The sequence below is a fragment of the Anopheles funestus genome, chromosome 3RL (genome assembly GCF_943734845.2).
Source record: "Anopheles funestus chromosome 3RL, idAnoFuneDA-416_04, whole genome shotgun sequence".
Lineage (NCBI taxonomy): Eukaryota > Metazoa > Arthropoda > Insecta > Diptera > Culicidae > Anopheles > Anopheles funestus.
In genome coordinates, this window is record NC_064599.1 from 35,582,463 (window position 1) to 35,687,192 (window position 104,730).

General features: G+C 42.3%; 14 protein-coding genes, 1 long non-coding RNA gene and 1 other non-coding gene across 20 annotated transcripts; 12 read left to right on the top strand and 4 right to left on the bottom strand.

The window, feature by feature from the left end:
- Nucleotides 1–2,534: 2,534 nt before the first annotated feature.
- LOC125769394 (LIM/homeobox protein Awh-like) lies at nt 2,535–29,512 on the top strand. The gene is made up of 6 exons (XM_049438116.1): nt 2,535–3,367; nt 21,263–21,444; nt 28,130–28,344; nt 28,424–28,645; nt 28,742–28,981; nt 29,066–29,512. The coding sequence occupies exons 1-6, from the start codon at nt 3,362–3,364 to the stop codon at nt 29,125–29,127; spliced, it is 927 nt and encodes a 308-aa protein (XP_049294073.1). The 5' UTR covers nt 2,535–3,361; the 3' UTR covers nt 29,128–29,512.
- Nucleotides 11,638–11,709, top strand: Trnac-gca (transfer RNA cysteine (anticodon GCA)). The gene has a single exon. It is a non-coding gene; the product is annotated as a tRNA-Cys (tRNA).
- Nucleotides 17,691–18,984, top strand: LOC125769397 (chymotrypsin-1-like). Its single transcript, XM_049438120.1, has 3 exons — nt 17,691–17,784; nt 17,856–18,454; nt 18,537–18,984. The coding sequence occupies exons 1-3, from the start codon at nt 17,733–17,735 to the stop codon at nt 18,690–18,692; spliced, it is 807 nt and encodes a 268-aa protein (XP_049294077.1). The 5' UTR covers nt 17,691–17,732; the 3' UTR covers nt 18,693–18,984.
- On the top strand, nt 29,304–45,202 carry LOC125769387 (2-aminoadipate transaminase). 3 transcript variants are annotated; one of them, XR_007419056.1, is made up of 7 exons: nt 29,304–29,913; nt 40,585–40,703; nt 40,788–40,942; nt 41,073–41,222; nt 41,324–41,588; nt 41,672–42,449; nt 43,616–45,202. XR_007419056.1 is itself a non-coding variant. In XM_049438107.1 (6 exons), the coding sequence occupies exons 1-6, from the start codon at nt 29,680–29,682 to the stop codon at nt 42,096–42,098; spliced, it is 1,350 nt and encodes a 449-aa protein (XP_049294064.1). In that variant the 5' UTR covers nt 29,304–29,679; the 3' UTR covers nt 42,099–42,713. The 3 variants fall into 3 exon arrangements, 2 of the variants coding, with proteins under 2 accessions (XP_049294064.1, XP_049294066.1); XM_049438107.1 differs by lacking the exon at nt 43,616–45,202 and having other exon boundaries at nt 41,672–42,713; XM_049438109.1 differs by lacking the exons at nt 29,304–29,913; nt 43,616–45,202 and adding an exon at nt 30,005–30,435 and having other exon boundaries at nt 41,672–42,710.
- On the bottom strand, nt 30,587–32,492 carry LOC125769382 (cactin). Its single transcript, XM_049438100.1, has 2 exons — nt 32,379–32,492; nt 30,587–32,307 (listed from the first exon to the last, which is right to left on the bottom strand). The coding sequence occupies exon 2, from the start codon at nt 32,301–32,303 to the stop codon at nt 30,657–30,659; it is 1,647 nt and encodes a 548-aa protein (XP_049294057.1). The 5' UTR covers nt 32,304–32,307; nt 32,379–32,492; the 3' UTR covers nt 30,587–30,656.
- LOC125769399 (uncharacterized) lies at nt 32,598–38,692 on the top strand. The gene is made up of 3 exons (XM_049438122.1): nt 32,598–33,124; nt 33,188–33,731; nt 38,504–38,692. The coding sequence occupies exons 1-2, from the start codon at nt 32,987–32,989 to the stop codon at nt 33,695–33,697; spliced, it is 648 nt and encodes a 215-aa protein (XP_049294079.1). The 5' UTR covers nt 32,598–32,986; the 3' UTR covers nt 33,698–33,731; nt 38,504–38,692.
- On the top strand, nt 33,932–36,876 carry LOC125769390 (uncharacterized). The gene is made up of 3 exons (XM_049438112.1): nt 33,932–34,303; nt 34,369–34,446; nt 35,594–36,876. The coding sequence occupies exons 1-3, from the start codon at nt 33,932–33,934 to the stop codon at nt 36,338–36,340; spliced, it is 1,197 nt and encodes a 398-aa protein (XP_049294069.1). The 3' UTR covers nt 36,341–36,876.
- Nucleotides 34,443–37,269, bottom strand: LOC125769398 (uncharacterized). Its single transcript, XM_049438121.1, has 3 exons — nt 37,038–37,269; nt 36,873–36,964; nt 34,443–35,510 (listed from the first exon to the last, which is right to left on the bottom strand). The coding sequence occupies exons 1-3, from the start codon at nt 37,267–37,269 to the stop codon at nt 35,064–35,066; spliced, it is 771 nt and encodes a 256-aa protein (XP_049294078.1). The 3' UTR covers nt 34,443–35,063.
- LOC125769392 (putative nuclease HARBI1) lies at nt 38,807–40,551 on the bottom strand. Its single transcript, XM_049438115.1, has 4 exons — nt 40,134–40,551; nt 39,636–40,074; nt 39,408–39,552; nt 38,807–39,338 (listed from the first exon to the last, which is right to left on the bottom strand). The coding sequence occupies exons 1-4, from the start codon at nt 40,253–40,255 to the stop codon at nt 39,040–39,042; spliced, it is 1,005 nt and encodes a 334-aa protein (XP_049294072.1). The 5' UTR covers nt 40,256–40,551; the 3' UTR covers nt 38,807–39,039.
- A 1,044-nt stretch (nt 45,203–46,246) lies between the features above and the next one.
- Nucleotides 46,247–50,140, top strand: LOC125769400 (uncharacterized). Its single transcript, XM_049438123.1, has 3 exons — nt 46,247–46,384; nt 48,978–49,266; nt 49,569–50,140. The coding sequence occupies exons 2-3, from the start codon at nt 48,991–48,993 to the stop codon at nt 49,878–49,880; spliced, it is 588 nt and encodes a 195-aa protein (XP_049294080.1). The 5' UTR covers nt 46,247–46,384; nt 48,978–48,990; the 3' UTR covers nt 49,881–50,140.
- Nucleotides 50,141–50,371: 231 nt separating this feature from the next.
- Nucleotides 50,372–67,811, bottom strand: LOC125769376 (zinc finger protein 33B-like). Of its 3 annotated transcripts, none has more exons than XM_049438072.1 (5): nt 67,696–67,811; nt 51,929–52,940; nt 51,739–51,851; nt 50,714–51,657; nt 50,372–50,626 (listed from the first exon to the last, which is right to left on the bottom strand). In XM_049438072.1, exons 1-5 carry the CDS (start codon nt 67,704–67,706, stop codon nt 50,583–50,585), a joined length of 2,124 nt encoding a protein of 707 aa, XP_049294029.1. In that variant the 5' UTR covers nt 67,707–67,811; the 3' UTR covers nt 50,372–50,582. The 3 variants fall into 3 exon arrangements, with proteins under 3 accessions (XP_049294029.1, XP_049294028.1, XP_049294030.1); XM_049438071.1 differs by lacking the exon at nt 67,696–67,811 and adding an exon at nt 53,025–54,440; XM_049438073.1 differs by lacking the exon at nt 67,696–67,811 and adding an exon at nt 53,594–54,438.
- LOC125769386 (uncharacterized) lies at nt 55,030–61,432 on the top strand. Its single transcript, XM_049438106.1, has 6 exons — nt 55,030–56,503; nt 58,842–58,956; nt 59,094–59,255; nt 59,327–59,463; nt 59,539–60,403; nt 60,473–61,432. Exons 1-6 carry the CDS (start codon nt 56,432–56,434, stop codon nt 60,499–60,501), a joined length of 1,380 nt encoding a protein of 459 aa, XP_049294063.1. The 5' UTR covers nt 55,030–56,431; the 3' UTR covers nt 60,502–61,432.
- LOC125769389 (uncharacterized) lies at nt 63,052–67,169 on the top strand. The gene is made up of 7 exons (XM_049438111.1): nt 63,052–64,488; nt 64,579–64,711; nt 65,549–65,698; nt 65,765–65,892; nt 65,962–66,162; nt 66,342–66,424; nt 66,506–67,169. The coding sequence occupies exons 1-7, from the start codon at nt 64,426–64,428 to the stop codon at nt 67,026–67,028; spliced, it is 1,281 nt and encodes a 426-aa protein (XP_049294068.1). The 5' UTR covers nt 63,052–64,425; the 3' UTR covers nt 67,029–67,169.
- Nucleotides 67,812–68,203: 392 nt separating the features above from the next.
- On the top strand, nt 68,204–69,822 carry LOC125769402 (glycine cleavage system H protein, mitochondrial). Its single transcript, XM_049438125.1, has 4 exons — nt 68,204–68,340; nt 69,103–69,182; nt 69,280–69,475; nt 69,569–69,822. Exons 1-4 carry the CDS (start codon nt 68,220–68,222, stop codon nt 69,664–69,666), a joined length of 495 nt encoding a protein of 164 aa, XP_049294082.1. The 5' UTR covers nt 68,204–68,219; the 3' UTR covers nt 69,667–69,822.
- Nucleotides 69,823–76,946: 7,124 nt separating this feature from the next.
- On the top strand, nt 76,947–77,718 carry LOC125769411 (uncharacterized). Its single transcript, XR_007419059.1, has 3 exons — nt 76,947–77,386; nt 77,454–77,551; nt 77,622–77,718. It is a non-coding gene; the product is annotated as an uncharacterized LOC125769411 (long non-coding RNA).
- A 10,810-nt stretch (nt 77,719–88,528) lies between these two features.
- On the top strand, nt 88,529–94,921 carry LOC125769401 (uncharacterized). Its single transcript, XM_049438124.1, has 2 exons — nt 88,529–88,679; nt 94,334–94,921. Exons 1-2 carry the CDS (start codon nt 88,559–88,561, stop codon nt 94,708–94,710), a joined length of 498 nt encoding a protein of 165 aa, XP_049294081.1. The 5' UTR covers nt 88,529–88,558; the 3' UTR covers nt 94,711–94,921.
- Nucleotides 94,922–104,730: the final 9,809 nt, after the last annotated feature.

The following is a 104,730-nucleotide window of genomic DNA, read 5'->3' on the forward strand; positions in this document are numbered from 1 at the left end:
TCGATTTTTACAACTTACATTCCTCACGGTTTGGCGCAACCCTGGACGACCGAATGAGTGACAGGACTCGTAAAATGTAATCAGCAACGAAACCGCGTGCGCTGCTCAACACACGTTCGCATGAAAAATTAAACGGACAAACCGATGGGAAAATGTGATGGCTAAATATGCACGGATGTTGAAAAAAAAAAGACTTCAACCAAACTATGCCACACGTGGAAAAAAAATGTTTGCTGTAACGATGAAAGAAAAGAAAACTACAGTCCAGCATACAGTCTGTCCGTTCGATAATAATTTCTTAATTGAGAAATAGTTTTTTCCCCTCCAACTTGACGATTCGTTTTCGTCTCGTTCGAGCCCTTTTGTCTTACTTACATTCTTGGCATAAAGCGCCGTGAATAAATGGATTTGTTGAAGAAATGAAACCTACGTTAAGGCTTCACTTTGGTCGGTTTATTAGAACAATAAAATTTCATCAACCACCAGCACGAGAGCTTCGAGGGAGATAGTTTATGAGCGGATAGAAGCAACAGTACCACTTGCAACCACTTCACAACGGATCTACGAACGGCCACAAATTGAAACGTTCGGAAAGCACGATTGTATGGCGTTTTTTTTATCCACTACGAACCGAACCTCGATTGCCATCTGTCTCTTGTCACCGTGTTTGCGGAAAACGAGCGTGGCAGGATGGAAGAAGGTACGGTTGATTTACGCGACAGTTCATCGATAAACACACGTGGAAATGATTGTAAACCATGCTTGGAAGGAAAGCCGTTTTTTTAGTTGGGGAATGTGCTAACCGAAATCGTCAACACATTAATGGTATTTTAAGCTCTAAGGTCATTTATTGCATGTTGCGATATTTTTAAATTAACTTTTTTATTAAAACTTTTTTTTCAAAGATATAAATAAATCTTACTGAACTTATACTTACTGAAAAGCTTTAGAACTCTCATAAACATAGTTTTTAAATTTTGATGTATGAATTTTTAAAGTTCCAAGAATCTTGGAAGGAAAATATTGAAACAATTTCTAAAGATGAGTCGATAGGATTCTTGGATCTATGAATATTTGTTAATCTGTAATGAATCATGGTTTTATTTTTTTATTACTTTTGTACGTTTCTTCTATAAAAATGTTTTTAATACGTTGGGAAATCCTTTTGTTTCGTCTTTGCGAGGGATAAATAATCGAAGTCAATTGGCATATTAGAAGATGTAGCATCGTCCAAGAACTAAAGTGATGGTTTGATTTTACATTAGCAAAGCCTTGTACAAATGGAATAAAATCGACCCAATCTTGGAATGAAATGGGTGCACAAGAACTTAAATACAACAAAATTATGAGAACACGCTCGTCGTCAGAGTGAGGCAAAGCAGCTACGGTAAACGGTAAACAGAACGGTTTCTACCCCCGATATACGCGATTTCGCTATACACGATTTTTTCGAAACTGGCTTTTAACTTCGTTAACAAAGAAGCAAATTCAAAAATAAAATTCTTCAAAGTCTCTCGTAACGAGTTTCAATCTAGCAGTAACAACAACTTAACAGTTATATGGAAAGAACATTATCGGAAATAGAACCAATGGACGAAGATAAAGAAATGTTCAGCAATGTAATTTAGAATATCCTCAAAGAGATGGTGATATACAAAGAAATCTATCATCAAACCAAGAACTCGATATACGCTAATATTCGAGATAAGTGTAAAACAAGTTTCAACCGAACTGTAATAAAAAAGTAACGTAATAAAAAATCTATAAGCTACGTAACAAAAACACCTTCTTGCATCTTTAAATGAAACATTACTTTAACAATTATAACATCCCAATTTAATACTTATATTAATGACCAATTTGCATCCTTCATTTGCACCTGTACTAAGCAAATGTTTAAACAACATGGTTCACCAAAACCAACAATATCCGTCCGTAAAAGGGATACAATTGGTTGCAATAAATACAAACATTCTGTTAAACATAAATCGTCCATCTCTTTAAGACCGGCAGCCTTTACCCAGTTCGTACCATTAAATCAGTTAAAGCTGCAATCACATTCGCGGTCCCCTTTAATTTCCTCATGTCGTTCGCTGCGTTGTGTTTGCTAATTGCTTGTACCGAGCAATACTGATCCTGCGAAACAGACCGAATCACGAAAAAAAGGAAGACAGGAACCGGAATGAGTAAAAGATAGACATTGTCTTTGATGTAACGAGGCTGTACTATTTCCCTTGCCAGCTTCATCCTGCGCATACGAGCCGTTGAATAATGTTTAGCAAAAAAAATGACCTAATAAAAATCGATGTAAAAATTGTAAATGTGTGTGTAAAAAAATGTACATTTTTTACGTAAAAGGACGACAAAAATTCAGCAAACCGAATAAGGGTGAAAAATCCCTTACATGAGCAAACGGACATGACGCACCGTAGGGGATGATGCAACCCCTAAAGAAAACAAGGCGGAGCCAAGCGAAACGCAAGAGAAAATTTTGAGCGACGTGCATTTGCGTTTATCCTACTTTATCCCTCGTGCAGCTTCCAGCTGGGTGGTTGTTTGGGTCTCTTTTACCCACCCTGTGCTGCAGCAGCAGCAGCATTTGCTGCCGCTTATTTACCAGCGCTGCCACTATGTGAAAACAACTGTCAAAGAGCGCGAGAATCGCGAGATTCCAGTCCCTAGCAAATAACGGTTACGATTAGACGTGCGTATAAACATTTCTCAAGCGCAGGCCGTGCTGCGAGAGGCGGTTTTGTTTTCGGTTTCGCGTGGCCATCTATAATCGGCATCGCGATCGGGATTGTTGGGCGCGAAACGTAAAGCTGCTGACCACACGGCAGGAATTTTTGTGCTTAGGTTTGGAATTTCTTGTGCCGGAAACGAACCCAACCGATACCGTGCAAGATAATTGAAGAATGCAAATTTTAAGAAGGTGAATAAAAGTGCAGAAGAGGTCGGAAAATGATTATACAAGCTAGATAAAAACATAATCCTTCATGGAATAAAATGGATCTACAACAAAATGTGTCATAAAGTGTGATAAGAAAAGTGTGAAAAGTGATGTTTTGTTAAAATGATAAAGATAAGAAAAGTATACACGAATCGTTTCGCCGGGTTATTCAATTATTAAAACAAAACATGAAATCAGATAAGGAAGTATATTAAAAAAATATATTTCAATAGTATTCAGAATTCGGAAGAATAGTATACAAGAGTAAGAAAACAAAACTGTGCTGTGTTGAGTTGAAATGAGTGCGATTAAATAAGAAACGATGATACTTTCGTAAAACTCATCGAAAATGTAACAAAATACTACGTACTGGAGTATAAAGCAAAGCACAACAACAGCCAGCTTTACATAATGAAGGTAAGTTTTCTTTTGCACAGTAACATGGATTGTACACACAATTAGATGTACATTTTTGCTAAAAATATATCCCCAAGAGAAATCACCGTCGGCAAATCGGAGTGCTGGATATTCCTTGATTTATTCATTTTGTTGACGAATTCTATCCGAATTTGCTCATTGGGGCTCACAACATTTAAAAACAAAAACAAACATTAATACCTTAACAAACATTTAAAGCTACGAACTTGTTACATTTCAACAATCATAAACAGAAATATTTAATAATGAAAAATAATTAAAATTGATCTTGGAAGATGAAAATCATCACGCTCTGTTTCAATCGTTTGTTGGCAACATAATTCGTGTTTCGGCGTAATGTGTTCCTCCATTAAACACGAGGTTCACTTGTTTTCAAATCCGAGGAACCGGTTTATCTGTTGGTAAACAAAAATAACACCATCGAGTTGATGCATTTTCATTAAAAAAAAAGAAATTAATCGATGTGAAACCCATATAATGCGAATGTAAAGATATTAATCGTTATTTTTCACCTCTTTTTATTTTATTATGGTTGATCAAAGAACAAAAAAATGGAAGATTGGATCGATTCTGAATCTTTGCTATCATCAAAGCTAGCGATCGGTTTTGATTTGAAAGAGATAAATCGATTTGAAGAAGCAAAAGAAAAAAAAATTGCATAAACACACACACACAAGGCTCAAACAGGACTTGCGGTTAAGGATGTGGTTGCGCAAGCGCGAACGGGCGCTCGCGGACCTTTCGCATCGGCGAACTCCTGCGGCGAGCATCAAATACCCACCTGGGTCGCATCTGTTGTCATCGAGTTGAAAACTACCAGATTTTGCTCTTAGTAACACATACGCACACACACGTTTTAGGTAAAGTTAGCCTACGGGAGTGTGAAAGAATTTGTATTCTTAAGGGTACCAAGCGGGATCAAGCATGTATTAGACCCAATAAAAAATAAAAGTGTCATAATGTTAATTTATTGAACCGGCGGGTGCGGTTGAATCGGCTACATTGTCAGTTGTATCGTTCGATTTATTCCATCCGCTATGAAGGGTTTTTTTAGGAAACGGGACTTAAATCTTAAATCGTCATTTTCATGTTGTGAACGCTGTCGAGTGGGCTTCAAGAGTCCGTTGACTAATAAATAATAATAATAATAATAATAAAATATGTTTGCCGAATTCGATGGAATTCTAAGTTTGCGACCCATTCGTTCACGCGCTAGGTGAGCAGCAAAACACCCTCGAATGTAGGTCCTGTTAGATGTTCGTTTACTGCGTGCAAAATTTAACCCCAAACCTCCTCATTAGTCATGTGATCGGTTTATCGTTCCTGTGAGGATCGAAGTTGAACAAAAGCAACGGGTAACATTTCAGGATTGTTACTTATAAATTCCAAAGCTTCCATGCAAAGAACCAGGAGTTTTTTTAAATGGGACAGAAAAATGAGCAGTTCATCTTAAAAATGCGCTTCACAGTAGTTGTTTATTGACCGACAAACAAGCACGATCATCAAGTACAAAATGTAAAATTTTGCAATTCAAGATTTAGATTTATCATTAAACCACGGCTACACAAACAAATATTTAATCATTAAAACTCAATCACAGTAGAATTAAAATTTCCCAAAAGCTAAATTTCCGTAAAAATGTCAAACGATTTTTGAAAAAAATCTTTTCGCATAAAAGGATTACAATTAATTGCGAAACTTTTACGCCACATTGATTGAAAAGAAACTGCTGCGTAATGTTGCTTATGAAAATAATCCTTTTGCCTCCCATTAAGAAAAACATCCTTTCATTGAAATCACCGATCAGTCGATCAGCCGACAAAACGGCGAACGGCAAAGCTTTCCTTCCTTCTAAGGGAACCCTTTTCTAGTGCAAGTGGGTGGCCAAGCGCATGAATTATGACCCGTAACCAGCATAGTTCGCTTGTGAACGGAACTCGTATCGTCCCATGGTAGTAACACAACTTGCTCTTGACCGTGACAACAAAATATAAATGCAACTACCCTTATTTGCACCCTATCGTAGGGGGAACATTTAATTCAATAAAGAAAGAGTCATGATTTTTTTTTATTTCCACAACAGTAAACTATGTGTGGAGGTGTGAATTCTCTCTTTTCTCCATTCCTCATTCGTTGCCATTCGAACTCCCTTCCCTCCTCTATGTTTCGTGTGCGTATGGTAACTTCCGTCGAGAAAATCTTCACCCAAAGTTTTCTCTTTGGATGTGCACGCGTGGACAACGGCACGTTTATCATCACGGCGGCTCAATTCTTGCGGTGGCTTAGCCGGGAAGATAAATGTGTGATTTGTGTCATTGCGTATGATAAATATTGTCCACCGTAAAGGGGCGTTTGGGGCAGACAATCCTCAAACCATCGCAGCGGATGGTTATGATTTACGAGCATGTTGGCGAAAATAATACTTAACAGCACAGATAATCGAAACATCGAACACACGTAGCAAGGAATGACCTTTTTCACCTGGTACCACCGAGAGGTGAGATCGTTGTAAGTCGCCGAAAAGAATTAATCACAAAAAAGAGGAATGGCGGCACACATATACAGGGCACTACGGTGCCGAAACTGGACGGGTTTGGATAAGGCTATGGGGAGAAAATCCGACCGTAAATCAGGCACGAATTCGTTTAAACCAAATTTATGACCTCGTCGATCTGGATCACTTCAGGAAAGGGGTTTTTTTTTGGTATCCTTCAACTGTTATATGTGTGTATAACAGTGAAAGCATTCCGGTTGCATACTGCTAAAATGAATTGTTGGGTTATTGAAAGCACCAGAAGCAACTGCAACGTTTATGTCAAACGATATGTTTTGCCAAAAATCCACGAGCCAAAGCCCAATCGCTTGCCAGAGGGCGAGCCATCCGCTTCAGGGAGATCAAATCATAAATTTACATAAACGACAAATAAACGCCAGTAATTAAGTCCATTCGGACAGATTATGGACAGCACAAGGTACACGGGCAACAGGCGGGAACAAGCAACCAGCAAAGGGATTTAGCTGTGAGTTGTCGATCCCGGCAAAGCTTTTTTCTGTGCAGAATGTTGGCTGGAAACCGTTCTAACTGCAGAGACGAACTCCAGATTGACTTCGGACCTACCGAATCGGCCCGAAAACAAAACCGTTCGATGTGTAATCAAAATCCATCGAAATGCAATCCCTACGCAACCGTGCGTGGCTCGGTTGAGGACACCATCGTTGGGAACATAAAAATATTAAAATATTACACATTGAAAGGTAATTAATGCTTAAAGCTTTGGAGAAGCTTTGGTAGGATCGGCGTTTTGTTGTTTTCATTTCCTAAAGTGATGCGAAGTATGGGGTGAAGATCGCCAGGCTAGGAAACGATAGGGGTCGATTTTTCAATCTTCAAGCTCCCACGGCGACAAAGACCCCGAAAGGATCTCCCGTTGTTTTAGAGCACATTGGAACGATCGGTACAAAGCTGCCCAAGGGGAAAGGTTTTATGCTGGATCGCACAAGTGTCGACGAGCCGGCGTCTAGGGACTGGTTTTGATTTTCTTTTTTCTGTTGCGTTTCTTTTTTCGTTTCTTATTTTCTTAATCACACACACACGCACACAACGTAGGAACGGATCAATAAAATCATTTAACACGCTTAAACTGCTGCGCGTTGACTTTCCGGCTGAATGGCGGCACTTTCATTTGGACGATTTATTCCATCCAACAAACACATTGAGGGAGATGATGATTTTACGCATTTCTATTTTAACTTCGAAAACTATGACAATACAATAAGAATGAAGATGTTATCGATTTTTGGATTGTTATATGATTAGAATGGTGAATATTTTACCATATTTAGAGGGGTTATTTGAAACATTCCAGGGGGTAGAAGAAATGGCTTTATCAACGAATGTGATGTAGCAATAGGGAAAATGACAAGTTGTGGTGTCAACTAAGGATATACCGTTCATTTGTTCCAATAGTGTACAAAAGGATTCAAAGGCATTTTTATTATAGTAATCTTGCAGAGCTGAAGAGTCCCCTATCAACAAATCTGCTACTCGCACCAAATCACACGTTCGATCGGGTTATGTAGATGGAAAACATATTGCTTCCAACCTCACTTACTACCTCACAATCGCACCATTCGCAATCGGATCCCCAATCAGAAGTCATGAATTTTCACTCCCCCATTACCCCCCTGGCACACACACATCTGGTAGGCGACCGCGACGAGCGAAGTTGGTGGAGTGTTACACCAATCGGAAAACAGAAAACGACTATCTGTTGCGTATGTCCGCTATCGGGCACCGAGAGCGTATCTTTCATTCTTCATCTGATTCCCGTGTTTTTTAGCATGTTTTTTTTGTTTGTGTAGCTGCATATATGATTTCCTCTTATCATCGGAGCATGTTTCCGTCGTTCACGATCTTACTCGCAAGTTTTTGCCCGTCTTCTTCATCGGAATCTCACAAATCGCTCGAATGCATTCCCAAGCAGGTTCGTTCAACATATTGCTGATTGATGATGGTGCCGCATTGGAGGCGAACGGTGAACGGCAGATGCTGTTATGCGGGTTTATTTTTCCACCTTCTGGGTCCACCACCTTTCCCACCATCATCGGGGTGATGTTTTTCATTTCTCGCGTGTTTCGATACGTGCGATACGGATCCGGATAAAGATCCCAAAAGTGTAGAAACTGTTGATGCTGGGGAAGTTGTTTTTTTCCCCTGCTTCTTTCCCTTTGGATATTGGGTAAGATGTTTTGTAAAACATTATCCACGACGCGGTATAACACGTTCTTTCGAGCGCCATTCAGCCACCCACCTACATCATCCCACCACCGGAAAGTGGGATGGAATGTCAAACCCGCTAAAAGTAGTCCCCAGAACGCAACGGTATATGTAAACCTTGTCCAAATGTGTTGACTCACGAAGGCTGCTGAAGGGTTTTAGTAGTAGTTGCTAAAATTCACGCAAATTTTTTCACCCCGTCATGGTTAGCTAGCGACGTGTTTGACCTTCCTGTGCGCAGGGTTGATCCAGACGATCCCATTATACGATGCGATGTGTTTCGTTCGCATCCATTACACGAAACAAAAACCAACTTTAAGACGCCATAAAAAGAGGCATTACTTAAAGATGGGTGAAGTGATCGGCCGGCATAGAACGCCCTAAAAATATGGAGGTTTTAGTATTTGGAAGCTTCCGGTATTCTTACAAACCCATGCACCTTCAAGATGGCCGAAGGTGACCCTACCCGATAGTGCACGGAAGTCGAACCCGGCGATGCGTGCCGAACGATCGTAAAAAGTGTGTCCCACAGTCACACAACCACACACCCATAATCGTCACCATCGCCGAAACAGAAGGTGTTGTACAACATGCCGGAAATCGCCATAAAGTAGTCAGCTTTATGTCAGCAGGCTGACCGACTACTTTGGGGTGGTCAGGAATGGCCGGAAATGGATCGTTCATCATTAGTATGGTCACCCGAGGAAATAGCCAAACTTATTCCACTTCGTACGTTTGGTGCTTGAGCTTTATTATTGTAGGGTTCGTCTGTTTGAAGATTTTATGGCCGTTTTGTATTGTAATGGCACAGTTCTAGAAGTTATGTTTTGCTTTTCAGTGCTGTAGAAAGAATTCCAAAAAATTTGTCTGGAAAAGGCAGGATGGCGCATATTTTTCGCTTCAAACTCTCAACAAACTGGTCAAATCCCTTTATTTTGTAAGACATCATTATCAAGAGCACGCTCTCTCTCTCTTTCACAAACTTATTCAAGTCGTGATTTGAGGCTAGTGAGACGAATGTGGCATCCCGCATCGGATTCCAGCACGTTTTCCCATCGGAAAAATGTGGTCCACGTGGATGGTGTACACTGTTTCACACGCTCCCCCCGGACACAGGATATCCATCGACCAAATACCCGGATGATGGGAAATTGGAACTAGCATTTCGTAAGTTTTGTGACGCGAGCGCACATTAAAAATTTGTTATTAATGAATGTTGGGAAAATTAAAACACGACCTAAAGCAACCATTCGACCCGATGTGACGATCGTCGGTTATGAGTCATTGGCATTACTACTAGAGGTAGGGAAATTTACAATCCGTGAAAATATAATTTGATCGAGCATGGAAGAATTGATGTTATGGAACATGTAATATCTTGCCCGTTTAGAGATAAAGTTGTCGAGAAATAAAATTAATAACTTAAAAAATCTTTCCACCCTACAAAACACAAACCAACGAAAAGCGATCACGGACGATTAGTCCGCTTGATCCTTACAAAGAACTTCGATTATCATTTTCGACCTGCTGAGCTATTGCCGAGGTTTTTTTTTTACTGTGAAGAATAATCTCACCATCACCGCAACCGGAAAGGGGAACATGAGTCCGGTGTAGCGATTTTTTCATTATATGAACTCTATGGGTCAGTTGGAAATGTTTCTGCTCCCTTCTGCGATCACAACGTAGCTTACATTTTTGGTGGACCTTAAAAATCTCCCCAAAAAGAAAACCCACCGTCAACCCGGAGAAACGGCAAGAAAAACAAATTAAATTAGCATAAAAAATCGTTCGATATTATGTTTATTGTCATCGAACCGAACGGGGCTAAGAAAAGGCTACGTTTAGGGGCTACTATTTCTTTTCTTCACCCTGAAAGAACAAAAAGTAAACGATGGAAGACACCTTCGCTCTCGGCCGGTTTGACAGTTTAGCATCTCGTGCAGCATTCTGTCAGGCGGCTACACCAACGGCAGTAGTTACAATAAAGCCTACCAACGGTTCAACTTCCACCGACTATTCAGTGGCGGAGGAGAGAATAGCAGCAACAACAAAAAACTGCCGTCTTGAGAGTGAAAAATGGTCATACTTTAGCCGTGCCGTACTTCTGGTGTTTACCGTGCTTGGTGCAGATTGTCACAAGCCTCTTTTTTTCTCAGGCTTTTAGCTTCAAGTCAATGGCTTCGATGACAGAGTGCTCAGAGGGGCTCAGCTGAGGAAGAGACCAACCGGTAGTGAAGAGAAGATAAAAAAAAACAAGTTGAACAAAAAGGAACCACGCACCCGTGGCACGTAAGACAGGTCCGGGCGGGCAAAGATGAAAGCCGACCAGCTGTAATAATCGACCGAAAAGTCAATCTTAACTCATAAAATAAAACATATTTATGCAGATAAGATTATCGGTTACCCCCGCGTGTGCGGACGGCTGAAGTGGGAGATGTGAGCTGTAAGGAAGTGGGAACAGAAAGACCTTAAAGAAGGCAACCTGAAACCTGATGGCACAATGCGCACTGGTTGGAGACACAGAAACTTTGATCTAACGGAATGGCAACGGCACGAACCTCTTTTGAGGACGCACTTTGACTTCTTTTTTGTTGTTGTTGGTGGTGTATTCAAATCCCCAAAGATCATTTGTATGGTTTATCCGCACGTTGGTCAAGCAGAGGATCGCTTCTCCCGTTTTGTTTTATCTCAGAAAGTGATATCTAAATTGGTTGCTCACGAGCTTGAGACTGACGTTGAATTGTTGCCTCCGCTTGGGGTATCGTGTTGTATGCGTATATCGTGCTGTCATGTTGTTTCTGTTTGTGTCAAACCGATAAGATCACATCACTTTTACTGTTGTGGCTGCGAGGGTGTTGACAGAACCTGGGAATTGGGTACATTTTTTTAGGGAAGCATACGTTTAATGCATAACTGTATGGAAGTGATGTAATTGATGTACGAACGGAATGAATTCTCCAGCAACTTCTTAATGATGAACGATCATGTCGGGAAAGAAAGTTTGATCATCAATACAAGCTATATATTCTCTTATCTATCGCAAGTTGGCTACGTTACGTTACGTTACTTATTGTAGCACTAAAAAACTCTCATCCACTAAGTCGAATAAATTATAGCAATTATAGCAGTTCGATAGACTGTTGTAAAGCGCCATGTTGCGTTGATAAGCAAACACAATCTTGTTCATTTTTTTAACAGTAAGTTCAAACCCAGTTTCTAGAATGCTGACTCAACCGTCGAAATGTTATGAGGGTCTCCGATCGACAGTGGGACCTGCAAAGGGGTACCGTTTATTTTTAGCTACACGCTTCGCTATGCGTGTGGGTCGGTTCGGACAAGTGGCGTCTACCAGAAGGCTTCTTCTGTACACACAACCCGCCCTGTATGCTGAGATTGTGTCATCGTAGAATGCTATTTGGACTTACATTGGTGGGTGTTTTTATGGCGTGTCCATGGTACACTACTCACGCAAGGGGGTATAGCTCAGTGGTAGAGCATTCGACTGCAGATCGAGAGGTCCCCGGTTCAAACCCGGGTGCCCCCTTTCAGAAGTGTAAATGAGGGTAATGCAGGGGTGGATGAAAAGCCCTCTTTTCCATCGCGATATCGCGATGTTAGAGATGATGATTCCCCTCAATTCTCCCCTACTCTTTTTTTTCGATCATTTTACATGTTTTTATTATTGCATTTGGTAATAATTTTCCCCATTAAACGGTTAAATATCTGCCTTTAAAATGCACAAGTATTCAATAAATCAAAACTAATTGCGTTTTAAGCCTAACGTAGCCCTAGAATTTCCAACTTGACATTCAAAAAATAAAGTAACTAAAGATATTGCTCTAAGCCATGGAATTTGGGTGTCAGACCAAGCCTAATGAGTTTGACTACGAAACGATGCCAAACCTGCTACCTAGAGTCTTCCATATCGCCCACAACCATCTTGACCGATTCTACGAATCCGTTACCAAATAGATCTCCCATGCAGGATACCAGTAGTATCGTACCCATTTTGGGACTGATTTCTTCGAATGGATAAATGTTGGCTACCGCGTTCCATAGCTGTAGTTTAAGGCGCGATGTATTTTTTCTCGTTTACCTTACACCAGACTTTATAGCGCAACCCCGAAAGCGCTTCTGTTTGCGATCATTTGCTTCTAATGGGTTTCCCTATCACCGAGAGCGTGGCATCTTCGCAAACTTAGCGCACATGTGTTGTGTATAAACATCTTTTGGTCCACTATACATCCGAGACGTCAGGCGTCAAGAACCGTCGTCTGCTCTGGCTTTGGTGCCTTCGATTTCTGTGTGGTTCACCCTTCGCTATCGCTCATCTCCAATCGCTGGGCTCAGGTAACTCCAACGTGGTCTGTTCGAGAAAGACGACACATTAATTAAGTGATTTGTTTCAATCGCCTTTTGTACTATGTCGCTCATCGGGGGGAAACATCGGTCGATGGGCTTCAAGTGGTGATGATCGTGATTTCACGGCTCCATCCGTATGCCCCGCTGCAGCCTCCAGAGCAACACCTGCCGTTCCCGTAAAGATTTCTACTGGCCCGTCCTCGGCACAACTCCAAACCGCATCGCGATTGAACATTAGTGATTTGGCACCCGGGTACTGTGTGAAAACTGTTCACCCCGGCTGCCACGCTAATGATGATCGTTTTTCAATCGATCTCGAAACCTTACATTGTACCGGCAAACACCCGCTTTTCCCGGAGGTTTTGCTTTCCTAGACCAACACTTCCTCAGCGTGTTGGCTTTTTTTCTGGTGCGATTAGTTCCGGAAGCTTTTCATCGCCGATCAAGACGTTCCATGGTTTTTCGTTCACTTTCTTCAGCCATTCCGCCGATGCCCGTTTGTGGTGGGTTTTCTCCGATTTCATGTGTTCCACGGAACGGCCGAGATGGCCGGCATGTGTGCAAGATAAACGACACCACCGGTTGGATTATTGTGCTGTGGCCATTTGCTCATTTGCCCTCGCAAACCTTTCGAGCTGATGGCGGGAAGCAAAACCGAGCGTGGCGCAATTTTGTTTGATTATTATTATTATTTTATTAAACAACGAAGTCACGGGCGAGTGGAACGAGCCACAGCACTGTTGTCCGGAACGGATTCCGGACCATTCACAGGATAGAGACATCAGCACGAGTGGGCTCTTGTACGTCACGGCAAGCTTCTAGTGATCGGTTCGTATCTGCTCGCAGTACAATTACAAATTGTTGACGGTTAATGCTTGTAAGCTTGTGGGAAATAATTTCATCCTTGCACACTTGAGAAGAGAAATAACGCTTGGTACTTCCCGACATTACTCGCCCGGAAGTACCGGGCGAAGAAGCTGGATGGTCGAGAAGTTATCTTTGCCGGGATGAACTACTGTACCGGATGATTGATCGTCCGTCAGACGTCTCGTTCGAGGAGTGTCCTTCGCTGGTACGAACGACAAAATCAGATCGATTGACTTCGAATGTCAATGACGCGTAACAGACGGCTGCACTAGATAATCAAAACTATACACAAACGCTTGTGTTACCTGCTTTTGCCTGACATGCACGGTAGCGAAAGATTATGTCAATTCTTCAAACCTTACCAAATGCTTCCATGTTTAAGATCGACCGATACGTTCGGATTTGCAAACATTCGCAAATACAAAGGGATTTTACGATTTTGGAAGTTTCCTTCCCTGATCTTGATCATACCAAATTTGAAAGAAGGCACACAAAGCTGGAAACCGAACATGAGGCGATAAAGAGCAGGTTTTCCAAATGTTTAAAATACAAAAGTAATCCACTGTCTACCAACATGCGCCCGATCGGGACACGATAATCGATCTACGGTCAAAACGATCGGTTCCAGTTCAATTTCTTTCTCGAAAAAACTTCCAAATTCAGGTTCCGTGGGTCTCCCTTTGATCGCCGCTAATCGGTTATGGATGGGTCTGTGGTTGGTACTTCGAAGTTTTTTTTGTTGTTGCTGTTGTATTCTTCTCCAAGTGTCTAAGATTTTCGGGTGCTCCTTTTTTTTTCTCTCGACTCCCTCAAGGGAAAACGATCACCATCAACCACCGCCACTTAACCTTCCCCCCGTTATGCTGGTGCGTAGCGAAGTAAGCTGTACTACATCCCTAACATTTTTTGTACGTGTGCGACTAAGATCTGTTGTTTCCATTGCATCTTCGCTGGCGTAAATTTGGCGCAAGATAAGACACGGTTTTGTATCGGTTGCTGGCGCTGTAGCTAACTGTGCCGCAGCAGTACGGCGGTTTGGAATTGTAGTAACGCACAAAAGTAATTTAATAATCATCAATCAATCATTTGTAATGCCTGACACGTTCAGATCTCTTTTTTTTTCGAAGAAATCGCGCCAGCTTCTGCCATCGCGGGTAAGTCGGACGTTTTTTCGTTGTTGTTTTGGGCTATTCTGATTTTTTTCTGGGACATCTTGTATGTGTTTTTTTTTTCTGTACGTCCTTCTTTCTCTTTGGGAGCTTCAAACGTTTCGAAGAGTTTGTCCTTAGATGGAGATCTTAGGTGAATGGAAGTTAGCTGCCGGGTCGGATCGATTGATGAGAGGTGTGAAGATGAGGTGCTTCAACAAGTTTTACGGAGAAGTTTATGCGTTCAAAAAAGATTTAGACCTAATTTTATAACCTTCACTAGGCTTGTGTGTAGGCTCTTGAAATAGAGAGGAATACACTTATCTCATGTAACAGACAAAAGCTTCGAAAACTGATCTTGGTATAATGTCACCTATGTCATAGTTATTCGCTACTTTCATTACCACAAAAAAGTCACTGAGTGTTCTTACAGATTGTTACCTCAGCTTATCAATATTTTAGCTTCTTAATACGGAAAATTTAAAAACATTTGAATAACTTTAGGAAGGTACTATATTTTTATGTACAGAGGAAGGAGAAAAAATTGCAGTTAAACTAATTACTATAATATCATAAGCTTTTGGAAACTGAGGAATTATTAAAACTAATCTTCACTGCATAACTATTCACCGTCCTATCGCTATGTTCTTTCTAAACAATAAAGTACATGATCAGGAACCTAAGTACAATACATAGATTTTCAGAATATTTTTTCAGAATTTTGCTCAATAATTCTGTTGGGTCCGAGGACTAAATGACTCTTATAATTAAACAATATTTGTCAATTTTTCCCTATGGTAAAACTCAAAAATCTATAGTCAACGTCTCAAAAATGTCAACGATTAAACAGATTAGTAATTATTGTGTTAAGGTTAGAAAACTAAAAACCGCTATCAATATAAATTCAAAAAATATAATCTAGCATTAGTATTGAAATAAATATCCATCCATTCATCCAAATAATATTTGTCTTCAAATTATGTCCAAAATTGAGAAGATCAAAGAGCAACCTATGAATGTGTTGTATGTGAATTTTAACTATTATTTATGCAGAATGTTAGCCTGATGCCTGTGATGCTTGTCTTTTACTACCGAAATCGCGGCTCGAGTGGGACCGAAATGTATGCAACCAAAGCATTATGTATATCACATAACATAACACTTACTAGCCACTATCATTCAAACTGTAGAAGCCACACACAGTAGCCATTGTCCGGAGACCGCAGCTACATGGACCATGTTTCGTTGCGGTAAACCTCACTCCTGCTTCCATCCCCAAAACCATCGTTTAGGGATATTCCGAAGTGAATTTTAAATTTATTTCAAACGAAACGAAAACCGAACGATCTTGCTCATTCGACACTAAGGGTAACGAACAGAAACAAAACCAAAAATAAAAGGAAGAGAGTAATTAAACGGGAATGTCCACGCTGTTGATCTTCGGCGTCTGGGATGCGAAACCTGTTCCCTACCGGGGCGACGAACGTGGAATGGCATTTTGGCTCCACTTGCAGCCTGCTATGTGTGTGTGTGTGTGGGGTTGTGAAGGTGGGCCTGTGAGCGAAGGCGCGCGTCTTTGCTCGCGTTGGCGGTCGCCACAGTTTGACAAGTTTCCGAGTCCTCCCAAGTTGCGGGCCGGGTTTATGCATATTATGCAAAAATTCTTTATTCGTCGTTGTCAAAAGTCGATAATTCTTTCGATTAATTAGTGAACTCGGTTTGGTGGCTTTCGACCATGCGCTCCATCTCGGGAGTTTGCTTTTCTTTTACCCGGGAAGCTTTATGCGATCGTTGACCGTTTGGATCATCGTTCACAGGGGGCATGCATTCCGAGCGCCACATTTCCCTCCGGACGCCGGATGCAGCGGTTGTAAAGGTCTGACAGCTGCTGCATTAAGCTTCGTGTGGGCGTTGATGCAACGGAGAGTAGTACAACCAACACCATTACCACCAAACCGGTGCCAATCATTGGGGTTTTTGGGGGTTTTGCGCAACCAGTTGACAACCGGCAGCAACCTGACACATCCTTCGGGGATACAATTTTACGGTCCGAATTGGTGTGACGTTTGGTGCAATTTTTTTTTGGGTAGCACGTATTTTATGCACTTTTAAACGAGGTGCTACTGTCGATTCCGTTGGGACATGGGAGGATAGTGGATGAGCAAAAAAAAAAGACACATAATTAGACACCGGTGCGATCGGTACGGGAGACCTGTATCATTAAGTAGGCACTCCACACTCCACCAGTGCGTGTTGTAGCAGTGCTGACCAATGGGAACTGCTTCTCGATTACGCAAATGAGCGAACGGTTGGTGACTTGCTGGAACCGTAAAACAGTGTCTTTTTTACGATCCAACTTTTTATACCATTTTAATATGTTCCACACTAATGGTGGCATTTAGCAATGGTTTAGTAACGGTCGCACGTACACACCTTGCTGGTTGAGAATTTAACCGTAAGGTGTAGTGACAGTTTATTTTACTACACAATTAAAACGGAGTAAAATTTGACGCTCATAACGATGAAAAGCTTAAAGTACTTTAATAATGATGCGCTATGCAACATGACTCCAAGCATACATAAAGTCTTTCTTTTCAATCATCTCTGAATGCAGGTCAATCGACGTACGCGTCATTTTCTACACCACAGACGCGCGTCACTGCACATCCCATCACTAACCTGCCACTCAAGCTGTCCCGACAATCGATAACGCGTGCAGTAGAAATCATAGCAAAAAAAGACAAAAGATAAAAAACCGCTCAAACCCGGTAGTGAACCGAATTGCAAGCTCCATGCTTATCAATAGCACCATTGAGGTATTGCAATCGATGCACACGATTCTTATCGATTTTGGTGGCAAACCCTCGACAGATTGACTAATCGTTACGTTTAAAGATCAGATTTCCATGCATTTTTTTATTAGCTCAATACGTCTTGTTTCATTTTTGCTTTGTTTTTTGGGGCTTTTAAAAATATCTGACCTACTGAACTAGAAATACAAGAGTTGCCAGATTCGAGACGGATTGGCGCCGTCTGCTCTGTCGAAGGAATTCCCTGCGGTGATAAGATTAGGCTCGACGATGGTCTGGCTGCTGAATATAAATACCTTTTCGTGGTGATCCAGAAGTCACAACAATACAAGCGTTTAACAAGTGTTCTTACCAAGTAACAACAACCAAGTAGTTGCAAGATGCAAGCAAAATATTTCACGATCTTCACCTTCGTTTTTGGTGTTGCGCTAGGTAAGGTTCAATCTGCGGTGAATCAGGCATTCCTGTCAGCAAAGTACTCAAAAATGGTGCATTTTCTGTAGCAATTCCAGCACCGTCGACTATGCTGGATGATGTTCCCGATCGTCGAATTGTCAATGGAACAGATGCGTCCATTCTTGATTATCCATTCATGATTTCGCTCCGTGGCAGTACCGGTGGACATTCGTGCGGTGGTAGCATCCTGTCAGAGCTTTGGGTATTGACGGCTGCTCACTGCGTGAGTTCTACCACACCGTATCTACAGACAATTCAGGTCGGACGTACCAACATCTATCGTGAGGCAGATGACTCGGTGTACGGCATTGCGCAGGTGATCTCCCATCCAGAATACGATTCGCGCACCAGTCATGTCAACGATATTGCACTGCTGAAGCTGCAACAACCGCTCACGTTCAGTGAGAGTGTCTATCCGGTGCGTTTACCGAGTCCGTTGTTTGAGGTGGAGGACGATCTGGACGACCTGGGCGTGACACTGATTGGATGGGGTCTCACGGCAACGGGCGGATCGGCACCAAGCACACTGCAGCGTGTGGATTACTACGTCGTACCGAACGAGGAGTGTAATGCAATCCACACGAGCACGATCTATCCGTCGCACATCTGCGCCGCCATCCCCGGTGGTGGCAAGGGACAGTGCAGCGTAAGTTGGTTTGAGGTCAGCAGGGTAGTTTAACTACTGATGATTACTGACGAAGTTGTTTTTGGCTTCATGTTTCTCGCAGGGTGATTCGGGTGGTCCGCTGCTGCATCATGGCGTACAGGTGGGCATCGTTTCGTGGAGCATTAAACCGTGCGCCGTTGCACCGTACCCTGGAGTGTTGACCAAAGTTTCGCACCACATTGAATTTATTGAAAAGCACACCGGTATCTCGCACTGACCTTGACAATGGAATGACTATTTGTACAACCAAAAAAATATGCGCTTTAGACGATATGTAATAAAAACAGAAACAAAACAAATTGCGAGTAATTAATGGATTAATGGAGCTGTGATAAGATGCATCACAGAATGCTATAGTATATTCAAGGACTTTGATTCACATTTAAGAATTAGTGATATCTTGCCGTTTAATCAGTCCGACAACTTCCAAGAATCATTACAAAAGACTAGCACTGAAGTTCATCAGTGACTTCTGCCACAATTCTTAGAATTCTAACAATTTCTTTGATCAGTATCAGGAAAACACATCTTATTTGTTAATTTGAATTTGTTGGTCATGCGCTGGTCCCCATTGAAGATCAATGGAATTATTAAATTTTCAAATTTAAAATCAAGCCAGAAGTTCTATATCTTCATCGCGTGACTTATTTATCGAAATCTTGGTTTTCACTATCTAGGTATTTGTCAGAAGATACTTAATATTTGGAGAATCTCTCATCCACTACCTCTCAACTTTCTATCAGCCTCAAAGCTCTCAGTTTTGCTTTAGGCCGTCACTACATGCTAAGCAATTGTCGCGTTTGCGAATGCGCCAAAATTGCCAAAATAATGTTGCAATTCTGGCGCGACTTCAAGGTTGTTTAACTTTTCTCGTGAAAGATTTGTTTTTTTATTATTATTTTTTATTCTTTTTTAGTTTAAAGCATTATTTGAATAAAAAGAACTATTTGAGTAACGATTTGAGTAAAAGAACTGAACTTATTTCAACAAATTCACATTAAAATTCATCATTGTATAAATTTTGCTAAATTTCCAAAAAAAGCTAAGGCTATAGCCTTAGAAGATATTTATAATTTTTGTCTATTATTTTATAAATTTTATAAATATTATTTATATAATAAAATTTATAATCTTTTTCTAGCAAAATCTTGCTATCCTGGTCGCCATTACAGAAAACTGTCATGGCGTCAAGTCGCGCTTCGAAGAGCGATTTTTGGCTGAAAATACACGACTTTTCGCAATTTATTTCTATATGGAGATTCGCAAAAAATTTCTGAACCGCGTTCGCAAACGCAACAATTGCTAAGCGTTTAGTGACGGGGTTAGATATCTTCTTTTGATCGCAGGAAATTGCGGTTCGCTCGCTCGAGGATCGCTCTCCTGGGTTTTATTCAATAACACTCATGAATATCAGTCATGTACAACTTAATTGCTCTATCGTCCATTTCCACTTTGGAAAGATCGCACAAAGCGCACTGCTTTGAGTTTACTAACGCCTCCTTTACTAACCTTCGCTTACGCATACAAAACATCAACCATTGTAAGCGTTAAAAGGTTCCGTGTAAAATTATGTTTACTCTACGCAATCTACCCCAGAAGCCACAAATCATACCTCCTATAAATCGACCCATCGATTTGATAGAGTCAGCAACCCTGTATCAAACCCAAACACGGTAATAAACCCACAAAACTGTGGGTCGATCAAATGGTTTCGGCAAATAAAATGACTATCACCCGGTATAGGGTCGGTTGCAGTTGTTGCATCCAACAAAGACCATCCTTCGGCACGGTGCAATGCGCCCTCCCTCTTTCAGGACCGTCGTTTGGCACACGCCCGCACTTTGACCAGCTGTGTGGATCATAAATCTTGCCGTACTACGATTTGAGCACTATCATCTGCTCAGTCGGTCCAATCTGACTTCACAAAAGTGCCATTTATTGTTGGGCCTGTGTATGTGTGTGTGTATTTTTTGCGGTTCGTACGATGTAGCCAAAGGATATACGATGGTCGGTTCAACGGAGGAACTCGCCAGAAAGTCATGTCGTGATTATGTAACGCCCGTCGTTCTTCTGGCTCTATGACGGCTGACCTATTGTTACAAAGGCGCTCGTTGCCACCTTTTGTGGCTTGTACATTCCATAGAGCATGCAGGAGGGGAAAAATCGCGACGGCAGGGCAAGGGCACATCCTTTTCTGTTGCCTTCTAGCGAGTGTTAATAGGATTTGTATGTGCAGAACGCTGCGTTCTATGACCCGAAACAACCATGCACCCATGGTCCATTGTCACACTTCCCGTTCGCTTCAGACACGGGTTTCTGGCTAAAAAGGGACCAGAGGAGCGGACCGATGATACTCATCATTCATCATGGGTGTGCAGAAACTGAAGTACCCACTTCAGCACAGCAGGGACTCCCATTGTCCCATGCACAGAGCGAAACTACACTCCACGGATAAACGGTGTGCCTGTAGGATTTTATCCTTCGGCCAGAGTTTCTGGCACCAGTTCACCATCCAGCCATTTGTTGCCGGAAAACAACATACAGGCGTAAATAATGTAATTGAGTGTGTCGGTTCGAGTGAGGTCTTTTTGGGCGGCATTCAGTCCCCTTTTTCTTCCCGCAAGGTCCTTGGAGTTATTTATTCCTCATCCGCTGGAGATGATAATTTCTTCGTATACAAATTGAATTGGAATTTAATAATCGCAATCATACTAGAGGACAATCCAATTGCAATGTTATTTTTTACTGATTCACTTTCTTTTTGCTGTTTTGTACGATTTTTTTCAGAAAGAGCTGCGATCGTGCACGGCCTGCGGTGAACCTATATCGGACAAGTTCCTGCTAGATGTCGGTGGCTGTTCGTGGCATTCGGCCTGTTTACGTTGCTGCATCTGTCACACACCGCTCGATCATCAGCCGTCCTGTTTTTTGCGGGAGCGACAAATCTACTGCAAAACGGATTACACCAAGTAAGCTCGGGTTGAAGGACCTCCAGTCCAATGCAAACCAAAGAACTACCCCAAAGACGTATTCATGCTGATGCGAATTGGAAGTGCCCGCTCGTGCACTCATTAATTTGACGACAATTAGTAGCGATGTTGGTACAAGTGGACGAGCTACAACACAAGAAACAAAAATGCTGATTAATATCCCATGTTTGTGATGATTGGTTGGTTGGAAAAGCAAGGGAGTTAAATATGAATTTTATCCAACCGTTGCGTCTGGTCGAAATTATACCATCCTTGTATCGCATGTACCTCGACAGGTTTCGGTGTGTAAAGCACACAAAAGAAGCACATTTTAATAAATAAACATTTCCCGACGGAACTGACCGAAACACATACACACGCACAGACCGGGAGTTGGCAAAGCGAACATTGGTGCGAAAATAATGTATGCGTCACCACCCATCATGGGGCCATCATCGGGGTACCGGCCACACCATCCACCAGGGACCGGCTGGTTCATGCTTTTTCATGCTCAGTTAACTCCCATCAGCTATTCTAATGTAGGCACGAATAAATTGTCGACCCTGTTTGACAAATCTACATCTCCTACACAAGACGGTCAGGCATGTTTGTTTCTTTAACTGGAAGGTTTACCGCCCAAAAAAAAAGACACAGTTTCCCAGAATTTTCCCAGTTAGTTAGATAAATCTGACTGAAGGAATGGGACTTTGTGCATAATCTTAGCACAAGCCGCGTTCTCGTCTCTGCTCTAATTGAGCGTGTTGTTGGTCATTTAAATTTCACCCCCAAAATAATGCATTTCGTGTTACAAAATAACAGCGACAGAACTATAATAATTCGGTGTTTTGAGAATGAGGATATTGACTTGCCAAATGTACGCTTCAATTAGAGACAGGGCCGCGGACAAAATTTCAATGACCTCGCGGTATTGCGAATGTAGCGCACGTTCACATTTCATTGACGAATTGGATGGTATTTCTGGAGTGCTTTTATCAATGATACTTCGAATACTTCAGCAGCAATAAAACGCACATCGCCATTCTACCCGGTCCATCCAAGTGCCTTACCGGGATGGGTGAAAAACTCGTTCCAAATCCTGGTTTTCCGGCTTCACATTTGCTGGTGACATCTGGTACGGTGAAGCAGGAACATGATTCCCCGACCAGACCGTCTACAATTCATGTTTCTTTCACCGATAGCCCCACCAAAGGTGTACCTTATAGTAGTGGCACTTTAATTGCTGCATTTGTTTCGAATCCTTCGCGCATGTTTGTGACCGAGAACTTGCCCACTTGGTGTACAAACGGGAGAGTGCAATCAATGCAACAAAACCAACCACCGCTTTCGCGATGTCGATTTCTTCTTCTACCCTTGCGTCCGTCCGGCCATGGCAAGTAGCGCGCGTAGCAAATGGAGAGAAAATAATAAATATCGACATATTTTTTCACGCGCTTCAAGAACGTTTAACATGCAGTACGCATGTAGTACGCGGGCCCATTGCTGCTGCCGTTTGCAATCGTATTCCAACGAGGAATGCTGGTGGGTGCTGCTGCTTACCTTTTTCTTTCCGCTTAGCCTTCCTGCATCGAGCTGCACACCGAGATGTACAACAACATTCTGAGCACCCTTTGACCACACCACTAACCCCACCACCAGGGGGGAAGTGGGGATTTTACTTTCTTGCTCGGAAGATTTCACTCGATGCAACCGTCATCCCCTTTTCTAAACAATAACGAATCTCTAACCAAACCAAAAAAAAAAACACCCAATAAGACACCACCAAGGTGGAAGCTAATTTCCGAGGCAATAAAATTCATTATTGCACCTCCTTCTATGGGTGTATCGTTTTTGGACGGTCGGTGGCTTACCGAGACAAGTTCCCAGAATGCGAGGATGCGCAGTGATTTTCGCGAAATGTGTTGTGGATCCGGTGTAAAGCAGGGGTGGAAAACTTCTCGCGTTGTTGAGAGGGGACATACGACAAATCTATATAAAAACTCAGTTTTACCTCAAATTTATTAGTTTCTGAGTGTTTTATGACCTGCAAGTTAAGCACATATTGTTATGAAGGTTAGTTTATCCAATGATTTCAAAGGTTTAAATTTTTCTCTTCTTCGATCTCTAAAGATAGGATAATGATAGGAGTGATCCTCGGGAACTTTTAGACTTATCTTCTATGAGATAGTTCAGAACTTGAACTTGACTTGGCATGAATTCTTTCTTTGGAGGTTTACAGTCTTCATACTTCACCGTGTCATACTCCTTCGTTAGTGTATGTGATAAATAGCACGGGTTCCACACTAGTCAACCGGGTATTAAATCCCATCCGGACCCGTCCTCCCGTAAAAAGAACTGACTATCTGGCTACTTGGTAAATGATGATAAATTCCACCTCTTACCCCAACACAGGTTTTAGAAGGACGGAATTATCTTTACGATATATGTACTCTAATAATAATAATCAAACTACTAGTAAGTAGTGATGGCATCAATATGCATTTTGAAGAGAGTCCGTCGTATCATTTACGATTCCAAGACGGTTCCGACTTAATTCCACCTTACAGGTCGTTAAGCCAAGAGGGGAATACTCCTCACAACAGGGATTCTGCCTGGAGCTGACGAAGATTGCCTTACCACGTTCGAGTGGAAAATGCTCAGAAGGATCTTTGGCCCACTTTGTGACAAAGCGGGGATCTTATCAGTAGAATGACATCTTACAGACCAACTTGTTCAATCTTTTCCAGTCCAGAAGATATTGTAGGCATTTGATCAAAATCAATATGTAGAAAAGTTAATGTTCAAATGTTTTGTTTTTCTCAAAACATCGTTTTGCAAATTACTGTCAAGACTTCCTTGGAGATCGGTGAACCGATTGACTAGCAATATTCATCAGATATTCTTCACACAATTTATCAATATTTGTCACATGTTTTTCTTTTTAAATTATATTTTCTTGATTTAACAGGCAAAAAAGCGACTTTTTACTTTAATCGCTCATTCGATTTTTACAGTTTTCTGTTTTGCTACAGTTTGAAAATGTCAAACCCCACTAAGTTCTAGATGAAATGCACTGAAAAGAGTCCTTAAAATTAAACTTTGGCGATTTTACATTTTTTTAATAGAGTTACTTTCACTTGGAAATAGTTGCAGTCTAATATGTATATAAGGTCGTATTTCTTAAAAAAAAGTTACAGAAATGACCATTCTTCTATCATCTTTTTTCCCCGCTTTTATCAGTCAATGACTCACCTTGAGTATTCGTCACAAAATTTTGTTAATTCCATTTCTGCATATTACAATTTTTTATTTACTATGATATCTGATACTATGATAAGTTTTCTTTTTAGTCCTTTTAACAATTCGAAACTTAACATTTCTTCCACACTAAGCAAAAAGGTTGCTCAGCCCTGGGTATTAAGGATCTGGGGACACACAAAAAAACCAGACCCACCGTTCCATTTCAAAGCGCAGCCCCACTTGGGCTGTGAATTGTAATGAAGAAGAGTGCAGCAAAAGGCCCGGTTTTGTAAAGCAATTAAAGCCAGCACGTCTCCCGCGGCCCTTTGTTGAAGTTGTCCTTCTACCAAGGTTTCGCCACCGGACCCAACACAGCTCCACGGCTCGGTAGAACGAACAAAACCTGAATGCTGTGGCTACACGAACTCCTGTTCCCGAAACAGCAGGAGCCTACCGTCCCGGGTACATCCCGGGAGCAAATTATGCACATAATCTGGAAAATATCTCGAAATTTATCATTCCCATTCGTTGGGGTGCACATCCTTGGGTGCTTCTGTTCAGTTTCCACCCGTGTGTGTGTGTGTGTTGCACGCTGATCGAACTGCCAAAGACGATCGCGAAAATATCTGCAAGATCGTTTCGAATACCGATGCCCGGAATCGATGGACAGCTGAAGCTAGTGGGTGGGCAGAGGATGACGGTGTTACCGGTCGGGTGTAAGACATCACCAAACGGTAGCCCTACGAAAAGATCCCACCCGATTGTAACGTGTGCGTACTGCAACGCAATGCGTAATCGCGCACAATCAATAAAGATGTGAACCACATCTCCGGAGTGCCAGTCGTTTCGATAAAGCAATCTCCACAATCACCCGGAACGCAATGGCCGGATACGTGCGAGTAAGTTTGTCCATTTTTTGCTTTCTGTGCATTGCGCGCAGTAGTAATCTTGCGCACGCACGCATAAAAGCACGATTTACGCGGGACCATCGTGAGCATCTTGCAATTGGTATGAAAACACATTTCCCTGTCCCAATGCAAGCAATGTTAATACCGTTTTATGAGCGTTTAAAGAGCGCTCACGGACAACACGGTAACGATAGATTATTTCTTGAGTGTGCAATAAGTTTCCCGTTGGCCAGAAGCCGGTGATTTTTACTGCCGGGACGAGATGGCTGCAGCCACTGAATGTACATAAAATAAGTATAAAATTTTTAATTAAATTACTACCAAGCATTTGTGGTCAATTCTGAAATAAAACATAATTTGGAATGTAAAAACTCCAGATTAATCCAACGAAGTATTACGAAATAATTAAACAGCACATGTTGAATTACTAACATCTCTGAAGAAGAATGTTTTAATTGTGTTTAAAGGTTTAAATCCTACAGAAAAAACATTATTTAAATTTGATTTGACTGTTCTAAAAACTGTATTCACGTTGCATTAATTTTTTTCGTATTTAGAAAAAACTGTATTGTTTTAGACACGAGAGAGAAAAAAAACAAACCAAAATAAAAATAATAGTATCTAAATTAATAAAAATTGATAAACCCAACCAAGATATTAAATATTGAAAATTGAAAAAAGGATAATTAAGTAAAGAAGAAAATTTTTGTAGTAAACTATTAGATGTACCATTGTTTTCATTAAATTATTTTTTCGCTTAGATTTGAAATTCAACATTAAACTATAAAATGAAATATTCTATTTCTTCTTTTTTTCGAATCCTTTTCCCACAGTTTTGAATGCGTCCATTTGCTCATCTTGTTGATAAACCTTATAGAATATCAAGTTTTTTTTTAATAATTGTATTAAATTATTTATTTCTCTTAAATAAGCGTCACACAGGTTAATTCCGTATACTTTTATCGTTCACTTTTTCAGTTGACAATTGTCCTTATTGGTAAACATTTTGCGTTTTCCATGTTTTCACTACTTTTATTTTAAAATTCATCAAACACCAAACAGTCATTCGTTAAGCCTGTTTTTCTCTTTGTTTATTTACTTCTTTATTTACTGTTTGAACTTTTTCCCAATTTTTCATGTACATCTCTTCGTGCAACAGCTATTCGCTTTTCGATTATCCATCAGTGATCCCAGTAAAAGGGAAGAGATTGCCACGATAAACCAAGTGTACAATCCGCTTCCTTGTACAGGCACACACGCACCGTCATGAAACAACGAATTGAGAATGCAAACAGAAGCCAGCTTAAATTCGCAAACATCGAAAGTGCATAAAAATAATCATTAATTTTAATGTCCACCTCCTGTCGTCAACCGTCCGTGGTACAGAACAAACCATTCAGAACATACAGCGCCCGATGTGCATCGCTCAACCTCGGAGGTTGTTGATGTTGGCCCATGCGCCTTTTGTTTCCATTCCCTCGTTTGCAGTAGTGCTATTTTCCCTTCCCTACAAACAGACACACTTCACTTTAAATAAATGGTTGATATAACTTTTCACGAAAGCGAATTGGCAGTGGCGAGTGGTTTTTAGTTTTTGTTTTCGGTTTTCATCTGCCCCCAAAATGAGAAGCATTAACTGGTGCTGCTTTGTGGGATGGATTAACTTTTCTGATGCCGAGCTGCCGAGATGCCTCGTGTTGGCAACAAGATGAAGCACAAGACACAAAGCTCAAATTTGTCCCGTGCTCAGGCAGGCGTCTTGTTAGCAGGAATGTTACTTTTTGTGTGCAAACAGTAGTTGTTTTTTTAAATTTATTTTGTTGTTGTCTTGCGTATTTCTTTCTACCATTTGCGTTGTTCTTCCTGCTGGAGATACATAGGTTTGCATAGGGGAAACGCGCTTGCCAAAGAACGATGAGGACGTTCATGCAAATGAGGTGAAAATTTACCATCAACAAAGTGATATTCCGCACGCGACCGTGTCCGGTGGCCGGACGGTTGCTAACTCGTTGCATGGTTGCAGCACCAGGGATGCATCACGGCTTTCCGCGATGGTATCGGGTGCATAATTAATGGCTGTCATAATATGGAACAACACAATGGGCAAATTGAGGCACCGCGTGAGGCACCGGACACTTCCGTTCGACACGGACATCGACACGATCGCACAGTGAGGTGCAGCAGTCGACAGGTAGACACAGTTGGATGATTGTAGATTAGAGGTTTTTAAAACTTTAAAAATGATTTCTTAAATCATAAAACAAAGTGTTAAAAATGTTTGCGACACTTTGGGCTTATGTAGCAAAATAATTCATGATCATGTCATGATCAAGACATTCATGACCTGGACCAGATATAAATCTCAATTCTTCATTCAAATTTTAACGATGCGTGTTAAAAATTGAACACGACTGTAACCTCACAGTATGAGACATGGTTCAACTCCCATCCGTTACAACGCTTTCCCCCAGCAGAGATTGTTTTTCGTTGATGAATCTCACCGATCGTTTCCAACTCCATTTGTCTTCCATCCTGTGCAGGACTTTCGGTACCAAGTGTGCCCGATGCAGCCGTACGATCAGTGCCACCGACTGGGTGCGACGGGCTCGCGATCTTATCTTTCATCTTGCCTGCTTTGCCTGTGATAGCTGTGGGCGCCAGTTGTCTACCGGAGAACAGTTCGCCCTCGTAGACGATAAGGTACTGTGCAAGACGCACTACTCGGAGATGTTTGACTGCGGCACCTCGAGCGATGGTAGGTGTAGCTAGTTTGGGGAGACTATTTGCTAGCGTAAATCTCTCAACATCACTGTCCGTGGTTCTCTTCCCTGCAGACGGTTGCGAGGCGGATGGATACCAGAAGAATAACAAAACCAAACGCGTCCGGACGACGTTCACGGAGGAGCAGCTGCAGATATTGCAGGCAAACTTTAACATCGATAGCAACCCGGACGGTCAGGATCTGGAGCGGATAGCATCGGTGACGGGTCTTAGCAAGCGTGTTACGCAGGTTTGGTTCCAGAATTCGCGAGCACGACAGAAGAAGCACGTTCAAGGTATGGTTTGTCAATCAAACAGCTCGAAACGAGCGTATGATCTTCAGTACGATCACCATAAGCCTTATCCCATTTTTCTTCCCCTTTCTTCCACAGTTCCTAGGGAAGGTGAAATGAATCCCTTTGCGAGGCATATCAACCTGCAGCTTTCGTACACCTTCCAGCAGGCCGGTGTCGTCCACAATCCATTACACATTGGCGCTGGTGGGGGTATTTTAAATGGGTCCCCCTTCGGCACTAATGGTAACTTTGGCAGCCATCATCACAACAACAATAATAATAGTAGTAGCATCAACAATAATCATTCATCGAAATCATCCGCTTATAGTACGCATGGTAAGTATATTTTGCTAGTACAGTAGTACCGCCAAACAACAACATCCAACGCCACTATTAATGTAAATTTGGTTTCACTTTTAGATTCTTCGCTTGATGAACTATCGGAAGACTCTGCAATACACTGCATGCAGAGTGAGGCTTAGCATATGGAATTGTCACGTGTTTTGTACATTAACATGCCACGCGTTTATTGTTGATCAGTATTAATTTATTTCTACCACACTATTACGAGGCGGCCTAAGTTGTAGCAAAATTTTAGTCAAGCTCCTCCCAGTCTCCGGTCTATAGTAGTTTGGAGACGATTTGTTTTTAACAAAAAAATTGTTTTTTTAACTTTATCCTTTTCTGCGTAACATTGTGGAAATGTGTACGGTTTCAAATGCGTGCGTGCGTGTGTGCGCGCACGTGCGATGTATTAAATTATTGTCTACTGCTAGGATAGTTGTGGTGGCCTTAAGTCTAATGAAGTTCGTTTGAAACGCAACGTAAAATAAAGTGAAGAAATTATTTATTTAATGCACCACTGTACGAAGGAGGTAATAGGGTAATTGTGTGTGTGTGTTTAAGCGATGAAGAAAGAAACACCTTTTCGATAGGATTCCAGGTTTTGTTTTAAAGTAAATGGTTGATTGTTCGTGCTGCTCATTCATGCGTTGCAATGAAGTTGAAAATACTATATAAATGGGTCGAACGGCATGCAGACAAATCATTCAATAAAACAGCACCAGTTCAAACGGTCGATCTACAGAACGATCAACATAACAATGGAGTCCGTTCGTCAGGAAATAAGTCAGCGTTACCAAACGGATGTTCCTACCATGGACGTCTACAACAAGGAAGCGATGGCCATCATGGGCATGGGATTACCACCGGAGGAGATGCTGAAGGAATGCTGTTCAATTTTCCAGCTCGCAACTGCAAATCGAATGGTGAGTCGCAGAGAAGTGCGTTTAAAATTTTGAAAAAAACAATCCTACACTTTTACCCTACAACGATGGACCCCTCGGTTCGCTTCCTTATCGCTTCACGCACACCAAACGGCGCACACCATCCGTCAAAGTTGCGTATCACATTGTAAACAAAGCGAACCGCAACAACAGTTGTGCGTGTGTTTTGCTGTAGATCGCAGAACCGAACTGTCCATTCTCGATATCCGGAAGTGTATTAGCGGTGCAGCTATTAGCAACGCGTAACTAAACACAGGAAGTGATCCACCGATTGACCTACATAGTTAGTTGCGTGTGTTTTGTTCTGTGTTGCTTTTTTGAACCCTTGCCAAGCAGCAGCTACGCAACATGCAGCGACGGGAAGTTCCGATGAAGCACCTTTTCGATGGTGGTGAACTGAATGTGTATGATCAGAAAATTGCCAACCTGTCGGCTGGTGCGCCAGGGCCGGATCTGTTGGGAAAGAGTGCAGAAAAGTTCCAACAGGCAACCGAAGAGCGGATCGTAAGTAGCGACAGCTAAATGCGTTGGCAATACCGGCGTATCACATGGCATGAGAAGATTGTGCAGGAATTGCTGATAAGAAGATCTGTGGTTGTGTGGGACACAACTCCCAAAATGATTAAATTAAAAAAAAAAAATACTGCGTTTCAGCTTATTCTACAAATTTGCTTTATTGTGGTTAATCGCATAGTTTTCTGCTTAGGTAATACAAAATTAAATGCTTAACGACGGTACCGGTAGCGTTTGAAGTGGAACCAGAGCTGAAAAATGTTGTTCTGAAACTGGCACCGGAAGCCACGTTTGTAGCTAAACTCCCACTCACGATTCACGATCTTAAACGCTATATCCTCGTACGGTGGTCCGGCATGAAACCGTAACGTCGCAAAATCTCCATTATCCGAGCAAGGCGTTAAGAAGTACTGTGGCGTAGTGTTCTTGTTGATCAGATCCGGATAGAAAATGTTGAACTTATATCCCTGCACAATCTTCGGTGGCGGATTGTCCATATCGTAATGGGTCTGGTTGTACTTGTTCCACTCGAAGCCTGTGTGCACGCGGTTAAAGTAGCGTGGTTTGCGGGGTCGGTATTTATCCGACCACAGGTAGACTTGCGAATCGACACGCGTTTCCACGGAAAATTCAGCCTCATCGTTGTCCATACCACGGCGAGCTTCCTTGCGCAGTAGCATCTCTTCGCGGGAGTACAGCTCTTCATCTTGGTTAATACCCAGCACCTTTTGGCGTAAAAGATCCAGTATCTCTTCGTCTTTATCCTCGGTGATGATATCAATGCCGGGTTCGAGATCGTTCGGTTGTAGATACTTCGGTTCGTAGCCACCCTTTTTGTACATCTCGAAACACTCGTTCAGTAGATCCGATTCGTGGCTGTCTGCTGGTTTGCTGGGCCCTGGTTCAGTTTCTGATTGAGCGGCACCGCTGTCCATGGACGATTCATCCGCCTGTTCGACTCTAGCAGCTAGCCCAGATGGACCCGGCGCATCGTCGTCCGATTGTTCCTCTTTCTTTATTTGTATTTCTTGCTCCTTTTTCAGTAGCTCGAGCTTGCTGCGAAGATTATCCTGATGCCGGTCACGAAGCCTCGCCCGGGCCATGTGTGCTTTGAGCTGAGAAAGCAAACTCTCCCAATACCCGATATCCAACCCATCCTGCTGGCTGCTGATTTTGTCTTCGATTTTCTTCTTCAGCTCGTCGAGCTGTTGGGCAGTTTTTCCCCGGAAAATTTGCGTCACATCCTTTGCTACACTCTGATGAATGCCTTCGCGACGACCCGTAGCAATCCGTTGTTTTTCCGCTTCCACTTTGCGCAGTTTATGAATTTCATCGTCAACGATGATGGTTAAATCTGTCCAGAAGTCCAAATTTTTCCCTTTCTCGAGCTCGTTATACACTTTAATGTCGACCAGCAAATCTTCCAGATCGTCCAAGCTCAACCCATTCAGGTAGGTGTACGGTTCGTGCATTTGCATCTCGATCGATTCCTCCAGGTTCTGCTCGGAGATGTACTGCGCTAACAGATCGATCGGTTTAGCCCGACCATCCTGTATGCGGATCTTGCTGCGTAGCTTTGCCTGCTCCAAATGGAACGTTTCTTCCTGCCGTTGCCACTCATCAAACTGAGCTGCTTCCTTCGAACGCTGCATAAGATACATATCATCCTCACGTTGCTGCTGTTGATGTTCCCGTTCCAAACGGCGCTTTTTAATCTTTTCCAATTCGATAACATTTTCTAGCTGTGTTTTGCGATTCAACGCCTCTAGCTCGCGCCGTGAAATGTCCTTCAAGCCCTGCTTTTCTAGCTTCTTCTTCCACACAAACGGGGCGGATTTTTCACTTTGCTCGCCCCACATGGTCCTGCGATGCGAATGCGAAGAAAATTATGATTAAACAGGCTGGAATGATACTTTTTTGAAGAATATTTTTACCTACACTTTCACTACACACTTCTGGATGTTGTTGGGTTGAGAAACTGTAAACAAAGAGTTCGTCGCTTGAGAGCTGTCATACTGATCAGGCTGTCAAAATGCTGGCAGTTGAAACATTTCTCAACCTCACGGATAGATGGCGCTATTGACATAATTTTTTGAATATATCGTTATCGGCTCGGAATTTTATACAAATCGCTCGAAATCATTTTCATATAAGTGCTCATTCTCAGTATCAAACGTCTTCTCAAACGTCACGAAATTGTCATGTTGGTATTATGACTTTCCGTTTGGCTCTCCGTTTGGCACATTCAGACGTTTCAAAAATCAATGATAACTTGATGTTAAACGGAAAGTAAAAAATTTGCATTACCTGTGCCAAACGGAAAACCCGTTAGACAGAAAATTTTCCGTCAGCCGAAAGCAACGGAAAGTACAGCTTGTGGTGTGAAAAAAGAGTTAATTTTCGAAATAAAAACCAAAAAAATATGTAAGTATCATAAAGGTTGTTTAGGAAATCAGTTGTAATATATTTTAAATTTATTTCTTGTTTGGTGGCTTTCAGGGACCAGTCGGAAACAAGAACGACTAGAATACAGTATGAAAAGATGGTTGACATCATGGAAACCGCTCCTGATATAGCTCGAGCCTTATTTAAGGGGGATCAATCGGCTTTTTGGAAAGAACTTGCAGACAACCTTAACCCCTTAGGTCCTCCCATCAAGAATGTGGCAACGTGGAAAAGGGTAATGACACATTTTACAACAAAATAACAATTTATTTACCAAATAATTTCCTTACTTTTAAAGGTATGGTTCGATTACAAATGTGCGGTTAAGAAGAAGCTACGCGACAACAAAGCTTCTCTTACTGCCACGGGGGGTGGACCAAACCGCACTAAATTGTTAAATGAATTGGAGGAACGAGTCGCAAATCTAACCAATTTGAGAGCAACAGTGGAGGGCAATAGCGCCGCGCGATTCGGAATAAGCCGACCGGGCAATAACAGTATCGAAAACAATCCCAATACCGACATCGTCCCAACACAAAACCAAATCAGCAGCCAGCAACAACAGGAACCAGAGGTACTACAAAAACAGCAAAACGGGATAATTACAGGACCAATAGGCAATAGATCAAATCGAAAACGGAAGAACACAGATGCAGTATTACAACAAAACAAGGCTATGCTGGAGATGATGGCAAAACTAATCAAATTGCAAGAAGAAACTAATTTAGCCATGGTTGAATGTACAAAACAAATTAGAATTTTAAGCAACGTACTAACGAAACAAAACAATAATCTTAATTCAAATTAAATATTACTTATTCAAATCAAAATTTACATGTAAGGTTGGACATAGACGAAGCGAGATTTACGCAGATCGAGTAATACGCAGCTGTCAAATTTGGTATAACGACTGTCAAACAGGCGAGTAAACCGCGCCTCGTGTATGGACCAAACCGCGTGCGTAGTTTGAATAGCGAAATAAAATCATTGTCACTTGTTATTGGTTTTTCTGGTGTTACATTATTGTTATCTGCTACAAACAATGAGTCGTGACTTAAATCAAGCTGCTTTACGCTTTACCAGTGCGTGGGCGAATTTTATTCGCATACACACAGCATCTCTTCAGCAATTTCCTTCTTCTCGTGTTTGGATGCGCCCTATGTTGCTAGAGAGAGAAAATCAAGCTAGTCGCCTGGTTGAGACGATATTGAAAGAAGATCTAGACACCACCATAATAAATTTTATGAGATTATCTCGATCTGATTTCAATTATCTGCTTGAAAGAATTGGGCCAAAGATAACGAAAATGGATACTAACATGCGAAAGAGTTTATCACCCAAAGATAAGCTCATAGTTACATTGCGTTATTTGGCAACAGGAGATTCATACAAAACTCTCGAGTATGCATTTCGGGTAAGTATCATTTTTTAAATAAATTGCAAAACAGAATGATTTACTTATTTCATGTTTGTTATCAGATTTCGGCACAAGCGATCGGTGCATTCATACCGGAAGTGTGTGATTGTTTGGTTGAAGTGTTGCAAGACTATGTAAAGGTAAGCAACTAAAGAAAAATTACTAACTAGATGGACCGAGACCGAGACCAAAGAATATTTCGAATATTGATAAATTGATGACCAAGGCGATAGCGATGCCAGTCTTCACATAGTAGGAACGGTACCGAATCCCTATGGGTTAAGTTAGCATGCGAAAGGCGTCTTGAAAGTTGCTTGTTCGAATTGTATTTCCAAGTTTAGATTTCAAACTACGATTTTTGGTGGAGGCCAACCATGTCAGTCCCTCGTTATGAGCCTGGCCACACGCATAGAATCTCAAGAGATGATCGCACCTTTGATGCGGTTCGAAACTATTTTTTTAGTCACAAATTAACCTGTTAAAAATATTGTGCAGCTAACTATATTCGTCGAAATCCGGTCGACAGCTTTTGTCATGAAAATGGCAAAGGCCAACCCAGTTGAAAAATTTTTTTTGTACCAGGCCTGAAGGATATGGTCGGGTAAATGCCAAATGTGAATTTTTTTTGTGGATATATTTCTTTATACATCATATTCATGAAATTAACAAAAAAATAGATAATGAAGTTTAACAATAAACTAAACTAAACGTAGGACATTTCGGCCTGGCCGTTTTACCTTAAAACAAAAAAAAATTGCTATGCCTGGTATCCGAAATTTTGACGAAACCGAATGTCTTCTTCTTCGGTTACCATACGCCGAACCCGCACCAAAAATCGCTTTCGGCGCTCGGGTGTCCACTCTTTTATCGTTTCTCGTACTCCGTCTAATTCATCCGACGGTGTATTTAACTTATTTATAAGTTCAATGGTGGCTGTTCCTACTGTTTTTAAAGCTTCGAGCGCCTCCTCTGTATAGGCAATACTGCCTTCTTGGTAGCGTCTACGACGGTTGTGTGGTGGAGATGATGCACGTGGTACTGTGGTATGTCGCGTAGGTGAGGCGTGAGAAGGACGCGGTTCCGGTGCAGTGGTACCATCTAATTCCGGAAGTAGCGAATGTTCGGGAACATTTTCCGAGGATGGTCCATCGAGATATTGGAGTTCATTGGCCTCGTCCAACATCTCGATCTCTAAATCTGGCAACTGTAGCAATAAACATAAATAATAAGTTATTTTTTGTGTAGTTTCTAAAACACTTAATGTTATTATCTCTTTCTTTATTACAGCTTCCATCAAGCCCCGAAGAATGGATGAAAGTGGTTCAAGGGTTTGAACATAAATGGAATTTTCCTCACACTCTTGGGGCGATGGATGGCAAACATGTAGCGACAAAAGCTCCACCACACAGTGGAACCGATTATTACAATTACAAACATTTTTTTAGCCTTGCATTATTAGGAGTTGTTGATGCCGACTGTAATTTTATGTATGCAGACGTAGGCGCTAAAGGCAGGATTTCTGATGGAGGAGTCTTTCGAAACACTTCTCTATATAGAAAACTGGAGAGAAACGATTGTAATATACCGAGTCCGGCACCGTTGCATGAAACATCGCGAGTAGAAGTCCCGTACATGTTTTTAGGAGACAAGGCATTTCCTTTGACTTCCTATTGTCTTAGGCCATTCGGTGGTTTTACACAAGTTGGATCTGTTGAGCGCAATTTTAATCAACGCCACTCTATTGCCAGGCGTACTGTAGAAATGGCTTTCGGTATCCTTAGCGCAAGGTTTAGGGTTTTAAAAAAACCAATGGAACTCCAAGTAGAAAATGCCAAAAAAGTTATAATGGCTACAATATATCTGCACAACTTTATTAGAAGGACGGAGGAAGTCAGAATGCACGATAGCAACTTTCTTTCAGGAAACGACGAAGGAAATGCTAACATGCGAAACATGATTTCGAACGCGTCACGTGCCAGTACTAATATGCTACAAATTCGGATGCATGTAGCAAACTTTCTGATGAACAATTGACTGTTTAAACTTTTTCTGCGACCATTATTTTTAAAATAAAAAAAAATTGTTCTATCTAACGATATATTCAATCCTTTTTTCATACTTTACTTTTACTATTATAATTTCGAATAAATGATAGCATCATTGAATGCATGCAACAAATATTGCACTATGTAATCGAATGTAGATGACCATACATTTTGCCATATTGTCGTATTGGATGTAAATAATTAAATGTATATGCTATTTTTAGACATTGATTACTTAACTTAAATCCCTAATAAAACTGTTTTCATGTACTCTACTTTAAAATTTTACTTTTCTTTTTTCGGATAGTTTCTAACGTAAAAATAAAGTTAAAAAAAGCGCATTTATAATGAAATTTTAAATATTTAGCTTTGGCAGCATAAGATTTTTTTTTATTATTCATTTGTTTTTCTTATAGTGATGTATGTTAAATACTAATAATTAATTCTCAATAGAGAAGATTATAATATTATTATAATCTGAGTGAAAATAAAAGACAAATAAATAAAATATATTTACTTACGGTGTTCAGTGTCATCCCACACTCCGTTGTTGAGTCCAAAAACCTCATAGCGCTGTACCCACACCAGGTTGGAAGTGCGATTTCATCAGCGCCTTAAAATAAAAAGTAATGGTTTTATTATAACATCATCATCATCATCTGCTTTTCACTATTCGTAATACAAACCAGAACCGGTTACAAAACTGCGATTATAATTTGAGCGATACTTCCGATACGTGGCCTGAAGGGAAGTCCACTTATCTTTAAGAGTTTGAACAGGATGTTGCATGACCCCCGCGATTTCATTCCACATATCGGCCTTGACTATTATGTTTTTATATCCCTTGTCTTTCCTGTCCCATAGACTTTTACGGCGGAAAATCTGGTCAATAAAAAACAACGTTTCGTCATCGCTCATGTGAACCGTCTGTAAAAGAAGCAATAAAAGAAAATAATTAGCAAATCGTTTAAAGGCAGTTGGTAACTACCTAGTCGGATTCAGTAGTGGAAGCTCAACTAAGGACCAGATAGTTACAATCTGACAAAATCACTCTAATCCGTTCGTGCCTCATGAAGTTTTGCGGCAAGATCACAGATTGTCCTATCTTCAACTGAACATAGCATCTGAATGGATACTATGATGCAAGGGCATCACTACGCAAAGCACGGTTATCCTAGGCAGGCCATATGTACATCACAGAGAGAAGCAGGAAGCTATGGTAGTCGTGCATCGGTATATCCGTCCTGTACATACGTGTGTCATAGGATTTACTCATCGCCAGCAGCTGATAGCAGGCAGACAACCCGACACACTGGACGCACCTCAATGGATCGGAAAAAGTCTCTATCGGTCGTGTCGCCGGATCGTGTGTCAGAGACTGTATTCTCTTTCATTTACGCTGGCGCACGCGAACGATAACATCCGTGTGGTAGAAAGTCGAATTCGGATGTTCGGAGCTTGGACGACGAGAGCATGAAGCGAAATGCCGTCGAAATAGCTTGTAAATGGTTTCCAAGCGTTTGTTTGCGGCTGTGCTATATTGGGACGAAACATGGACACAACACTACCTGCCAGCAGTCTTGGGTAGCCAAGTATAATCTGGATCTGGGCAGATCTGGTGGTTACGGCATATTATGCGGATGGTGAAAAACCCTGCGAAATTGCTGCTCTGCACCAACCCGGAAGGACGCCGGCCCACAGGAGCGCAAGGTATAAGTTGGCGTGATTAGGTGCTGCGATATGTGCGGAGTGCTAGTTCCTGCTATCGGCAAATTGACTTACCTTTTTTTTTGTTTTTAACGCAGGTTTGGAACCTAAAACACAAACAAATATGAATATGCATTGCAATTATCTTTACTGCAGTTATAAACTTACTCATTTTGTTGTATTTTTATGGCCTTTAAGCGAAAACTTTATGATTAAGCTATGCTGCTAACCGGAAAATCATGAACACAATTGTAAACAACTCTGAAACGTCACCGATCGCGCTACCGAGAAAACGCAGAGTTGCTGCACTTCAACAACTCTGCGGAAACGCGGGCGCGATAGCAGGCGCGGCAAATTTGACAACTGAACTGGGCTAAATCTGGTATAAACTAGCCGCGTATTACTCGAACTGCGTAAATCTCGCTTCGTCTATGTCCAACCTAAGGCTTAGTTTAATCATAGGTTAAGTCATAGGTCAAGGCTGTGAAACATCTGTATGGAACTAAATGTGAACTTATTTTTATTTCATTTTTATTATTTTATTTACATGAAATAAGAAATAGTACAAATCGATATGAATACAATGCATTATAACAAAAACTGACATCATTGAATTTGATTGATTTTCTAATTACGACAGTATCATTGCTTGTTAATTGGTACTGCATCACAATACAAGAATATCTGAGGATCGGGTTTGAACACAGTTTTGTGCTGGTAACCTTCTGAACGAAGGCTCTATTTCAACAAACTATCCTTGGTTAAGAATCCATCATTTAGCGTATCTAATTTTTTAAACCAAAAACCGTATCAAAGCACTTTGTTGGTTTATGCTTGACAGAATGTCGGGTGCAAAAGCAGTTGTGGAATCACATGTCGTGAGCTACAGTGCTACATTCACATATATCCAATCGAGCTTTCTCAGTTATTAATGAATGATGCATAAGTTGTTGTTAAATTTAATTTAAATTTTTTAATTATTTATTGCTCTATTTCTGCATTTGAACCATCGTTTTCAGGTAAAATGTCCATATTCCTTGCCAAACATATATTGTGAAGTGCACAACAAACATTTGTAATTTGCGCAGCCTTTTCTGGTTTGTAGTGCAGCTGTCTTGCACCTAACAAGCATCGGAATCGATTCTTTAGCATGCCAATGGTTCGTTCGATTATTTCTCTTCCCTTCGCGTGCCTGGTATTATAGGAGGCATCCGGTGTATTTGGAGCTGCATTTCGTTTCGGTGTTATTAACCATGGCTTTGACGGGTATGCGGAATCGCCTGCGAGTAGGAAAAAAAATTAAATCAGATTTGCAAACTTCTACTAGTCCTGATGAAAACACAACTCACCTAATATTTTATAGCTTGTTTCACCCCTTTGATGCTTTAACGAGAAATAATCATCAATGCCACTAACACTCCAAATATGAGCGTCATGATTGGCTCCGCTGAACCTGGCATCCACGTAACGTATTGCCATTTTGTGATCGCAAACCTTTTGAGTAAATGTCAATTAATAGTATATGCAATTCTGGGTTGCACATGAAACATGTATTGCAAACATAATGATTATCTTACCAAGAGAACGTTTATACTATAAAACCCCTTCCTGTTGTAATGTTGATCTCTATCCTGGACCGGAGCAATGATTTTTATGTGCGTCCCATCTACACTCATTACAACCCCGGGTATACCCGACTTTGAAAAGAAATGCCGCCGTGCCTCTTGCTGCTCTTCCGGTGTCATTTCCAAACTGATCCATTTTTCACACAAAGTTTCCTCTAGGATCACTAGGGTTTTAGCAAACATTTTGGAAAATGTCGGCTGTGCTATGGCAATACTAAAGTCTGTTCCCACACCATGTTGATAGCTTCCTTCTGCCAGAAACCTCAACGTAGCGGCCAACATTTCCTTCGCAGTCAATCCATTGCGGCCTTTTATAGGAGGAAACTTTGGTGTTATTTGTTCTAAAATTTCCACAAAAATTTCTTTTGACACGCGGAAATTGTGGGAAAACCTGTAACGAATGTAATAAGTTAAAGCATTCGTTTTGATATTTTAGTACCATGTACTTACGCTTGGTTAGATAGTTCTAAGGGGTCGAACATACAACGCAGCATACGGCGATCTGCAGCCAGATTTTCTTTCTGCTCGCTATCAGTACTATCGCTATCACTAACGTAAAATGCGGAAATCATTTTTAGTTACAGTCCGCGGTGTCCTTTCCGGAAAAATCGATTTCCCCGATACGGCCGAATAATGTTTAACACTCAACACTTTTCACGAAAAGAACAAGAACTGTTGTTGTAACTTGTTGCTCTTGGACTGCTGTGATTATAATTTTGTTCTGATAGATTGATTGATCGAAAAAAAAAGTCGATGAAGCTTTCATCGACTCTAACGGGTGTGCGGAATGCAAATTTGCTTCCCGTTTGGTTAGAGTGTTTGTGACGGAAAGTTTCCCGTTTGTTACTGAGAATGAGCATGATAGTATTAAATATTTCCATTGCATTTTTCTACTTGACAGAAATATGAACTTAACAACTCGTCTTTCCTCTTCCAATACGGGCCAACTATTGGAACGACGGAATTTCGTAAAACACTAGCTTCGTTTCTAACCGAGGGATATCGTAGCGAAGTGCACATGTAAGTACGATTTAATCATCCATCAGCCCCTTTACTGCTATCAGACCAAACACCCCAAGTTGATTCATCGCTCCATTCAATCAGGTCCGATCTGGTTCAAACTAGCGGTGCTACGAATGGGCTACATCTGATACTCTCCACCCTAGTGGATTTGGCTGGTGTAATATTCGTTGACGAATACACGTACATGATAGCGCTGGAAACCATAGCCCAGTTTAACACAATGAAAATAGTTACAGGTAAGTGGACAATCTTATCGCTAGCTGTTTGACGCTATGCAAGGCCGCCACCCTATTAGGGAAGGGAAAACGGAAGTTCAGTGGAACATTTGTCAAATTCGAGATTTCTATTTGTCCTTCTGGCGATTAGTGCCCCTTGACGAGGACGGTCCCAACGTGGCCTCACTGCAAGCGCTGATCGATCAGCACCGGTTTGAGGCGCAGAAAGGGAAACTATTCTGGGGCGTTTATTACACGATACCGACGTTTCACAACCCCACTGGAATCGTATTTCCTGCCGGTAAGGGGATCCTAGCGCCATTTGCTGATAACCGTCCAAAACTGAGTTCCTCTTTTTTTTTGCCTATTTTGGTACCGCTCGTTTCGCTGTTTGATGCGCAGAAAAATGTCAACAGCTGATAAAGCTCGCCCGCGAAACCGACATCTTGATTGCGTGTGACGACGTGTACAATTTATTGCACTACGATGATCCCACGGCACCTCCACCCAAGCGTCTGTTTGCCTACGATATTGCCGATATGGGACGGATGGATGGATGGCGCGGCAACGTTATATCGAATGGATCGTTTTCAAAGATCCTTTCGCCTGGCATTCGGTTAGGCTGGATGGAATGTCCTCCTCGGTGTGTGGAAGCATTTCGCAACAGGTAAGCGACACAAAGGAAAGCTTCTACTGCGTCGTGAATGCTATAATTGATCAAATAAAATGCAAATTCCTTTCCATCTGCAGCGGTGTGTTGAAAAGTGGAGGTGCAGCCAACAACTACACCGGTGGCATAGTTTGCACTCTCATTCAAATGGGCTTGGCCCAGAGACAGCTGGAACACTACAGCACCAACTACTCGATGCGATTGAATGCTATGGCGCAGACGCTAGAGGAACATCTTCCCAAGGAGTGCAGCTTCCGCAAGCCGAAGGGTGGCTACTTTGTCTGGATACGCTTTCCGGCCCACATCGATTGCGCCGAATTCAACCGATACTGTTTGGAAAAGTACAGCGTATCCGCTATTCCCGGCATAAGGTTTTCCATCACTGGGGAGGCCCGTCACTTCATACGCCTCACATTTGCGTTCCACGAGCCCGACTATCTGCGCCGCAGTGTGAGAACATTCTGTCAGGCGGCAAAGGATTATCTTGCGATAGTGTCGTCATCGTAAAACCGTACAAACTACCGACACCCGTATCAAATTCTAACCCTTATCTTTATGGTATCTCGTACAAAATCTTACGATAGCAGACGCGCCAATAAAAGCTACATTTGGACGAGAGAAAAGCCCGCGTTAAGCCTCGTATCACATCTTTTACCACGCATCGGTCAGGCAGCGCCATCGTATAGATTGTACGGCAGTTAAATTTTATCGCCGTCTGTTTGAATTTGTTGATTGAGTACAATAGCGAAATGGCGGCATACACAACTTCTTGATGGGAGGTTTGCTCGCACCCAGCCAAGCTCACGTGTTTTGCGCACGCATTGAGCTAGAAGCAAAACAAGCGGCCCGAAGTGTCTGGTAAATATACGGCAAACATTGTTCGTTGGGGGGGAACGTGTCATACTGTCCATATGTTCGCACATGATGCAGATTGGGATGCATCAAATGCAATTAGCTCTTGATAATGCACGCGGTACTGAGAAGATGCGACACTGTTTCGGTTGTAAGCAACAGAAGAACATTTTGCACTAGATCGGTGCTGAAAATAGCTTTAATTTAAAGGGGACCTAGGGTTGAAATGATTGCAAATTGACTTACTGTTAAATTTAGATGAATGGGACAGGATGAAAAGTCTGTAGTTAATTGTTTGCAACCAATCATTTTCGTAGGAATTGGTGAACTCATTTGTTTTAACCTTCCTAACGATCAGTGATCTCTTAGTCCTGTGTATCGTTATTCGGTGTAACACAAAAAAAGTTGAGGATCAAATCTGATCTCTGGATCTGATCGGTGTGGTTAAATATTAAAACAATTCTCTTCATATGTTAACGTATGTGTGTTAAAAACAAATCTAGTAAGCCCCGCAGTATTATTACTATGATCTTCAGAGTAGATCATTGATTTAGACAAGCAATAGGAAAACATCTTATCTAACGACGAGATTTTCTTTTATTTAATGATTTCAAAAAAGCTTTGAGGCAAGACAGATCAAGAATTGATTATATGTTTTTGATCAGCAATAGATCATCCAAAAACGGAATTTTGAACGACGGGATTGAGCAGAATGCTCAATTCGTGATAGATCAATCTTTCAGTAACAAATTTAGGAGAATCAAATTGATCACAAGGATACCCAAAATGAGTGTCCTACCCCTAGAAACAGCATTCCATTACCTAGAGTGTGAAGCATTCATTTCTATTGATAAATCAGCCGAAATGTACCGTTCGTAAACCATTAGTTTGCTTTTAATTAATACCGATCGTTGCACCAGTATGATTACAAATGATCTTCATTTTATGGTCGTTTAATTTCAACAGCAAAGCAAAAAGAGAGATACATTCGTTGCCGCTATTCTCAATTGGAAAGCCATGGGACTAAGCCCCAAACGCTGCCAAAAATGTGTCAATTTTCATTGTGCTTGTTAGGATGTTAATAACCTTGTCTAGGGGAGGGCATTGATGAGGGGTGTGTGTACATAAGGGTGTGAATGTTTTATCGTATTTTTTTCCTGGTTATTCCGCAGATCTATCTGCAAAGTGACGCATCGGGTTAATTGTGGTCGCACTTCGGACGAGCAAATTGAAACCAATCAGGTTTTTTTTCTGTACAGAACGCATGCGTTATAGATCTGATCTGGAGCTGCCGTGTGTGTGTGTGTGTGTGCGTGTTCAACAATTGCCAGATACTACGTCAGCCCAAAAGATCATTTGATTTTTGACAAATAAAGAGAAAAAGAAAAGATTTACCAAAACCCTCCGTCTCAATATCGATTGGTCAAATAGTCACGCGCATTACACATCCCCCGAAGTCAATCTTAAAGCGCGGAAGCGCATAAAACCGATGCGGCCGTTTTGTTTGCATACCTCCACCCCTAGCACCACCCTTCGGCCACACAAACACACCCCATTCCTTTCCCGGTCCCAAGCAATTCATTTGCGGCAAATTCCATTCGATTGGTTTTGGAAGAATTTCGCAATCTTACCTCCCGAGATCCATCAAAAGCTTAAGGACATAAAAGGGAAAACGGTATCGTCGTGGCCCTTCTTATCTTATCGCGCCTTCGTTTCAGATTTGGTATTCGTCCACAGTTTGCCACACATCACAAAATGTACCTGTGTGTATGTGTGTCTGCCTTTGATAAGCAAATAGCACTTCAATTTCTCGATCACCCATGGAATTCCACCTCCACGGGTTGGGTCACCTGTTTTTTTGCTAACCGAGGGAAGAATAGAAATCGCTAGAAACTGTGCCCTTCTGCAGTGCAGTAGCTGTTCCAGGTTTCCCTTTTCCGGTTGAATCTTTGTTACGGCCGGCAAGGCAAATACAAACGCACACACAAATGGTTTCCTACGAATCCGTATCGTCGTTCCGGTGGCCACATCTTCACGGTTACGGGAGAAGAAGATTTCGCGTTCGCGCTAGCAAACAAAGCGATCTCGCCGGATACTCACGCACACTGTTGCCGCACGCTCGAAAACATCCCCCACCCTTCCTTTCCGGCACTATGGGGTTAGGAGGAACAAAGAACGGCCGAAAAGGCCGTTCTGTTTGGTGTTGTGGGAATTTTATTTCATGTCCCCACGCAGCTCGCTCATAAATGGCGTACTATTTTTGAGATGTAATTTATTTTTATCATCTGTTTGTGCATTACCTTTCCATTGACTTACCAGTCGAAGGATAGGAACAAACATCGCAGTAAGCCGCAGATCGTTGATCAATAACGTATTCAAGCGCTACTAAGATTAAAGCGTATTTACTATTATTATCACTACTACCAAATAAAGTATAATGGCCTTAAAGTAAACAAAAAAAAATGCAGCACTTTTAATAACAAAAAAACAATAAAAAAAACTGCCTAAAATTCGCATCCGTTCATCCATTGTTCTCGCGCTTCGTTGCCAACACCACTACATACATACGCGTACCACAAACGTAGGGTTTTCGCGTGATTCAACACCACCCGATGCGTGCGTTTTATTCATTCGCTTGAAATACTCGCGGCGTAGCGGATCGTACTCGCGCTGTCAGTCTGCCGTCCACGCACTATCAGTGTGTGAACGTAAAAAGGTGAAAAAAAAAACACTCCCAGAGACTTACCAACGTTTGCAAGTGAAGCAAGACACATAATATTGAAGGTGTGCAGCACGTACGCAAATAAGTGTACGGTATCGGTGTAAAAGGCAAGTCAAAGGTTAGCACAAGGAAGGAAAAACAAAAATCGGAAGAAGCACTACGCAGGATCGACGGAAGGAAGGTGCATGTGGTCAAGTGAGAAGGTGTTCGGAAAACGTAATCACGTTAGGAAATGGTCGTCGGTCGGCCGTCGTCGAGTGCTCGACGGAAAGGTGAACAACGCGGTGAACGACTGGATTGAATTGGTCGCTTCTGTAGCCGGTCTGAAACAAAAATAAAGCGTGTTTTGTGGTGTTGGGTCCGCGCAAACGTATGGTGAAAATGTGAAGTGCACATCCGGATTGCCGATTAGCAGACCCATCGGAGTAGAAGGTGGTAAACGTGTCCACTTGATCATCGACCCGAACATTTTTGGTTGAGCAGCAGCAACAGCAGAAGCAGCAGCAAAGTAACAAACCTACCTCATCCAAGGAACCTGCGGATTGCATCAGGTGAAAAAAAAGGAGGCAAGGATTGGTTCGCCACCGTATTTGGATTGAAAAGTGTGCCATTTTGTTCGTAACGCTCTCCGTAACGTAAGTGTGTGTTTGTGTGTTTCAACAATATCGACCGTTGCCACCCCGTCTACCACCCCGTCAGGGGGGTTGTTAAAGCAAGCCGGCGATTACCACCCTCCGCGGACACACCCCAGCGCACACACCCAACCCAAGATCACTGTTTTGTGTTGCGCAGTTTTTAGCACACTTGATCGCGAGACTACGGACAACCACAGCATTAGCAGCAAGATCGGTCGCGATCATTAACCAGAAGGCGCGAACGCCCTTTTAGATACGGAGAAGATTTTCGGACGAACATTTTGTGGTATCTCCGTGTGTCCCGCGACGCGTGTAAAGGACTGACGTCACGACCAACGTACCACACAAACGAGACAGCACAGAAGAAGCAGCACTTTGGTGTTGGGCTGAGTTTGAAGAGCACGATTTTTGGGCGCTTGAGTTGCGTGTTGCGGTTATTGGTGTACAGCACAATTGAAGTCGATTTTGGAGAGGACAGCGCAAAGCAACAACAAGAAAAAAATCCCCCCGTTGCAAAACGATCAACGGATAGTCCTCTTGGGAAGGAAGAGAGAGAGAAAAAAAAACACAAATCAGACAAACAGGTAAGACATGTTGGTAATGATGGGACAACACCGCCACAAGCAGTGGCTTCGCTGGGGTGTGGAATCTAATGGCCGTGTAATAAGCGAATCTTGTGGCTTTTGACAATACCAGAAGTATTATTATGTCTATAATTTGGGGGTAAAGCGTCATGTCTTCCTTTATAGTAAGTAAAAACATTTACAGCAAAAAGTAAACACAGCTTTGCAAATCTATCATTTCTGATATTTTTTTGTTGCAGGTTTGCATGTCCCTTGAACTTGCTGGTAAGGTCACGATGGACAACTCACACAATTATACAAAATAGTTAATTATGGATCAAATGCCAAAATCTGAGCAATAGCAAAAAAGAGCTAGCAAAGACATAATATGATTAAACTCCCCTTGGTTCGAGCCGTTGTTTCTAGGGCCCCTAACGACTATGGGTATTCACTTCGTATCTCGCGTAGATAAGCATGTTCCTCATGTATGTTGCGCCCGGGGTACCCGTACAAAAAAAAGGCCCGATTGTTGGGTGTATCGCACCCGCAGCAGGGATACATGAAGATTGAACAAATCTTATCGTCTCGTTGCGGGCGGCTTGTTCCTCTTTTCATTAAATTTGGTTTGCCATAGCGTATACTGCAATCGTGCTGCGTAGAGCGATCGGTTTTGATCGATCGAAACCGATAAAGCCGGCTTTAGTTTCGTTTATTTTGTTGCTGCTGTTCTGTTTGGATACTATTTTCGTGTGCGATTAATTTGTATCAATCAATCCCGTTCAAGGCGCGGAAAGATTAGGTGCGTGATACTTCCCCACGGAAATCCCACCAGGTGTGGGACAAATAGTTTAATTTAACAATAACTTTAACGTGACGGAAGGAACACAGAAGTGTGAAGGAAACAAAATTGTTTCTTCTCGTTTTGATAAGCTTAACGAATGTAAATACATGTTCCTTCCTGAAACACACACGTACATGTTTTAAATTGCTTTTTTTAAATGCATTTTTGCAGCTATCTTTTTTACAACTTTATCTAAAAAAGTTTATATATTTCCTGTGCCCCGGGGGAGGGCTTCATCAGCACGTGTCACATAAACATCTTTTCATCTCACACTAGTTGATCATAAAGCGGCAAAAACGGCAGCAAACCGATTAGCATTGAATTTGTGCTACTATTTGTTGTTTTTTTTTTTTCATATTTTACAAATGCGGCACAATATGTATCTGTTGGCTTGTAGATATAGAATGATCATTTTTAGCCTCTGTGCACCCTCCTCTTTGACAAATGATGATGAGGTTTGGCCGCGTGGTTAAAAACTGCAGATTATAATAGCAGCGTACTTTAACTCATGCGATACATGCGGAGCCCGAGATTCCTCATCTCGAGATTTTTTTTTGCTGTCCCATCTGCTATAGTACCCGATTTATATGAACAATTCGCTTCAACGTGACATACCAAATGAGCGTTAATCGATGTTTACCAACAGCAATTCCATTCGTAGAGAATGAACTACTCTTCCTGCAGTGTGTTCTCTGTTGTTGGATCCCAGGGTAGAAGGCGTTTGTTAATTGCAACAGCCATTAGGAGGGCATATAAGGTGACGTTCGTATCATGCCACCATTTTCAGTCAACTGGTGCAGTAAGAAATTTTTCCTACTTCCTAAAATGTAAAAATATTTTAATTGTAGTACAAAATCGTAAGGAACTCAACCAACAAAAGATTCTGCTTTTTTTCAAATATTTTCAAAAGCAATCACGAACATTCTTGGACGTTTGTGTGGAAACCATAGGAGAGATACTATGGGGCACCAAAATATCTCATACCACAATGTATAAGAATAATTGCCCATTTTCATTGCGTATCATTACCGTAACCAATTGTCCATTGGCAAGGCCACGGCGTCGAATACACGTAGCCAGCCAGTACGGTACGCTTTAGGTTCAAGGGTTCAAAAAAGACCTGGACTTCTTCCTGCTTCCTCTCGTCGCTTGCTGATTAGTGTCGAATTGATGAATACAAGCGTAACGTTTGCACCACCGTAACGTAGATCCCTCCACCAGGAGAACAGATCCATCCAAGTTACCAACTACAAAAAAAATACGTCATACCAAGTTTGCACATAAATTTATACTTTACGGGTCAATCACGACCCGTGTCGAAGAGTGGTAGCTTTACTCAGGCACAAAAGTTTCATTTCTTCCAAGCGAAGGTCCAAACTGTTTGCCCCCACCAGGATTCGGGGTTGTTAGAATTGATGGAAATTTATTGGATTGTTTTTGCTTGCACACCGGGTCTCGTGTCTGGGGGTTTCTGGACGACCGAGACCAAAATCGTCACTACTCCCTACCCGATCGTGTCGCGGTGGTAATTGAAGACATTTGCATAATTTACGCCTGGCTTAGAATTTCGGCGCATCGGTAATGAATGGGTTGGTTGAAGGGAAAACTGAAGAAGGAAGAGACACGCCAGCCAGCGCAAACAAATTGCATTTCGCGCAATCAATCATTTGAGCGTTCGCGTTGATGATGGCTTTAATGCTTTCAATCAGAAGATCACACACAAGATCATTATTTTTTTACGTTTCGTTTCGTACGTTCTTTGTATCATTTTAGTGCAACCACCGTCATGCTGAACCTCGAAACGGGTGAAATGGAGTACGGTACGGTCGGCGGGTACGACCGGGAACGTATCTACCTCGACAAGGAGACGGGCGAAGTGAGCAGCGATCCAACAGAGCCGGCCGGTTCGCGGCGGCGGCGTTCCAAGTTTCACGTACCGAAGCAGTACCTTCGCAACCAGTGTGGTATCATTGCGCGGCGGCCCCCACCGGTAGCGGCCGTGCCGAGCGTCGGCTGTGCCATGATGGCGTGCAAGCAAAAGATGATACCGATGATGAAGGAGGTACCTGTCAAATGACATCCATACACTCTGTACTCTAGGCTAAATAGGCTACTCCAGGCGATGGATGAAAATGTGAGGCCCATACGAGCCTACACGCTGATGCGGAAGAGGTACAGAAGACGAACGACGTGTGTTTCTTTTGTTTCTTGTGTTAGAACGTAGCAATAGAGAGGGAAAGAGGGATTCAGCATGGTTAGGGTTTAGCTAGATCGTAGACTAATGCGCACTCGATCGGTTGCACCTTAACATCCCATATACTGACCTTCATTTCTCTTATTCTATTTCCACCACACCTTTCGCAGGAGATCACGGTCGGCTATAATGGTACCGCCGCACATTTGCTCTTCCTTCTGCCACTGCTGTTTATGACGCCGAAGCTGTTCGCGCTGGTTATCACGTTTGTCGAGGCAATTCTGCACATGTGGGCTCACCGGAAGAACAGCACAAATGGCAATCCGGACGTTTACTACCGCAGCCCGATGCACGTGGTGACGCGCAACTTTTGCGAAATTTGTCGCCACGAACGTTTGATGGGTCGGGTCGGTAAGCTGCAGGACGTGCGGATGAAACAGATGCAAAACTACTTCCGGAAGGTTACGCGCAACATTGCCTAAATGTATACGATCCGTTATAGCTGTGTTACTTTCGCAGTGCCTCGATCGATCGACGATCGGTGGGATTTCCCTTCTTTTGAAGGAAAGCGAAAACCAAGGTGGCTACTGGACAGTGAATGTGTTTTGTTTTCCATTGATTAATTTGTTTTGTTTTTTTTTTCTATACCATCTGTGCTACTTTTTACCACTACATTGCTGTAAAGTGATAGCGTTATATGGATTTACATATTAATAAAAGCAAACAAAAGTATACGCTTTGACGTATGCCTTATTTCCTTCTTCCTTGAATATCACAATCATAAGAACTTATAGAAAGTTAAATAATTGACATTGGATTGGATCTAAGAAAAGTATGGAACTCAAACCTAGCTATTTTACGCAAAACAATACTTTGATACATTGGTGAAACGTTTCGGAGGCAGATGTTGATTAATTTGAATAAAGGATAACCGCTGATAAAACCGTTCCTTATGAAAAAAACAACTGTTAAATACTGATTCATACCGTATGATATTATTCATTAACATATCTAGATAAAAAAAATGATCTTATTTACACCCCACCTGCTTTCCAATCACTACATTATTTTGGAAAAAAACACCAACACGCACTCGCAGAAGTGACTCCCTTACCTGCGGGAGTTCTGTCTGGGTAAGATTTAATCCCACGGCACTTGTGTGCATCAGCTTAGTTGCTTTTGGCCTAGTATTCGCTTTCATAATCTTCCACAATAGTGTCCGTTTCATCTGTTTGGAGGCAAAGAAAAAAAAAGAAAATGTTGTATTAATCACTTAATCAAAACTCCACAGCTACGTAGAGGCGCTTAATCTTACCTTCGATCTCCACGTACTGATTGTCATTAGCCGGTACAATCGTTACATTTCGCAGTTTCAAATTGCCAAGCACGTTCTGCTTACTTCTCCGCTCACCGTGCACACGGCACTGATGCCGAAGCAGTGAAACGCGCGCGCACATCGAGATGCCACACGCATCGCAATCGAACGTCACCGGCTTCGTATCCTTTCCGTGTGCCGCAAGGTGCAGCAGCAGTGACGGTTTCCGTGGAAACCTTTTCCCACACTTCTCGCAATCGTACGTCTGTGGCTGTGGCTGGCTCTGTGGCGGTCGCACCGCTTTCTCCCGCTTAACTTGTTTGCCAGTGCTTTCAAAATTATCCAACAAGTTCTCGTTACTACAATGTATTTCCGCATGTTTACGCTCAATGTGTATCCTTAGATTGACACGCTGCGTGTAGGAAAGCGTACAATGCGGACACTTGAATGGTTTCTCCAGTGTGTGTAACGGCAGATGCTTTTCCAGCAGACTTTTGTACGGGAACTTGCGCGTACAGTGGGGACAGGAGAAAATTTTCATATGCATCTTTCGTTTGTGCCGCTCCAAGCTAACCTCCAGCCGGTAGGATTTGCCACACACGGTACACTCGAATGATCCATTGTCGTTTTTAATGTTCGCCGGTTCCTGGCCCGAAATCACCAAGCTATTTTCGTTCTGTGAAAGCAGCTCAAACAGTTCACTCAGTGTCATTTCACCTCGATGTTCCGTTGTGAAGTGTTCGTAGAAACCGGTCGAAACCGAGTAGCGCTCCGTACAGAGTGGGCACACGTGTGGAAATCGTCTAAAGTGAGATGCCCGGTGCGCTTCCAGTTCACTCAATCGGGCGCACTTTTTGTGACAAATTTGACAGGTGAACTTCTTCGGAGTAGATTCACCGGTATGAATCCGCATGTGAATGGTGAGATTTACTTTTTGTCCAAATCTGTACAAAAAAAAGAAGGAAAAAACAAGAAGCACAAGTTAAGTTGCGGACAATAACGATTTGTTTCTCTACAATGCATACCCTTTCCCACACACTTCACAATTGAACTTTTTCTCCTTTGTGTGTGTTAGAATGTGCCGCTCTTTCAAACTTTTAAACTGAAATCCTCTGCCACAATCGTCACAGAAAAAATTCTGTAATTGATTATAAAATGATAAATAAAGTTAGACATACACTCAGAACCGGGTTGGCAATCCAATGACGGACTTACATCTTTCTTTTTGTGCTTCTTCTGCTTCCAGTTGCCATCGCTACACAGCGACACATCTTCCAGTGCTTCAATCGAACCATATTCAACCTCGCTTAATGTTTCGTACTGCTTCTGCACATCTCCGTCTGTCTGCTCAGCGTCCGACTCATCACATGAGTTAAATTCATCTACAGCTAGTGGTATTAGTTCATACATCTCAGTACTATCCGGATTAGTGTCTTTGAAATCAATTTCTTCGTCCAAAGATGTTCTGCTAGATTTTTTCAACCGCACTTCGTTTTTATAAGTGCTTATACATTCACTCTTGCTACTGTCGTTCGCCTTTATATCTTTGGACGCTTCATCAGTACCATCGGTTTCATTGATTGTACCACCATCTGCTTTTACTTCCTCATCCTCATCAATTTCGGTTACCGTATCAACATTCTCCTCCTTCGATGGCTTCGCTGGATCATGTTCGTCATGTTCATTCGTTTCCACCTCTGATAAACGTGCCTCGTTGTCGGATGCAGGAGGATCGTCGTCTAACTTGAGAAAATAATATTTTCCATTCGCGTACTCTATACCGATCTCCTCAATCGCTTCTTCGTCATCGTTATCTTCCAGTGCTTTTTCGGTATCTTCTTCCAATTTAATATGTTTCGAAGCAGCAAACCCCGTACTATCTACAGAGTTAAGATCGTCAATCGCAGTAAGCTCGTTTGCCTCCACCGCTTGATCTAATGGCATCTGTTCGATACTGGATGGTTCATCGACATACACGAAGAAATAATCTAACGTATTATCCTTATCCGGAATCGCTTCACTCTCTCGTCTTGAAGGCAGTATGGTAGGCATTGCCGTGGATGGTAAATAACGATACCCGTGCACAGGATGGTGGACGAAGCTGTCTTCAGCAAAGTGGCAGCTGCACACTTTGACCTCCCCGTGCGATAGTGCTTCCATAAGATCGGCATCCGTTACCTCTAGCAAAGTAAACCATTGCTGCTGTACGATCGGATCGTCGGGTAAGCTGAAAAGCGAAAGCATGAATGAAGTTTTGTTTAGAAGAGCAAACACCCATCATCTACAACACAAAACACAATCGGTAGCGTACTTTACGTAAAACACGGATGTGTAACTCACGACTTTATCGTTTGTATCACAACCCGGTACGACGCACTTCATTTTGTTAGTACTTTAAAGGTTTTACTTTTGTGAAAACTGCTTAACATTAGTGTGTGGAGTGTTTTGACTGATAATTTGTAGAATGTAAACTTATTTTTGTACAGTATTTGTGTTCGCTGTTGATTGTTTACGTTTTTCCTTTCGCTGCTCAAGTTTACACCTCTACAGAGTTGAGTTCGAACTGTCAATGGTGCGCACAGTGGGTATCTTACACAACGATCGGACTTTTTTCTAAGCATTTATTACGAATTTTCTAAGCATTTTTTTAAAATAATGAAGAGCTTCTGAATTTGAAAGATCTTTTTTAACAAAATAAAATTAACAAAATAAATATAACTACAGTAAAATATAAAGTTGTTCGATATTGATATGCATTGATCGTAAGTGGAATTTTTCAAACATGTTTTTATTTCGTGATCACTACTGAGTTATGCGCTACAACCGTATGTTGACCCGTATTTTATTACTTGTATGCTTATAAAAAATCATTACACGTACAAGACGAAGAACACTCTTTTGCTATGTACATTTGCCCTTCCCTTGCCAAGCCTAAAGCAGATACTAGATGCTCGTATCTGCTTAGATGCTACCGAACCGGACGCTTGATGACGCTCGATCGGAACAGGAAACCAAATCCGGTCTTAATCGTCTAGTGCTGTTACTTTCACGATGCGTTTCGCACAAAGTGTCCCACTCCTTCCTGGGTCAGTTCCTTCCGTTTGGAATAGTTCCGTCAACAGGTTAATTGGTGGCCGGTTTGTGGAGTGGTTGCGAATAAGTGGAATACGAATAAGAGAAAGATAAAACTTGTCCGGATTGCGGTAGCAGCAACATCTTCGCGGTTATCATATCAGCTCTTATCGCATCCTATGGTACGTCAGTAATAGTACCGTTGTTGAGCAACCGATAAGCTACAATGTGCCGGTCCTATTTCACAAGGAACTATTTGCTCAACGTTGTTAATGTTGAAAAAACAAATCAACCTTACTGAGGCAGTTACAGTTGTAAGATGGCGTGTGAGAAAATTAAAAATGATTATTTTTTGCTTTAATTAAATCTGGATGTAGTGCGAAAATGTCAACCCCTTTTACAATTGGCCATTGACGAGAATCAATATATCACAAAAGATACCTCACGGACAGTACAACTCACCTTATCGCACAATCGAATAGGGGATTGGACACTAGCGATAAGAAACGTGCCTGTAGCGCAAAAACGAAAAAAACAAAACGCAAACTGTTTCGCGCCAACCTAATAAATTGACATGGAAAAGATACGTACAACATGTCCACCGTGTACGGAAGCCCAAAGGGGGTGGTGGGAACCAGTCTGTTATGCAAGTATTGGAAGTTATTTCCGACACGATCGCGGCATACGATAGTATGATCAGCTTGCACCAAATCATACGATTGCAGCACTGTCATATAAACCGTTTAATGACCCGTTTTTTTCCAAGTTGTTGTTATTGCATTTAGTTTTTGTACCACCCTCATCGATTCGCGTAGGTGTGTGGACGTTGTTCACCGATCGGCTAAATCTAATGTTTCCCGGCCTCCCTTATCCGAGCACATTCCACTACCACATTTGGGTGGGTTAATGTTAGGTGATTGGGGTGGAAAGGTGGAAAGAATTGAAAAGAAATAAAAGAATCATCACCCGGAATGGTTGGAACACGTACGCGTATGTTACACACGCAATCCCTCCAATCGAATGTTCGTCGCGCAGTCTCTTCTTCATCAATCATAGTTTCAAGCATGGCCAAAACTGACCTCCGCGGGCGCGTGTTTGTCAGAAAGATCGTAATTGATGCATATCGGGCCGGGACGTTCCGGACCTTAAAACCCATTATGGCTAGTTTGTAGTACGTGCACATACACAGCCAAACCCCTGAAAGCTTATCTCGCAGGTTGAATGTGTGCGCATCGGCTTTACCTTTGCCGGTAAACTACTAACGCACATGTGTGTCCACCTCTTGAAACATCTCTAGTGAAGCACCAACCGACCCCTGCTGCAAAACGGTACAGTGACAGGGGGTTGAAGATAGTGTTGCGAGGGCAACTATGCAAACAGTTCTCCCATTTCCCCCCCTAGAGGCGCACACGCACACCTCGTATCTAGGCTATCTTTAGCCTACCTGTTGGTGGACAAAATCGAGTACACACGCGGGAACGCTGATGACAAATCGTCGTACTCGCTCGGGCGCGCGCTCACACACAGTAACACGGGGACACTTGATAAGTAAAGTCGCACCGAGCCGGTAGTGTCGTCGATCGTAGTGGAGATTTTTGTAATTAGCGACAGTTGTTAGCCACATCGAGTTCCGGATACATCGCACCGTAACCGTTCCGTCAGTGATCAGTGCGCAATTGAACGATCAACCCTTATCAACCCGCTTATCCGCTACGGAATAAACCAACTGGTGTTTGGTGCGATCACGATTGCACGATGCTCCATCATCATCAACATCTGGCCGTGTTCGTGACCTGAACACACATCCACACCTGCCGTCTGTTGCCACTGGACAATCGCACCTACACAGTATCAGTTACCACCCTCTCGAAGACAGACCGGCCGAGAAAGAAAAACGCACAAGAAAAGCAAAGCTCAACGCCACCCTCAACGAGAGTGCGTGTGGTGATAGCTGTGAGTGTGCTTTTTGGGGGGACTACTACGGGGCGGGATAAAAACAAACACGATTCACCGCACATACGAACAAAAAACCTACTCTCCCTCCCCCAGGCTTGTTCGAATCTAATCAGCCAAAAAGCCACCAGAAGCTGATACAGCCCACAAAAGCACTAGGCCTTTTAGGGGAGACTAGGGGAGACTTGCGAGGGCGCGCTACGGAACGTTTTATTGTTTTAACACAGTCTGGCGCAGGGTGCGCGCATTTTCGGGTCGGCTTCTGCGGACCATTTCGCGCGGTGGTACGGTCAGAAAATGTGGTAACGCGTCCCGGGACGGTTCGTGGTTTTGCGTTCTGGTTACGGTTTGTGGACGAACGAAAAGTTCTCTCTTTACTGTGTGCGGTAAAAGATTAAACAACTTTTCGTAGTGAAACGGTCGTGATTTATGGGGAAGTTTTGGTGAAGTTTTCTACTTTAAAGTGTGATACATCGCAAACAAGTTAAGTGTCCAAAGCTTAAGGGTGGGTCATACTGTTTCCTTACCGAACGCGAGAAAAGGGAGAAAAATAGAAAACAAAATAATTTCAATCATACTAACGAGTGAAGCAAAAAACTTCCGATCGAACCCGACCGTACGTTCCTCTGCATTCGATTGAAGTTGCAGCGGCAGAATCATCCGTTACGAGATAATCAGGGTGGCCGGCATAAGATGGGATTCTCCTGCACACTGTGTGGACTTGGTCCACGGATGACCGTGTTCGTAATAGGCACGATCACGCTGGTAAGTTGTCACGCATGAAAGATCATCGATCGCTCGGATAGGGTAGTTTAGTTCGTTCGTTCGCTTCTGTATCTGGAACGGATGTGGGTGAGAAAATGCATCATACAAGTCATTTCCTGAGTGTGCCATCCCGGATGTGGATACAGGGTTGATTTTTGTTTCTTATCGTATAAGAATCAATTGTTTGTTTATTTGACTTTTTTTTAAGATAATGACGCATTGCTGAAAGCTATCGTTGAGTAGGAAACGAACAAAAAAACTGTAATATAAAGGATGGCCAATGATTAGCCAGAGGAAAGATAACGATTATGGCAGTGATTATTGGTGTATATTCTTTATGAATTGAGGGTTTGATGGATTACGCGTTTCGAAATCATAAAATAGACAGAATGAAGCCAACACAAAAAAAAAGAAATTAAAATGTAACATAATCTGTCCAGTACCAGATCGCCGATTAAACAGATCCATCAGCATAGGCTGTCAACAAAAGTCGTTATCTCTTTTATAATTACCCTTACTTCTGAGAACAAGTTGAGCGAAAATTCCACTTTCAATTCACATGCTTTTTAAAGAGCACCACCAGCAGTTCGAACATGGGTCAGCTTATGGATTAAAGAGCCACATTGTTTTGCAAAATGCCAATTCATCTCTTCTTGGCTTTTAACGACCTTACAGGTCACGCCGGCCATTTCTGGCTTACTAGACTTATTTTTTACCACGTAGCCGGATAGTCAGTCCTTGCTACGGGGGGACGGTCCGGATAGGATAGGCTAATTCATAACTGTTTTATATTTACATTATTTTGCTTAATGTTTTTAAATATTCAAGCATTCAAAATAATTCTCAAAGAATTATTTATATCGTTTCAATTCATTCCTCCACACCCACGGAACAGTATTGGTGGCACTGAATTATTGCATTATCTTGCCAAAAGTATCGATAAGAGCAACAGGTCTAAAACAGAAACCTTGACGCATAACCAAGGGCTAGATGTGTACAAGTTCATCGCGGACATGAATCATCATTCATTAACACCTCTCACTCTTTCTCTCGCTAGTTCCGTTCCCCAGACCATCTGCTAATCCTTATCAACCCGGTCCTACCAATCAGTCATTCATTGTTTTAAGCTGATACTATTGTCTACACCTTCCTTTTTCTTCGGTATGTGAATAATTTGTCCAGCGCACTTAATCCTGTGTTCGTAATCGTATCACCACTACCAGGCGTGATAAAATCCTACCAAGAAGGGGTTTTTCCCTGCCAGAAGACTGTCTTCAAACTCTTCTTTCTGTATAATGACCTTCACATATGGAGGTCATAATACAGAAACACACCACGGGGGGCTCTATCTAATTACATTACATCATCAGCACTTTCTTTTATTGCAACGCACCCACGATCCTGCCATTAACAAACACCAAACGTGGGTGGATTGAGGAGAAATGAGTGAAGTTTGTTGAAAAGTGAAGATAGTACACAAACGAAGTATAAAACCAAAACCACCCCAAGCTTCGCCCGCGTTGCCATAAGATATGCCATAAATATCATCCGCCTCCCGTGCTGTTGGCTGTAGCCTTTGAACGTCACGTGGAGTTTCGGAGCGTTTCGGTGGGCAAAACATTAACGCCTCGTTGGCTACCCGATAGAGGATTTGTTTACAACCGTTACCGCCCCGAAGGGAGTCACCTTACCGTACTGATCACGCAAAGGTGGCCTTTCCCTAGCATCTTTGCACGTTTACGATTGTGCCGAGTGGCGCAACGTGGTGGAATAGCAGGATAAATTTTAATAAAACTAACTACACGGCGCTTTTTTTTCTTCTCTTCATTCCTTTGTGGTTGCAAATTTGTCACCCAAGCAGTAAAGGTTTCAAGTTGGTTAGTTAGTTAAAGGTGACAATCTTTCGTTCAACCTGTTTGTCTATGTTATGCCGCTTTGGGATGAAGTTTTGGGTAGGTTATTGTTATTACTTTTTTGGTGGACGCTGTTATCCAAACAGACAGCACAAAACACAATGCATTGCAGGCAACAGTCGCTGATACTGATACAGCATGAGTCACGTACGAGCGATTCCTGATAGAGCGCAACAACCGAAATGAAAACGTTACATTGTGTAGCATGTATTCTGTTACAGAAATATGCCATTCAATATGCTATTGTGTGTTAAAAATGTGTTCCATCGAGATAATGAATGCAATAAACCTGGACCATCTTATTTCCCTCGAGCTACAAAAAATGCTTGGGGATATGTTTCCTTGACGTTATCTCCGTACACCTTACACATTATCAAACGATCTGATCATGTTCTAACTGTTCAAACGTTTCCTTTCCTTTATAGGTATTCTCCTTGCTAATGGCTGGGTTAGCTACGACAGCAATACTGGCATACAACTGTGAGATCGACATGACTGATTCGAAGGAAACGTACGGTCTCTATTTGTTTTACTTCCGCTGTAAGTATTATCTTCCATTTTTATGATCGTACTGTTACACCGATAGCATCACCTCTATTGCGCGCAAAGAGACAAACAGTTTTGCACCCAATTAGCATTACAATCTGTTCCATTTCTTTCTCCCCCCCTCGCGGCAGCCGACGAGTGTGGCCCGGTTGATCTTCGGTATCTTGGCATTAACGTCAACGTTACTATTCCATTCCCGGAAACGACCGATGCCGTTGAGCGTACGTTTGTGTTTGCCATCGTAGCTGCAGCACTGCATGGCGCATTGGCCGTTACGACGGTACTATTGTTCGGTAGGTAACTTTCGATTTTATTAACGAACAAACGATTTCATACGACGTGTTTTACTATCGTTCTCCATCAGGTACGATGTGCGTTTCATGCTTGGGCCGCAGTTGCGTGGTAGTTGGATTCTATCCCTGGATTCTTGCCATGTTCCTTGTGCTAGCGCTGGATGTTACCGGATTCGTAACATATTTGATCGATTTCATCAATGTCATGGTACGGTAATGGTTTTGTTTTCTTTTTTCTCGCAATTTTCTCTTTTAACGATTTTTGCCGTTCTCCACTTGGCAGGATCTTGATGGTGTAATAGACCTACTGGAACTGGACGACAACAGTATCGTACGGCAGGTATTGGGGCAGGTGGATGATATCTACTATATCGCACCGTCCCTCTTCATGTGGCTTGCGTTCAGCAAAGCCGTACTGTTTTGGTTTATGTTTCTCGTTTTCCTGGCCGTCATCATCAGTCTCTCGATGACGCTGTGGAAAGAAAACAAACCGGCCCCATCGTACAATGAATCGATGCAACCACGGCAGGTGATGCATCCTACTAGCCCACCGGTGGATATGGAAGAACCGCACAACGCTACGGCACGTTACTTCGATCAAGCTCCCCAGCAGCAGCAACCCACTGTTCATCAACAGCAAGCGCATGAACATTTGCCTCGTATTTATCCACCGATGCCACCGCCAAATCAGCTGCAGTTGCCTCACTCCGATCCGAACGTACGGCGCACGGTGGAACCGTTGAATGATGCGTACGATAATGGTAGCTTCCGGGAGGATAGCTTGCCGTACCTGCCAGCACCGGCACAAGAACCAACCGTACCTATGCCGCTGCACGTGAAGCAAACAGTCGATCCGTACACGGACAAACGTTTCTCGTATTTGCCGGGACAGCCGGCACCATTCTCGTACCTTGCCGGGCCACCATCGGGCAACAGTCCGCGAAGTTCGGTAACGGCACCACCGGAAGTGCGCAATCAACTACCATGGTCGTACTTCCCCGCAACGGACGAGAAGAAAGCGGCCAGCAAACGATTCACATCCACACTGACGGAGGAGAAAGAATTCCCCGGTGAGGAGAAACAACTGCCAACGCTTAAGCCCGGTGCATTTCCGGACGATCGGTCCAGCGTGACAACGGATGAAGGAAGTAAGTGTCTTGTGGAATGTAACATGCCAGGTGGAAATTAATTAATGCCATCTCACTTTCTTTCTACAGAGTGGAGTGGACCTGAGTACAAATACTAGTCACAATTCGCTTCCATCGCTTTACATGGATTAAGTATTTACCGCCATGGGGCTCACAGAGGCTAGAATGGGGCCGCTCGCCCTCGGTCAGCTGCTAGCTGGCTGTTATTTTTGTAAATATCTCTATTATCTTGTTTAAAGCCCGAAAGACACTGTACTTTAGCGCGAGATGGTCACGGAACATGTGACCATTTATTTTACACGCCTTTAGTCATAGTAGCAATAATGTGCAGCAAATCAACACAATCACGACCCAGGGAGGCTTAGCCTCCCGGTGGACTGGTGAAATCTTAAGGAAAACGAGTATACGAACACACCGAAAGAAACAGCGTTAACAATAGTATTGAAAATGGTGATAAAATTATAGCGAGAGTGTGAAAAAAAGAGTGGAGATACGTATGCGCTGCGTAAGCCGTCATGTCGATGTGTAAAACGAGCATTTTAAAGTAAAATATACGGGTTATAATAAACTGTTATTAAATGTGTTTTTCGATCAGGGTTTCCGGACGGCTCGGTAACCACTCATCTCTTCGCCTTCATTGCCAAGGTAATGCTACGATACGACACAGAAATCCAGCTTCTACAGGAATTACCGTGTTACTTTGTGGTTGCGGATAGTATAAACTACCACCTACAGGTTCAAGGACTGGCTGCTATTCTTACCACACTTCTAAACACAATAATGTGGCTAAATTGGGGACATCGAGTTCGATATCTAGCGAATACTGTGAGGGCGAGCGAATACTGTGAGACTAGTCCAGGGTTTTTGGAAGAGCTAATTCATACCTAGATTTACATACCAGGATACAGAGAGACATCAGCAAACATTATGGAAAGAACAAACAAGGCTAGTTTTAACCATAACCATAAAAGCTTCATTTGCTGGAAGTCATACTTCTATTCTTTGATATTAAAATAGATAAATTAAAAAAGTGACTGAGGCCTATTCTCAATTCAAGATAACTTTTCTCTCCCTTTCTTCTTGACCTAACGACCTATTAGGTCATGCCGGCCATTTCGGGTTTACTAAACTTGTTTTTACCACGTACCCAGATAGTCAGTTCTTGCTACAGGGGTACGGTCCATATGGTATTTGATCCCGGGTCCTGTTGTGTAAAACTGGCGTGTTTATCTCATACACCACCGAGCAGCTCCAGATAACTTATGGGACTTGAATGATGGCGTTTTTCTTTGAAACACCAGAAGCGCTCCGGCATAATATTGGACTTTTTTGCAAACCAGGAACTGAAGATTTTCCTGGACGGGCTTACTGCATCTTTGGATGTGACCCCGTGCCTACATGCTTAGCAATTGTCGCGTTTGCGAACGCGACAATCGTAGCACAGTTTTCCCAAAAAATTTTGCGACTGTCGGCGCGACTTCAAGGTTGTTTAAGTTTTCTCGTGCAAGGTTTGTTTATGTTTTCAATCTGGCCGGTAGCGGGAAATTAATTTCGAATTAAATTAAATTAATTTAAACAAAAAAAATTATAATAGTAAATTTATTGTTTGGATGAAGTTGATGAGAAAGGCAAGTTTTTTAAGCCCAGTGACGATGTTTCAAAACAATGTACCATCAAGAAAGCTCGTGGCAGAATGCTGCTGACTCCTGTGATACAAATAACGGCTGTTGCTAACAGTACCGCAGATTTGTCCGTTTTGTTTTCTTGTGTGTTTGACGCTGAAAAATCTTGTTATAATTTTTTCCAGTAGCCAGAAGGAATTGTAACAAGATAAATAGGTGAACGAAGATGTGTTTGCCCACCGCGTCATACACCGGGCAAAACAGAATTGGGATCGACAGCTTCGAGTAGCATAAAGGTAAAAATCTTCGAATACGGGTAATCAAACGTGTATGGCATCTTTCTAATTTCATGACCGTCACCGTACCCTCAATATACAGGTATTCATAACCACAAGTCCAACACAGCTTCCAAACTACCATCAATATATGTACAGGTATTCATAACCACGATTCATAACACAGCTTCCAAAAGGGATCGAACACTGTGCTGTGGACTATGTAATATTTTTTAACTCTATTTTTTTAAAACTTTAATAGTTTTTCTAATTAATTAATTTAATTAATTATTAATTAATTTATCTTGTACAAAAAGTTCAACATACAAGTAATAAATTCATAACCAATGCAGCCATGCATTTGTCCACGATATGGGATTTTTGTTTTGAATTAACAGCGATTCTTCTGTTTTAAAAATAATATTGACATTCACAATTATTATATACAAATCCTGCGTACTTTTAAAAAATAAATAGCACTCGATTTGTTAATTTAATTTACAATATTTAAAAACACTCAAAATATTTAATTTTTTAATTTGTATTTGTTTACCTTGTTATTGCCATGTTTACCTTGTTATTACAGAAAACTGTCATGGCGTCAAGTCGCGCTTCGAATCGCGATTTTTCGCTGAAAATACACGTATAGCGACTTTTCACAATTTTTTTTATATGGAGTTTCACAAAATTTTTCTGATTCGCGTTCGCAAACGCGACAATTGCTAAGCGTTTAGAGCCGGGGTGAGAAAACGTGATGATAGGAAATCATGCAAACATTTTGAATTTGTTCAACTCTCCTCCAGGCATTTGAACGGCGATACAGCATGTCCGAGTTCCAAGACGCTCTGTAATCGTCGGATCTGAAGAGTGTCATATATTACGAACGAAATTGCACCGCGATTCGAATTACGCGGATTTTTAAGGATATCTGCCTTCGCGCTATAATAGTGCGTAGGTCGCAGACTACCTGTATTTGCATACTTCCAGGCGTTAGCACGCCTAAACATAAAACAACATAAAAAACGAACACCGACTAGTATATTACTACGATCATAACTAGTTTTGCCTTATGCCAATAATTTAAATAGCTCAAAATATTACAAAACAAAAATGTTTGTCCAACATTTCAATAGAGACACAACAGATAATCCGATGCCTTTTGCTTACGTATTTTGTCCTTTACTTCAAACCAGATTGAACCAGTGTGCAACAAATTGACACGCGAATTGCATACATTAGGCGCTTAACAAATTTCAAACATGCAAGACGGTTATCTCAGAAGGTTTTACTCATTATGGTGTACATTTCAAATTAATTTAAATCACTTTACTACCTATGTGAAATTTAAATTAACCTTTAATTACCTTTAATTAACGCTGTCAAAAGCGTTTTTGAACAAGTCTTTAGATTAATCATATTAGTGATAAATGTGATAGTCGTTCCGAGATATACATAGGCAAATTTATCAAAATTCCATTTCATTTCAATAAGCTTATCAGTGTGTCATTAAGAAACCGATTAAAAACATCGTTTTTTACCTTAGGAAGACCTCTTGAAAGGATTTTTTTCGCAACCACTTTCTTTCTGTACATTAAACTGAAGAAATGTTCAGAGATTAAATCATGTTCCGAATGGTAAGTAACTCATCCACAGGTTAATAGTGCGATAGAGTATCATCACAATAGAGCTTTAGAGCTAAAAATGCGTAACCCGATTCAGCTGTCCGTTCGGTTTACTCTCTCACCCCCCAGCATCGATAGCGGTTCGAACCATTCTCACGGTGTTCGCTGTTTGCACGACGTTGAGTTCCCTTATCGTAGTATCGATACCGGCACAACAGATAAGAAGTTTGGTGGATGTCTCGATCAACAAATATTAACTTACCAGTCAGTCTGACCAGTCGATGGGCAGGTGTGAACGTCACGCCACTATTGCCGTTTTACGAGGTGTCACAACGTTTTCGGAACCCTTCTTACTGTGGGCGCTTTAAAATGTGAAATGTCTCGTTGAGTCACACGCGATAGAATTTGGTGCAGCAAGTTGAAAGAAAAATAATAAGTCGATTCTAATACCAATTTTACAACTCCCAGTTTCGGTTAAGTGAATGTAAGCGTGATCCGTAAACATGACGCTGCCAACGTATAATGTGTTCCGGCCCTTCGCCATCTTTGCTGGTGTGTTTAGCATTGTAGGTGATTTTGGCACTTTTACGGTGCGGTGAATGTGATAATGAAAATAAGCTAAATCGTGATACACTCGTTTTCTCTCCTATTTTAAGTTTCAATCTCTAATATGGATCGGATTTGCGATTACCGGCATCATCGCTTATTATTGCGATATCGACTTTTCCGGCCAAACGGAAACGATGGGATCGCTGCTAACGTTAACATTCTTTAACGTCTATTTCCGAGGTAAGTTGCACCACATGTACGACACGCGCAACACTGAAGAAGAAGCCTTCTATATTCGGAGACCCATTCGTTCGGCGGTGTATGATGAATCGCTTTCCGCAAGCAGCCACACCATTCTGTGACCGAGCGTTATCTAAATTATAAGACAAGGGTTTATGCGGTGCTGCAGGACGGTGAAATAGCTGTTAAGCATTTTCTTACGGCTCGTCCGTTCGTAACATAACTACTAATATACTTTTGCTGAGTATGACACAAATTCGATTCTGAGTAATCGTTAATGGAATGCTGTAAACTGTATTTTTTTTTGGTGTGCAAGAGTTGGCTCCCCTTGATTCACTTCGATGCGAACACGATAAATACGCAAGCTTGCGATAAGATTTAATCTTTCAATTAATCCTTCTCCGGGAACGATAAAAGAAACCCGGTGACGAAGTCGGAGTTTATCGCTTCCCACACAAAGTGAAACCTGGTGGACGGATGAAGGAATGCTCTTTATGTCTGTTTGCATGTTGCAATACGCTAACCAAACCAAAAAAAACCCGATAAGTGTTGTGCTACATAAAAGATATGGAACCTTCACAATGACTAAAAATGTAAAATCTTAGAAAAAAAATCTTCAAGCAAACATGCCCCGATACGGCATTCTTACAGAATTATAAGATATCCTTCATAGCAATTGGCTTTTTATGGCATTTCTGTTTGATAACTACTTTGCACGTTAACAATGATCAAGTATCAAACCGCGGTAGCCTGTAAAGCTCTTAATAGAATCCACTTATATTTGATTCACCCCCCTTGCTTCCCTCCTTGCTTCCGATTGTTGACAAATCTTGCCAGGTACTTGCGACCAGCCCGATATTCCACTGATTGATATGTCACTGGTACAGCCGTTAAACCTAATGCCACCAGGAGATGTGCATGCGTTCGTGTGGGTCTATCTGATCATTCATCTGTTTTGGGGCATCAGCGCACTGACACTACTCACAAGTAAGAGCGAGCGAATCCTTACACAGGAAATGTGGCAATAGGTAAAAATTTACTTTCTTGTTACAGATGCACGACAAAAGTATGTGCGATACATAAACGTGTTCCTGTACATATGGATCATCATAACCATGATCATCAGTGTGCTGGATCTGGCATTAGGTATACTGTTTGCCATTGATTACGATACGATAGTGGTGAGTACCTTGTAAAACTATTCATTGATAGTTTATGTAGAGGGAATTCTGTTTTTCGTTCACAAACAGCACGCACTGTTCGAGTATCCGTTCGGAGTTGGACAGGTGCTACCCTCGGTACAGGTGCTTGCGACCGCAGCGCATGTTTCCGGCATTATGATGGTGATGGCGTTCCGTGGTTGGATCTTCTGGATTGCCAATGTTTCGCTGGCGATCTTCATGTTTACGCAAACGTTTAAGATATACGATTACAACCAGATGCGTCGCAAGGTAAGTAACGCAACTGCCACACGTCCGCGTGTGATAGCATCGCCGTAACAGCCGATAAAGCATCAAAGCCGTCCGACTTAACACATCTTTTGCTGTTATCGGCGATCAATCATTATGGCAGACGTCGGGTACACAGCGACGTTACATTTACCATCGTTCTTTTCTTCATTCATTCGCAGCAAAGCAGCGGCACTGCAAATGGAGGTTACGTACCGGAGGGTGATACGATGCGACGTCCACCAATCGATGCTTACGATATGAAGTAAGTGGTGCTAGCAATGTACTTTCTCCAGGAAGCCTGTGTTCATAAGTCATAAGTTCTGTTCGATTCCTTCAAAAACAGTCAACCTAGAACGCAAACGTTTGCACAACCAGCCCCGTCTGCTGAGTACCGGAGACCACTCGAACGGATCAGTGAAGGGCCCATTGCGGTAGAATCGCCCGTACCACCCCAACCGGACTGGAGTCAGCAACGTACGTTCGAACCGAAACCAACCGTAGTGATTAGCCGTACGCTGGAACCACTGGCAAGACCGCAGTCCAACGAACCCGAAGAACGTATGGACAATCGGCCAATCCCGCCACCGCCACCACCAAAGAACTTCATGAACACGGTCGTCCGGCGGGATGTTGCCGCGGCTAAAGTAGCGCGGGAGCTCAACTATCGTAACAGCTTTAACGTGAATAACAACGGAATTGCCGCCGTTAATTTACGCCCCACCGGGTTGAACCTTACCAACCCGGGACCGCTGAACAGTGACGGGGACTTACCGACGCCCAACTATAGTCCACCGATGCCCCGAACGAATCCGTTCGAAAACCGGCCACCGTTACGGTCCGTGCTGCGAAATTCTAGATTCCAGTAGCTATTGTAAAGGACAGACAGGTTCTGCCCCACGTGCCAAGTATTTGAATGTAAGCTTCCATAAACAACCCACTAGTCGATAGTTAAAAATAATGAATAAAGCTGCTTCCTACCCATCGTATGTTCCACATACCAATACCAACTGGCCTAGTTAAAAGTGAAAATATTTGCATAATCTACATAATCGTTTCGATCTGCTCTGCTTCACTACTAACAAACACTACTAACGTCTAGCAAAGTTTCAACGGTCCTGCGGGATTTACTCGTGTAACCTTAGCATGGAATGAAGAATGGAGCGCAAGGCCTGGGGCGCTATCGAGTGTATATAGAGGTTCACGCAGGTCAATGTCAGCGATCGCGCATCCCACTGATAACGTTCGTCGCAGTAGTTTAACCCCTTCAGCGATCGTGAGAAATGTGTTAATGTAACAGTTTTGGAATTGCCGATGATTTATAGCTAATAAAATATTGATTATTTCGCAAAATTAATCAAAAGGCCTAGGAGTCATTTATGGGATGATGTACAATTAATCACGTGTCTTTAACAAAATACGACACAATGTTTTTTTGTACCAAATCGAATAAGGGGACAGTTAGATTATTCGATATAATTATTTTTACCGGTATCTAAATAATTAACTGCCTTGTAATAATTGTTCTGTACATACCGGATTCGCATCCAAAATCTCCCAACAATATCGCCGTTTTGCGCCGTTCGGTCGGCAGTGCCGGTTGCTAGAGTCACCCTGTGCGCACTGCTTTGACAACAACACGACTGTGCAGCGAAGTTGACGTTCCCCCAAAGCTTTCGTCACTTATCGCAACCGTCGTTCGCCCGTTTGCAGTGTGTAAATAAGCTGGCCGCAGTAAACCAGCAAAAGCGATAGAGCCACACCGTGGTCTCCGTGCGAGCTATTTGCTGTGTGAAAATCATCACCACCATCAGCAGCAGCGACAGCATCTTCGGTAGAGTACACGGTTACTCTTTGCGGGGCCATCGACGTATCGACTGATAACCGACCTCACCGGGGTCAATCGGTACGGCAGCTCTAATCGCGGTCGTTCATCGCACACCATCCCTGGGTCGAACGTAGTCATCCGCCGGAAGAGTCCGCCAGTGAGCGTGCCGGTTTCATTCCGTTCGGTCTCTGTTGCGTTCGCGTATTGTTCGTGTGCTACGGTCTGCATCAAGATGGTGTTATGTCATATTCGTGCAACGGTGCGGTTAGGCAAACTGGTGGCTAAAGCCGGTACGCAAAGTTCCGCCCTTCGGTGGTCTCGTTCGTTTGGCGTGAGCAGTGTGGCCCTGAAAGGTAAAGATGGGAATATGCTTTGTATGACCAAACACGTGATATGAACAGTGTGAAAGGTTAATCTTCCTACCGGTGTTTCATACATATGAAAAGCCGGCTTGCGAATGTTACGAAGAGAGGAATCACAACAATAGTGCATAAACTTATCGTTTGGCGTATCGTGTGTATCGACGAGTTGTCAAAAAAACAACATAGGGTGACACGTCAAACGTCAGCACAATGCTATAAAATTCAAATATTTCCCGCGTGTGTTTAACGGTTAAAACAAACGAAGGTTAAATGTAGAATGAAAGAAACCCCGTAATACAACGTTTTGTATAACTAACCTTTTAATTAAAACAACAGCTAGTCATCCTAAAACAAAAACAGGTGCCAAACAAACAATGGCATTATTCCTAAGTTTGGAACATGATGTGCGTCGTACTGTTTACGATTACATGAAGCACCAGCAAGATTTCATCAGCCAAAATTGTACACGAATTGTTGACAAAGAAATGCGTGATTGGTTTTGTAATCGGCAATGCTGGATGTTGGGCAATGAACATTAACACAAACACACACACACGCAAATAAAAAAGCCCCCAAAAATTAAATGCCGGACCCATCGTCGAGGGCAGGTCATAACCAACCGATAAGCTGAACAGTATAAACTACGCAAGCCAATCGTCGTATGTTTTGGCAAAATTTATTAATTAATGATGCTCACGATCGAAGATCACGCACTTGCTAACTGAAGCATATCTGTACCGTTTCATTCTTCAGAGCGACTCTTCACGGACAAACATGAATGGGTATCGGTAGACGGTGAAGTGGGCACGGTTGGCATTTCGAACTTTGCACAGGTAATTACCATAGGCGTGTGGTTGACCCTCGTGAAACCACCGCTCGGTGTAATCTTTATTGATGTGTCTTCGTTGTTATTTTCTTACCGGCTTGCAGGAGGCACTCGGTGATGTGGTATTCGCACAGCTACCCGATCCCGGAACCAAATTATCGCAGAAGGATGAGTGCGGTGCACTGGAAAGCGTGAAAGCGGCTAGCGAAATTTACTCACCCGTGTCCGGTGAGGTGACAGAGAAAAATGCCGCAGTAGAGGAGACGCCCGGTCTGGTGAACTCGTCCTGTTACGAGAATGGTGCGTACCGTTGTGATCGCACAATCATCCTGACAATGCAACAAGCGGTACTAAAACATACGGAACTAATGTTTACACCTTCTTCTTTGGCAGGTTGGCTATTTAAGCTGAAGCTCACCAAACCGGACGAACTGTCGAAGCTGATGAGCGAAGGGCAGTATGCGGAATTTTTGAAAACTGCTGCCCACTAGTGGAGGAACACGCATGTCGTATGATGCCGCATGCAGCGAACGAAAGTGTGCCCTTTTATTGTTACCTACCGTTAAGTTCTACTGTAATGCCAATGAAATAGTGAGTGTTTGATTATTTTGCATAATAAACAAAACATTCTGTTCTGAGTAATGGAACCATGGTTTTACGGTTGAGGTTAAAAAACAATGCTCCGAGGAGAGTTTATTTGCAGGGCACGGTGTTTAAGTATTGCTTTAATGGCCCTAAGAACAATATTCCGAGTCGGAATGCTCATTGATGCTGGCAAGGACATTCGGGTTTGACGACGGCCACTTCCTCCGTCTTGTAGGAGCGGCAGCTGCTGCACTCACTGTACGGATAACCGAAGTATGGACGGCCATCGTGCGGGCATGGTTTCACGTAATTGTACAAGTAGTAGTTAACAGGGTTCTGTCGCTGCATAGGATACTCATAGTGCGTACAACGGTAGCAGTGATCTCTTGTGTAGGGATACCTGTGTGGCAAACAACCTAAAGGGCGAGAGGAAGATTTGTCAGCAGCGTACTTTACGTTTCCGGGTTTAGTTACGACGTGTTATGCTTCACTTACCACCATGCACCAGGGCAACGCAAGCGATTAGTACAATCAAAGCAATTAGGGAACGCATTTTGCTGTTTGGTTAGGGTTTAAGCTTCGTTTGTTATTGTCCTCAAACTGGTTGGGATGTTGACTGTGTGTTGTCTGCTTTTACGAAGGTGCTTTTATACATCGTTTAAGACACTTTTCGCGATGGAATGTTTTGGAAACAGCTTCACGAACCTAGCGCGAACCTCCTTCCACGCACGTTTCGAAGATATATCACACTACACGTGGTTTGTCTGCCGTTACCGTATGCAGATTCAACAATGCAGCGTTGAATTATTCGTTTCCTGGTTTAGGGGTTTTGAACTACTTGAGATTTTGCTTAGTGAATTGGGGTCGAAATGCTCGATAACATATCAGGGCGGGGTTTAAAATGTAAAATAACAGGGACAGAGATGTAAAAAAATCCATTGGAATTAAAGTCTCTATAAGCCATATAAATCGCTACACAGTGGTGTATGTGATAAACGGCGCCGGTTCCACACGACAGGACCGGGGATCAAATCCCATCCGAACCGTCCGCCCGTATTAAGGATTGACTATCCGGCTACGTAGGTAAAAATAAGTCTAGTAAGCCAGAAATGGCCGACGTGAGATTTTAGATGTCATTAAGCCAACAAGGGAAGAGGTAAGCTAATAAAAAACAAAATAAAACAATAGAACATTCGTGAAACGGAAAGGTAAATGTATTTACAGTTTGTTTGAGTAATTTGCGTAAATATAACTCCGTACTTTTTACCTAACTTTATTCCATTGTGCAAATGGGAAACAACACAAATGTTTTCGGTTGCGCAAGTTGTCCAAAAGCGAGAAAAAAAACAAAATTGAGGTTTTTAACCCCATTGCATGTAGCATGTTTTGAAAGGTAAATAAATAATGTTTAAGTTTCATCAACAAACATTCGGTGCTTTAACACATAGTGCATACGGAAGCCTTGCATTGTTTTGTCTACACGTGACTGCACGTGGGCAACAATGTTTGGCCTGCTTTCATGGAACAATTTTGGTACGGGGTATAACAAACGAGCAATGTTTTGTACGATTTGTAGTAAATTGTTTTATGTTTTTTTACTTATGTTATATAAATTAAATGGGTAATAATAATACGCAATATTAAACAAAAAAAACGACTATTAATTTAAATAATAGGCCCAGTGGTGCATGTGCTAAACGACACGAGTTCCACACGACCCACCCTTCGCTCAATCGAGAAATGACCGGCATGACCTTAGAGGTCGTTAAGCCAAGAAGAAAAAGAACAAGAAGTCATACATGTTGCTCATCCCGAACCAGGTATCATTTTATTAGCTTCAAGAAGTGGATACACATTCTGCGATTAGAGTTCGGATTTTGGTTTACAGCAAATATGTTTTATAATCGTTCACATGGTAGGTAGCCCCATACGAAGGTACAGTATTGCTGCAACGGGAACATCCACACGTTCCTGGGTTGTATCCGGTTCTGTAGTGCGAATAGTATGGAGAATAGGCATAGTTGCCTTGACTGTAGAAGGGATGCTCATAGTTGGGATCCACATTGTAGGTATGGGAGGAAAGCGGCACACGCCCTGTATAAGGCAAAACAAAACTTATATACTTTTGTGCAAAGCAATGATGCAGAAATGTTCTTCCTACCTGACTGGATTTGAGCAACACAGGCTATCAGCAGGACAAATGCAAGGATCGACTTCATCGTATTGTAAGTAACGCGTTACAACGACGCACTCTTCGTCTTTGCGAAGGTAAATCGTTTACTGATTGTTCTATGGGCAAGTAGTGTGTTTATATACAAATCCACCATAATGAACAAAAACATAAGCTCCACATTTGTTGGTTGGTGCTTCTCCCACACAAGCACGTTTTGGATTATTATTGTTTTGCGTACACAAGAATACATAATATTTAAAGAGTGCTAATTTTGAAGCCCCTTTGCTATAAATATTGTGACCGAAAACTATTTATGTTGTACAGACGGCAATGCTACAAGACAAATTTAAAAGAAATGTATGAAAAATAATCACTAATAATTCAAAAATAGATATCACAATTAGGATTGTAGGATATGTTTAACAACAATCAAAAATAAATTAAATCATGTATTTCTACAAAAAAGGAAAAATAAATAATAACGAATCATTTAGTGCAAATTGTTGGTCGTATAAGCAGGAGTTAAGGGCGCTTGTGATAACATTTAATGATCAGGCAGAAATCTTCTTAAGGTCTCTGCCATTCTACACCCCTTTTTTGCAGGCATAGTTAGAGTTGTGCGTCGTACATAAATAAATAACAAAACAAGTCTTATTTTCACTCATTGTTGCATCGTTTATTTCAGTGTCGTAAGCGTTGGTCTAACATGGAACGATCGATAGTACGGTTTAGAAAACCCGGCCGGAATAGTGTGGCGCGTAATAGTATGGATGATATGGATAGAATGAGTTTCTGCAGGAAAAACAATTGCCATAGCTGCAGGTCCTGCGGGGATAGTTCAAAACTTCGGTTGGGTGAAACTGCTTAGAAAGACAATTGGAGCCAAGATCGTAGTGCAGTCCACAGGTATCGTACAGGTTAACGGTATGACGATCCACGTTGGAAGCATGCTTGACACATTCTAGATGAAGAAAAAGTACAATATAATTAAAAACGAAAACAAAAATATTTGTGTTAAAATTAAAATTGAACATTATTACCAGTGGGCAGGGCACAGGTTTGGGTGGCAAGGGCTGCAACGCACAGTACAAAAGCGAAGATCGTCTTCATGGTGGTAACGATATTGAAAGATGTACTTCTGGTTAGACCTAGGATAGCTGCAGTAACCGTTTGATGTGTATTGTGGTCAGTTTCTCTGTTTATATAGTAATTCGCTGTAAGTATGTTGTAGTATGTTTTTTTCTCTTCTTTGTTTTGTTAAGCATAAACATTAAGCATCTGTTTATGCACGTTCCATGCGGAAAGGTGATAAGCGCAAAAACTGGGTTTAAATGGATCGTTACAAAACATTCCACAAGGTTGTATTTTTTTTATTATTGCTTAACAAAAATTTAAGCTAAAATGATATGAAGCCTTAGTTTTTCAATAGAAATTTCTCATTGTATGCACAACACTATTTCAACTGTGTATGTTTCATGTTCATGTTCATGTTTCATAAAAGATGTGTTCAATTTTTACCGTTTTTGTTATGTTAAATTTCTTAAGCAAAAATGGTATATATCTCTTCTCGGTAATTTGTGCAAATTTTTCTTATTTCAAATATTACGTTGATAAACCACGCATATCTCGGCTTTTTATATTTTATGTTTTTTTGTTGTTATCTGAATACAATCCTTTTTTAAACATAGAAGAGAAAACCCATGTTTTAACGTTTTTATGAAACTTAAACTTTTAAAAGAAGGGTAGGCACACTTCAACTTCAACTTAAATGCAATATGGGGAAAGACGAAAGAGGATACAATCGCGCTTCAAGTTTATTTTTTTTAAGATGATCTGAAGTTGTGTACGGTAACTTTGTTGACCTATTCCCCATAGAAGAGATCCCCAAACTGCCCAATGTATTTGGGAGCACAATTTTTATACTGACTGTTCTCTGTTTGATTTCTGGTGATGGATAACTATTCTAATAATATACACATTCAAAAAATCAAATCAAAGAAAAACGAATAAGTTCTCTTTTCGCTGTAATTTTGTCATGCTGATTGCATACGGGGATTTGTTACAAAGTATGCAAACCGCAGGACAAATGGCGTACAATCCTTCCATCCTTTGCTAATTTTATTCATAACCATTGGGTATGTATGCCAGAATCATTATGTTTGCTTTATTAGTTTCACAGATTAAACATCACTTCTCCTGTCCCATACTGCCAGTGCTCGATCAGTAATGACTCGCAATCGTTTTAAGACAAACGCTCTTTCTGACGCATTGGCATCCATCGTAGTTGTAGCCCATTGGACAACACTTTTCGCATGAACAACGTTCGATGGGAGCAGTGTAATGTTCTCGATATTCTAGCACCGGCTTCAAACAGGTCCTACAGATTGTGGTCGACGGACAACAAGCTCCTGCGAACGAAACGTACACATGGAAGTTTTAACGTACACAGTAACTGCATTGGACGGCTTCCGTCTACTTACCTGACGAAAGCTGAGCCACGGCCACAGCGAACAGAAGTGCTACTAAGAAGTGCTTCATGTTGAGCAGACGTGGGTTGTGAATATAAAATGATAGTTGGATAGCAAGATGACTGAATGATTGCCGATGGAAAAGATACAGCCTTTTATACGGTTCATTTCTTTGCTAAACCATTAGACACAGAGTAAACAAAAATGTTTTCGTTCTACACATTAGTTGAATGGTGCGTCTACGACTTTGTGAAACTCATGAATTGTGGCTCGTTTTGTAAACGATTAGTTCTAGTACCAGCTCTTAGGAGTTTTCGCTAATTGCCACGTACATGAATCTATGTATTTTTCAACAGTCTTGCGATGGTATGTTAACAGTGGCAGCATTTGTTCATAATAGTTGGTTCCCTTTGTTTGTTCATTGTTCGAAACATATGATATTTTTTAACATGGCTTTTGATCCGTTGATTGGCTGCTATGAAATAAGAGAATAGTAATCTATATGATCTTACATGATCTTTGAAAAATGTTATTTGATGGATTGGAAAGGCTTTTACCAACCAATCACGTATAAAACCATTTCAACTACAAACTAACTACAAACTGTATCAAGATAGACAAAGTGAATAAATTAAGAATAGAAGGGAAAACTTATCGAACTAAAATTGACGACAGACATTTCAATCATAATCGCAGAACAAGTACACCGAAAAAAAAAACAAAACCACATGCAATTTCATTGTTCCAGTCAAAATTCGGGCCATTTATTTATATTCATCGATTGTGTGACAATTCCTTACGGCAGAAAGAAAGACGAATAGTAGGGATGGACGGCGCTTCTGCAGGAAGAACATCTGCCACAGCTACAGCTTCCAGCAGAGTAGGGTGCTCCGACCGTGACGACAGCTCTAGGATAATAATCAAGGGTATCGTAGTACCGATTGTTGTACAGGCCACAACGTGATGGGTGAACGTAGTCCCTCTGCAAGTAATTCGTGTTGACACAGGCTGAAAAAGGCATAATCCCCTTAGTATATTATTTTTCCCCGTATACTAATCAATATGTTTTACTTACCTGAGTGGACCTGGGCAGCACAGGCAATGAACAGTACCAGGGCAATGATCGACTTCATGGTGTTGGCAGGGTATGGAGATGTTTCTTCTCGTTTAGTGTTTAGAAGCTGTAGCTGCGATGTGATGGTTAGACAAACCCGTAGCAGTGTTTATATAGGACTGCAAGCAATACGCAAATCAAACTTTGCAAAGCACAAGCTAAGCCGCGTTTTAGAAAAAAAAGCACGTGCGAATCAGCTATGTAATTAGATAAGGACTTACTCTTTGCAGTTGGTTTATAGTTAACAAAACAACATACAATTGTCACTGTTGGAACGCTGTGTTTTAACAATAAATTGTAAGGATTTTTTTAAAAAAATATTTTCATGTTTAACAAAACAACCCCGTCAGATTTTCAATTTTACATTGCATGTTACATATATGCAAAGCGCACATGGTATGTTTATCAAGCGTTGGTTATACTTGTGTTTTTAAACCAAAAACACTGTTGTAAAATTACTTTTTGTGCTTTCGATGAAACTATTTAACTGTGTGGTAAAAATATTAAATCGTGTATTTGTGCTCGATTTGCTTTTATCGGAAAAGTTATTAATTGAACAGGAACATTATGAAATACCCTAAAAACGGGTGCAGCAAACTTTTGAGGCAACGGGCTAAATTCGGTAAATGACCAAAAGCTGCAGGCCAGAAGATTGCATTTTGTTATTTGTTCACTCAATTCATTACTTTATAAAATTATAGATATAAAATTAATCAACAATATCAATGAATGCGATTGATGACATTTGTACATCCTATAATTAAACATGATTGAAAATACTCATTAGTTAATAATGATCAGTGATGAGATATTGTAAATTTTTATTTTTAAAAATGTTTTTTTGGCATTGATATGTGCTGCCAAATATAAAAAGCTTTTGGCAAACGATTTTCAATTACCATATTGTTCTTAGAGTAGCACTTGATAAAAAATTTTGAGATTCAAATAGCTAAATTTTGTTTTAAGACCGAAATTGTTTCGTAAATCATTAACATCCAACTGAAGTTCAGAAGCTGGGGCGGCCCGGCGGCGCCCGTCCACACGGCAGGGACCGGGTTCAAATCCCATCCGGACCGTCCCCCCGTAGCATGGATTGACTATCCTGCTACGTGGTAAAATATGTCTTGATACGGCCAGGCCGTTCTAACCGAGCAAAAAAAAAAAACAAAGAAAAACTGAAGTTCAGATGGAACGTCATTAATATTTGTATGGAGAGGATTTTAAAAGAGGAAGAAAAATGTTTGAACTGTATCTAGATCAGAAAAACGTTGCTGCAACTGTCCGTGTATGTTATAACCACTTTGATATGAAATTTTGTATGTGATTTTCACAATCGCAATACCTAGTTGCGTTGTTGTGCAGAGACAATGTTGGTGTTACATCCCAGCGGTCAAGCTTTCATGCGTTTCTCATGGTTTCATCACCTTCCAACCCTCGTTGGCCTATACTTTTGCGTGTCAACACAAGCTATCTCTGTTTTTTCGTTCGTCAAGCATGTTCTTGTCTCGCTCTTTTCACACTTTGTCGAAGTTCGACGTGCTCCGCGTTGTGTAGTTACACACCGAGCTCATGAAATATCTTTGTGTGTGTAGAAAACCATTTAGACAGCACCGTCATTCTTTGGCCGTCATATTTTGTTTTGCTTTCGAAGAGCAAGGTTTGGTTAGTTTATTGCATAGAATAGGGAGATAAAATGGCTATAAAAGGATAAAAATGGCTTCGAATCGAAAAAGCACGCGATTTCCAAGTGACTAGATAGTTTAGTTAGGGATGTGGAGTTGAAAAAATACTTGGAAATATGGAAGATGCTTGACCAGGGTGCCTCCGGAACAAAGTGGTGCTGAACCTGCTTCAAGGCTGCTGAGAGTCTGGTAAGGCGTTTAATGCAACGAATTATATCAATTACATGTTATTTACATTACGTTTTTACAATTGCAGGTACATCCGAAACAATTTATTGCAACGGACTGCAGAAAATCACGCGAACACAGTGTACAAAGTACTACGCAGAGAGGACAAAAGTTTACACCAGATAAGTAAGTACTTTGAAATATTACAGAAAACTTATTGAAATAACTGCTAATTTCAACTATTTTCTGTTTACAGACCAACACATTTGCCCGCATTTTCCAGCAAGTGAAGTGTAAGCGAGAAATTTGTGAATAAAATTATAATAATAAAAAAAAACATTTCATTTTATGTCCTTTTTAATTGATGACAACTTTCCACTATGCATAGCCAATAACGCACCCATACCTACGCGGCACTACACACTAACACATGCGCAAAAATGTTCTTCGTTAAGCGGCTTCTTAGTGGCTTCTTAATGTCCTTAAGAAGCCCCTAAGAAGCCCGCTTAACGAAGAATTTGACCGCTGGGATACGATCAATTTGTCCTCGAGGTCGACCAACGTGATTGGTCTGTACGTGAAAGGCGACGCATAACCAAACATAAAAGGAGAGTCCAGAAATTTGGGCTTTGTGATGCATTAACTTGGAGAGAGGGATAATTTCCGGATGTTACTGGATCATGAGGTTCTCCATAAAGATTAGGGGACAACAGAGCGGAGCCAATCACACTGCCTCCAGTGATTACATGATCATGTAAATTTAACGTCCAAGTAAGTATGTTGCTGGATATTTCACAATCTCTTATACATAACGGTGTTGAAGGTTGCTTCACCATTACACGTTACGCCTGGCCTCTTTTTTGGGAATCCTCTTTTTTGGGAATAGTATTGCTCTACCATCATATTACATTTGTTTTTTGTAAATAATTAATCATGCAGAGTATAACGATTCCACTCATACATACTAGTAGCTAGTTTGTTTAGAAATTGAAATATTGGGTGTACAACTTAAAAACCGGGTTTTTTTAGCCAAATTTTATGCTTTATTATGGACAAATCTTACAATATATTTTATTCAAAGTATTGCCCGTCAGAAGCTATAACATTTTCCCATCTTTCAGGCAATTTATGAATTCCATCCCAAAAAAATTGCACCGGCTTGCCGGCCAAAAACGAATCTATCCAATTTCGGATATCTTGCTCTGAAGTGAAGCGTATTCCGGTGAGGGCGTTTTGCATCGAGCGAAATAAATGAAAGCCAGACGGAGCAAGGTCCGGACTATAAAGCGGGTGGGTCAAAACTTCCCATCCACTATTTTCCAAATATTTTTTCACGGGTCTTGCAACATGCGGCCGAACATTGTCGTGATGAAAAATTATAGCCTCGTGTCTGGTCGCATATTCCGGGCGTTTTTCGATAATGGCACGCTTCAAACGTATTAATTGTGTTCATCCCCAGTCACGATCAGATGAAAACGATAACTTTCCGTAGCAGTTTTCTTTGCAAAAAAAATGACCCAACAGAACCTCCCGCAAATGCTGCCTTTTTCTCCAATTTTCGAAGTTATTCATCGTGAAATATAATAATGATGCACACAAGATAAAATTGTTTTGTTGACTGATTTTGATAGCTGTCAAATGTAGCTTCAAAATGACATATATATAAAATTCGAGCTTTCACCATTTTTGTTACTACGGACATCTAGCGTCAAATTCCGGATATTAAGTTGTACACCCAATACAAAAAAGGTTTTGTTGCAGTTTACTACAGTTTATTCGGAAAGCAGTATTGGTCATACAGCGTTATTCGGTGTTTTCCCGTAAGTTGTGTCGTTCAAGTAAGAAGCTTTGACTCCAGTTTATCCCAAAAGCTCACTAGTAATAGTAAGAGCCGAAAGATCCGGGATAATGCAGACCAGTACAACGTGTCCTGCAAGAAACACAATTTCCACATCCGCAGGATCCGGGCCGATGATATGAAGAAACGCCCGGAAGGTTAACGTTCACAACAGCATGATGACCGGCGCGATGAAGACCACAACCATGTAGACCATAACCATGAGGCGCTACATAGCCAGTGTAGTGCGGATACGACCTGAGACATCCTTTAAGAACAGAATATCAATTTGAGTAGAGTTTCGTAGCTAAAAAGCCGTGGGCGACTTACCAGAGTAGACTTGAGTGGCACAGGCGACGAACAGGACGAGGGCAAGGATCGACTTCATGGTTGCAAGATGGTTGGTTAATTTGTTTGAGAGTTGTTTAGATGTGTAAGCTAGCGGTTGAGCCGTTAGGATGATGATTCCAATTCGCTGCGACTGCTTATAAATGAAAATAATAACGTTTTCCAATACAAGGTATTGTATAGAGTTTGCGTGCGATACGGCTCTGTGACATGTTTCGTACAGTTTTTTTAAGCTGTTGCAACAACAGTTAAAAGCTGTTTACTATACGCTGAGAGAAAAAACAAATACAGTCGATACATGAATGTTGACGACATAAATAGCCAGTACAGAAGATAAACGCATATTCTTTATTAAACGTGCGATTATGTGTGTATTATTGACAAGTGTGTATCAGCTAGACACTAGATGCAACAACTATGCAACTCACGTGTGCGTGTTTTGCGCTTTGTAACATGACAACTAAATGTAACATGACATTATTTGCAACATTATGATTAAAGAATGTCATTACCATATTCACTTTTTAGCATTTGAACATGTTATTTGCAATTATACTTTTTTTCGAATGTGTTGATGAAAATTCATTTCATATGTAACAAAATGTCCTTCCTTATCTTAACAGTCAACCTAAAAGATATAATCTTATAATCTAGTAATTAAGTAACTAATTATAACTAAAACTAATTACTACGAAACTAAACAAACAGAAATGATGCATGGAGTGGTTTATAACTTCTATAGGGTTGAAGAAAGAAATGAAAGATGGTTGATCAGTATCTTAGCAATGAAAATAGCTTGCGTAGAGCTTTGTGCACTTTAACTACTTCAATGTTTATATACTCCTTGAAGGACAATGATTCGGTCAACCATAAAAGAAGGGCCTTTATTAGAAACACTCCTTCAATAGAGAGCAAGTTGAAAAATGAGTATTTTGTCACAAGTTTGCAAGCATTAGGGCGCTCAAACGATAATGAGTAGCATTCAGTAGTAGAGGGGTTATATGACTAAATTGAGCGGAAGGGGACAGCCAGCATTTTTTCTTCGTGTTAGGGGCGGCTGAATGTCCCTTGTGTCCTGGCATCCTACGCTGAACTGAGTACAGCGCTCCTGGTCACCACCACCTAATCAGCGAGTACGACCACAACACGACGTCAATATCGCAGCGCTGACACGACGTTAAGATTGTCATCGGACACTTTAACGCTCTGATCGAACGGGAGGAAGAATTCAAACCCACGATAGGAAGTTTCAGCGTGCACCAGCCGACAAATGAGAATGGGATTCATCTTCGCCTTTTCCAAGCACATGATCATTGGCAGCACCTTCTTTCAACGCGATCCTCGCTTCAGTTACACCTAGAGATCACCACAGCAGATATATTCCCAGATTGACCACCTTCTCATCGATGGAAGGCACTTGTCGGATATTATCGTCGTACGTACATACAGGGGAACAAACATCGACTCAGACCTTTTCGCCCCAATTGTGCGTAACCAATAAACTACACTATTAGCCTACCCCAAGGATAAACATAGATCGATTGAGACAAGCTGGTGAGGTGAAGGACTTCGCGACCGCGCTTTTGGAAACGCTGCCGAAGGACACCACCTTCGAGGCGATGTCCTCCAATGACCATTGGAGTATGACCATTGACGCAAGCCATCAGCAGCACGGCCAATCAAACAATTGGCCGCGTAACACGTATCCAGAGGAGCGAATGGTTTAACGATGAGAGCAGACGAGCACTATCCAAGAAGAACGCTGCGCTGACCCGTATGCTCCAGCGCAAGACCCGGCAGAACGTAGAAAACTATAGACGACTGAGAAGGCAACAGTCCCGACTCTTCCAGGAGAAGAAGTTTCGAAGAGTCGGATGAGCAACTGATGCAGCAGCTATCCCAGTTAGTTCTACAGAATGTTGATTGCTAAACGAAGCGGTTTTATTCCCATGAACGCCATGTGTCGCAACGAGAAGGGAGATATCCTTTCGGACGAGCGAGAGATGATCGACAGGTGAAAGTACTACTTAGACAAACACCTTAATGTAGCAGATGCAGGAGATACCGAACCAGGCGCAGGAAGCAGAGGAAAGCAAGAAAGCCATCATGATGGCTTCGAAGTGCCCCAATCATCCTTGGACGAAGTCATCAGTGCCATCAAACTATCTACCGAGCCATCACAGTCCTGAATGCCGTCTATAAGAATCTATCCCGAATACTCTTCTGCAGACTTGCGCCCCTTGCCACAGATTTCGTCTGAAGCTACCAAGCTGGATTTGTTGGACGGAAATCGACCACCGACCAAATTTTTACTCTGCGGCAGATCCTACAAAAGTGCCGAGTGCACCTGTTCATTGACTTCAAAGCGGGTTACGACGCCATAGATCGGATCGAACTATTATTATTATTATTGTTTATTATTGTCTATGGTACATCACGCAGCAGTATGGATTCCCAGGTAAGGTGGTACGGCTGTTGAAGGCCACGATGCACGGGGTGCATCTAAGGTGCGAGTGTCGAACATGCTGTCGGAATCGTTTGAATCTCACCGGGGTCTGAGGCAAGGGGACGGACTCTCCTGTTTGCTGTTTAACATCGTTCTGGAAAGTGTCTTGCGAAGCGCGGGCTTCGACATCCGGGGTACGATTTTCACCCGTTCTTTCAAATTTCTCGGCTTCGCAGATGCCATTAATATCATCGGACGAACATTGGCGGCGGTGTGCGACGTGCTCTCCCGAGTGAAAGGAGAGGACGACAGAATTGGATTGAGGATCAATGCGACAAAGACAAAGTACCTGCTTGATGGAGGCTCTGACGGTGATAGCGCCCGACTCGGAAGTAGAGCATCAGTTGACGGCGACGATCTCGAGGTGGTAGAGGAGCTCTGCTCCTTTGGTACGATTGTAACTTTGGACTATAACATAAGCAGCACAATCCGAAGGCGCATTGCTCAGGAAAATCGCGCCTACTACGGGCTTCACTAACTCGATCCACTCGCAATGCAGAAGACTCTAGCAATATACAAAATCCACGACATATCGCACATTGATACGTCCGGTAGTCCTTTACGGGTATGAGTGCTGGACTATGTTAACGGAGAACGTCCATGCCCTCGCCATTTCTGAACGGCGGGTGATAAGGAACATCTTTGGCAGTATGTGCGAGCAGGGCATCGGGAGCAGGAGAATGAACCACGAGCTAACAGAACTGTTTGGCGGTGCAGATATCCTGATGGTTGTTAAAGCAATGGCTGGGGCACGTGATGAGGTTGCCTCATTCATGCCCCACCAGGAAGGTGCTCGTGAGCGACCCGTTCGGCACGAGACGTAGAAGAGCACAGCGACCCCGTTGGATGGATCAGGTGGAGTCATACCTGTCGGAGATTGGACGCAACCGTGGATGGAGGACTGCAGCCGGAGACCGAGGTTCCTGGAAACGGATTCGAGACCTGACCATGTCTTCGCGACGTGTTCGACGCTAAGCAGGCCAACAAGACGAAGAACCGAATCATGAGGTTCTCCAAAGATACGTGAGGACAACAGCGCAGGGCCAGTCACACTGCCTCAAGTCATGATCGTATAAATTTAACGTCCAAGTAAGTATGGAAGAGGAGGGTGTTGCTGAAGATCTCACAATCTCTCATACTTGAGAGTGTTGAAGGTTGTTTCAGTTGTTCTCTTTTTTAGGATAGTATTGCTCTACCATCATATTACATTAGTTTTTTGTAAATAATTAATCATGCAGAGTATAACGATTCCACTCTGTTGCGAACGCGACATATTATCATAAAACGAGCATGCAAGAACTTTAAGAAATCATAAGAAAGGTAGGACGGTCATGACGCGATACGTATAAACAAAAACAAACCAGAACGCGTTCAGACCTTAAGCGTTAAGCGAGAATCGAAACATAATACGGTCACAGCGCGACGCGCGAAAACATAAACAATCAGCGCGCGTTCAGATCTTAAGCGTTAGGTCGTACGTTCAGGCGATCATGTTCGGGCACCGGATATCGCAAATCGATAATGCATTATGGGTGCTGTTGTCATGAATGCGAAATCGCATCTTAAAACGGTCATGGCGCGCTACGCATAAGCGTAAACAATTTCGGAAGTATGTCAGGATAAACATATGTATTTCGATCCTTAAGCGTAAATTAATCATGCTCGCGCGCAACGAAGAAATCATAACAATCAGTATAAAACACAAAGGAAGCATTACGAACGCTATGATCAACGCTATGCGATCAAACTCAAATGCTATCGTATGGAAATGATTTCATCTCGTTTTAATCCCTTCATCTCACTTTTACTTTTAAAACCCAGAATCCGTAAGTTAGTATATAAGCCCGAAGAAATTACGAATAAAACTCTCTTGCAATCTAAACCTCAAACGGGCGAGTTCCAAACTCATTTCCGTCTTAGGTTCTGGCCAATTGGATACCCACGAAGATCCACAGCTAGAAACTTGCTCTGGTTAACCCAGAGGAAAAGGCTAGTTGTCTGATCCAAGTTGATCCAAGAAGCCATCTCCCTGCAGAGCAGTTCCGCGTCGTATAAGTCCGCCTCGCCTAAGAAGTGCGACAGTTTCGCGACGCGAAAAGAAGCTGGCGTAAGAGCTTCAAATTGACTAGTCTTCGCATAGTCAATTCTATACGGCGGACCCCGTAGTCCGATTTGTTCCCGTGGAAGCAACACACTCATACATACTAGTAGCTAGTTTGTTTAGAAATTGAAATACAAAAAAGGTTTTGTTGCAGTTTACTACAGTTTATTCGGAAAGCAGTATTGGTCATACAGCGTTATTCGGTGTTTTCCCGTAAGTTGTGTCGTTCAAGTAAGAAGCTTTGACTCCAGTTTATCCCAAAAGCTCACTAGTAATAGTAAGAGCCGAAAGATCCGGGATAATGCAGACCAGTACAACGTGTCCTGCAAGAAACACAATTTCCACATCCGCAGGATCCGGGCCGATGATATGAAGAAACGCCCGGAAGGTTAACGTTCACAACAGCATGATGACCGGCGCGATGAAGACCACAACCATGTAGACCATAACCATGAGGCGCTACATAGCCAGTGTAGTGCGGATACGACCTGAGACATCCTTTAAGAACAGAATATCAATTTGAGTAGAGTTTCGTAGCTAAAAAGCCGTGGGCGACTTACCAGAGTAGACTTGAGTGGCACAGGCGACGAACAGGACGAGGGCAAGGATCGACTTCATGGTTGCAAGATGGTTGGTTAATTTGTTTGAGAGTTGTTTAGATGTGTAAGCTAGCGGTTGAGCCGTTAGGATGATGATTCCAATTCGCTGCGACTGCTTATAAATGAAAATAATAACGTTTTCCAATACAAGGTATTGTTTAGCACTTGCGTGCGATACGGCTCTGTGGCATGTTTCGTACAGTTTTTTTAAGCTGTTGCAACAACAGTTAAAAGCTGTTTACTATACGCTGAGAGAAAAAACAAATACAGTCGATACATGAATGTTGACGACATAAATAGCCAGTACAGAAGATAAACGCATATTCTTTATTAAACGTGCGATTATGTGTGTATTATTGACAAGTGTGTATCAGCTAGACACTAGATGCAACAACTATGCAACTCACGTGTGCGTGTTTTGCGCTTTGTAACATGACAACTAAATGTAACATGACATTATTTGCAACATTATGATTAAAGAATGTCATTACCATATTCACTTTTTAGCATTTGAACATGTTATTTGCAATTATACTTTTTTTCGAATGTGTTGATGACAATTCATTTCATATGTAACAAAATGTCCTTCCTTATCTTAACAGTCATCCTAAAAGATATAATCTTATAATCTAGTAATTAAGTAACTAATTATAACTAAAACTAATTACTACGAAACTAAACAAACAGAAATGATGCATGGAGTGGTTTATAACTTCTATAGGGTTGAAGAAAGAAAGGAAAGATGGTGCATCGACATTGCTGATCAGTATCTTAGCAATGAAAATAGCTTGCGTAGAGCTTTGTGCACTTTAACTACTTCAATGTTTATATACTCCTTGAAGGACAATGATTCGGTCAACCATAAAAGAAGGGCCTTTATTAGAAACACTCCTTCAATAGAGAGCAAGTTGAAAAATGAGTATTTTGTCACAAGTTTGCAAGCATTAGGGCGCTCAAACGATAATGAGTAGCATTCAGTAGTAGAGGGGTTATATGACTAAATTGAGCGGAAGGGGACAGCCAGCATTTTTTCTTCGTGTTAGGGGCGGCTGAATGTCCCTTGTGTCCTGGCATCCTACGCTGAACTGAGTACAGCGCTCCTGGTCACCACCACCTAATCAGCGAGTACGACCACAACACGACGTCAATATCGCAGCGATGACACGACGTTAAGATTGTCATCGGACACTTTAACGCTCTGATCGAACGGGAGGAAGAATTCAAACCCACGATAGGAAGTTTCAGCGTGCACCAGCCGACAAATGACAATGGGCTTCATCTTCGCCTTTTCCAAGCACTCGATCATTGGCAGCCCCTTCTTTCAACGCGATCCTCGCTTCAGTTACACCTAGAGATCACCACAGCACATATATTCCCAGATTGACCATCTTCTCATCGATGGAAGGCACTTCTCGGATATTATCGTCGTACGTACATACAGGGGAGCAAACATCGACTCAGACCATTTCGCCCCAATTGTGCGTAGCCAATAAACTAAACTATTAGCCTACCCCAAGGATATAAACCAATAAACCAACGATAAACATAGATCGATTGAGACAAACTGGTGAGGTGAAGGACTTCGCGACCGCGCTTGTGGAAGCGCTGTCGGAGGACACTACTTTCGAGGCGATGTCCTCCAATGACCATTGGCGCAAGCCATCAGTAGCACGGCCGATCAAACAATTGGCCGCGTAACACGTATCCAGAGGAGCGAATGGTTTAACGATGAGAGCAGACGAGCACTATCCAAGAAGAACGCTGCGCTGACCCGTATGCTCCAGCGCAAGACCCGGCAGAACGTAGAAAACTATAGACGACTGAGAAGGCAACAGTCCCGACTCTTCCAGGAGAAGAAGTTTCGAAGAGTCGGATGAGCAACTGATGCAGCAGCTATCCCAGTAAGTTCTACAGAATGTTGATTGCTAAACGAAGCGGTTTTATTCCCATGAACGCCATGTGTCGCAACGAGAAGGGAGATATCCTTTCGGACGAGCGAGAGATGATCGACAGGTGAAAGTACTACTTAGACAAACACCTTAATGTAGCAGATGCAGGAGATACCGAACCAGGCACAGGAAGCAGAGGAAAGCAAGAAAGCCATCATAAAGTCTACGAAGTGCCCGCTCCATCCTTGGACGAAGTCATCAGTGCCATCAAACTATCTTCCGAGTCATCACAGTCCTGAATGCCGTCTATAAGAATCAGTCCCGAATACTCTTCTGCAGACATGCACCCCTTGCCACAGATTTCGTCTGAAGCTACCAAGCTGGATTTGTTGGACGGAAATCGACCACCGACCAAATTTTTACTCTGCGGCAGATCCTACAAAAGTGCCGAGTGCACCTGTTCATTGACTTCAAAGCGGGTTACGACGCCATAGATCGGATCGAACTATTATTATTATTATTGTTTATTATTGTCTATGGTACATCAAGCTGCGGGGCCACGACAGTTGAGACTTTCCCTCAAACTTCCTCAGTCACTCAAATCCCTCAAAAAGCGTCTCAAAACCAGTGTTGCCGTGGCCGTTTGAGGTTTTCCTCAAATTTGGTCGCACAAACAATCACTCATGCTGCCTCTCTTTTCGTCAGCGACAACAAACAGTGTTTGACAAATGCTACGCATTTCATGTAATTGTAATCTTTGTTCAAAGGTGTTTTTTGATCAATTCAATGGAAAATATGGTCAATAAAAATTGTTTTATGGAAAAGAAAGTATTTAAACATTTTATCAATCAAAAGAACGAGATTCAAAGGTAGTCTTTCGCATAAAAAGTTTAGTTTTTAAATTAAAACGTATACATAAATTGTGTCACACACTGTGTAACAAGTTAACAATTTACCGTCGCAAAAAACAAAAAAAATAAACACACAAATACGGTGTTAAATTATAATTAATGCTAATTTTAGTTCTTCAGTAGCTATTTGCATTAACAATGGCACAAGAAAAGTGTACTTTCATTGAAAAAAACCGCAAACAAAAATATGTTCTGAACGGCTGAGACATCGGAACTGTCAAAACGATTCCTCAAAAAAAGTCTCAAAAAGTTTTGGCTAAAGTCTGAAACACGACCCCCCCCACTCACGGGCACTCATTTGAGTGACTTTTATTCGTGCAGGGTGGTTCGAAATCGGTTGCGTGTTTTTTAATTATGTTTCGAGACACAGACACCTGAGGGCATGGCCGTCGAAGAAGAAAATGTAGCAATTGGTGCCATCTATCGACCACAGGTCAAAGATTGGGGATCCGTTGGACCTTTCGCGAATAGCTCCGGCCACAGACATGGTAGCGATTAGTGGTGCATGGACGAAATGTAGCCACAAGTGCCATCTAGCCATGGCCAGAAGAAAGTTTGGCGATATCTTGGATACCGGCGGAGCTATGGGGCAAAGTTGGGCCAAAAATGAGGAAAATTTTACGGTTTCACAAACAGCGTATGGAACTTGGTTCCTCGATGAATAAATCACTTTTCACTATGCGAAAACCTCCTTACAATTTAATAGTAATTGTAAAAAAAATCAAATTCAGGCCACATTGCATAGTCTCCGAACCACCCTGTACGAAAAATTGACACGCAGATGAGTGACCGTGAGTGGGGGGGGTCGTGTTTCAGACTTTAGCCAAAGTTTTTGAGGTTTTTGTTGATCGGCCAGGTTTTCCTCAAAACGCAAATCCCTCAAAATCACTCATGAGTTCCTGAGGTTTTGAGTTCTGAGGGAATCCTCAACTGTCGTGGCCCCGCAGCTTCACGCAGCAGTATGGATTCCCAGGTAAGGTGGTACGGCTGTTGAAGGCCACGATGGATGGGGTGCAGTGCAAGGTGAGAGTGTCGAACATGCTGTCGGAATCGTTTGAATCTCACCGGAGTCTGAGGCAAGGGGACGGACTCTCCTGTTTGCTGTTTAACATCGTTCTGGAAGGTGTCTTGCGAAGCGCGGGCTTCGACATCCGGGGCACGATTTTCATCCGTTCTTTCAAATTTCTCGGCTTCGCAGATGGCGTTAGCATCATCGGACGGACATTGGCGGCGGTCTGCGACGTGCACACCCGGCTGAAACGCGATGTCAATAGGATTGGATTGAGGATCAATGCGACAAAGACAAAGTACCTGCTTGATGGAGGCTCTGACGGTGATAGCGCCCGACTCGGAAGTAGAGCATCAGTTGACGGCGACGATCTCGAGGTGGTAGAGGAGCTCTGCTCCTTTGGTACGATTGTAACTTTGGACTATAACATAAGCAGCACAATCCGAAGGCGCATTGCTCAGGAAAATCGCGCCTACTACGGGCTCCACTAACTCGATTCACTCGCAATGCAGAAGACTCTAGCAACACACAAAATCCACGACATATCGCACATTGATACGTCCGGTAGTCCTTTACGGGTATGAGTGCTGGACTATGTTAACGGAGAACGTCCATGCCCTCGCCATTTCTGAACGGCGGGTGATAAGGAACATCTTTGGCAGTATGTGCGAGCAGGGCATCGGGAGCAGGAGAATGAACCACGAGCTAACAGAACTGTTTGGCGGTGCAGATATCCTGATGGTTGTTAAAGCAATGGCTGGGGCACGTGATGAGGTTGCCTCATTCATGCCCCACCAGGAAGGTGCTCGTGAGCGACCCGTTCGGCACGAGACGTAGAAGAGCACAGCGACCCCGTTGGATGGATCAGGTGGAGTCATACCTGTCGGAGATCGGACGCAACCGTGGATGGAGGACTGCAGCCGGAGACCGAGGTTCCTGGAAACGGATTCGAGACCTGACCATGTCTTCGCGACGTGTTCGACGCTAAGCAGGCCAACAAGACGAAGAACCGAATCATGAGGTTCCCCAAAGATACTTGAGGACAACAGCGCAGGGCCAGTCACACTGCCTCAAGTCATGATCGTATAAATTTAACGTCCAAGTAAGTATGGAAGAGGAGGGTGTTGCTGAAGATCTCACAATCTCTCATACTTGAGAGTGTTGAAGGTTGTTTCAGTTGTTATCTTTTTTAGGATAGTATTGCTCTACCATCATATTACATTTGTTTTTTGTAAATAACTAGTTAATAGGCCCGGTTACATGCCTACACAACAGATCTACGTATTGCCGAGGTATGTTCTATGGAGTTTTCGTCACATCGAGTAGAAGTTTTTTTTTTATCATGCTGAAAATGTTCTGATATAATTACGGCTTACGTTGGCGATACTACGCTACTTACAGTGAAATCCAGCCTTACAGACTGAACATGCCAATTTGCTTTGAACATCAGGTATATTTCATCTGCTACAACCAAAAGGAAAAATAACCTGTGAAACAATTTTTCATCAAATCGAATGATTCCTTACCCTTCACCGCGAGCTCCTAATAACCGATTTGAGAATTATTCGTTCGTTTTGAGGATTTCAAAGTTGGTCAAGGCCAATGTCAGCCCGGCCATCGTGGGTTTTAATTGCTTCTTTTCAACCATCTAAAATGTTCAATTTACTATCTTGGCTCCTTCAGAATTTCTTTACAATAGTTCTGCTACAATCGCCGAAATAGGGAAAATCCAAACATTGAAGACGTGGAAGGCTTAGAAAATTCCGTTTAAGATGCACATCCGGTCTCTCCAGTTTTGGTTTCATGATGTGCCATTGTAGGATCGACTACGGAAAAGAAATATTTTTGGAGCGCATGACATGTATTCCGTTTTCTACATCCAATGAAAATAGTAAATCGTTGAATAAATTTTTAAGCAAATTCCAAACTCCTTACCGACAACGAATGAGATCGGTTTAACGAAGTACAGTAGTGGATATTTTCACTGTTAAACAAAATTGGCAGTGTTCAATGTTGGCCCGGTTGCCCGGGCTAATATCATCACCATCTTCACCAGTTATTCCATTTTTCCTGGATAGATACCACCTGGTATTGATATTATTCTCCTTTTTTGGGACATCACAACTTGAAGAGGTCTTGGCCAGCCGTTAATGGCTTTTCTTGACTATTTACCCGTAGCGAGACATCCTGTGTACGGGGGTTTGGCCTGGATGGGATTTGATCCTCCATCCTATGGTGTAGATACCGCCGCCGCGGCAATTCAGCAATTGCAAAAAGGTCAAATCTTCGTTCTATTGCTTCTAAATATTGTTCTGGTGGTAAAATGCGGTTGATTTTGCTTTTTTGAACAGGTACTTTCACTTAGCCAACACACACTCTTTAAACTGCACCACTTGTACTATTTGTTGAGCCAGCCTACTTTGTAACATTTAACATCGTCCTACCGTAAAATATCCTTTTGTATGATCCATTCACATTTCGATAAGTTGAAGTAGGCTTAGATCCTGTACAACAACCGAAAAACGATACCGATCTAGTGCACATGCAGGGTTTGTTGATTGAGCTTTCTTATTGGGCAAGTGATAGTTTTACAACACTGGCTTAGAAAAACCGGTATGCCAACACTGCAGTAACGCTGCGTTACTGCACGAGTAGAATTTATATAGCGATTAATCATGCAGAGTATAACGATTCCACTCATACATACTAGTAGCTAGTTTGTTTAGAAATTGAAATACAAAAAAGGTTTTGTTGCAGTTTACTACAGTTTATTCGGAAAGCAGTATTGGTCATACAGCGTTATTCGGTGTTTTCCCGTAAGTTGTGTCGTTCAAGTAAGAAGCTTTGACTCCAGTTTATCCCAAAAGCTCACTAGTAATAGTAAGAGCCGAAAGATCCGGGATAATGCAGACCAGTACAACGTGTCCTGCAAGAAACACAATTTCCACAGCCGCAGGATCCGGGCCGATGATATGACGTAACGCCCGGAAGGTTAACGTTCACAACAGCATGATGACCGGCGCGATGAAGACCACAACCATGTAGACCATAACCATGAGGCGCTACATAGCCAGTGTAGTGCGGATACGACCTGAGACATCCTTTAAGAACAGAATATCAATTTGAGTAGAGTTTCGTAGCTAAAAAGCCGTGGGCGACTTACCAGAGTAGACTTGAGTGGCACAGGCGACGAACAGGACGAGGGCAAGGATCGACTTCATGGTTGCAAGATGGTTGGTTGATTTGTTTGAGAGTTGTTTAGATGTGTAAGCTAGCGGTTGAGCCGTTAGGATGATGATTCCAATTCGCTGCGACTGCTTATAAATGAAAATAATAACGTTTTCCAATACAAGGTATTGTTTAGCACTTGCGTGCGATACGGCTCTGTGGCATGTTTCGTATAGTTTTTTTAAGCTGTTGCAACAACAGTTAAAAGCTGTTTACTATACGCTGAGAGAAAAAACAAATACAGTCGATACATGAATGTTGACGACATAAAAAGCCAGTACAGAAGATAAACGCATATTCTTTATTAAACGTGCGATTAGGTGTGTATTATTGACAAGTGTGTATCAGCTAGACACCAGATGCTGCTATGCAACCCACGTGTGCGTGTTTTGCACTTTGTGTACATTAAATGTAACATGACATTATTTGTAACATTATGATTAAAGAATGTCATTACCATACTCACTATTTAGCGTTTGAACATGTTATTTACAATTAATTTTTCATTCGAATGTGTTGATGAAAATCCATTTCATATGTAACAAAATGTCCTTCCTTATCTTAACAGTCAACCTAAAAGATATAATCTTATAATCTAGTAATTAAGTAACTAATTATAACTAAAACTAATTACTACGAAACTAAACAAACAGAACTTATGCATGGAGTGGTTTATAACTTCTATAGGGTTGAAGAAAGAAAGGAAAGATGGTTGATCAGTATCTTAGCAATGAAAATAGCTTGCGTAGAGCTTTGTGCACTTTAACTACTTCAATGTTTATATACTCCTTGAAGGACAATGATTCGGTCAACCATAAAAGAAGGGCTTTTATTAGAAACACTCCTTCAATAGAGAGCAAGTTGAAAAATGAGTATTTTGTCACAAGTTTGCAAGCATTAGGGCGCTCAAACGATATTGAGTAGCATTCAGTAGTAGAGGGGTTATATGACTAAATTGAGCGGAAGGGGACAGCCAGCATTTTTTCTTCGTGTTAGGGGCGGCTGAATGTCCCTTGTGTCCTGGCATCCTACGCTGAACTGAGTACAGCGCTCCTGGTTACCACCACCTAATCAGCGAGTACGACCACAACACGACGTCAATATCGCAGCGCTGACACGACGTTAAGATTGTCATCGGACACTTTAACGCTCTGATCGAACGGGAGGAAGAATTCAAACCCACGATAGGAAGTTTCAGCGTGCACCAGCCGACAAATGACAATGGGCTTCATCTTCGCCTTTTCCAAGCACATGATCATTGGCAGCACCTTCTTCCAAACCGATCCTCGCTTCAGTTACACCTAGAGATCACCACAGCAGATATATTCCCAGATTGACCATCTTCTCATCGATGGAAGGCACTTCTCGGATATTATCGTCGTACGTACATACAGGGGAGCAAACATCGACTCAGACCATTTCGCCCCAATTGTGCGTAGCCAATAAACTAAACTATTAGCCTACCCCAAGGATATAAACCAATAAACCAACGATAAACATAGATCGATTGAGACAAACTGGTGAGGTGAAGGACTTCGCGACCGCGCTTGTGGAAGCGCTGTCGGAGGACACTACTTTCGAGGCGATGTCCTCCAATGACCATTGGCGCAAGCCATCAGCAGCGCGGCCGATCAAACAATTGGCCGCGTAACATGTATCCAGAGGAGCGAATGGTTTATCGATGCGAGTAGACGAGCACTATCCAAGAAGAACGCAGCGCTTACTCGTATGCTCCAGCGCAAGACCCGCCAGGACGTAGAAAACTATATACGACTGAGAAGGCTGCTGTCCCGACTGTTCCAGGAGAAGAAGCGCAGCTTCGAAGAGTCGGATGAGCAACTGATGCAGCAGCTATCCCAGTAAGTTCTACAGAATGTTGATTGCTAAACGAAGCGGATTTATTCCCATGAACGCCATGTGTTGTAACGAGGTGGGAGATATCCTTTCGGACGAGCGAGAGATGATCGACAGGTGAAAGTACTACTTAGACAAACACCTTAATGTAACAGCATGGTGCAGGATATACCGAACCAGGCACAGGAAGCAGAGGAAAGCAAGAAAGCCATCATGATGGCTTCGAAGTGCCCCAATCATCCTTGGACGAAGTCATCAGTGCCATCAAACTATCTACCGAGCCATCACAGTCCTGAATGCCGTCTATAAGAATCTGTCCCGAATACTCTTCTGCAGACTTGCGCCCCTTGCCACAGATTTCGTCTGAAGCTACCAAGCTGGATTTGTTGGACGGAAATCGACCACCGACCTAATCTTTACTCTGCGGCAGATCCTACAAAAGTGCCGAGTGCACCTGTTCATTGACTTCAAAGCGGGTTACGACGCCATAGATCAGATCGAACTATGGCACACCACGCAGCACTACGGATTCCCAAGTAAGGTGGTACAGCTGTTGAAGGCCACGATGGACGGGGTGCAGTGTAAGGTGCGAGTGTCGAACATGCTGTCGGAATCGTTTGAATCTCACCGGGGTCTGAGGCAAGGGGACGGACTCTCCTGTTTCCTGTTTAACATCGTTCTGGAAGGTGTCATGCGAAGCGCGGGCTTCGACATCCGGGGTACGATTTTCACCCGTTCTTACAAATTTCTCGGCTTCGCAGATGCCATTAATATCATCGGACGAACATTGGCGGCGGTGTGCGACGTGCTCTCCCGAGTGAAAGGAGAGGACGACAGAATTGGATTGAGGATCAATGCGACAAAGACAAAGTACCTGCTTGATGGAGGCTCTGACGGTGATAGCGCCCGACTCGGAAGTAGAGCATCAGTTGACGGCGACGATCTCGAGGTGGTAGAGGAGCTCTGCTCCTTTGGTACGATTGTAACTTTGGACTATAACATAAGCAGCACAATCCGAAGGCGCATTGCTCAGGAAAATCGCGCCTACTACGGGCTCAACTAACTCGATCCACTCGCAATGCAGAAGACTCTAGCAACACACAAAATCCACGACATATCGCACATTGATACGTCCGGTAGTCCTCTACGGGTATGAGTGCTGGACTATGTTAACGGAGAACGTCCATGCCCTCGCCATTTCTGAACGGCGGGTGATAAGGAACATCTTTGGCAGTATGTGCGAGCAGGGCATCGGGAGCAGGAGAATGAACCACGGACTAACAGAACTGTTTGGCGGTGCAGATATCCTGATGGTTGTTAAAGCAATGGCTGGGGCACGTGATGAGGTTGCCTCATTCATGCCCCACCAGGAAGGTGCTCGTGAGCGACCCGTTCGGCACGAGACGTAGAAGAGCACAGCGACCCCGTTGGATGGATCAGGTGGAGTCATACCTGTCGGAGATCGGACGCAACCGTTAATGGAGGACTGCAGCCGGAGACCGAGGTTCCTGGAAACGGATTCGAGACCTGACCATGTCTTCGCGACGTGTTCGACGCTAAGCAGGCCAACAAGACGAAGAACCGAATCATGAGGTTCTCCAAAGATACTTGAGGACAACAGCGCAGGGCCAGTCACACTGCCTCAAGTCATGATCGTATAAATTTAACGTCCAAGTAAGTATGGAAGAGGAGGGTGTTGCTGAAGATCTCACAATCTCTCATACTTGAGAGTGTTGAAGGTTGTTTCAGTTGTTCTCTTTTTTAGGATAGTATTGCTCTACCATCATATTACATTTGTTTTTTGTAAATAATTAATCATGCAGAGTATAACGATTCCACTCATACATACTAATAGCTAGTTTGTTTAGAAATTGAAATACAAAAAAGGTTTTGTTGCAGTTTACTACAGTTTATTCGGAAAGCAGTATTGGTCATACAGCGTTATTCGGTGTTTTCCCGTAAGTTGTGTCGTTCAAGTAAGAAGCTTTGGCTCCAGTTTATCCCAAAAGCTCACTAGTAATAGTAAGAGCCGAAAGATCCGGGATAATGCAGACCAGTACAACGTGTCCTGCAAGAAACACAATTTCCACAGCCGCAGGATCCGGGCCGATGATATGACGTAACGCCCGGAAGGTTAACGTTCACAACAGCATGATGACCGGCGCGATGAAGACCACAACCATGTAGACCATAACCATGAGGCGCTACATAGCCAGTGTAGTGCGGATACGACCTGAGACATCCTTTAAGAACAGAATATCAATTTGAGTAGAGTTTCGTAGCTAAAAGGCCGTGGGTGACTTACCTGAGTAGACTTGAGTGGCACAAGCGACGAACAGGACTAGAGCAAGGATCGACTTCATGGTTGCAAGATGGTTGGTTGATTTGTTTGAAGGTTGTTTAGATGTGTAAGCTAGCGGTTGAGCCGTTTGGATGATGATTCCAATCCGCTGCGACTGCTTATAAATGAAAATAATAACGTTTTCCAATACAAGGTATTGTTTAGCACTTGCGTGCGATACGGCTCTGTGGCATGTTTCGTACAGTTTTTTAAGCTGTTGCAACAATAGTTAAAAGTTGTTTACTATACGCTGAGAGAGAAAACAAATACACTCGATACATGAATGTTGACGACACAAAAAGCCAGTACAGAAGATAAACGCATATTCTTTATTAAACGTGCGATTATGTGTGTATTATTGACAAGTGTGTATCAGCTAGACACCAGATGCTGCTATGCAACCCACGTGTGCGTGTTTTGCACTTTGTGTACATTAAATGTAACATGACATTATTTGTAACATTATGATTAAAGAATGTCATTACCATACTCACTATTTAGCGTTTGAACATGTTATTTACAATTAATTTTTCATTCGAATGTGTTGATGAAAATCCATTTCATATGTAACAAAATGTCCTTCCTTATGCTTAACAGATATAATTTTATTATCTAGTAATTAAGTAACTAATTATAACTAAAACTAATTACTACGAAACTTATCAAACAGAAATGATGCATGGAGTGGTTTATAACTTCTATAGGGTTGAAGAAAGAAAGGAAAGATGGTGCATCGACATTGCTGATCAGTTTCTTAGCAATGGAAATAGCTAGCGTAGAACTTTGTGCACTTTAACTACTTCAATGTTTATATACTCCTTGAAGGACAATGATTCGGTCAACCATAAAAGAAGGGCCTTTATTAGAAACACTCCTTCAATAGAGAGCAAGTTGAAAAATGAGTATTTTGTCACAAGTTTGCAAGCATTAGGGCGCTCAAACAATATTGAGTAGCATTCAGTAGTAGAGGGGTTATATGACTAAATTGAGCGGAAGGGGACAGCCAGCATTTTTTCTTCGTGTTAGGGGCGGCTGAATGTCCCTTGTGTCCTGGCATCCTACGCTGAACTGAGTACAGCGCTCCTGGTCATAGGTGAGATACGAAAGCGAGTGATCGGATGATGGCTGTTCAACGAAAGGAAATGCAGGTTGAGGGTTCCTGGAAGTTTCTTCAAGCTGAGTGTTATCAATGCGCTTAGTGAAAGCACCGATGACGAAATGGACAAGCTCTATGTGCAGTTGGAGAGATTGTCATCGACCACTTTAACGCTCTGATCGGACGGGAGGAAGAATTCAAACCCACGATAGGAAATTTCAGCGTGCACCAGCTGACACATGACAATGGGCTTCATCTAGTACATTTCGCCTTCTCCAAGCACATGGCAGCACCTTCTTCCAAACCGATCCTCGCTTCAGTTACACCCAGAGATCACCACAGCAGATATATTCCCAGATTGACCATCTTCTCATCGATGGAAGGCACTTCTCGGATATTATCGTCGTACGTACATACAGGGGAGCAAACATCGACTCAGACCATTTCGCCCCAATTGTGCGTAGCCAATAAACTAAACTATTAGCCTACCCCAAGGATATAAACCAATAAACCAACGATAAACATAGATCGATTGAGACAAACTGGTGAGGTGAAGGACTTCGCGACCGCGCTTGTGGAAGCGCTGTCGGAGGACACTACTTTCGAGGCGATGTCCTCCAATGACCATTGGCGCAAGCCATCAGCAGCACGGCCGATCAAACAATTGGCCTCGTAACATGTATCCAGAGGAGCGAATGGTTTATCCATGAGAGCAGACGAGCACTATCCAAGAAGAACGCTGCGCTTACTCGTATGCTCCAGCGCAAGACCCGCCAGGACGTAGAAAACTATAGACGACTGAGAAGGCTGCAGTCCCGACTCTTCCAGGAGAAGAAGCGCAGCTTCGAAGAGTCGGATGAGCAACTGATGCAGCAGCTATCCCAGGTAGCACTACAGAATGTTGATTGCTAAACGAAGCGGATTTATTCCCATGAACGCCATGTGTTGCAACGAGGTGGGAGATATCCTTTCGGACGAGCGAGAGATGATCGACAGGTGAAAGTACTACTTAGACAAACACCTGAATGTAGCAGATGCAGGATATACCGAACCAGGCACAGGAAGCAGAAGAAAGCAAGAAAGCCATCATGATGTGCCCCAGCCATCCTTGGACGAAGTCATCAGTGCCATCAAACATCACAGTCCTGAATGCCGTCTATAAGAATCTGTCCCGAATACTCTTCTGCAGACTTGCACCCCTTGCCACAGATTTCGTCTGAAGCTACCAAGCTGGATTTGTAGGACGGAAATCGACCACTGATCGAATTTTTACTCTGCGGCAGATCCTACAAAAGTGCCGAGTGCACCTGTTCATTGACTTCAAAGCGGGTTACGGCGCCATAGATCGGATCGAACTATGGCACATCACGCAGCAGTATGGATTCCCAGGTAAGGTGGTACGGCTGTTGAAGGCCACGATGCACGGGGTGCATCTAAGGTGCGAGTGTCGAACATGCTGTCGGAATCGTTTGAATCTCACCGGGGTCTGAGGCAAGGGGACGGACTCTCCTGTTTGCTGTTTAACATCGTTCTGGAAGGTGTCATGCGAAGCGCGGGCTTCGACATCCGGGGCACGATTTTCGTTCTTTCTTTCAAATTTCTCGGCTTCGCAGATGCCATTAATATCATCGGACGAACATTGGCGGCGGTGTGCGACGTGCTCTCCCGAGTGAAAGGAGAGGACGACAGAATTGGATTGAGGATCAATGCGACAAAGACAAAGTACCTGCTTGATGGAGGCTCTGACGGTGATAGCGCCCGACTCGGAAGTAGAGCATCAGTTGACGGCGACGATCTCGAGGTGGTAGAGAAGCTCTGCTCCTTTGGTACGATTGTAACTTTGGACTATAATATAATCAGCACAATCCGAAGGTGCATTGCGCAGGGAAATCGTGCCTACTACGGGCTCCACTAACTCGATCCACTCGCAATGCAGAAGACTCCAGCAATATGTTAATTGGTTATTCGTTTATTTTCAACTGACCGAGTTCAGAAATGTATCCTGCTTATATACTAGTTTGACACCAAAGGTGTCAAACCCAGAATTACAAAACGTTGCTTACTTCTAACACTCCTCCTCAACGTTTTGACCTGTCACACTCAAATATCTACACATATTTATGTGTTTTATGGCTCCCAATGGCTTGGTAAGGATATCTGCTTTCATTTCTTCGCTTGGGCAGTACTTAATCTGAACAACATTCTTCTCAATCAAATCCTTAACAAAATACATTTTTGTTTCAATGTGTTTAGATCGCCTTGTACATCTACCAGATTCGGCGAAACTTATGCATGCCTGATTGTCCTCGTATACCATCGTAGGTTCATTAACTGATTGTCCCATATCTTTCAATAGCCGCCTTTGCCAAACTATCTCCTGACAAACTTCTGTTAAAGAACAGTACTCGGCTTCCATTGAAGATAAACTTACACAGTTCTGGCGCCTACTTGCCCACGCTATGGCTCCTCCTGCATAAAATATTACAAATCCTGTGGTAGATTTTCTGGAGCTTGTTTCTCCTGCCCAATCCGCGTCTGAAAAAGCCTCCATATTTTTATCATTCGTCCCACCAAGATTCAAATACCATTGCTTGGTGCCTTTCAGGTATCTAATCACCCGTTTAGCTGCTATCCAATCCTTTTCTGTAGGTTCATTGAATTTTCTTCCAAGAAAACCTACGCTAGCAGAAATGTCTGGCCTGGCACAATTAGCTATAAACATTAAGCTTCCTACGACACTTCTATACTTGGTACTTTCCTTAAGTATTTTGCTTTCTTTTTCATCTCGTAAGAATCCTTGATCCATCGGAGTTTTAGCAGTTTTTGCGTTCTCTAGTCCTACTTTCGAAATAAGCTCTTCGATATGGGCTCTAGCACTCAGACTAAATTTTCCATTCTCATCCCTAACCACTTGCATTCCTAAAAAATGTTTCACATCTCCTAACATTTTAATTGAAAACCGTTTCTTCAACTCACTGTAGATTTCCATGATAGTATTTTCTTCCATACTTGCCACGAGCAAATCATCTACATATACAATTAAATATGTTTTAGAGCGTGTAAACAAACAGGGATCAGCTTGACTTACTTTAAACCCTATTTCTTCAATTGCTTTACACAGTGTAAGGTTCCAGCATCTCGCTGCCTGTTTTAAGCCATAAATGCTCCTCCTCAAAAGGCAAACTTTATGTTCCTTTCCTTTTATTTCACTGCCAGGAGGTTGACGCATATAGATTTCCTCTTCTAAATTCCCATGAAGATAGGCGGTTTCGACATCTAAATGCTTTACGGTCAATTTATCTCTTCCAGCAATCGCTAACAAAGTACGAACCGTATTATATCTTGTCACTGGAGCGAATGTTTCGTCATAATCCGTGCCGTACACTTGATTGAAACCTTGTGCGACTATCCTAGCTTTGAAACGCACTATCTGACCCTCTTCATTTTTCTTCATTTTGAAAACCCATCGACTCCCGATTGCTTTCTTACCCGCAGGTAAATCCACCAAACACCACGTGCCGTTCTTTGTATGCGATTTCAGCTCACTTTCCATAGCTGCTTTCCACGAACCGGAGTTGGGAGAATTCATCGCCTCGACCCATGTCGTTGGTTCTTCCTGGACGTACGCCACACCAACGACAAAATCATCCAGGTACCCTGGCCGCTTTCCTCGAGATTCACGTACTGGCAAACTACTCACCGCATTGTCTTCGATGACCGATTCATCCACCGAGCCATTGGACGCATCAAGAAACTCAGCTTCCTCAAATTCCAATTGTTCGCCGACGGACGAGGTAGTTTCGTTCTCGACATAAACAGGGGCTGTATCGAAAACAACAACGCTATTGTTCTCACGCTGGCTGCAAGCACGCTCCTCACAATAGTTATTTGGTTGCTCGTTTTCGAGGAACCTTGCGTCGCGACTCACTGTTATTTTTGCTGTCTTCAGATCTACAAAGCGATACGCCTTTTGCTCTTCGGAGTATCCAATGAACGTGAGTTTCTTCGCCTTGCTCGAAAACTTTCCACGGTTGTTCTTAGGAATATGTACCCAAGCACTACAACCATATGCCCGGAGATGGTTAACACCTGGCTTTCTTTTGAACCACAATTCGTAAGGGGTATTGTTCACTGCATTCGACGGCAAGCGATTCTGCAAATAAGCTGCACAAAGTACTGCTTCTCCCCAATACTTTTTGTCCAGATTGGCTCCCAAAAGCATAGCCGTTGTCATTTCCTGCAAATATCGGTTTCTTCTTTCTGCCACGCCGTTTTGTTGAGGCGTATACGCGGTGGATGTTTGTGACAATATGCCTGCATTTCTATAAAAGTTTTTCAGCTTGTCACTCGTATATTCCCCGCCTCCATCTGATCGGATTATTTTGGGATTTTACCGAACTGGGTTTTCACTAACCTTACAAAATCCATTATTCTGTCACAGGCTTCCGATTTCGACCTCAACAAATATACCACCGTATATCGACTATAATCGTCGATTATAGTTAGGAAATAGCGATTTCCACTCGGAGTCTTTACTGGCATGGGGCCACACACGTCGCTGTGCACTATTTCTAATACACCTTGTCTACGCCGCTCAGCACGCTTCGGGATCTTTGTTCTAGACAATTTTCCCTCCAAACACACCTCACAGGTTGAATCACACGAGCATGCTTTTACTTTTGCACCAGTACACATGTTCCCATCAAATAAGCATTTGATCGCACTATTCTCGCGATGACCGAATCGCTTATGCCACTGATGCACACAACCATCACTGTTGCTGTCACATACCACATACGCTGATTCCGTTTGTTGCGTATACAAACTATTTTGCAATTTTCCTTGAATCGCAACCACACCGTTCTTACTGACTTCACAGGAATCCTTTGTGAAGATTACTCTATAACCTTCCGCACAAAGACAAGCCACTGACAGCAAATTGCTGTTAAGAACCGGTACAAATAACACATCTTTGACCACAAATTGTCCTTTAGAACAATTTATCATACATTGTCCTATTCCGGCTGCATTTACTGTTTTACCGTCTGCTAACGAAACATGAACCGCATCTTCTTCGGAAAAACTCTTTAGCCATTGGAACATAGCAGTGTTATTACACATGTGCCTGCTGGCACCACTATCGATTATCCACTGATTTCCTCCAATCGATACCGTGAGGTTTGCAACTGCCTTTTTGTGTCCTTTGTTCTTCTTCAACTTTGGGCACTCCCGCCGAAAATGTCCAGGTTTGCGACAGTGATAGCAAATTGGACTTTCCTTTGGCGATTGCACGTTAAGCGCAGTTTCATCCGTTGCAGAATTTTCCCCACTTTCTGATCTTCTGCGGTACTCCTCACGCAACTTTCCCATGGCGAATTCTGGGGTTAATTCAGCCTCACTACGATTCTCCAGGGAAACAATCAAGCTACCATAAGACGGTGGTAAGCTTGATAATATAAGTGCCATAAACACACGGTCCTTTAATCCCTCATTCACCGCTTGTAACCGCGTTTGAAATTTCACCATTTCATTAAGATGAGCTGGCAAATTTCCACCTTCAGAGAGTTTAATAGAACACAGCTTCCGTAACACATATAGCACTGATGGGAGGCCGCTACTTTGATGCACCGAACAAAGCGAGTCCCACATTTCCTTTGCGGTTTGCTTGTTCATAATATGCACCAGCAGAGAATCATCCACCGTTGCACTAATCACTCCACGTGTCTTTGCATCACCCAGCATCCACGCATCATTAGGATTCTCCGGCTTAGGATCCTTAACAAACTTTGACAGTTCCTGCCGTATAAGTTCCATTTCAACTCGGAACTTCCAAACTTCGAAATTATCCTCTCCCAAACGTGGGAGCTTCACTTGCAAAGTCGTCGTCATGTTGTTTTAAATTACAACAAATTCACTAGTACAACTTTCACTGGAGTAACGTACACTGGGCCCATAACCTGTTAATTGGTTATTCGTTTATTTTCAACTGACCGAGTTCAGAAATGTATCCTGCTTACATATATACTAGTTTGACACCAAAGGTGTCAAACCCAGAATTACAAAACGTTGCTTACTTCTAACACAATATACAAAAAGCACGATATATCGCACACTGATACGTCCGGTAGTCCTCTACGGGTATGAGTGCTGGACTATGTTAACGGAGAACGTCCATGCCCTCGCCATTTCTGAACGGCCTATCGTACCTATCAAAGATCGGACGCAACCGTGGATGGCGGACTGCAGACGTACACCGAGTTTCCTGGAAACGGATTCGACACCTGGCCATGTCTTCGCGACGTGCTCGACCCTAAGCAGGCCAACAAGACGAAGAACCGAATCATGAGGTTCTCCAAACATACTTGAGGACAACAGCGCAGGGCCTGTAACACTGCCTCAAGTCATGATCGTATAAATTTAACGTCCAAGTAAGTATGGCAGAGGAGGGTGTTGCTGGAGATCTCACAATCCCTCATACTTGAGAGTGTTGAAAGTTCCTTCACCATTACACGTTAGGCCTGGCGTTTTACTCACGAAATTTTTTTTTCTGGGAATAGTATTGCTCTACCATCATATTACATTTGTTTTTTGTAAATAATTAATCATGCAGAATATTACAAATCCACTCATACATACTAGTAGCTAGTTTGTTTAGAAATTGAAATACAAAAAAGGTTTTGTTGCAGTTTACTACAGTTTATTCGGAAAGCAGTATTGGTCATACAGCGGTATTCGGTGTTTTCCCGTAAGTTGTGTCGTTCAAGTAAGAAGCTTTGACTCCAGTTTATCCCAAAAGCTCACTATTAATAGTAAGAGCCGTAAGATCTGGGATAATGCATACGGGAAAATAGATAATCATATGGATGGTTAATGTTGACAAAATGACGATGACTGGTGCGATGAAGACCATATCCATGGAGCTCATTCAGAGGCGATACATAGCCAGTGTAGTGCGGATACGTACTGAGACATCCTTTAAGAACAGAATATCAATTTGAGTAGAGTTTCGTAGCTAAAAGGCCGTGGGTGACTTACCTGAGTAGACTTGAGTGGCACAAGCGACGAACAGGACGAGAGCAAGGATCGACTTCATGGTTGCAAGATGGTTGGTTGATTTGTTTGAAGGTTGTTTAGATGTGTAAGCTAGCGGTTGAGCCGTTTGGATGATGATTCCAATCCGCTGCGACTGCTTATAAATGAAAATAATAACGTTTTCCAATACAAGGTGTTGTTTAGCGTTGGCGTGCGATACGGCTCTGTGACATGTTTTGTGTAGTTAGGAAAAAAATGAATTAAATGTTGCAACAATTGTTAAAAGATACCTGAACGTTGATGACACTTAAAGCCAGTACAGAAGATAAACGCATATTCTTTATTAAACGTGCTATTAGGTGTATATTATTGACAAGTATCAGCATTGCACACCAGATGATGCTATGCAACTCACGTGTAGGTGTTCTGCGCTTTGTGAACACTAAATGTAACATGGCATTATTTGCAACATTATGAATAAAGAATGTCATTATCATATTCACTATTTACAGTTATAACATGTTATTCGCAATTATACTTTCTTTCGAATGTGTTGATGAAAATTCATTTCATTTGTAAAAAATGTCCTTCCTTATCTTAACAATCAGCTTAAC

Bases quoted from the DNA above. Each gene is read 5' to 3' on its own strand.
- LOC125769394 (XM_049438116.1), top strand. The intron at 28,345-28,423 runs GTAGGTGTAGCT...TCTTCCCTGCAG, and splicing joins CTGCGGCACCTCGAGCGATG to ACGGTTGCGAGGCGGATGGA. The intron at 28,646-28,741 runs GTATGGTTTGTC...TTTCTTCCACAG, and splicing joins ACAGAAGAAGCACGTTCAAG to TTCCTAGGGAAGGTGAAATG.
- LOC125769397 (XM_049438120.1), top strand. From the start codon at position 17,733: ATGCAAGCAAAATATTTCACGATCTTCACCTTCGTTTTTGGTGTTGCG. The intron at 17,785-17,855 runs GTAAGGTTCAAT...CATTTTCTGTAG, and splicing joins CGTTTTTGGTGTTGCGCTAG to CAATTCCAGCACCGTCGACT. The intron at 18,455-18,536 runs GTAAGTTGGTTT...TGTTTCTCGCAG, and splicing joins GTGGCAAGGGACAGTGCAGC to GGTGATTCGGGTGGTCCGCT.
- LOC125769387 (XM_049438107.1), top strand. From the start codon at position 29,680: ATGCAGACAAATCATTCAATAAAACAGCACCAGTTCAAACGGTCGATC. The intron at 40,704-40,787 runs GTAAGTACGATT...CCATTCAATCAG, and splicing joins TATCGTAGCGAAGTGCACAT to GTCCGATCTGGTTCAAACTA. The intron at 40,943-41,072 runs GTAAGTGGACAA...TCTGGCGATTAG, and splicing joins CACAATGAAAATAGTTACAG to TGCCCCTTGACGAGGACGGT.
- LOC125769382 (XM_049438100.1), bottom strand. From the start codon at position 32,303: ATGTGGGGCGAGCAAAGTGAAAAATCCGCCCCGTTTGTGTGGAAGAAG.
- LOC125769399 (XM_049438122.1), top strand. From the start codon at position 32,987: ATGGTTGACATCATGGAAACCGCTCCTGATATAGCTCGAGCCTTATTT. The intron at 33,125-33,187 runs GTAATGACACAT...TTACTTTTAAAG, and splicing joins ATGTGGCAACGTGGAAAAGG to GTATGGTTCGATTACAAATG.
- LOC125769390 (XM_049438112.1), top strand. From the start codon at position 33,932: ATGAGTCGTGACTTAAATCAAGCTGCTTTACGCTTTACCAGTGCGTGG. The intron at 34,304-34,368 runs GTAAGTATCATT...GTTTGTTATCAG, and splicing joins CTCTCGAGTATGCATTTCGG to ATTTCGGCACAAGCGATCGG. The intron at 34,447-35,593 runs GTAAGCAACTAA...TCTTTATTACAG, and splicing joins TGTTGCAAGACTATGTAAAG to CTTCCATCAAGCCCCGAAGA.
- LOC125769398 (XM_049438121.1), bottom strand. From the start codon at position 37,269: ATGAGCGATGACGAAACGTTGTTTTTTATTGACCAGATTTTCCGCCGT. The intron at 36,965-37,037 runs GTTTGTATTACG...TTTTATTTTAAG, and splicing joins CAGTTTTGTAACCGGTTCTG to GCGCTGATGAAATCGCACTT. The intron at 35,511-36,872 runs GTAAGTAAATAT...TTATTGCTACAG, and splicing joins GTGGGATGACACTGAACACC to TTGCCAGATTTAGAGATCGA.
- LOC125769392 (XM_049438115.1), bottom strand. From the start codon at position 40,255: ATGATTTCCGCATTTTACGTTAGTGATAGCGATAGTACTGATAGCGAG. The intron at 40,075-40,133 runs GTAAGTACATGG...CATTCGTTACAG, and splicing joins TTAGAACTATCTAACCAAGC to GTTTTCCCACAATTTCCGCG. The intron at 39,553-39,635 runs GTAAGATAATCA...TTTACTCAAAAG, and splicing joins ATAGTATAAACGTTCTCTTG to GTTTGCGATCACAAAATGGC.
- LOC125769400 (XM_049438123.1), top strand. From the start codon at position 48,991: ATGCTGAACCTCGAAACGGGTGAAATGGAGTACGGTACGGTCGGCGGG. The intron at 49,267-49,568 runs GTACCTGTCAAA...CACCTTTCGCAG, and splicing joins TGATACCGATGATGAAGGAG to GAGATCACGGTCGGCTATAA.
- LOC125769376 (XM_049438071.1), bottom strand. From the start codon at position 53,095: ATGAAGTGCGTCGTACCGGGTTGTGATACAAACGATAAAGTCGTGAGT. The intron at 51,852-51,928 runs GTAAGTCCGTCA...AATCAATTACAG, and splicing joins AGAAGCACAAAAAGAAAGAT to AATTTTTTCTGTGACGATTG. The intron at 51,658-51,738 runs GTATGCATTGTA...TTTTTTGTACAG, and splicing joins TGTGAAGTGTGTGGGAAAGG to ATTTGGACAAAAAGTAAATC.
- LOC125769386 (XM_049438106.1), top strand. From the start codon at position 56,432: ATGGGATTCTCCTGCACACTGTGTGGACTTGGTCCACGGATGACCGTG. The intron at 58,957-59,093 runs GTAAGTATTATC...CCCTCGCGGCAG, and splicing joins CTATTTGTTTTACTTCCGCT to CCGACGAGTGTGGCCCGGTT. The intron at 59,464-59,538 runs GTACGGTAATGG...TCCACTTGGCAG, and splicing joins TCGATTTCATCAATGTCATG to GATCTTGATGGTGTAATAGA.
- LOC125769389 (XM_049438111.1), top strand. From the start codon at position 64,426: ATGACGCTGCCAACGTATAATGTGTTCCGGCCCTTCGCCATCTTTGCT. The intron at 64,489-64,578 runs GTAGGTGATTTT...TCCTATTTTAAG, and splicing joins TTGCTGGTGTGTTTAGCATT to TTTCAATCTCTAATATGGAT. The intron at 66,425-66,505 runs GTAAGTGGTGCT...CTTCAAAAACAG, and splicing joins ATCGATGCTTACGATATGAA to TCAACCTAGAACGCAAACGT.
- LOC125769402 (XM_049438125.1), top strand. From the start codon at position 68,220: ATGGTGTTATGTCATATTCGTGCAACGGTGCGGTTAGGCAAACTGGTG. The intron at 69,183-69,279 runs GTAATTACCATA...ACCGGCTTGCAG, and splicing joins GCATTTCGAACTTTGCACAG to GAGGCACTCGGTGATGTGGT. The intron at 69,476-69,568 runs GTGCGTACCGTT...CTTCTTTGGCAG, and splicing joins CTCGTCCTGTTACGAGAATG to GTTGGCTATTTAAGCTGAAG.
- LOC125769401 (XM_049438124.1), top strand. From the start codon at position 88,559: ATGGATGGGGTGCAGTGCAAGGTGAGAGTGTCGAACATGCTGTCGGAA. The intron at 88,680-94,333 runs GTGTCTTGCGAA...TCGTTCTGGAAG, and splicing joins GTTTAACATCGTTCTGGAAG to GTGTCATGCGAAGCGCGGGC.